The sequence below is a fragment of the Malus sylvestris genome, chromosome 16 (genome assembly GCF_916048215.2).
Source record: "Malus sylvestris chromosome 16, drMalSylv7.2, whole genome shotgun sequence".
In the NCBI taxonomy this organism is placed as follows: Eukaryota; Viridiplantae; Streptophyta; class Magnoliopsida; order Rosales; family Rosaceae; genus Malus; species Malus sylvestris.
The window spans coordinates 947,035-1,065,825 of record NC_062275.1 but is presented as its reverse complement, the minus strand read 5'-3'; the positions used below and the strand labels follow the sequence as shown (position 1 = coordinate 1,065,825).

Genomic DNA, 118,791 nt, shown 5'->3' with positions numbered 1-118,791 from the left:
CAATTTTATATTGCTTGTTAATAGTTTTTGTTAGATTTGGTAGGTCAAAATACCTTAATGCAGATTGTTTAACGATAGTAGGCGAGGGTAACTAGCGCTTCAGAGAACACTACTCAGCCTTCCAAACACCTTCGCTGGCCAAAATGTATTGGATGAAAGAAAATGGCCATCGAAACAAAAAATGAATTAGGTTGTGATGGTGCTAGGGTTGGTTTTGTAATAAATAGGATTAGGTTGGCTCTAAGTGCTTGTACTTTAATTACTTTCGACAATTACAAGAAGCAGATTTTGCTATTTTTATAGCTTTGTGGACCTTATTGCATGTCTTTGACATCATATCGGACCATTCTGCTTGCTTTTGCCTTTGTCTTTGCCCACGCGAGAGGGTCAATGCCCTTGCCTTTACATTATCTTAAAATAAATGGATAATTAAATGGCTTAAACACATCTTAGTGCCTATTTGGTTCCCAAATTATACTAAACGCATTTGTATAAATGATAATATATGAAACTACTATGAAACAAGATCATTCGAATCATTTTTTGGTCCATGTAAGACTTGGGAAACAAGCAACTCACAAGCAACAGGGATACCGAGATGTACGAGCAAGAACCATGTTCAAGAAACTGAGAATTGTAAGGGTAGTGCTTTTCACACACATTTTCTCACTTCATATACGCCCCTCTAATTTTGTAGTCGTTAGATTGAACAATCAAAGTAAAATCAACAGTCAAGATTAACAGAGAGTGTGCACAAGGTAAAAGAAAGTGCGTTGATAACAAACTTGACTCGTAATACGTGTGGATCTTATCACCATGCTACATTACATTGTGCAGAATCTGCATATCAACCAAACCTCTAATTCTCAGATTCAGACTCTTTTTTCTCTATCGATTTAATAAAGTTACGCACAATTGTCTTGCCTTCAGAAGTTATGATACTTTCAGGATGGAACTGAACCCCCTGCAAATTTCAAATACATTTGGTTAGAAAGGAGGCATAGAAGTCAGATTCAACAATTTAAGAGCTAATCACATTAAAACTAATTTGTTTGAGGCAAAACAGCTGCAATCCATCATCGCAATTTTTTTTCTTTCTGTTTCATGAATGTAACGTGTGTCAATGCATGTCAAATGAAACGAAGAGTACCAGCTAACTGAATAGACACAACTTCATCAAATTTTACGTTACATGATTAACGATTTTATATCACGCAATATTGGTTCCAGCATGGTAATCCCTGCCTCAAATTCAATAAGCGCCAAAATTTACTTTTAAAGCTACAAATTTTCAACGCAAAACATTGTCAGTAACCTAATAAAGGAATCTAAGGATCAGAAATGACGCCCACGGCAACTGCCTCAATCTTATGACTCACTTCTTTATATGGTACACTACTTGTGCATTGAAGTGCATTTTCTGTAGCCAAGGCAACTTATAATTTGTATTATCTAAATAGCACAACATTCTACCTATGCATAATAGTTTGAAAGGAGAAAAGAAAAAGGAAACCGTTTCATACTTGAAGATGCTTATATTTCTTGTGACGAGCAGCCATTATCAGTCCATCCTCTGTCCATGCTGTAATTTCCAGTTCTTCACCTGGGAAACTGTCCTTATCGATTACAAGACTGTGATATCTGCCAGCAGTGAAAGGGCTGAAAAGACAAAAGGAAAGTTACTTGTCACTTGAGTTAATGCACAGGATGGTTGAGAGTTTGGAAGGATATTCTTCGTCAATTTAATGCTAAGCAAGGTCTTCTCATACTAGTTTATTATTTCATTACATTACAAACAACAGGAGAAACCTCATACACTAAATCAAACATTTCCTTTAGCAACCAGTCCAACCTAATATCTGGTACCGTCAACCAAACACCAGCCCCTACATGTTACTTTCAAATAATATACGGCCAAAGTAGTAGGATTTTTAGATTAAGGTTCACATATATAATCAAGAATTTCAAATACAACTTAGCATTTGCTACTAAGCTTGCACAACATTGCCATTCAAGAAATGACTGATATTGAAATGCATTTTATGCAACATTAAGCCTGCTTACATGAAAGCCACAAGGAGCTATAGTTAACAAACGATCAACAAAGGTACAAATAGAAGTTTACAACAAGGTACCGCAATCATTCATAACGTAAAAAACAAAAGAAATGTAAAATGTGAACAATGTTTGGAAATGGTTAAATAATAAATAGGATTGTTAATATTTGCTGACAGTTTGGGTAAAATTTACATTAGGAAGACAAAAACATAAATGGGCATCACAAAAGGACAGAAAAATTCATACTTTGTTAACCCCGAAAACAAGCTATCTTCCTCCTCCTCGTTATAATATACAGGAGAGCTCTTCCCATGCATGACACCAAATGGAGAACGAACAATTTTCCCTGCAACACCAGAAATCCACGTGGATTACGATAAAGCCCCACAATAAATAAGGGTAAAATGAAAATATACCATAGAAAATCAAAGTACGTAGTCAAATGCATAACAGAAATATAAAGATTGTTAAAAAGCCCTTATCATATGTAAGATGACTTACCTCCAAAAGCCTCCCCGATGCACTGCAAACCCATACATACACCGAATAAGGGTACAATGGGCCCTAGCTCCAACACAGTTTGCAACGATATTCCAGAATCTTGAGGGGTGCCTAAAAAAAAAGGAAATACTAGTGTCAAGATCTAATAATGAGTGATTGTTTCCTTTCCGAAACATCTACCTATGAAACATCACCAAAAGGTGAAGAACTGACCTGGCCCAGGAGAGATTAGCACTCCTCTGGGATTTTTCCTGTAATAATGGAAAGAAGCAACAGTTAGTAAAGTCAGATTCCTCGCAGTCACAGAGAATATATCTTTATATCATTACTGCTTCGCCACCCAATACATTGCGCTTACGCAGCAGAAAAAAAGTGATTAAATAGGTAAAGTACAACTACTTACCTTTTTAGTTCATCAACACTTAGTTCATCGTTCCGATAGACTTCAAAGAGACATCCCAACTCACCCATATACTTCGCATCAAAGAAAGGTATTAGTACAACGTCTTCTTGATTTGCAACCTCCAATAAATAAAAGGACAGATAGACTAATCATGTCGAACTGCAGTCCCACCTGACCCTGGAAGAGGGCTTCTAAAAAATCTACAGTGCTTAAAGCACATGAATTCAAAATCAAACGCATGTTCGGTGAGTATTCCTTGAATGACCATACATAATCTCGTTGCATTCTATTAAAAATTGAAAATCAAGGCGTCTCCTTTTCATATCTTCTCTCTAGTGCAGCAGTCACAAAGCTAAAAGAGTCACAATGGATGGTTTTCGCAACTGTTATATTGAATTTTTGGCTCTGGAAGCTCAAACCTCCTCTGTTCGAAAAGGGAATACTCCATGAATACAAAATAACTAGCAAAGTGGAAGAAAAAAGATGTGAAATACTAACTCTATGTACATAAAAAAATCGAAAATTTCAATTCATCATTGTTCATGAAAGGAGGAAAATTCGAAGAGAAAATTAGTTATATTGGTAACCTGGCAGAGATTGTAGGTAAAGCTATCATAATTGTCAATGACAATGATGGGATTCTTGACCCTCTTTTCGGCAACGGGGGGCTTCGAGTTCTGTTCGGAGCCGGCCATTGAAGCTTTTGCGGCGAACCCATTTCCCAATTTCACACCAAATTGCAGTCCTGCACACAAAAACCACATCTTTGTGTCAATTTCACATCACTGAGATGAGAGAGAGAGAGAGTGTGTGTGTGCGTGTGTGTGTTTTGGAGAGGTACGTGAAAGGGAATTGGAGGGCACGGCAAAGGAGGTAGGACGAGGGTTTTGCAGGGTTTTTGAAGAGAGAGCGGGTTTTGATTGTATGAGAGAGGACTGAGAGGTCACTGTGGCCGCCATTGCTAGGCAGAGAGAGATGCGAGAGATGCGTCGCTTGAAATTCTTCAGTCCAATTGCATTTTGTTGACTTTTTAACTTTGGAACAATTAAACAAGATTATAGCCGAGTAAGTAAAGTACATCCACATCTGATATGTACATAACAAACCACAGTTAGTGCTCAAATTAAACAAGATTATAAAAAAATGGAGTTTTAACAAAAAAAATCTCGGTACTGTTTACTTTAGCAAAAAATCATATTTTTACACTAAAATATCAAACCTGACACTATTTATTTTACCCTTTATTTTGTTCTTATTGTTAAAACTCAAAATTTTCAAGTCATTTTCATTAGTTTTCCTTAAAAAAAAAAAAAAAAAAAACTAATGGAACAATATCATCATAATAGTTGCAAATCTTTTACATATGAAAGACAATCCCTTGTTTAGTATGCTTAAACAAGCTTGGAATCTTAAATTGTGAGAAAGGGGACTAAACACGAATTTGGACAAAATCGATTAGCTGAAACTGAAAAAGATGATATTCACAAGGGGCTTGTAGCTTTTTTGGAGAAGAACATTTTTTCCTTGAATTTTAAGCTTGAGTTCGAATTCTCCCAACACCAATGTTGACACACCCCGTCCCGAAGGAGGGCATGCTGGCCGTCACGTGAGAGTGACGTAACCATTTGCACAGTACGGAAGCTTTAATTATACAATTTATAATTTGATATACCCGAAGGTGAGTCCTAATTTTGTCCAATCTGTCAGAACCCCGCTGAATTCCTCGTAGTCACCACACCTTTGTGATTCCTGAACCTGGAGGGGCGCAAAACCAAAATTGAGTGGGTCAGTAAAACAATTCTTTTCCAAATCCAAACATTTCTCAAAACGTTGTAACCCCTCTCCGTAAAACCTGTATACTTTCCCAGAAATGTAACATATAAATATACATATATATTTTCAAAACTTCATTTTTAATATCTCAACATTTTTCTTTATCAATCATGCCATGCCATGTCTAATTCAACAGTTAAGTATGGATGCATCAACAATAATCATATCAGGTGCAAGAAAGTAATCAACCGGAGGCCCTCTAATAGCCTGTACGGTTGAACCTAGAGCTCAAAATCTATCACTATCACTCTACCGGAGTCACCTCTGTGACCCGTCCGGCCTTCTGCACACAAGTTACGCTCTAGTGCTTTCTCATTAATCATCTGTGCACATAATCTAAGGTCACCCACCAGTCGAAATCTCACTAACACTCTTCGACTGGCCCGTCGCACCCACTCCGCGTGGACTGTGCGACCAGCATCTACTTGGATCCAAGGCGAGCGTGCGATGCGGTGAATACTATAAGCACTAAACCATGGTGCAGGATTTGAGCTCAATATACATCAACATCATCATAACAGTATTTAAATAATCACCTGATACTCACATGTGCGTCCACCGCACCATTTCATACATATGCATCATAAATCAATTCTTACATGTGCGTCCACCGCACCAATTCATACATATGCATCATAAATCAATTCTTACTTGTGCGTCCACCGCACCAATTCATACATATGCATCATATATTAATTCATGCATGGCATTTCAACTCACATTTCTATATACTTTTCATATCAATTCTATGCATGGTATTTCACTTCCCGTTTTTCCACATAACTCATATGCATTTCATTTTAAACATATTTTCATTTCAATTCAATTTCTGGGAAACGTCAAGTATATATATATACGGAAAACAAAACTGCCCACTCACCTGGAGTTCGTCCAACAACTCCCTAGCACCACACATCAAGGCGTCATGACGATCGCCGCCTAGAATAGTAATCAAATCCAGGCTCATAATTCATATCGATAGAATATATAACTTATATAAAATACGTCACTACGTTGATCGATCCGGAAGATCTGCCACTCAGATTTTAAATCCATAACTTCCAGAGGTCCACATTATACCTCTAGGACAACATCCTAAAATTTCATTACCATCCAACGGTCGGATCTCCGTCAATTTCCAAAACTAAGTGACGGTTAACATTTTATTTTATGAACTTACAATTCCAATTCCGGAAGATCCGTAACTCGGATTCCCAATCCGTAAGTTCCAATAATCCTCAAACATTACGTATTACAACGTATCAAAGTTTGGTGATGATCCAACGGTCGGATCATCAATTCACATTTTCACCTAATGTGAAAACTATAAAACGTTATTCGAACACCTAACCAACAATCCTCAATAACTTTCTCATACGGTGTTCAATTTAGGTATATGAATATACCACATTGATCTACTCGACGTCACGGACGTCGACATATTTTTAAAATAATTTTTTACTGTAGCACGCGCCGCCACGCGCCAAGGAAGGCACGGGTCCACGCGCACCTTCTTCTTCCTTGGGTCGCCGGACTGGTTTTTCCGGCGGCCGTTTTTCAAATTGCTATAACTTTGTCATTTCTCAACGAAATCAAGTGATTCAAAAACAAAAGTTGTAGCCCTTGAAGAGACAAAGAGAATGGTACCTTGAACAACACCTAGTTCGCCGTGGTTTGGCCGGAAACTGCCTCGAAAGCCTCGGAGGTCGCCGGAAACTGGGTATTTTTCAAATGAGTATAACTTCTTCAATACTCAACGAAATTGAGTGAAACAAAAAGGAAAGTTGTAGTACTTGACGAGACGAAGAGATTGATACCTACCTCGACTCCTAACTCGCCGGGGATTCGCCGTAAAAAGCCTCGAAAGCTCCGGCCAAACTTTGAACTTGTCGATCTCCGTGTTCTTACGTCCAAAAACTTCCAACGAAGCACTCCGAGCTTCCTTGGGACCTCACTAAGCTCACTGTGAGCTTTTTTTAGCCTAAAACAAAGCCAATTCGAAGTTCATGAACAGTGCAATATCACGGGGTCCTTGAAAACTAGGGTTTTTGAAATGAAACTCACCTGAATTTAGTACCCACGTGATCGTGAAGTCCTCAGGATTCCAATGGTGGTCTCAAACTTGACGTTGGTGGAAGTTTTAGGGTGTTTTTGAAGTTGGTCAGTGAGTTCGAAGGAGAGAGAGACAGAGAGAGTGAGAAATCGTGAAGGAGGAGAGAGAGTGACAAGGTACGGGAATTGGGGAAGGTTTTGAGGGATGTGGGGATACCCCGTGTCCAACTCAATCTCAATTTCAAACTTTTAACATAGTCTTGGTTTAGGTTTCTAAAACCAATTAATATTCTAATTCACCAAAATTTAAGAACCTTAAGTAAAAACAAGTGTCCAAATTACGCACTTTAGTCCCGTTTAGGGACATTTTCGTAACTTCACGTCCTCGGAATTAAAAATTCCGGGACGGGGTGACAAATGTCGTTTGAACAAAAAGATGCTGGTCTTACTTTAATTACAACGTCTTAAGTAACAAGTTTGTATCAAAAAGAAAAATTAAAGGCTAAGCAACACATAATATTTGAGAATATTTCAAAAATCATCATGCAGTTAAATTTAAAGTATTTAACAAAAAAAAGAATGAAACATTGGGGTGGAATTAAAAAAGAGCTTTCTCCATTCAGCAAAATTTGGGTAGATTTGGTGAAGATCCAAACAAAGCTAGCGTGGTTTTGCAAAATTATGGATAATCGTATGGATACATCAAATCACGAGAAAAACTAAAATGTCTATATAAGTGTTTTCAAAATTCAAAAAGATGGACTACTGTAACAAAATCACCATCAGATCTCTTTTAAAATACGATAGATAATATTGTGTGGTCTTTTTTTCAAACTCAAAAGTCATGAAAACTTACCCAACTTCCCTTTTGAAAAATTTGCGAAGACGGCTCTGAAACTAAGTTCCGACAATGACACTATTGACAGCTAGCCCTTATATGGGTAGGTAAATTTATATTCTATTTTGAAGAAGGGGAAAAAAATATTTTTCACGCCATACACACCATGTTTAATTATGTTAATCAAGAGACCAAAATAAATGAAATAATTAAAAAATCTTAGCCGTTCAGAGAGAAAACCAAAAAATTAAAAAAAAAAATAATAATCAGCCGTGCCTTTAGCTTTGAATCCGCAACAATCTTCTTAACAATCATTCTTGGTCTCTTCTCTTTTTCTCCTTCCTCGTGCTTTTGTTTATGACGTATAATTTTAACTGACACTCGACTCACGTACAAACAAACACAAGATTCAAACAAAGTTATCACATTTGATACGAGTTTAGGAGGAAAAGACATGAAAGTTGTTGAATTAAGTTGAGTTTAAATTTAGCCAGTACGACACTATGAATACAAACTCATATCCATATTGGTATCTTTTGCTATTGAGAATAATGCAAATTTGTTCACATATAAAACAATTCAAGCGAATTGAGATTGTTGTATTGTCATAAGTACATGTGCAAAGGTATATACTAGACCAGACTAGAATTTCAGGTACCAAAAATAGGAACTTTTATCAACAAATGGCTGTTACAAAAGTGACGAAACTGAAATATTTGTTGACCAAAACAAAAAGAGAAGAAATTTGTGGACTCTTTGGGTTTGTAAGCAGCTCATTAATCTTAAGCCACAAGATTAACAATTTGTTTTGTTTATAAGTATTTTTAAAATGATTGAAAGAAGTTTTATAAAAAATATTTTTCGGTTATAAAAGCATTTTAAAAGTATTATAAAAGAAACATATTTCTAAAGATTAATTTTTTACTAAAAATTGGTTTTTAAAATTATTTTAAAAATAATTCTAAACAAGTCATGATCTAAACCTACTAAGAAATTAAAGAACTAATCTAATACAATGACCAAAATACGCCTACAGTCAAGATATGCTTATTGGTTCCTTCCGCACTGACATGACAGAGCTCCCTCATCAAGGGGGGACAGAGAGAGAGAGAGAGATAGAGAGAGAGAGAGAGAGGGTTTCTCAGCCACCATTTTAGACCAAATGCGTGCTCAATAAGCCAGTCTTCACCTTCCCCCTCATTTTACACGCGCAGAGACTAACATTTTCCACCAAAACCTAGATCTTCTTCTTCTTCTTCCAAGCCCCACCACCCCAACCTGTACGCCACTCAGAGACCCACTCGTCCGTCCCCAAATAAATATGCACGCAGAGAAAACGACAGTCCTTTAATTCTGCTTTCAATTCCCACAAACCCCATTTCCCAGATCTGATTAGTTGGACCAAGCTCCGATTCGTCACCTCAATTCGCTTGAACCCAGCTGTTTCGTTGGATCGGTGCGATATTTGAACAATTTAAGTGGAACCCATCTCAGGTTTTGCATTGTTCTTGAGAAATTTTAAGGGTTTATTATTCTAAAAGTGGTAAAATTTAAGAAAGTTGTGGTCTTTAAGCTGATTCCTGCTAGAGTAGGGGTTTCATTTGGTGCGATCTGCTTGCATTTTGTAGGGTTTGGGATATAGCCGTAGGTTTGATTTATTGGATCTGGGAGTTACTGAGGCATGATCTGTAAGTGATAGTAGACTTAGTAGTGAGTTTGGTGTAGTGGGTTCTGATGACAATGCCGTCGGGGAATGTGGTTTTATCGGACAAAATGCAATTTCCTAGTGGTGGTGGCGGTGCGGCCGTTGGAGGCGGCGAGATCCACCAGCACCCCCGTCAGTGGCTCCCGGATGAGCGTGATGGGTTCATCTCGTGGTTGCGCGGAGAATTCGCAGCAGCAAATACTATTATAGACTCCCTTTGCCACCATTTACGTGCAGTTGGTGATCCAGGCGAGTACGACGTCGTTATCGGGTGTATTCAGCAGAGGAGGTGCAATTGGAACCCTGTGCTTCATATGCAACAGTACTTTTCCGTTGCGGAGGTGATATATGCACTGCAACATGTTGCCTGGAGGAGGCAGCATATGCAATATGATCCTGTAAAAGTGGGGACCAAGGAGTATAAAAGATCCGCTTCGGGGTTTAACAAGGACCAACAGAGGGCTGAGCATTTCAAGGAAGGACATAATTTTAGGACAGAGGTTCATAGTTATGATGGAAATTCTTCGGGGCTCGTTGCTTCGGAGAAAGTTGAGCGGGGAAGCGACGTAGCTGAGGAAGTTAAGCCCCGTGGCGAGGTTGGGAAGTTGGATGATAAGGGTTTAGCGCCTGCTGGAGAGAAAAAAGGTAACTTTTGGGCTTAGGATTGGTGATTTCGTGCTCATTTGAACAAATATAGTAATGCTGGTTGATGGTAATCAAGTCCGAGCTTTAAAGCTGAACGAAAAAGTCTTAAATCTTTTGAAGAACATCAAGCATGTCTTGAATATGTTAGGAATTTTTTTTAAGTTGTCACAAATGGTCGAGAAACTATCTTTTAGTAATTTCGAAATTCATAGGTTGTGACCTGAAAAGGCAAGTGTTTCACCAGGTGAGATTGCTCTCTTAAAACTAGGAAATCACTGCAGGGTAAATGCACTGTCTTAGAAGTTGTAAAAAAGTAGTAGCCCGTCTCTGAACTATTTGCATTGCATACACATGCAAAATTCATTTTAATATGCCTGTGTTTTATCTGCAGTATACTGATTCGGCTAATTTTCAGTTGTTAACCTTATTGTAACACAGTTATGATTGCTGTTACAGATGCTCTTACAAAACCTCAAGAAGATAGCAGATTAAGGAGTTCAGGGAATTCACAGCAGACCATATATTGCAATTTAGAACCTGAAGTTGCGGTAGGAGATGGATGCACCTCAATCTCTAAGGGTAACACACTTTGTTAGTTTATCTTTCTTTCATTACTTTGGGGGTTTTAGTCGCGGGCCGGGGGGGGGGGGAAGGTTTAGATGTTGGTATAGATATTTTTAGGAGGTATTACTAAGGCATGGGCAGCCTAGACCAGGTGGGACACCTCTTATATTTCCGTCTTTAGCATGTGCTTTAGATGATTTACCCTAGTGTAAATATGTTGAGAATTGTTCATCCCAATTCATGGTTTGCCATAATATTTCTCACTCTCTATTGCCTACTAAAATACGTACATCAACTCCAAATCTATCCTGACATGGCTTCAAATGTGGTTTTATTTGATTCTATTCTTCTACTTTTGTATTTAAACTTGGGATTCTGTGATCTTTTTCCAGAGAATGAATCACATTCTATCCAAATTCAGATTGCACAGCAGAACCTTCCCGTTGTCCCTAAAACTTTTGTTGGCAACGAGTTAATAGATGGAAAGACGGTAGTTTCCTCATTTGATACTGTCTTTTTAGCTTGAAGTATGTTATGAATCAGTAGATTTTCTAATGTTTCCTTTTCAGGTTAATGTGGTCGATGGACTGAAATTATTTGAAGGATTGCTTGGTGACACAGAAGTCTCCAAACTTGTTTCTTTGGCTAATGATTTAAGGGTTGCAGGGAAAAGAGGACAATTTCAAGGCGAGTTTAACAATCCTTTATATAAAAAACTTGTGGTTGATTCCAGTACTAAACATAAATCCACCATGTTGTGCCATGAATTTGGTAGTTAAACACCATTTGAACTAATCAAATCATCACCATCATCCTTACCCATGTGCTAGGCTTATTTAATCTGCCGCATGTATTCTTGCCTTTCTTTACTATTCTATTACTATCTCCGATTAAATTCAAATATTTAATGTAGTTGTGTCCCATGTTAGTTTTGATCAACATCTTTGTCATGTACCTTCCAATTAAACTAGTCTTAGGTTATAGTTGTATCTAGTGGTTTTTGTTTTATATTTTCAAACTACATAAGCTTACTCCACCTGTTATTTCTTTGGCTTCTTCAATAATTTGTTTTTGAACGTGTATTGAACCCTTTGCTTTAAGAAATGGTCTTTGAAAAAAAAATTGTCGCTGTTTTGTTCAAAGCAAAGGGTTTAATAAGCGATCAAATAAGTGATTACCTGAACTTATATTGTTTTTTAATTCTTTGTTGAGGATCTCTCGTTCCCTCGCAAACCTTTTTTGTTCCCTTTTCTTTTTATAGGAGAGGATTTGGATGGCTTAGTTTTAACATTTTGATTCTTGTTTTATTCTTACATTTTCCTTAAATCCTTTCCATCCTAACCTGCAAGATTATTGGTTGTTTTACCCCTGAAACCTTTCGAGAAAGTTTTCAAAATGCTAGTACTAGTTAGTGTTAGCTACTCTAATATCACTTGTTTGGTATTATTGTTTCTACACTATGGTCTATGTTATTTGTGTGGGTGTGTGCACATCATGCCAGGGAAATACTATTATTGAATTTCTAATCAAATTTTGGTAAGTTTGTATTTCATAATTTCATTAACTCTCAGAAGAGTACTATTTTTGGTAAACTAGAAAGCACACCTGACAACTTTAAGTTTTAAAGAAAAACACTTAAAGAGCGCAATTGGAGAAAACGCCCTCATCTATCCACTTCCCATGCTATAGTTGATTCTAGTTGTGAATTTCCTTTGGTGTTATAAAGTAAGTTGGGTTTTCCTCTAAAGTACTGAGTTTGAAGTGTATTTTGTGTAAAGTGTGATGTTATATCAAGGGCTTACATATGACAAGCCCCATGCAAATAATATATATTCTCTTTTTCTATGCGAAGCAGGTCAGACATATGTGATCTCAAAGAGGCCCATGAGGGGACATGGAAGAGAAATGATTCAATTGGGCCTACCTGTTACTGATGCTCCATCTGAAGATGAAATTTCTGCAGGAACCTCCAAAGGCATGTTGCAAATTACATTGGCCTTTTAATTTTTGCCAATATAAGGAAATGTCTATTCACGTTTTATTCAAGTTCCATTTGTTGATTTTTCTATAAATGAAATCTGTAGATCGGAGAATAGAAGCCATCCCTTCCTTGCTGCAGGATGTTATAGATCGCTTGGTTGGGATGCAAGTTACGACTGTGAAGCCAGACTCTTGTATCATTGACTTTTATAACGAGGTTGATATTGGTTTACTGTATCTTCTTCTAGGTTTCTATAATTGCACAATTTTCTAAGAGTCATAATGTTTATGAAATTTTGTGACGATTATTTGTAGGGAGATCATTCACACCCTCACATATGGCCACCTTGGTTTGGAAGGCCTGTTTGCGTTCTGTTACTGACAGAATGTGACATGACTTTTGGGAGAGTACTAGTATCAGACCATCCTGGGGATTATAGAGGCGCCCTCAAGCTTTCTCTTACACCCGGGTAGCCTTTCTGACCGCTCTCATTTGATAATATTTATCTTCTTCAGTGTGAACTTCTTTTTGGTTTGCTGCCGCTTCTCTTTTATGTACTTTATTTATTGTCATCTTTCTAAATAAAGCATTGTAGGCCGAGTAGTACTGGTTTGAAAATATCGGAATCAAGTTAAGGTTACTTGGCGGTGAAACATTGAATTCTGATGACCTAGTAATACTTGTAGCTTTTTTAGAAGTCGGCTCCATCACATCCGTTAGAGATCGATACATTATTCATACTAATAGAACACATTTTCCTTGTTGACTTTGCATGCCGTAGGAATGTGAGTTGAATATTCAGGATCATGGCATAGTTTTCTCACATCCATATGCAATTGTCTTGTCCTTTCTTTTTACCTTGCATATGAAATCGTGCCATCATTTATAACTTAAAGGCTGCTTACCTTCATTTGAGATTCCTGACATAAGGTGTTTGATCATGAACGCTGCAGATCCCTCCTTTTGCTGCAAGGGAAATCCACAGATTTTGCTAAACATGCAATACCTTCTATCCGAAAGCAACGCATACTCGTTACTTTCACAAAGTCTCAACCAAAGAAATCTACGATGAGCGATGGTCAACGCTTTCCTGGACCTACTCCAGCTCAGTCATCTCACTGGGGTCCAGCATCTGGTAGATCTCCAAGTCACATCCGGCATCCTGCTGGTCCCAAGCACTATGCAGCCGTTCCAACAACCGGTGTTTTGCCAGCCCCATCAATTCGGTCCCAACTTCCACCTCCAAATGGCATCCAGCCATTGTTTGTGCCAGCTCCGGTAGGACCAGCAATACCTTTTGCCACAGCAGTTCCCATGCCACCTGTTTCAGCTGGATGGGCAGCAGCTCCCAGGCATCCTCCGCCTCGCATCCCTCTACCTGGCACTGGAGTTTTCCTCCCTCCCCCAGGTTCGGGTAACTCATCAGCTCCTCAACAGCTGCCTTATAGTGCAACTCAAAAGAGCCCTGCTGTCGAGATTCCTCCCCAGATAGAGAAAGAGAGCGGGTCTGCAAAATCCAACCATAGCCCCATGCCTTCTCCAAGAGGAAAATCGGATGGGAAAGCTGAAAGACACGAGTGCAATGGAAGTGCGGACGGAACTGGCAGTGGAAGAGCAGTCGTTGAAGAAGAAGATCAGAACTCCGACAGTATGACAGCAAGCAATCAAGCCGGAGCAGTATAGGGGAGAGAGAGAGAGAGAGAGAGAGAGAGAGGTTAAGGAGAAACGGAGTAGAGCCTGCAAACTGCAACGAGAGTTGGAAACCAATGTAAAGAGCGGCGAGTGTGGAGCTAAAATCGTAGTAAGCAAGAGGAACAAGGCGGAAGAAGTAATCGATTCTCTTTGGGAGGATGGATTGAGAGATCATCCCTTTTCCTCTTTTTGTTTTTTTGGTTAATCTTATGTCACATGAACTCTTACAGACTTACACTAGTAGTTGCAAAGCAAACCACATTATGAATCATCCATCTTTTCCTCTTCTTCCTTCCCATCTTTGCTTCTCAAATTTTGACGCTTCCCTCCCCATCTGATTTGATCGCTCTCCATATGAAATCGGACTGTGTCAAGCCTACGACCCAAACACAAAAAAACCACTCCACCGCCGATTCCCTATTTGGCTCTAGGAGTAATGCTAGGGAAACTCAATTTTAGAAACTAAAGGACATGAAAGTTACTTAAGCGTTGATAGACTAGCTCATTTTTATTAATGACACGTCATTTAGTTTGTAATTTTAGCTTCCAAATTTAGTATCCTTATCATTACTCTGTCCCTAGTTCGAAACCAGACAGAATAATCTCTCTTTTAATACACCTAACTGGTTTTCAAGAATATTCTTACTTTTTCATTGAAGTAAATTCTAACCTAATCTAAATTATGAGAATGTGAATTTAAAGTTGTAACTAACTTGGATTAGTTCATATCAGGGAGACTCAAAACCGAAAAACTCTCAGCTTTGCGAGATTGAGAGGTACGTATATCGCATGCAGTCTTATATTTGTATCAGTTCAGATCAGATTGTTGAGAAAAAAAAAAAAAAAAAAAAACTTTGGATTGTTGTCGACCCTTCAAATTTTCTTTTTTCAAGTAGTAAATTGTAACTATGGTAAAAGCTTTAGGTGCAGTTAGAAACTCTTGTTCTTCTCAGTCAATTTGTTGCGTCGTCTCGTCTGTTTATTACACTATACAGTTTACACCCAGTAGCGGAGAACTGAGATGGGAGAGGCAGAAGAAGGCGGTCGCCACCGCCTCATCCTCCACAACTTCCTTTCCCTCCAAGAATGCAAGGAGCTGGAGTTCATCCACAAGAGCAACTGCACGGTTGGCTACAGACCCAATGTTTTCTCCACCACTCTCTCGCACCTCATCGCCACCAATTCCGCCCACCTCATCATCCCCTTCGTCCCCGTCAGAGGTACAATCACCTGCCCCTCTTTTCAATTTCCCATTTTCTTTTTCTTCATCCAATTCGGGTTTAGGGTTTAGGGTTTAGGGTTTTTGAAATTGGGTTTTTCATATTTGGCTGACACACAGAGAGATTGAAGGAGAAGGTTGAGGAGTTCTTTGGGTGCCAGTTTGAACTCTTCGTTGAATTCACCGGTTTGATCAGGTGAAAAATTTACCTGCTTTATTATCAAAATTCCCCATAAAACTATCGCAAAAGTATCATTTCACCCCCTACTCTAGGCTTAATTTCATTCCCTACATATCTCACATTTTTCCATTTCGTCAGCTTCGTCTATTGACTGTTAACTTTGGTATTGACATCGTATCAATAATATCGATGACATATTGACGATTTATTGAGTATGATGTAATCAAAAGTTAGCTCCAGAGCATGCTGGGATGATTTCTCATTTATCGTTCCGGTCTTTGTTCCTCAGCTGGAGTAGAGGAGCAAGCATTGGGTGGCATAGTGATGACAACCGGCCCTATCTCAAACAGCGTCACTTTGCGGTCTGTATGCGAATTCTTAAAGATATTCATGTTAAAACATAAATGTTGTTCTTTGTCAAGTGCAATATGATAATAATTTTCATTCAACTCATGACTAATGCCGATGAATCTTTTAAATGGTTTCTTTTGAGCGTTTTTGCAAATCGGCTGTTGCAAGTTCCATTGCTTTAACCTCTCCTTAACCACATGCTAAGTTTATATATGCTGTTGCAATCGTTTGTGATTTCTCGTATAGTTATTCTGCTGATGGTTTTCCTAATTTTGTTTGTAAAAGGCAGTCTGTTATTTAAACAATTATGTGGATGATTTCAAAGGTGGACTTTTTCACTTCCAGGATGGCGATCCAGAAACTATTGTTCCATCATGTGGGGTAAGTGACTGGAGCTCTTGAGATTTTCCAGTTTCTTTATACAGTATGTGCATGGGAATTTAGGGGTGAGATTTACAAACGTCTCAAATGCATATCCATAATGGGGGAAAAAAGAAAACAATTCGATAAAGGTTTATTAGTTGCCGTGATGTCCAGTCAATTTCAACGTTTGATCACAATTCGTTAGTTTATTGTATTTGTCAGGATGTTGTGATATACACAGCTGACAGCCGCAACACTCACTCCGTTGATGAGGTGGATTCAATTCTCTCTCTCTCTCATGCTAAAACATCATTTGAGAGATTCTTTTCTGATGCTAAAACATCATTTGACAGATTACTGATGGTGAAAGACTCACACTGGCATTATGGTTCAGTCGTGATGCTACCTATGATGAGGATGCTAAACTTATATCCCTTCTCTCACAGAGTCTGTTGCATGATAATGTTCCTAAATTGTGTCTACCTATGCCAGCATCTAGTAATATGTACTGGTTTTCACCCGATCAAGCTTCTTCTGATCACCAGTTGGGTTTTGATATATGCTGGGCAAGACTGCATGTTCTTGGATATGATCTACTTTTCCGTCAAGACAAGAGCCACTGTTCAAATATTGCCGAGTTACTGATGGAGCCACTGCGATTAGCAAGGGGAGATGAGTTGTTTGACCACGAGTTCATCAACATCTTGCATGCACTGCAGGTATTCAAACCTACACGGTCTGTCATATTCTGTTGGTATATAGTGTGATGAAATGTAAATTTAAAGAATTCATTCAGTAAACACATTTAACCTGCTTTCATTATATGCAACAGGTTGTGCAATTCCACTGTTGGAAAGCTCCTGGTCTCGAATCTGTCAAATTAGAAACGAGCAAGGTGGTACGCTTGTCGCAATCACAGAGGGAAATAATTCTTCATCTTAAATCTTCATTTGTGAAAGATCTTCATCTGCTAGAGTCCGTTTTCAGCAACGTAGCATGTGCTGAGAGTTCGCAAAATTCCTTTAACTGGGCTGATTTTTCAGTTGCAGTCACTCTGTGGGAAGATTATTCCCGCAAGTTACATAAAGAACTGGTAATGAGCTTTCCACACTGGAGAACGCATCATTCTATATTTTATGTATCATTCGATGAAAAGTAGTTCTTTCGTTGTATTTGTTAACTGATTGCAGACCTAGGCGTCGTGGCCAAGGCCATGTGCCTCCATCTGCACCCACATTCAAATTCCCCCCCCCCCCGGTAGTTTAAACTAGAAAGAATTTATACTGCAATTATCGAAATTTTTGTATAACAGACATGTTTACGACGCCTTATACACAGTAAATTTTATTTTCCAATAACTTAACTAGCAGAGTTACTATTTTAAGAATAGGTGAATGTTCTGTGAGTGGCTGAGTGAGTCGATCTTTTTGGAGAGGCTCCATTTGTGCATACATCATCTTTTAAAATTGACAATATCATACCTCGTCTTTAGAATTTGGTCTAATGTTATACAATCCGTTAGTCTGGCCATTAATTTGTCAGTTAAATGCTGACGTGACTTAATTCATACCTCACTTTCTATTAAAAAAATATTAAAAAAACTAAAAAAAAAATCATTTAATATTTTTAAAATATTAAAATAATAAAGAAAAGTAAAAAAACAAAAACAAAAAACAAAACAAAACAAAATTTGAAAACCCATCAACCCAGTTCCCCCCCAACAAAACAAACCCAACCCCCTGCAACCCAGAAAATAAGGAGGAGTAAGAAGAAGAAGGGGAGGGAGGGAGGAACAGGTTTTGTTTCTTTTCTTTTTTTTTTTAACTTTTCTTTATTATTTTAATATTTAAAAAATAATTTTGAGGGAGGGGAAGGGATGAACAGGTTTTGTTTATTTTTTTTTTAACTTTTCTTTATTATTTTAATATTTAAAAATATTAAATTATTTTTTCTTCTTTTCTTCTTTTCTCTGGGTTGCAGCAGGTAGATGGGGGGGGGGGGGGGGGAGGGAGGGAGGGAGGAACAGGTTTTGTTTCTTTTTTTTTTTTTTAACCTTTCTTTATTATTTTAATATTTAAAAAATTATTTTGAGGGAGGGGAAGGGACGAACAGGTTTTGTTTATTTTTTTTAACTTTTCTTTATTATTTTAATATTTAAAAATATTAAATTATTTTTTTTTTAGTTTTTTTTAATTTTTTTTAATTTTTTAATAGAAAGTGTTGTCTGAATCAAGCTATGTCAGCATTTAACTGACAAATTAACGGCCAGGCTAACGGAAGGTATAACATTGGACCAAATTCTAAAGACGAGGTATGACATTGTTAATTTTAAAAGATGAGGTATGAAAGTGTCGTGACACCAATAATTGAGGTAGTTTTGTGTAATTTACCCAAAATTAGAAACAAACAAGCGATACTAGGAGAGAAGAAAATTAGACATAGAACCTCGAGTGCAAAAATGATGGCATTGTTTAGGAAGTACTAGGTTACCTTAAGGATTAGGAGAAGTTGGATTCCACATCATTTGTCACTTCAAATAGTATACCGTTGTTTTACAAAAATACGATATCTGTAACAATTTTGTTTATTTTTTAATCTTTTTTTCAGCACAAAAGGAGGACAAGTGGTTCTATCTCTCCATAAAGGAACAGCTTAATTACTTGTACGCTTTGGTACACTACCATTAACATCAATCGTCCTTTTACGTTAAAATATTCCTTTCAATTGCTCATATATTCATTTATTTTCCAATTGTTGTAGTTCATACTTAGTAACAAAAGGAGAGTGAACTTTCCCCATCAAACTTCCCATATAATTCCGCTTCCTACACCCTTCCTTGTCTTTGGGTGCCTTGATATTCACCGTAAACATTTCTTCGCTTGAACTTCGCCTTTAATTATTTAAGGCTATGTCATCCCTAAGGTGTTGCCCTTGGATTGGACCTATTCTGATTCTGAATTATCCGTCGCTACGCTGTTCCCAAGGACTAGCAAAATCGAAATAGCGAAATTCTTGGGTCATCTCAATTACATTAGTTAGGTTTTCATGGACTTGCCGGAATTTTCTTCGCCGTTCAAAATGGTAGGCTACTTTAAGGGAAAGGAACAACCGATCAGTTTTACAATCAATAATATGTAATTACGTTTAAGTAGATCAGCTGGAATAATGAAGCAAATTAAGTTCCATTAACCACATAATTATCCAGACATAGGCACTTATAATTTTACCTCTTTTTACCTGCATTACATTTAATATAGCAGACTAAGGGGTGGTTTGGGAGTGAGATGCTTAAAAAAAAAACACCAATGAAAAAAAGCTGTGAAGGTTTTAGGTGTTTGGTAAACTGAACAAAAAAAGGCTTATTTTGGAAGCTTCTGTGAGAATAAGCTGAAATCAAAGGAAAAAGCTGAAGCTGCTATTTGCAGCTTTGGAAAACTGGCTTTTTTTCAAAGCAGATGGAGCTACAGTGCTCCTTTAATGAAAAGACTTATTATCAGACTACTTTTTTTCCAAAAGCACTTTTACAAAAAAGTTTACCAAACACTCTGCTGATTTATTTCACAGCAGCTTTTTTTCAAAGCACAGCAATACCAAACCAGCCCTAAGAACCATACACATATTGTGTATACTTCTACATGTCCACCTCTTTACATGAAAGAGTATTGCTGCTTTGATGTCCCCCATTTGTGCAAGACATTGCCAAAAACATCGTAGAATGCAATATTCAATTCGGTTTGAGTGATCTGCACTGACATGAAACCCTGCCCATCGTAATACAACTTCATTTCGCTTGGACTGTAAGGGCTAACTTCACCCCTCCATGCCTTTGAACCACCACCACTTGTTAGAAATTGAAGATGGCTGCACAGCAATGCTTCAAGTTAGTTTCCATGCATAAAAGTTAAAGTTTTATACTTACATATACAACAATAATTTTATTTAGACACATAAAACTGATACATTTGCTGATACTTTTGAAAGTTGAAAGTATTAAAATTAAAGAGTTACAAAATACTAGTACCTGTCGGGACTGCTTATGTGTTCTAAGCAATGGTCGTGGCCATTGATGTAAAGATCGACATTGTTTTCCTGAAAATTTATAGACATTGTTGAGAAATAAAAGAGAAGCAAAAAGAAAAACAAGAGGGAAAAGGCGAGCGTTTTGTTTTTCGTTTCTAGTTTTTAGCATGATCAGTCGTACCAGAAGAATCGGGAGAAGCTGTGTTACAAGCTCCTTGGTTTCACCATGATATCCAGCGGTTCTAATCGTGTGGTGACCAACCACAATCCTCCACTTTGCAGTAGAATCTTTTAAGGCTGAATCCACATCCTTTCACGGCCCAAAAATTAAAATTATTAAATTACAGAGAACATCTCTAATTTGTAGGGAAAATTGCATGCATAGAGCTCATTTTTGGGGTTTTTAAAAATGTTTGAAAATATTTTAAATTAAATTTATTTAGTCTTAAGTCTTAATTAAGGGAAAATGATCCTTGCCATATTTTTTTTTTGGGGATCCTAGGGATCCTGCGATCGTGACCATTCATTGTATATCAGGCAGTCAGTTTTCGTAAGGTACTATTTATATTTAATTTTAAAATTTAAAATTTAAAATAATTTCGGACCGCACGATGTACAATGAAAGGTTACGATCACAGAATCCCTAAGATCTAAATCCTTTTCCTTAAATAAGCTATGTTTGACGACAAAGTACCTTGAGAAGATTTGATAGGTAATCATTTCGGGGTAATATGCCACTCCAGTCATAGACAGACTCCTCTGGATGAGTGAAGTATTTATCAACAAAGGGAGTTGTATCCACAAAGAAAAATTCCACAATTTCTGTCAAAACAGACAAATAATTAACATTAAGATCAATAAATCTTATGTTTATATCATAATTAAACATTGATAATAGTTAAGTATGGTCTTAGCCTTACCGGCATCAACTATGAAGGATCTCAAGCAAAGCCATTTGCTATCCAATTCCCCAAGGACAGGACTCAACTGTGCCTCAGCATCACCTCTATAATCATGATTACCCAGAACTGCAATACAATAATTAAACAAAGTCAAAACATGAAATCCTTATCCTTATTAGGGTTTGGGAAAGCATACCACTGTACCACTGCTTTTGCAAGCTTGGTGCTGTGTAGATTTTGCTAAAGGAGTCTTCAAATTGTGGATCATCGATGCCCGTCAATCCATTTTCGTAAAAATTATCGCCGGTGGATATTACAAAGTCAATATCCAACTTCTCTCCAACTATTCCCATCTAGAAATTAAATGCACGAAAGTAGGTTCGTAAAGTTAAATCAATTTTCCGGTGAGCTGTCCATGCTAGTAAACGTGGAATGGGGTTTCATACTACAATAATACAATTACGTTTATATATATATATATTATATGTATGTACTTAAATGAAAAAAAAAATATTAGGAAGATCAAAATTTTAAATTAAATTTGTAAATTACTTAATAATTTAATCATTCAACATCCACATTATCTAATTTATAAAATTTAATTTATAAATTTAGATTCCTTAATATTACTATGAAAACACCAAACATTTCGGTGTGTCCAATCAAATCCAATATCTTTCATCTTTTTGTGTCAGAGTTTGATTGGTTTTAAAGTGGACAAATCATGATGGTTTTTTTGTTGGTCAATGACAAATCATGGTCTTTGGTCTCCGTAAGCCACGATATAAAGAACTTGTCCTATAATGTATCAAGAAAGATGGCCACTCCTACATTATACATGCACTGCCGATCCATATATGATCACGAAATGGAACCAATTGTTATCCGTGAAGATGCCTACAAACAATTAAACACTAAGACAAAGATTCTAAAGAACGAATGAGACAACATATAATTCGTGAAGATGTCCAAACAGTTAAATACTAAGACAAATAAGTTTAAGAACATTATTATTAGTATGACATATATCACTAGAATTAGAACCCGTCTAACTTATCAAACTCACCATCATTTATTTCGTTCATGACAATGGGTGAAGAGCCTTTCAACATTACATGACAGTTTGGAAAAGCTTAAATTTTCCGATATCGGAATAATAGTACAATAGTCAATGGGTAGCTGTGATTCTGACATATATTGAGATTGAGAAATTTTGTTCGAACAAGTAACTAATTAAGCTAGCTCCCACACTCATTGAACTTCTGACAGCTGTATATACTTTCCTCACACTTAATTAATTATTGTTTACTTTACGCAGAAATCAAGTATTAGAAATTTAGAACGAAGTACTATATACCTGATCAGCAACTTGAGATTGGTTGTAGTCTCCTCTTCTTCCCCAGTCTCCCAGAACCAAAAACCTGAGAGATCCATGGGCTTTCACTGCGTGCGGGAATCGTTGTAGCTCCGCTGTAGAAGATGTAAAAGATGACAAGGTGCATAGAGCTACTAAAGCAGGAAACAGAATACTTGACCTAATCATGGTCTTGTTTTCCATATCTAGCAGCTAGATGGAAACAAAAGGAAGAGTAGAGGAAAGGTGAGCAAAGCAAGGAAAGCTATCTATATTTATGGTTGACGAGTTGGGTTAATGTTGCAGACTAAATTACTAATTAATTAACATGAATAACAAAGATTTTTGTTTTTTTGTTTTTGTTTGGTTAAGGAATTTAAAAAGCTTTGGATAATCGATCGTGGGATGTTACTGGCCCGGCTCCCGGGTTCAACCTAGTGTCCTCCTGGGATGTTACTGCCCCAGGTTCAACCTACGCGTCCTCCTCATTCTCTACGTATTTATTTTTTATTTTTTATTTTTTGCCGTAGGGTTGATGGAATTAGTAATATATTAGATACTAGTACCATAGGATTCCTTGTCTCATAAGGTTTATATTTATAATTGAGTAATGTCAGGTAAACCAAAATTTTAAACCATGTGATGTATTACCAATATAAAATAGAAAAAATTGTAGAAATGTCCCTCAACTTTAACTCAATCGGAGCACTGATCCCTCAACTAAAAATCCATGACCATTAGTCCTTAACTTATCAAAACATGTAGTTATTGTCATTTTCATCAACTCTATCTCCATCAGAATTCCGTCAAAGTGAATCATGTTGAAAAGACCATTGCTACAATTGGGTTAAAATTGAGGGATCATTGTTCCAATTGGGTTAAAGTTGAGGGACCATTTCTCCAATTGAGTTAAAGTTGAGGGATCATTGCTACAATTTATCTCATTTGGTTTTCCATATTTACTCTTTGATTCAACCTCATGTGTGTGGCACGTGACTTATTTTGATGAAGATTTTAACGGGTTGACGAAAAGGACATAACTGCATGTTTTGATGAGTTAAGGGATCAATTGTCACATATTTTTAGTTGAGGGACCATTACTCCAATTGGATTAAATTGAGGGACCATTACTACAATTTCATCTAGAAAATAAGCAAGTTAAATACTAGTTTTAATCCAATCGTCAACAATGACGCCATATCGTTTAGCAAATTTAATCTAAAAATTTAGTCTCTAAAATATTACACTGTATGATTACCTAGCTTTTTTTAGATCACGGAATATCTTAAGGGTTAGTTACGAATATGGAATTATATATATTAGAAATGACACAAAGTTTCAAGGAAACGTGAGTTTATAAGATGCGCACAAGGCGTAATATGCATGCAAAATGAATGACGCAGACATCCACAATATATGGAAAATGAATCTTTATTTTCTTAACTGCGTCCACAACCACAAGTCCACCTTTAATTTGTCAAAAGTAACAAAACGTAGAGTGTATGCACTGCAAATTGACTGAAACCAAACCAAATTTGGTTGAAAGCAAACAAACCGCACAACGAAAAATCTTTTGTCCCTAACACGAAATGATGTATAATGCCGATCACAACAGTATGTAGTACCAATTCTTTGAATCTGAAGTTGGCACGAGAAGAAGTAGGCTCATGCCGTAAAAGTTAGGTTTTTAGTTGATCTTTGCCTGAAAGTGATAAAAAAACCTAATCCGTTTAGATGTTTTGTGAATAATTTGAGATAAGAAAATTAAGTAGCTATATACGGGTCTCAACTTCTGGAAAATCCCCACCAAACGATATCTTCACTTTTCTCATCTATGCAACTTAGCTTATCCAACAAAAAGAATTCAATATATAAAGTGGCACCCCCAGCTAGCCAAGTTCTTACCTGTCTCGGGACCTACATGTCATGTTCCCATATCTAATTATTTTTGTGCATGTATGGGGATATTTTGGATTATTAGATGAGAATGAAGGCAATGATATTGGTATGATGGTTAATCAACTTATTATTAGGTAATTTGTGATCATACGGTATATAAGTATGTGTTACCTTTTTAATCCTTGATTAAATATGGAGGAATCAAAAGCAATAGAAATTGCTCGATCGATTAAGCTGTAGTATTTCCTTGCAAAGTATCCTCATCATATCGTTCCAGTGCATACGTGTGCATGCCTATCCAAATTAATCTGAGAAAGCCACACGTTCCATATCCAAAGGTCCCCGACAGATTCTGGCGACCAGCGACCATATCCAGTTATACCATGAACTATTGATCGATCGAATGATCATTCTATCTTTTATTTTTATTTTTTTTATTATGTACAAGCATTGAATCCACAATTATGAATGAGATGATGTTAAAGTGATCATTTATTTATGAAGCTATACATATATGCGTTAATTTTTAGTATGGAAAATCACCAACTTCTAATTAATTAATTAATTAATTTACAAACTGAGCTAGTTGGCTCATAATTTTCTTCGCATATTGATACAAAATTATTTGTGTGTATTACACTATACACACAAATTTGGTGCCTAAATGTCAATAGCTACGGTGCACACGAATAATGAATTGAATTACATGGTCGAGTGAAGCTGCTTAGAAGCCTTCCACGTATACAAAACCCTGCCTAAAACATCATAGAATGCAATTTCAGCATCCGATCCAGCCAGCTTCACGGACATGAAACCTTGACCATCATAGTAGAATTTCATGGCTCGATTGTTGTATCTCTTAATATCACCCCTCCATGCTTTTGAACCTGCCCCACTTGTTAAATACTGAATCGGGCTGCAGGCAAGGGATTAATCACAATCCCATAAATTAATTAGTGAAATGTATTAGATAATTTATGTACAAATACGTAATAGGGTTTTTGACGTTTTACTTATCGACGCTACTAATGTGCTCCAAACAATGGTCGTGTCCATTCATGTACATATCAACATTATAAGCCTGAAATCATCACCACCAAAATCAGACTATTAATTCTAACTAACCATTGGGAAATAGAAATTATTATCTAGGAGTCTTTTTTTTTTTTTTTTCTTTCTGTTTTACTAGATATAATATTATGATGAACAAATTAATTACCTTAAGCATTGGTAAAAGGAGACTTATGAGTTCCGGAGTGTCGCCATGATGCCCAGCACTTCTGATTGCATGGTGACCAACCACTATCTTCCACTTTGCACTTGATTTATTCAATGCTTGTTTCAAATCCTTATTACAGCACAACATATATGGTCATCAAAATTTAATCTTCGTCAAGCTTCTTGAGTTTCACAATAAGACCAGTAAATTAAAAATCTATGTAGTAGCACAACATATGTATATATATTTTCAACAGTAGTTACCTGTAGAAGGTCAGCGAGGTAAGTTGCCCGCGGAGACACGCCTCGCCAATCATAATTGTGGTCTTTGTCGACCAAGTATTTGTTCACAAATGGAGTGGTGTCCACAAAAAAGAATTCCGCAATTCCTACAAAATTTATACGGAAAAAAAATACATAAATACCAAAAAGTAATTAAAAACATAGTAAGATGGTTTATGTGGTGTTAATTGATTAACCTGCATTAACAATAAAGGATCTCTGGCAAAACCATCGACTATCGATCTTTCGGAGGGCAGGGCTTAATTGTGCCTCAATATTACCCCTATAATCATGATTTCCTAAAACTGCACGCAAATATTTAATCTTTCAACATATGAGAAAATTAGAGAGAAAGGGAGAGATATTTTATTTTTTACTATTAATTTTGATGTTGACTTACCACTATACCACTGTTTTTGCAAGCTCTTAGCTGTGTAAATATTTTTAAAGGACTCCAAAAATGCTGGATCATTTACATTTTTCAATCCATCGCCGTAAAAATTATCCCCAGTGGATACGACAAAATCTATATCTAATTGCTCTCCAATCCTTCCCATCTGTAGAGCAACTTTGGATTGGTTATATAACCCTCTTCTGACCCAATCTCCAACCACCAAAAAGCTAAGCGACCCATCATCTCTTTTTGCTGCGTGTTCCAATCTCTGAAGCTCTGCAAAAGAAGTGGAAACAGCTAAAGAAGAAATAATAGCAATGCAGAACACCCACACCAGATGAAGGTGTGAAGCAAATGGGGGTTTTGCCATGGCTGAGCTGCTAACCATGGCTTTTCTGGGAGACGGGGGTTAATTAGGATGCAATTAGCACGATAAAGTTTTAAAGGGGAAGGGAGATTAAGAGCAGGAAGGTATAGATTAACGAAGAAAAAATATTAGGGTAAGAAAATTTTGTCAGATATCTAGCTGGCTGATGTGGTTGTATTTAAAGTTGGTATTCAGCTTTAAATACATGTTTTAATTAGATCCATAACAAACATAATGTGGCATGCCAGTTTTCGAGGAACTCAACTATTTGGGGAAGCAAATGGTTGATAATCGTTTAGGTTCAAATTTGGGAACATTATATATAATGACTTGCCCATACAAGCGATGGATATAAGGAGAGACGATTGCAATTTGCTTGAGCATGTTTTTATAATATAATTAATTGCTCAGGATATATATTGTCAAATTTGAACCTAAATGATTGTCACTGTTAATGGCTTTACAATATAATGTGGCATGTGTGTTTTATTTGGGTTTACCTTTTTATGTATGCAATGTCAACTTACGAGTTGATCAACATATAAACATTAACACTGATATAGTAGTAGTGTAACATTGTTAATTGTGTTAATTACCATGTAAACATATAAACATCGTGTCATATTCATGTATGAATTTCAAGTTGGAGTAGGATTCTCTCTCCTTCTATTACCATCCCCTTCTCTCACACTCTTCTTTTTGTCTTATTCTCTATATAAAAAATTCAAAACGAGATTAGGAGGAGAGAGAACCATACTCCTTTCAAGTCACATAGGTTGTCGCGTCCAAAATTGTCACTCCCATGTAGTTTTTTTTTCTTCAGATAATAAGATGAGATATTCACCCTACATATCATTACTTTGAACCTACACTAAACAAGAAGCAAAATTCAGAATATTTTGGAGCTCTATGCATTCAAGTTTCATTCAGGTAAAACCAGCCAACCCTGCAGGCATAAAGACCAATGACTTGCTCCTTAGGCAAGTGGCAGAGTAGGTAAATTGCCTAAGGATTGTTGCCTAACAGAGAAAGAAGAAAGGTCCTGTAATTTCCGGAGGTATCTGAATGAACTGCATCATGCAATGACTTTCCATATTTGTTCCGATATTCTGACTTTATGTACTGCATATCAAACTCGGCCCTTGTCACAATTACCCTTATCAGTGTGGGATCATCTGTTCCCAAACCCTTCATTGCTTTCCGTAAAACCTGCATCAAACTTGAAGCTTTCACTTAATAATCAAGATTATGTAGTTAATTAACTAATGAACATTTTAGAAATGTAGTAAGATATATGGTAAGTACCCTTGCGAAATACTTGCCAGGATGGTCAGCACATCGCAAAATAGTCAGAAGTGCATGAGAAAACGACCCAGATGTTTCCTTTTTTACTGCCTGTGTGACAAGTAATTAAATAGTTAGTTTAAATTTTAAGTAGCTAGGTGCTTTATTATGATTAATTTATAAATCAGATTAATTTGAGGAGGTACCTTTTCCAATGAATGACCATACATACTTTGGTAAGCAGAGCAAATAGCAACCAAATGTGCCCTGCTTCTTTCGCTATATATTTGTATGAAAACCTTCTCATCAGTTCCCAATTTCTTCTCTCCGGCCTTATACAGCGCTTCAGCATCCGACTTTACTATCCCTTGATCATATTCAGGACCTTCGTACCGCGGTACCTTAACATATGCTACCAGCAACTGCACATCACAAAAATGCATGTTTATTATCTGTATCGTAACTGTCAGTCCGTCATGCTGAAAATTTACTTGTGAAATGTATTTAATTATGTCCAATAATGCGGACCTTTCTGTGATATCCGGAGGATATTTTCTTAGCAAGGTCAGTTTCAAGATCAACACCAAAGCTTGAGAAATAAATTTGTTTGAATTGTCGCATCTGGGAGGGAGTACGAGAACAAATCACTTCAGTGGCACCTTTAAGATCAACATCTCCCTCCAAAGCATGGTGTACTACGTTGGCATCACGCATTGCCAGATCCGGCATCCACATTAAAACTGCTTTCTGCAGATCAAATATTCATAACTTCAAGAAATTATTCAAAATTAATAATTCTTAATTCATGGTTACGTCCAAATTAATCATTGTAATTATACCTTGAGATGTCCACTAAGCTCTGAGACAAGCGCTTGTTTAGGTCTTCAGAGTAGGTGGCCTTGTATTCCTTTTCGATGGCAGCGCGCTGCATTCCATTCCTGTGCGCTAGAATGTTGATTACTGCCGCTGTGTCGCACCCAAATCCTTTAAACAAAAGTAATTAAAAAATGATCATGGTTCTAGCCATGCTGAAATGAAACTTGATCGAAAGCCAACTAAGGTTAGCCCAGTGGTGAGGCTGGGAGTAGAGTGATGGGTATGACGTAGGAGTACGCTCAGGGCAAGCCTTGAGAATTTAGGGCCCTAGGCAAGATTTCGAAGTGGGTCCTAGAGTTTTTTGAGTTCCGACCCTTTGTATATTGATATGTGTAAAAAAAACTCACTAAATACATGAACTAATCAAATATCATTAAAAATTAATATATATATATATATATATATATAAAGATATACAAACATTACTCAAATATTACTCGTCTCGCGTTTTTTTATTTATGCAAATGCACTTATTAAGTTTACATAATATAATTTTTCAACCAATTCAAACCGAAAGAGAAGTCCCTATCTAGTACGCCAAATTCCAATCATTTTCTATTGTTACAATGTTACTTATTACATTCAATAAATGAATGAATGGTTGGATTACATAGACAACATCTTACAACTAAGGAAAATACTAGAGTGAAGAGGATAGTGATTTTCGTATACACGCCTAGGCAGACGAGGCGGATTTGAATAATTTATTATATATTATATAAACTAATTAATTTGAACATTAAATAATGTCATTTTTAAAAAATGTGAGAGTTTAAGCCTTTTAGGTACATAATAAAGATATATGTGGTGTGATATTAAAATAGAGTAATAAAACCCCATAAAAATAAACATAAATGTGATATTTAAGAGAGAAGCAAAAAAGCAAAAAAAAGATGGTGGGGACTATTTAAAAGGGAGAAGACGTGTGACTATAAAAAAAGATGGTGGGACCATCTTAAGTAAAATCGTGCAATTAAAATGATGTTGGGAATAAGGTTGTCTTCTTCCTCGAGCGAGGCCGACCCTGCAACAAAAGATTTTCAGATTCCGGTGTTTACATATAAGCCCACATAGCTCCCCCCCCCCTCCCACCCCATCCCCGTTCAGACATGCCTAGCTCCGCCTAAAAATTGGGGGCCCTAGGCAGGTGCCTACTCCAGCTACCCTTAGGGCTGGCTTTGAGTACGCTAGATCTAAAGTACGAAACCCTCCAATGTAGCAAAAAGAAAAAAAAACTCGATCGATCCCTCACATAAACCAGTTCAATAAGGATTTATTAATTCTCATCAATTTAGCAATCAAAACAGGTTCTATGCACAAATTAAAGAACAAGAATACCTACGTGCGCATAAACATGCATGCATGCATAGAAAAGAAAAAGGGAAACAAAACAAAATTGGGGTTTAAAAAATAAGAGAAGCGATCACACCTTTGAAGGCACGGTAAAGGTGGAGAGCATCATCACGGGGCGAAGGTGGCATCGGTGGTACAATCACAGATGCCATTCTTTTGTTTCGTTTTTTCTCTGTTTCTGGTGGTAATATATGAATTAGTTTCTTGTACAAGTTTAATTAAGCAGGGGTAGCTAACTGAATGCTGAAAAGAGAGTCAGATCAGTTGAGTATTAAAGATACACAGCCACCACCACCACCTTCTTTAGTTCATAATTTTTTCAGCTAAATTTATTCACAACTCCCTTTTTGTAGGTTACTAAGTAAATTCAGAAAGAAACTCGTCCATGTGTTGAGCTAAAAAAGTGGAAACTTCTCCATTTGTAATTCATGCAACTACTCTAAACCCTAAACCTTTCTCATGAGATCCACTTATCAAACGCTCCCATTGACCTTTTCCCTTTTTATCTAATATAGCATAGATCATATTCATTTTTTTTTCCTCACTCTCACTTAGATTCTGGAATTGAAAGCATTTGTATTTTTATTAAAAAAAAATTGATGTGCTTCTTGTAGACGTGCTTTTCTTGAAATTGATTGTGAGCATAGAGAAATTTTTAGTTGTGACGGGAACACAAACGGTACACCATGTGTTTTAATAGGAGTGATAGGAAATTTTATTTTTTAAGTTATTAAATTTTTAGCACACATATCTCACCATTTGTATAGTGACATGTGGTGAACCACTCCGTATACCGGTCACATAAAAAAATCTCTCGTGAGCATAAGGTAGTTTTTTTTTTTCTAAGCATTTTTTTTCCCTTAAAAGGAAATCAAACGGGCTTGATATCTTATACAATTTTTGTATGGATTAGCCCACGTTGAGCCCATTGTGGTCTATACCAGAGAATTTGAACTCCCATTCCCATGTCCCAACAGAGAAAACTGAGTGATTGACCCCAAAAAAAAAAAAAAAAAAAAAATCCTGGATAATTTAAATTAATGGATTAAAACCATTAATATTTGCAATTTTTTTTTGTGGGCTGAACAAAACTAATATATAGTTTGTATATGATTAATATTATTGGGAATCTCAAATCCATCATCAGGTCAGCAGGCCTAAGTCAGTAAGGTAAAATCTACAGTAATCAATACTTAATAGATAAGCTTAAGTCTTCCCTTGTGTCAATAAAATGTTCTAGTTGAGTTTGTGTCAACAGTACTTGTGTCACATATTTGATGATATCTCATATATATTCTACAAAGATTCACAAAGCACTGTAGTCCCGTTATGATCCACAAACAATTCATTTCTGGGCATAAATATTTATATTCCTTCTTTTAGGTTGACGTACTGTTTGAGAAGGAAAGTAATGTATATAAACATGAACAAATAAGCGTTGAATATTGTTGAAATAAACAACGTATATTTTTTTTCTGCTAAAAGTTTAGGGGGAGGGCGAGATTATCTCATCCAAAGTCAGAACATACTACAAGTCTTTTTACGGACTTTCAGAGGAAGTCGTAGCATATTTTTTGGTTCTTAAAGATCACCCAACAAGAGGAATTGCCGGCAACAGAACTCAAATCTAGACTTTAGTTTAGCGAAGAAAACGATCCTTATCACCTCAATCAACCCTCTTTGACCATAGACAACGTCTAATTATACATTAAACATCAATTATATTAGAATAACGCTGAAAATTAGAAGAAAATGCGTATATATGAAAAACTTGATAACCAATTTCGTGGACGTTAGTGTAAATAAATTTACCACAATTAATTAATGGTCAAAACCAAGTAAACATCCAAAATCAAGTATTAAAATATAATTAAGTTGCAGCCCATCAAAGACGTTGAAAACTAATACAAAGATAAAATGACTGTCAAGTCCCAGTGGTCCTCAAGTCTATACTGTAAATATCAACATGTATGCATCATGGATGATGCTTTTTAGAAAGTGGAATTAAGTTATTTAAAGTTGAACAAATTAGCATTCAAGGTTAGTTAACCGACACCACGTCATCACTTAAAGTAACTGTTTAGCTAGAAAGTACTTAGCGTCGACCAATCATCTTCAGTCTGCGGCATATTTTTTTAACTCTCATTTGATTTGCTAGGTTTCCTAAATAATGAGTCCTTCCCTCTAGCAAGTTGCAGGATTTGTTTAAGAACATGTTTGTTAAATTAATTGCATCTTAATCTTCATTAATCTTGATAAATATATAATATGTGCGATACGTCTACCTAATTAAGTGCACTAATTTTCAAATTAGTGTTTAGTTTTATATTAGTCATCCCATTAACTCTATCTCAATTATGTGATCCATTCAAATACGCAATGGTGAAGTATTGGATAGACGGCAAATTCAGAGCAAACCAATTGTTTGAAAGGAAAACTAATGAAAATGGCTTGAAAACTTTGAGTTTTAATGATAAGGACAAAATAAAGGGTAAAGTGAATAGTACCATATTTACTTTTTAGTGTAAAAATGTGGTTTTTCGTTAAATTGAACAGTACCAGGTGCTTTTCGTTAAAGTTCCCTTGTTTGAAATGTGCATATTCGATTCCTCTAACAAAGTTCATAAAATAACATGTTTTAGGCTACATTTATATATTTCAAAAAAACTCCATAGGCCTATTAGGGCGTATGTTAGCCAATTGATATGTCGGTATTAGTAGTCATTTAATTTATAAATTGACTTAAGCAATGTGACCAATCTGACCACTATTCGTCATTGCATTTTGAAAAAATAAAATAAAATAAAATAATCCATAAGCACAACATGTGCACATTTTTGTATCAATTGCAAAATGAAACTGTTAGTTAGTAGGGGTGGGTTCAAAAAATCAATAACCGAAAAAAAACTGAAAACCAAACCGAATTGAAAAAAAAAAAAAAAAAAACCGAACCGAAACTGCCAAACCGAATATGGTTGGTTCGATTTTGGTTTTTGAGGTCCGGAAACCGAATCGGACCGAACCGAACCAAAAAAAAATCATATATAAATACTAAAAAAACATGTTGGCGTCAGGGTTTGAATCCCTTCCCTGCAGGTTAGGGTTAGTTGCTGCAAGCCAACTTGACTGTAGGCTTTGTGTTGTTATAATTGTACCGGTAAATTATTTATAGGTTTCTTATGTTTAATGCTTTATAAAATTTCTTAACTTTACAAACCCTAGCCGTCTCACTCCCATTTCATTTCAGATCTCAAACATTTCTCTCTGTTCCGTCCGCTGCTTCCTCTCTGCCTTTGCTTCCTCAGTCTCTTTCTCTCTCTCTCTCTCTCTCTCTCTCTCTCTCTCCAAATCACCCTCTCTCCAATCTTCTCCTGTCCTCCTCGCGGATTCCTTCTTCTAAACCATGATTTTCCCTCACCCCTTTCGAGACCTGACAAAAAGAGGAATTGTAAGAGCTTGCGACGATCATGGCAATATCGCTGCAGCAAAGGTTGTCGATTTTATTTATTTGTCAGTTCATGGGTTTTTAATTTTATGGTTACCCATTTGAAATTTATGTAATATAAGGTGACAAAATTTGTATTTTTCTCTGAATATGTTTTGGAATTTTCTAGATCTATTGTGGACTTGACTATGAATTTGAATGTGGGCACTGGGCATGCGATATTGGAGTCCGATTATGGCATTTGGACGAACCCCAAAATTTGTATTTTTGTTTCAATCTACATCGATCAGTTAATTTGTTGAATTATTTCATGATTTTGTAAATTTTAAAGTTTTAGAATTTTGAATCCTAGCAATGTACATTATGTTTCTGTGATATATGAGAACTGGGAGGTTGATAGGTACGTTCCTTCCATTTACATCATTTAAAAATAATAAAAAAAACCGAAACTGAATCGGGAAAAACCAAAACTAAAAAAACCGAATCGAAAAAAAATGAACCAAACCAAAATTTCAGTTCGGTTTCGATTTTGGCAAAAAATCGAACCGTTTTGAACCAAACCCAGCCCTATTAGCTAGCATGACTCTTTACTCGAATGTGGAGGTTTGATACCATAAAATCAATTGATATGTAATAGGAAGAGTAACTCTACTTTTTACAAATCTTTGTAATGTTTTCTTATATTTTCCTGTGGGACATTTACCTTCGTAGTCATAGGACAAGATGTAACATCCCACATCGCCCAGAGGAGTGATCCTTAAATGTATATTCTCATCCCTACCTAGTACGATGCATTTTGGGAGCTCACTGACTTCGGGTTCCGTATGAACTCCGAAGTTAAGCGAGAAGGGGGCTAGAGCACTCCCAGGATGGGTGACCCACTGGGAAGTTGCTCGTGAGTTCCCAGAAACAAAACTGTGAGGGCGTGGTCAAGGTCCAAAACAGATAATATCGTGCTACGGTGGTGGAGCGGGCCCGAGAAATGGTCCACCTTGGGCCGGGATGTGTCAGAATGGTATCAGAGCCAATCCCTGGCCGGAAGTGTGCCAACGAGGACGTCGGGCCCCTATAGGGGTGGATTGTAACATCCGACATCGCCTAGGTGAGTGATCCTTAAATGTATATTCTCATCCCTACCTAGCACAAGGCCTTTTGGGAGTTCACTAGCTTCGAGTTTCGTAGGAACTCCGAAGTTAAACGAGAAGGGGGCTAGAGCACTCCCAGGATGGGTGACCCACTGAGAAGTTGCTCGTGAGTTCCCATAAACAAAACCGTGAGGGCGTGGTCGAGGCCCAAAGCGGATAATATCGTGCTACGGTGGTGGAGCGGGCCTAGGATGTGGTGGACCCCGGGCGGGGATGTGACACAAGATTAGGAAATTATTATAAATTTTAATGGTTTGGTTTGTTGAAAATTAGAGTGCACATACAAATGAACAAACAAACACACGAACAACAAAATATGAAATAAACAAGAATGCTCAAACGACTATAAAACTTGTAAGACTACATCATGACTAACTTGTTATTCTATATATAGAGTTATAAAGTATCAGATATATATATATATATATATATATATATATATATATATATATATACAGAAAAAACTAACATAACTCTAATATGCAATGAAACGAAACCTTAATAATAACGGGCTAGGACCAAAAAACAAAACATTAAAATAAACCTAAACACTAATATTTTCCAACACCCCTCAAACTTACGCTACATGACATGAGTTTGCCAACATAGAGATGTGGATTCAAGCTTCATTATGCTAACGTCTAATGCGAATACCCAATGAATCCAACAATGCAAGTGCAAGATTCTAATGTCAGTGCAAGTACTAGTGCAAACTTACAATGTGAGTGCGAAGTTTTGAATAAACAAGCAAAAAATTCAATTTATCATGTTTACAACATTACGCGAATGCTCGAGGTGTCACAAATTTGAACACTCGAGAGTGATTGTTGCATTTGAGTAACAAGCTTCCAAACCCAAAACCTTAAGGGTGCGTTTGTTGCACCGGACTGTCTCGGATTGGACTAGCTGCTGGGACTAAGCTGGACTGGCTTAGACTAAACTAAGCTAGACTAGTTTAGTGAAGCGTTTGGTATAGTGTTGGACTATAAAACCGGATAATAAACAAATTATAATAATATATTATTTCATGCATGTATTATAATATTTTATATTATTTAATGTATATATTGTAATATTTTATATTATTTGATGCATACATAATAATATTTTATTATTTATTCAACCTTTTAACCTTTTTTTGTCCTAGAAACTATCACTCTGAAACCATCTATTCTTTTCACCTTCTGGCTTTGTCTATTTCTTCTTTTCTCCCTCATTTTCCTGCACAACGCAGATGTGAAGCTCATCGCAAATCCTTCAAAAACAAGCTCATCATCTTCACCATCTTGCCGCCATTAAGCATCTCCACCTTCCTCATCCTTTTTTCTTCCAAAAATTTTCGGATCTCTCTCTTCCATTTGATACATGTTTTGGCTTCTCTGCCTGCAAAAGCCATCTCGGAATTTTCTGGCACGGGGTGGACTTTGAATTTGGTGGTTGGATTTGGTTGTTGTTATTGTTTTACGTTTTTAATTTTTTTTTTTAATTTAGTGGTTGGATTTTGAGATTTAGGCAGCGGCTGAAGCTTTTGTTTCAGATCTGGGGGGGGGGGTGGGCAAATGGTGTTGCAGAGAAGAACGCTTGCAGATGATGCAGTATGTAGACATGCAACGGGCAAACGAAACAGATTTGGGGACGGGATTAGCAGTCCCATACCTATCGGGGATCCTCGCTAAGACGGCCTAGGTGTTTGGTAAACTGAAAATAAAGGGCTTATTTTGGAAGCTGCTGTGTGAATAAGCTGAAATCAAAGGAAAAAGCTGAAGCTGCTATTTGCAGCTTTGGAAAATTGGTTTTTTTTCAAAGCATATGGAGCTACAGTGCTCCTTTAATGAAAAGACCTACTATCAAACTGTTTTTTTTTTCTTTTCCAAAAGCACTTTTACAAAAAAGTTTACCAAACACTCTGCTGATTTATTTCACAGCCGCTTATTCTCACAGCACAGCTGCTTATTCTCACAACAATTTTTTTTCAAAACACAGCAATACCAAACTAGCCCTTAGTCTCATTAACAATAATCCTTGTTCGCATCAAACACTGGCTAGCAATCCTAGCTAAGCCAGTCCAATCCAAGGAAGTTTAGTGAGGGCAAACAAACGCCCCTTAAAATACTAACTAATTTCTTCTCCTTGCCATGTGGCCTAAAAAAACCTTCTTCTTTTTTTTTTTTTTTTTTTTTATCTTGTTCCTTTCCCTTCTTTCATTTTTTTCTCTTTTTCCTTTGCCTTCCTCCTGGAGTCGTCGTTGTGCAACAAACCAATATGCAAATTCGAAAAAAAAAAAAAACTCAAAACAATCTGGAGCAGAAGCAGGCCATGCAGGTCTGTGTGGGTGCAGATGCAGATGGATGCGGGTACACAGATCACGGAGTCTCGCGGGTGCAGCAGATTGTGGGTGCGGTGTGGCGGCGAGGATGAATGAATTGGAGAAGCGGGTTCGTGCAAATGTTTGATGGTGGCTCAACGGTCCAGATGGTGAGCCGAGTCCGATGCGGAACAGATGCGGGGTTCATCAGATTCTCACGATTATCCAATCTCTTTTTTTTCCAACAAAAACAAAATCTAGGTCTAACCAACACAAATCTAATTGACAAGAAACGAAAACGAAGAATTTTCGCGAACTTAAGCACCGACCAACAAACTGATACCAATTAAAGCAGATTAAACCCTAAGAATCAAACCTATTAGGATACCAAGTTGAAAAAACAATGGAATATGAAATATTACTAAACAAAACAAGAATACTGACACAGTTATAAATCGTAAGATTACAATGTGACTAGCTTGTTATTCTATAGAGTTATAAAGTATCATATATGTAGAAAACTAACTTCACCCAAATAAGCAAGAAAACAATACCCTTTTTGCTCATCATCATTTAGTGTGGTGTATGCTCACCATCCTATTTATTATCGTTAGATGAGTTTGAAATTCGATATTTATTAGTGGATAGACACAAATCTCAAAATTCATACTTATCTAACGGTGATAAATAAGGTGGTGAGTATACACCACACTAAATGATGGCGAGAAATTTTGAATTGAAAACCCTAAGACGTGTTATTGTACCTGTGAGATGCATGTAATTTACTAATTTCAAGCTGATCAGATGAAGTTACTTAGCTAAGTATGCATCACATAAAATTAACTTGAATCGGGCCGATCGTGACTAGCTTGTTGTGCCCCAATTGCCAAATATCTCACCATCAAATAATATAATATATATAACAATTATGAGCGCATATGCTAATAATTAATATCTATTATTAGGAGATCATATTAACTAAATACAAAGTCGCGGAGCTACAAGAACACAGCCAAAAACATTCAGAAATAACACAGATTAAAATATTGTGTCCTTTTTAATATGATAAAAAGATGACATTTTATTGGAAACATTTAGCTCGCCATCCAAATAAGAAATTGGATTGGTGGTTTGCTTTCTGTGGCTGTCATTAGTGCCTATCAAATCCCTCCAATTCGTATGGTGTGTAAATTATAAACTAATTAATATTATTTGAGAACGATAGTTTAACTTTAACGAGTATATATAATTAGTGGTGTTAAAATATACAAATTTTCTATTTGATTGGAGGTGTTAAAATGGCTGATTTTTCCGGATGAATTATAAGATTGGAATCTTTGTAAACAAGTTGCAGTGTGATCGCTGGAAAGTATACTATACACTACGAAAATAAATACTTAAAAATTGGAAGGCGCCTTTCAATGTTAGGTTAAGATACTAGTCGATTATCACGTACCATTAATTTTAAAGCCATTTAATTTGTTCATACACCAACTTGTGATTTTCTGCCGGCGGCACTGGAAAAACTGAACTTACTAGTCTACCAACGACTTGCATATTGCATGCTCTGAGCCATCCCTGTTATGATATTCCAGCTAGCCGAATATGTCAGATCATATACCTTTAAATCAGCTTTTTGGAAACATATTAGTGTTATCAATGAGAGAGTCAACAGTACTTTTTTTGGATGTGTCTTCTCAGTGTCTATATGTGAAACAGATATATATTCATTTTCATATGAAACATTTATTTGATTGATTTTTTTTTTTTTTTTGGAGGGGGATTAGAAGCCATGTTTTTCTAGTTGCAAATGAAAAGTATGTATATGACTTCTTGCAAATTAAATAACATATCTTCACAAATTATAATTGAATCCAATTAGGTTTTTACCCGCAGCCACAAGAAAAGCTGCCTTGCTCGCCAAAACTACTAGCTAGGCCAAACTGTTAACAAAACGAAGGGCTAGAAAAGAATTACAAACTCTGATTCTAAATTTATTGACTACAATAAAGAATAAGACCACAAATATTGTCAAAACGACTACATAACTAAAATGCTATATCTTATAGCGTATTAATTTTTATACTAAGTTAAAGGTGTATTTATAAAGACCTAATTCTGAAACTAAGAGGAAAGGAGACATACTCCTTATATCTCTAGAAAACCTGAAACTAATAGGAAAGCAATCTAACCTTAGTAGAAAATAGAAAAGGAGACATACTCCTTAATTATATCTCTAGAAAACCTTAATATATAAAATACCCTAACACAAAAACAAATTATTTGACAAAAAAAAGAGAGCATAAAAACAAATTAAATTGCTCGCTTAGAAAACAAAAACGCATTCTTATTTTCCAACACAAACCAAACTCGGAGATCATTGCATTCGACTGGGTCAGTTAGCTACTTCACCAAATACATTAGTATGTTGACATATTTATGCCAGAGAGATTTATAATTGGACGAGATAAAGAATATTATTCTAAAAACCGGGGCAAAGTTGACATGGAGAATTCGTTATTAGTAAAAAGTAATCGAACTTTATAAATTCCATGTTATATATTACGTAAGCTTTAGTTTAGAGGATGTCAAATACCAGCTAGCTATGAATCAGCAGCAACATATATAGAAGTTTTGATCCAGCTTAAATAAAAAGTATATGTCCAGATGAGGACATTTTGATAACCAGTAAGAGGTTGACACGTTAAAAAAAAACAGGGTTTCTTTTACTGTTGCTGATCGTCTGTTTTCCATAATGGTGATATGGACCACGCCCACTTGCATGCACCCTTGCTTAAACAACTCTGTAAAAACATATCCTTCATGTTTTGCCTTAAGAAAATAGATAAAATTCATGCGTGCAGAGACCCATGTTTTCTCTGTACTCTCTCTCTCTCTCTCTCAAAGAATATATATATTGGTAGACAAGCAATGCAGCCACTTCTTTTTAACGATTGCTGCATTCTCTATCCTCGAAACCATCCACGTCGCTTTAGTTAGTAGCAACTGATCCTCCAAACAACCCCAACTTGCAGTGGTCTCACAGCATGCATGATTATCTCTCTGCCATTTCTTTTTATCTGTTTTGGCATGATCTATCCAACCTTTTCTCCTTCCCTCTCTAGCATCAAATACTTAAACTCTTCCCCTCTTTCCCTCTGTCCATGGTTAGAAAGCAAGGAGGAGTGAGCACCTTCTTCTCTTAGGCATCCCGTTGATATTTTACCTCATCCGTATATACATCTATACATACAGAGTATATACACATATACATGGATAAACATGCTTTCACCAATATTAATATATGTTATGTTTCCTTAATTAGGTGATGTGGCCTAGATTAGTGGCAAACAAGATTCTGAGAAAGCAATTGGGAAGCAACAACTTTGTAGCAGATTTTCCAAGCAACGATGTCTCGGAAGGATTAGTGCTGGAAACACCAAGCGATGATCAACCGTCTTCAAACCCTACGTCCACCGTCTTCAATCAGCAGAAGGACACTAGCACACACAAGTACAAGTATGTATTTACCAACTCGATCTCGATATTGTTTTCCCTTGTCCACCATGATTAGTACTTCAATTGGTACGTGTCTTTTTAATAAAATGTATTTTTATACATCTCATACGTATGGTTTTGTTTTCTCTTCATCTAGGGTTTTTGTTAGTACATGGAATGTTGGTGGGGTGGAACCTCAAGAAGATATGAATATGGAGGATTTGATTGACACGTCCTGTGACATCTATGTTTTTGGGTACTTACATAATTTCATAATAATTTAGAAAAACTATAACTCAAAGTTGTTTTAATTACTCATGGTCCAAGTAAATTTCCATGATGTTCAGGTTTCAAGAAATCGTTCCTCTGAAAGCCTCCAATGTTCTAGGATCGGAGAATAGTAAGATCTGCATGAAATGGAATTCCTTAATCAGAGAAGCTTTAAACAAGAATAGACACAACAATATTAAAGATCCACACTTCTACTGTATTGTAAGCAAGCAAATGGTGGGGATACTAGTATCAATTTGGATTCGAAGCAATCTGCGTCCATTTATTCGGAATCCAAGTGTCTCCTGTGTTGGATGTGGGATCATGGGATGCCTAGGAAATAAGGTACGTGGTACTTATTATTACGTACTTATGTTACAATACTTAGGGATTGAATTTAAAGATTTTAGTGGCAGAATATCCGTACTTTGTAATATTGTAGCCTTATGATCGATATTTTAGAGTCCAAGATTATATATGATCTAAAAACTATAATAATATCAAAAGAAACATTACATTTTTTTTAATCTTAATTAATTTTCCTCTTTCAAAATGATGATGTGCATGCAGGGTTCGGTTTCTGTTAGGTTTCGGTTACATGAAACAAGCTTTTGCTTTGTGTGCACTCATCTAGCTTCAGGGAGTAGAGAAGGAGATGAGAAACTGAGAAATTCTAACATATCCGATATATTGTCAAGAACAAGTTTTCCTAGAGGCCCTTTGCTTGATTTGCCCCGAAAGATCCTAGATTATGAGTATGTTAACTAAACTTTGAAACCGTCCAAACCATTGCATTAATTAGTTTTTTTATACATAACATATCTCATTAATCAATCTATTTTTCACTATGTAACATGAAATAAGACAATTGTACAACTACAATATACATATTTAAGGCTTAAGCACCATTATTGTTTATTTTTTCCTCGTCGAATTTGTCGTGACAAATAACTAATTAATGGAGCCGCCTATCCTGTAGTGTTGTTGATCTTTATAACTACTTGTCTTGTTCTATATAATATTAATTATAATTAAGTAGTTGTTAATCAAATTTGATATGGCCATGTTGCACTCATTATGTTATATAACCACATGGAAAGCTTGACTTCTCTACACCAGTAAACAGTTAATGGTCTATTGTATCATGTCATTCAAACTATGGGTTCCTTAAAAGTTAACTTCATATATATGTTACATATATATATATATATAATGATCAAAAGTTAATATCATATAAACCCTAGACACCAAGCTAATTAATTACATAAATATATAATATGTTTTGAAGTACTACTCTAAATTAAAAACCTCAACAGATAGCGGCCACTAATTGCTTGGTTAAAAAATATTGCAGTCGAGTAATTTTCCTCGGAGATTTGAATTATAGAATTTCCCTTCCAGAAGCAACAACGCGTTCGTTGGTGGATACAAGAGAATGGAATACCTTACTAAAACATGATCAGGTAGACCACTTAATCGTTAGTACCCATTATATTTATTTAAACATGAATTTAATTTCTTTCACTCAAAATTTGACATCAATTTTCATTGGGATTAGCTGATGATGGAGCTCAAAGAGGGACAAGTACTCGAAGGTTGGAACGAAGGAGCTGTTGAATTTGCTCCCACTTACAAATATTGTCCAAATTCTGATGTATACTATGGGTGTTGTCCGGGAAAGAAAGGTGAAAAGAAGCGTGCTCCTGCATGGTAACTTTCACTTAATTATTACATGTAATTTGCAACATACATACCGACACGTGATATTATACTAATTGTTTTTTATTTCTGGGTTTTTAGGTGTGATCGGATAATTTGGCGCAGAGAAGGATTGAAGCAATATGTATACAATAGAGGTGAATCAAAACTGTCTGATCACAGACCTGTGAATGCAATATTCACTGCCGAAGTTAGGCTTTCAAGAACATTGAGAGGATACCATAGCTTTTTTTTATCTGACAGGTTTGAGAGAATATCAAGCCAGTTTCAAATATCCTCCACCGATAATTTTCTCCGTAAAGGTAGATCAACAAGCTTGAAACTTTGACCATAAAAATGTTACTTTAATTAAGAAGCTTGTAATATTTATAAATATAAAGTTTTGCTTACATAACCCGGCTGATGAATGTACAGTGAAAGTTGGTTAAGAAGCATCCTTTCTATTTGGATCGAATATTACAAAAATTGAAGGTTTTTGTTTTGGTCCAATGATAATGAATGATACAAATTTAATTGCGTAATATATGATGCTCCCAACCAGGGACCAGGGTGTTGTGTGCTAACCACCATGCACCCATATCTCGTGGCAAATATTTTAATCGAACTTAGTAATGATTGTTATTTTTTTTGTCGAATGAAAACTTAATTAAGAAGGACACGGATTGTCTGCCCTCCTTGTTCCCATGTCCTCCCATACCCTTCTGTTTGTGTGATCACGGTTAAGCCACGTCAACATTTTATATTACTATTCATTTTTGTCTTATTATCTCTATAAAAAACAATATAAAATGTTGACGTGGCTTAACCGTGACCACACAAAACAGGAGGGCATGGGAACAAGGAGAGCAGACAATCCTTGTCCAATTAAGAAACCCGAAGACGGGTAGCAAATACAAATATAGGCCAAGATAGCCCAAAAGCTAAACCCAGAAAAAAAGAAAAAAGGATGCAGTCGATACGAACTATTTACCAAACACCACTCAGGTGAAACAAAAGAGGAAGAGGCAGATGGTGAAACCACCATCAAATCTCAACTAAAAGATGGCGGGGGACATGGATGACCATCCCGAGATAGCACCATAACCAGTGAGATGATGAAGGGGGCAAAGTTTCCCATGAGAGATTGTAGACCCTTGAATGAGTGGGGTTTTTAACAACTAAAAACTCACTTTCAACAACACTGATATTGTCTCTAAAAACCACCAGGAAATCTCAACTAAAAGATGGCGGGGGATATGGAAGCTCATCCCGAGATAGCACCATAACCAGTGAGGTGAGTAAGAGGGCAAAGTTTCCCATGAGAGATTGCTGACCCTTGAATGAGTGGGGTTTTTAACAACTAAAAATCCACTTTCAACAACACCGATATTGTCTTTAACTTTTTAATTACCACATACACAATTTGTCAGGTGTGAGGTTTTATCACAAAAGACCTCGGTATTAGTTGGCATGGAGTTAGGATATTTAAACTTTTCTTTTCTTAGAGAAATGGTCAATGTGGGATATTTCAACATGCTTTTTCTCGTGAGACCCAATTAGTGGGTAACATGTAAGAGATTCACACATCGACAACCATGCGGAGCCAAGGAGACTTACCTTACACGCATGGCCAAATCACCCACTAGCATCGCACGAGGCCAAGGGGACCCACCCATCATGTGGTAGTACATACCCGCTCCATGATTCCTAACTCCACTCCAACTAACACCAAAGCCTTTTGTGATAATATCCACACCTGACAGATTGTAGTGCATGTAGTAGTTAACAAGTTCGGAACAATACCGACGATGTTGGACGTGGGTTTTTGGCCCATCGCTCTGATAATTTTTACATAATATCATAGTCAGAGAGTGGGCATGTACTGCCACGTGATTGGTGGGTCATCTTCGCCCCGCGCGATGATGGTGGGTCATTTGGCCCCACGTGTAGGGTGTGTCTCTTTGTGGCCACGTGATTGCCGATGTGTGGATTTCCCACACGTGACCCACTAATTGGGTCCCACGTAAGGGGGCGTGTTAAATATTCCACATCGACCGTAGCTCTAAAAAAAGAAGAGTTTAAATATCCCTACCTCATTCCAACTAATATCGAGGCCTTTTGTAATAAAACTCCACATCTGACGGATTGTGCAAGTGATAGTTAACAAGTTGGAGACAATATTGATGTTATTGGTAGTGGACCTTTGCCCCGTCTATCTGATAATTTATACAACCATATCAGTTGCTTGGTTGGCAGTTCTTGGAACCCAACTCCAATGAACAGAATCAAAGCAAGCCACTGCCCTACGAATTTCATCGACATTTTGATATAGACACCATTGGTTACGAAGGTTTGGCCGAAAGCAATTGATGGCGTTGGAAGAATCGCTCTCGATGATGATATGGTTGAAACATTTGGCTTTGGCAAATTTCAGACCCACAAGAACAACCTCTGATAATTTTTTTGATTGATTAGTGAATCTTAAGAATTGAGCAAATTTTTCATTGTATTTGGAACACAAACCATATAACTATACTCTAAAATTGAGACACATTAGTTTTATTGTCCACTCTCGAAAAATAATACATCACATAACTTTATATATATATATGATTGAGGAGTAGTGGGAACATCACATTCTATTACCATGGCTAAGTGGAAGATCCATCATCCATCATCCATCTGATCTTCATTTTTAATAAATTTGAATATATAGCAGATACCAAAGATATGATTTAATAACCACAACTTGTTTCATCGATAAGAAAAACTACAACTTGTTCAAAGAAAATACTATGACGGAGGGTTGCTTGTGCTTGTGGCCTACATATCCACTCCTCACGTGAGAATCAATTTGGAATACAATAATTGCAGTTCATTTGAAGGAGATAAATTAGAAAAGAAAAGCTATACATGGACTTACCACAATCAATTCAACCAAAACTGCGGTAGACACAGTACTTGCAAGTTGTAATTACTAGATATCGAATTATAGTATTTAATTGTCATGGATCATGGTTCCGTAATCACCACCATTATCCATTCGTTTTTTACAAAACATAAAGCATGGTAGTGATAGTAGGAAGAAAATGGCATAATGGTTTGTACGAAAATGAAAACAAATTAAAAGAATGATATAATAATGGTTTTTATTTGGTACCTGAAAGGGCCAAAGACCAAAAGGCTACACCAAGACCATCCCACCGTTCTAAAAATCTCCACCTAACGCCGTTTAGGCGGCTAGCCACCACCCCAATAAGTCTTTAGGTGTTTGAAAATTAAGAAAGTGCGCGTAGACCCACTTAGGTGTTAGTCTAGCCCGCCTCGGTGCCCGCCTAGTCTACCTAAACCCGTCTAGGCGTTTGCCTAGATTGCGATTCTCACTTAAATAGAAAATCGATAACTTTTATTTGGCATTTTCTTTGGTCAATAAAATATAATAGACTTGTTAAATACTTGGATGAACACTCATTATATGCTTGTTTCCTGTATTTTTAATATGCATTCCAATACAATATTATGTGTTTTTTTAGTATAAGTAAACACTTATTTATACAATTGTTGACCCTAAAAACTATCAAGCCTACATGGATCGTAGGCCGAGTAACTAATGAGCTAACTACGTCATTCGGTTGATGCGGGGTGTGCCAACTCGTCTGCCAAGCTCGGCTGGGGAGTAAAAATGTGTTGATGTTGCGTTGAGTGCGCGGCCGACTTCTCGATCTTGTGACTGCGGTTGAGAAAGGAACACGTCCCGGCCTTTGGGTTCTAAGCCTGAAGATAAGGCTGCTAATTTTTCGAAGTTCACAAATCATCGGCGCCAGATTCGGTCATAGTGATTATATTTGTAAGGGTATAAGCACGCCGAATCGACACCAGAGTATAAGGACATAGATACTCAAAACAGATATATGTCTTGATGGTAAATGTGGTTCAGCCGTCAGAATGCCGAAGTCTAAAGCTTACTTGCGAGTATCCAATCATAAAACAACTCGGCGTTCAATGTGTCGAGCCCTAGTAGACTGTAATACCTCACCTCGCCGAAAAGGCTAATGAAATGACCTCTGCCAATAAAGACTCAAAAGTCTTTCTCGATCGAGACTTTGATAGATAACCAGTCGGCCTCGACACAGTGCTGTTTATCCAAATTGAAGGTGTTCCGTGGTCGGCTGGTTCTACGGCGATGATGTTGTTTATCCAAACTGAAGGTATCATCGGTTGCCTTCACAGTGCTGTTTATCCAAACTGAAGATGTGTTGGCGGAAAAAGAAAATAAAAAATCTCAAAGCTGTTGAGAGATTTTGCGCATGGCAATTTGTGTGTTAAATTAAAGGGCTTCGAATGGTGTACGCCGCCTTGTATTTATAGTACTGCTATACTGGCTTTGGTGGCTGACACTTGTTTGACACTTGTTGCAGAATCTAATCGCTTTTCAAATTCATAAAGCAATTTACATTACGCAAGCCAAAGCCCATGCTTTAGTCGTATCATCTCGTGCAAACTGAAGCCACGTGTTCATTTGTAGCAACCTGATATACAGCGATTTTATCTCTAAGTCTTGCATGTGTTGCCATCTGACTAAAATTCTTGGCATCCTGCCAAGGATATTCGGTCCCACCATCATAATATTTTATCTCTTCATGCATGGTAAACCTTCTGCTGCATCACGTCACTATTTCCATGTTCATCTAAAGTCTGAAACCTTTCATCCAAATGACTAGCTTTCCAAACAAGATAAAAGCCCATCTTGACTTTTCAAACTCATAATCAAAAGTCTAGCCTATCTAGGCTTCTTACGTCATCATAACTCCATCACCAACAAATTCTAGGCTTATCACATCACCACCAAAAGCCAAACAAATATTAGGTTTAAATAATTTAACATATTACTACGAGATAATATCATGATTAAAATCACAACATTATTTCTCAATATAATTGAAAATCATTTCAACCATTTTTTCATTCAACGGTCTAAAATTATGTTCATTCAACGGCCTCGATTACTCGGGCCGATAACATAATTTTGGATCCAAACAACAATATATGATAAATTAACTTAAATCTGCCTAGTGATAGGATTAAAAGCACACCATAAAGTAGCACACAAATGTCCTATTGATTTTCCTTATTAACAATAAGATTTGTCAATTGTAGCATATGAAAATAAGGGTCTTTCCCGCAGAAGATTGTTTTATCTAACTACTTAAAATGTTACAAAAACTGGATGCTGTCTCTACTGACCAGCCACCGAAAATTAATTATTAGACCGACTTACACTTATCTAAATTGTACGAAATTTTATATGTAGATACTAGACACAAAGAGATACACTCACACAAATTTTTGGGATTTTTGGAGTTGATTTGCTATTTAAATTAAATCGAACAAAAACAGGACAGAAACAGATATTAAGTAGTTCACAAATTAAGAAAAACGAGTTAGGGGTATTGCTATCCACCACCAAATAATCATGCAAACATGTTATGTTTCATTCAAATTTCTTTTATTTCCGGATGAAGATGCTCAAGTTGGCTCAATGTTAGAACTCAACCTATTACTCTTTCTTACGTAGTATGTTAAGAGAATGGCGTTTTCAACTTAACTTAGTTCCTAGCATGCAATCTAGAATGACGTGTTCATAGATTTAACAAGAAGAAATCATTAAGAACGAAAAGAGTTTGAGTCATCACAAGGCATCGTAAGTACTAGCGTTGTCTTACTTATCCTAGAAATTGGTTCACATGTTAATCGCAATTAACAAGTACTACTCTAGAACATATGTAGGTCCTCATTCGACAAGGGCAGGCACACACATATTCATAGCATTAGAATCCTAGATATGCTTACTAAGTATGCATCCATAGAAAACAAATAAATAATTCATCAATGAGACAAGTAGTGAACCAATTTTCATCCATTCATAAAAGTAATTCAAACGAAATGTCATAACAAACATGCAATCATATTCGGGGCTTCAAAACAACCCCTAACTTCTAAAAATTTAGTTACACATAGTTCTCAAATTAAACCAAAAGAAAGACATGAGTTTGAGAAGATAAAACCGAAAGAAGAGAATGCCAAGATTTCATCTTTTCTTTCCTTCCTTCCCCAACGCAGCTGCCTTGTCCTCTTTCTCCTTCCTTTCCTTCTTTTTTTTTCTATCTTTTTTTCTCTAAAAAAACTCCTTTTGCCGCTGCAACCTACAACCTTTATGCCCATGCTTGCTGCCCCATTTCTGCTCCATAACTCACCCCACTAACAGCCATTTAGTGATGACAATAAGTGAGAGGAAATGTGGTAAAACAATTGTAACACTTTAGGTAGCCTTTATGCCAATTACTCCCTTTTAATCCTCATTTTTAATTCCATTTCCTCTGATATTTGAATGGGTGTCAGCTGACTTGTTCTTGGCTGTATCAGTTTTGGCTGCTAGTTTTATTGGATTTATTGCCTTCAATGCAGTTACAAACTGCTCAGTTTCTTGGAAACCTTTTAGTGTTAAAACGGCCATAATTTCTTCTAGAAAAATGATATTAACAATCCGTGAAATGCTCCAGAAAATAGACATCTGTAGCTTTCCAAGAATATAAGGATCATTCTCTAATTCATTCTGAGCTATTCGCAACTTGCTTCCAAAGTCAGCTGATCTGCACAGGCAGTTTTGACGAATTTGTTACTAAAAATCCTACTTGTGCTATTTTTCTTTTATTTGCTTGACAAATCCCACAAAACACAAAAACAAAGTAAATAGCTTAAAAATATAAGGAACTAACTAAGAAAAAACAAGTGAATTTGATGTAAAATATATATAAATATGAGCTGATCACCTAGTCTACCTAAGTCCCGCTTAGGCGCTAGGCCTAGCCTGCCTGTTACACCCCACCCCCCCCCCCCCCCCCGATTTTAAAGGTAGTTTTGGGTTTTTATTTAAAAATGGGTTTTGTGTCTTAATTGGTGAGCCCAAGGGGGCCCACCCCCTGATTTGTCCCCTGATTCCTCTCTTCTTTTCTTTTTTATTTTATTTTATTTTTATAACTCTTTCTTAAGCTCTATCTCTTTCTCTCCCCGAAACTCTATGCACCTCTCTCTCGACCTCACTCTTCCCTCCTCACCGTCAATCGCACACACACACAAGCATACAAACACACAATGGCAGCACCACCATCGTTAGGCCTTTCTTCTCTCCCTCCTCCTATGTGAAGCACAGAGACAACCCAAACATGCTTAACACAACCACGCTGGCGAGTTCTACTATTCTCGACTAGGTGAGGCTCGAAATACCATCATTCATTCTTCCTTTTCAACGTTCTGGTGGTTTTAATAAAAATAGGTATTGTCTTGGGGACGTTTTGACACAGGAAAACCACCTCGGAGAACTAAACCCAGATTCCAGCAAATACCCGTGGCTTTCAGGCCACTTTTCGACCAAACCACGACGAGTTGGCTGATATGCAAGGTATTAATCTCTTCATCTCGCTGAGTATTACAACTTTCCTTTTTGTTTCACCCAATTTCATTGAGTATTGAAGAAGTTATACTCATTTGAATCTTACTCAGTTTCCAGCGACCTCAATGGCTTTCGAGGTGTTTTTCGACCAAACCACGAGTAGTTAGACATCGTGCGAGATACCATTCTCTTCGTCTCTTCGAAAACTATGATTTTAGTTTTTGAATCACTCGATTTCATTGAGTATTGACAAAGTTATGAGCGTTTAAAGTTTGTCTAATTTCCAGCCGAAATTCCGGCCTTTTCCTTCAATTGGTTCAAGCAACCCACATAACAAACGAGCCAAAGAACCAGCCTAAGGTAGCCCAGCCCAAACCAGCGCCGAGCCCAACCTAAACCAATTCCCTAAACCCAAGCAAATGAAGCCCAAACCCATTACCCTTTAAAGCCTAACCTAAAACCCAAACCTTGTTAGTTTAGGCCTTTGGGCCGTAAAGGACTCGGGTCTCAAGCCCGTTAATCTCTTTAAAACCCAACACATATCCTTTTATTTTTATTTATTTTATTTCAAGCCCAAACCCATTAGAAACCCTTTTATTTATTTATTTATTTATTTTATTTGTTTGAAATTAAACCCACACTCTTAAAGCCCAACCCTTTTTTAAAAGCCTAATCCAAACATTTTTAACTTAAAGCCTTAAGCACTAAACCCTTTAACCTTTCAAACCCCAAACCCTAACCGGCCCAAACCCTTTATGTGGAATATTCCGTTAGGGAATATTCTAAGGAATATTCTATGGACTTTTACGAAATTTAACGGGAACCCTTCTTAGGGTAATTCAACGTCTTGAATCTGTTTCTAACGCCTGTTTTCCCAAATTCAATTGTTATAATAGAGTTTTATTAATTGTACCATTTATGTGCTTAGGTGCATATATTGTGGCGTTTCTGTCTTCGCTAGCAACACAACTATTTGATAATAAAGTAATGTGAGTGAACCCTTTCTAAAATGCATGTTTTAATAGTAGAAATGCATGCATGGAAAAGCATGATTTAGCAATTACGTTTTATGAAATGCTTTGAGATAACATGTTTATTGAGGTTATTTTGAATTATTACTATTTTTCCTATAACCCGTGTTCTTGTAGAATATCTTATGGATGACGATATGATATTTAGAACATGTTTATAACACCTCTTTATAGTATAGATGATGAATGACTTTATACTATGAAGTTGTTTTTTCAATATATATATATATATATATATATATATATATATGTTCAATGGTTTTGTACTTACCTAGTGGTCCTTATTCCACTACAGGACGAATGGATAGATTTCGGTCCGTTCCGGGCGACGGTTATGGTGTTGACATAGGGCCTGAAGTGTTTTTCCTCTGGCTATTAGCACAGGGACGGGGAGCCGGCATGGGGCCTGGAGAGTTATCGAACATTCACTAATGATTATTATATATACAAGTTATGTTTTAAGACATTGCACGGCATGCTAGGTTTTGAAAAACCTATGTTTATCATGATATATATGTGTTTTCATAAAACCTCGGGGTTAGTATGTTGATAATTGTTTTATTTTATATATACATATATATATAAACTTGGTCCACTCATGTTTGTTTTGCGCCCCCTTCAGGACTTAGAATCGAGACATACAATCCCGACATTCAGGCACTTCTGCATCAGCATCTTCGAGACATCTCGGTGTAGGATCCATCCTTTGTTTCATTCAATTTTATATTATTTCTTTTAGTGTTCTAGTTAGTTGTATGCTCTGAACACGTTTCTTAAATGCATATTCATTACATTTTATATTTATAAGTCTTATTTATCCCTTATTTTCAGCTTTTGCACTTAATAAATGGTTTTCGTCACCCTCGGGTGTCGGCCAGCAAGTGCCTATCATGGTATTTAGGGAATATCGGGATCGGGGCGTGTCACTGCCGCTAGACTAGCAAGGGTATTTTAGAACCTTGGACCGTCCTACTTATACAAAGGGTTTTTGGTGCAAATGCCACCTGAAATTGTAAGCACGTGCGATAATACCACATGAACTTTTTTTTTTCTTTTTTACCACCTGTACTCTTTTAACTGTTGGAATATACCACCTTCTTTACTTTCCATTCATTTGTCGTTAAACCTTGTCATCTATAAAAATATTTTTATCAATTAACTTCATGGGGCTGGTTAGAATCAAATTTGCTCCAAAATAATATTGTTCAAGTCAACGTGGTGCCAAAGTTGGGGGTTTGTACAGATCCAATTCGACAATTCATTTCATGAGTTTGAAAAATTACCTGCTTGTTGACCTACAAAAAAATATTGAAAACTCATTATAAATGAAAGATTAGATTTTGTATAATATCCACTTCAATTCTTCAACAACCTTGCCAAAATTAAACCTAAAATCAACTTCTCCATTTATCTCCATGACCTGACTCCGATGCCACTAAAAATATCCATCCACCTGAGGGGCGCGTGATATATTTTCATAGAAAATTGGATAGAAAATAACGTAGGTGGTACATTCCAACATATAGAGAGTCTAGGTGGTAAAAACTAAAACTTAAAAGTTCATGTGGTATTGACACACATGCTTGCAAGTTCAGGTGGTACTTGCAAAATTCCCTTATACAAATATCTTCAACACCACAAAATGTATAGACCTAAATAAGGTTATTTTCGGATGGATCAAATCGAAAACAACATAATTCAACTTTTGTCCCAAAATTTTGGAATCGGATCAAATCAGAATCTTCAAGTTCATATAACTTAACATTTTTTTAATATTTTCAAAATTATGTATACATATAATTTATTCACAAAAATATTTCCTAATTTTCTTGCAGGGCTTAAGTGCAAGTCTGGCTAAGATGAGGGTTAAAAAAAATGTTGCAAGTCCTTTGGATGTGATCCTACAATTTACTAGGTCTTGAAATTAATTTATCGATGTTTAAAGCTGAAAAATAGAAAAATAAATATAAAATAATAGAGCCCCCCCCCCCCCCCGGGAATATATTTTTATGTGTCGGAAATGTTTGGAATGTCCTAAAATTAATTTTAGGAAACATGAGGTGCGACGAGGATGACTCGAATTTTGGCCTATAATGAATCTTGTAAAAATTATCAAAATCAATTGGAAAATGTGTGTTATAACTCATAGTTTTTGTGAAAAATTAAAATTTTTAGTTTGATGAAATATTTGGCCCCCTGAATATATTTGATGTGTCAAAAATGTTCAAAATGTTCTGAAACTAATTTTAGGAAACATGCGGTGTAACGAGAATGCCTCGAGTTTTGGTTTATAATGAATCTTGTATAAATTCTTAAAATAGATTAAAAACATCGGTTAATCACAATTTTTGTGAAAAAAAATTGAAACTTTTAGTTTTTGGAAATATTTTGCGTGTGAGTTAAGGAAAATGGTGCAAGACTTTGAATATAATCCTGCCATTTATTAGGTCCCAAAACTATTTTTTATTGATTTTTAGTTTCAGGAAATATTTTGCGTGGGAGTTAAGGAAAATCTTGCCAGACCTTTAGGTGTGGTCCTCCCATTTATTAGGTCACGACACTATTTTTTAATTATTTTTAGTTTTCAGAAATATTTGGCGTGGGAGTTAAAGAAAATGTTACAAGACCTTTGGATGTGATCCTGTAATTGGATAGGTCCCGAAATTAACTTTTATTGATCCTTAAAGTTGAAAAATAGAAAACTAACTATAAACTAAAAGAGCCCCCCCCCCCCCACCCCTCGAATCCCTATTTTTATGTGTAAAAAATGTTCGCGGTGTCCTAAAATTAATTTTAAAAACCAAGTGGTGTGACGAGAATTACTCGAATTTTGGCTTAAAATAAATCTTACATAAATTCTCAAAATCAATTGGAAAAAGTGAGTTATAACTCACAATTTTTGTGAAAATTTGAAATTTTTAGTTTTAGAAAATATTTTGTGTGGGAGTTAAGTAAAATGTTGCAAGACCTCTGGATGTGAACTTACAATTTATTAGGTCATTATTATTTTTTAAATAGTCAAGTAAATATAAACTAATATAGGGCCCCCAAATAAATTTTATAAGTCAAAAATTATCAAAATGTCCAAAAATGAATTTTACGAAACCTATGGTGCAACAAGAAGGACTTGAATTTGACTTATAATGACTTTGTAAAAACTCCTAAATCGATTGGAAAACGTGATAGTTTTTTTGAAAATTGCTTTTTTTTGGGGGGGGGGGGGGTTTAAATATTTTAAGTGGGAGTTAAGGAAAATATTGCAAGATTTTTTACTGTAATCCTAGCATTTAGTAGCCCCGAAACTAATGTTTATTAATTTTTAAAGTTGAAAAATAGAAAAATAAATATGAACTAATGGAAGGCCCCCAAATATATTTTATGTGTCATAAATGTACAGAATGTCCTAAAATAAATCTTAAGAAACATATGGTTTGACGAGAAGAACTTGAAATTTGACTTATAATGATTCTTGTAAAAATTACCAAATCGATTGGAAAGCTTGGATTACTCACAGTTTTTTGAAAAAATTGAAATTTTTAGTTTTAAGAAATATTTTGCATGAGAGTTAAGAAAAATGTTGCAAGACCTTTAGATATGATCCTACAATTCATTAGGCCCCCAAATAAATTTTTGTGATTTTTTAAAGTTGAATAATAGAAAAATAAATAAATATATATATTTTTTTTATGTTTCTAAAATGTTTAGAATGTGCTAAATTTAATTTTAGGATACATGGATTATAATGAATGACTCGATTTTTTCCTTATAATGAATCTTGTATAAATTCTCAAAATCAATAGGAAAACATGGATTATAACTCATAGTTTTTGTGAAAAAATTGAAACCCTTTGTTTTAGAAAAAATTTTGCATGAGAGTTAAGGAAAATGTTGCAAGGCCTTGAAATGTGATCCTCTCATTTACCCAAGTTAATTTTTATTGATTTTTAAAGTTGAAAAATAGAAAAATAAATATCAACTAATAAATGTTCAACAATGTGTCAAAAATATTATTATGCGGTGAAAATGTTCAGAATGTCCTAGAATTAGTTTTAGGAAAAATGTCGTGCGAAGAGAATGACTTGAATTTCGGCTTATAATAAATATTGTATAAATTCTCAAAACCGATTGGAAAACATGGGTAAATAATTCACAGTTTTTGTGAAAAAATAGAAAATTTTTGTTTTTTTTTTAATATTTGCATCGGAGTTAAGGAAAATTTTGAAGACCTTTGGATGTAATCCTACAATTTATTACAAACCGAAATTAATTTTTATTGATTTTTAAAGTTACAAGTAAAAATTGAAAATAAACTAATAGAGGGCCTCGAATATATTTTTATGTGTTGAAAATGTTAGGAATGTCCTACAATTAATTTTAGGAAACATGTGGTGAGACGAGAATGATTCAAATTTTGACTTATAACGAATGTTGTAAAAAAATTCAAAATCGATTGGAAAACGTGGGTAACTCATAGTTTTTGTGAAAAAATTGAAACTTTTAGTTTAAGGAAATATTTTGCGTGGGAATTAAGAAAAATATTGCAAGACTTTTGAATGTAATCATACCATCTATTAGGTCCTAAAACTAATTTTTAAAGTTAAAAAATAGAAAAATAAATATAAACTAATATAGGGCCCCTCAAATATATTTTTATTTGTCAAGAATATTCAGAATGTCGTAAAATTAATTTGGAAATTGATGAGAATAGCAACTGCTACTGAGGAGTTTCCAAAGATTTCGATGTTGAGCCGACTCCGCCCGCAATTCCTAGGGAACGCATGTTGCAGAGTGGCATCGCCATTTCGAATATACAGCTGGTCTTAACTAGAATTCCTCAAATTGAGATTTCTAAAACACGTCGCTGAGTATCGATCCGATGTTTAAAGTCGTCCAACAATCCACTTCATCACTGTTGAGGCACAATCCCGACATGAATTCTTGAATTTCAACCAGAAGGTGACAATTCAAACAGAGAAAGATTTGCACAACTGCACCGACTGGCACAAAATCCGGAAGTCGTGACATCCAAATGATGTCAAAACCGACACTTTAAGAGAATAGAAAAGAATCCTAAGTATGCTCTGAACAAACCACGCTCTGATACCAATCTGACACGCCCCGACCCTGATATTCCCCGAATACCAGGATAGACACGTGCTGGCCGACACCCGAGGGTGACGAAAGCCATTAATTGATACAAAAGCTAAGAATAAGAAATAAATAAGGGTTAGAAATTTGAAATACAATGAACTAACAATTTAGGAACGTGTTCAGAGCATACAACTAAACCTAATCACTAAAAAGAATTAAGATAAAATTTAATGAATAGAGGAGTGGGTCCTACATTGAGAGGTTCCGAAGATGCTGCTGCGGAAGTGCCTTCATGCCAGGATTAGGTGCCTTGATTCTAAGTCCTGAATGGGGGCATAAAACAAAGGTGAGTGGACCAAGTTCATATATATAATAATAAAACAGTTATCAAAGTAATAACCCCCACAGTTTAATAATGAAAACTACTAGCATAATAAGTGATGGATTTAACAAAATCCTAGCATGCCAAAAATATCTCAAAAGCCATATCGCGGAAACTCATCGCGGAAATCAAAACAATAAACGTCTCATAAATCGTCTCGTAAGCGCAGTGTGCTGCTAGTAAGATCACCGAATAAATATAACTCCCGGCCCAATACCTGCACCAAAGTCTCTGCGCCCGTAGCCAGAGATAACTACCACCCGGCCCAATGCCTCTTCATGTCCCTCAGCCCGTAGCTAGGGATTATTTCTCCCGGCCTAAATGCCAACACCAGATCCTCGCCCCAGGCGGCATAGTGTCCACTAGGTACGCACAAAATGTTACGCCTCTCGTAAATACCACTTCATAGCGTAGGTTACCGATCATCGTCTACACTATAAAGAGGGGTTCAAAAACATGTTCTAGCATCCTATCGTCATCTATCAGATAGTCTACCAGTTCATGGTTTTTTATAGAAAATATTATATATTAAAATATAGCTCAATATAGGCTAACAATTTAATTCCTCACCAAAACACGATACGATAAACAATATATTAAATTAACATGCTTCGCATAAATCAAATCATAAACTCGTAGGCATGCTAAACATTTATGCAATTAAATGCTAAAATCATGTAATCTTAGAAGGGGTCCACTCACAGTACTTAGTTGCCAAAAGCTGCGCCACTAGCGAAGACGGAAACGTCACAATAATTGCCCCCTAAGCACATAAAGAGTCCAATAAATAAAACTATATAATAGCAATTGAATTTGGGAAAACGGACATCGGAAACGGATTCAGAACGTCGAATTACCCTAAAAAGGGTCCCGGACGAAAACCCGAAAAGTCAACTCTAAAGTCAACATTGACCGGGGGTCAACGGTCAAATTAGGTCTAACGGGTTTTAGGCTTGAAATCCGGATTGGGGTTAAGGTTAAATAGGATTAGGATATATTGGGTTTTGGAATTCTAAGGTTTTTGGGGTTAAAAGGATTTAGGGTGAAAATTGGTGGTTTAGGCTTAAGCCCAAACACACACACATGCATGCACTAAACACACACACACACGGGCTGCAAGCACACAGCCCACACCCACCAAAAACCGGCCCAAGGCCTTACTCTAAAACAGAAAATAAATAAAAACCTGAAAAGGTTTTTGGGTTGGACTAATGGGCTACGGGCCCTAAATCTAATGGCCCGAAGGCCTTTTGGGTCCTAAACCAATAACAAATAAATAAAAACAATTAAAAGGATTGGGCTAGGGCTTTGGGCTTATGCAATACGGGCTTAAGGCCCGTGGGTTTGAGAAACGGCCTGAAGGGCCTGGTTTGCCGAAGAAGAAGGCCGGAAATTCGGCCGGAAAACCACCCCACTTTAAACGGCCATAACTTTGTCACTACTCAACGAAATCAAGTGAAACAAAAAGGAAAATTATAGTACTCGACAAGACGAAGAGATTGATACCTTGCACGCCGACCAACTCGCAGTGGTTTGGCCGGAAATGGCCTCGAAAGCCGTCGGACTCGCCGGAGGTTATTTTCTTGGTTTCGCCGAGTTGCGCAGAGGCAAGAGGAAGAGGAAAGGGACGAGGTTTAGATGGTGAGTTCTCAGCAGATGGCGTGGTTGAGTGTTGATCGGGGAAAAGAGTTGCAGCGAGGGAAAGAGATGAGGTCCGAGAGAGAGACACGGGAGAGTGAGGTAGAAAAGAGAGCTGAAAGAGGAGAGAGAGATTAGGGAAAAACCAAAAAAAAAATCATAAGGTGGACCCCACGGGCTCACCAATTAAGGCTTTAAAATAATTTTTTAAAATATAAAAGGGGTTGGGGTGTTTCATAAGGAGGTCCTCACGAGTCTCGGGGTACTTCGTTGGAAGGATTTGGACGTCGGAGGGCTGAGATTGACGTTTATCTAGGTATGCCGAGCTATCGAGCTTTATCGGGGAAAACCTAGTAGATTTTAAGCCTTGAAACTTGTATAACGTGATTCTACATGTTATTAGCTTCATTTTGGTACCAATTTCATGAAAAATGGTGAAGAAACGAAGGAGAATAGTGGTTTTAAAGTTTTACCCAAAAACCGGTGACTCAACGGAGAAGAAATGAGAATATTCCGTTAGTTTTGACAGAATATGCTAACGTCGTCAGTTAGGGTTAATGGTTACCGTTGGGTTTTAACGAAATATTCCTAACGGCAATTAGAGAATCCGTCAGGATTCCCTGCGCGTGGCCGCGCGTCTTGCCGTGCACTCACCGACGTGTGAGGGGTCCAAAAATTAATCTAAAATTTTGAGGATGATCCTGAGGTTGTGTAGGTCACTGTAATATATTCATATATCCATTTTGAGCTATGTATGAGAATTTATTAGCTAGTTTTGTCTATGTGCTTTAAAATAACGTTTTTATAGTTATTTCGCATATAAGTGAGACTTATCTCGAGGACGAGTGTATCCAAGGGCGACTTGGGGGCTACGACCCTTCAACATATCAGTGAGTGGGCTTTTGGTTTTCAGTATATATTTATATACTTGATATTTTCCCAGAAATATGTGTTTAAATGATAGTATGCCATAAATGTCATGCATATAAATTTATAATTCACATATGAATTGGTATGCGATGCGTTATATATATAAATGTGGTGTTGTGGACGCTCAGGTAAGCTCATGTGAGTTATGTTTGGTTATGTGAATTGTCAATGATGCGATATGTGATTGAATAATGTTGAACTCATAAAACTGCACTTAGGGTGATTGTGATTTAGCCATAGTTATGGCACAGACCTGTTTATTATGTCACCTCCCGCACCATATGCTCATATTGGATCCAATTTATGTGCACAGTCTTGTCATGCAGACCTTATTTATGGTTCCGACTCGTAGGTGACTAGCGAATTATCGCCCAGCTATTATGTGAGAGTAATATTGAACATGATTATACTACACCCATTATTGTCGTATAGACCTTTTCCTTTGGTTCCAACTCTTGTGCAATATATTGCCGTATAGGTCATTATAGTGACTCCGGCTAGATTGATTTTGAGCTATGAATTCAGCCGTACAGATTACCACAGGGGTTCCGGCTAACATGTTATATTTCTATGAAATTATTATTACCTGAATTGCTTACTTTGTTATATCTTGGCATGACATACATATGAATATGATTATGTGAAGCATGATTTGAATTGATATATATTTATGTATATGCATATATCTTGATTCTGGGAAAAATTATACATGTTTTAGAACGAGGGGTTAGATATATTGATAAATGAAACGGTTTTGTAAAACATTTGTTTTTGCCCACTCACGTTTTCTATTTTGCGCCCCTTCAGGTTTTAGGTAAGTTTGCAGTTGCTGAGTGCAAGGACTTCGGCAGTTCTGACACATCTAAATAATAGTAGGACATCTTATGGTACTGTATAACTAGTACTTGTTCTACTGGACTGCACCTAGACTTTCTATGCTTTGATTAGGAGTGTTTACTTCTGTATATTACTCCTAACACTTCATGTTTAGTATTGCACTCTAGTAGTTCGGTTTTTAATTATTCTTATATTTCTTAGCATTATTGCTTCCGCACTGTGCACATGGCTACGTCACTCTCACGTCGCGACCAGCATGCCTTGATCTCGGTCGGGGTGTGTCAAATAGTGGTCCCCTAATATAATTTGATGTGTCCAAAATTTTGGAATGTTCTAATTTAATTTTAGAAAACATGTGGCGCGACTAGAATAACATGAATTTTAGCTTATAATGAATCTTGTAAAAATTCTCAAAATCAATTAGAAAACGTAGGTTATAGCTCACAATTTTTGTGAAAAAAAAATTGAAAATTGTAGTTTTAGAAAATATTTTGCAGAGTTAAGGAAAATGTTGAAGACATTTAGATGTGATCCTTCATTTTATTAGGTCCCAAAATTAATTTTCAAAGTTACAAAATAAAAATAAAAAACAATAATATAGGGCCCCCCAAATATATTTTTATGTGTTGAAAATGTTCAGAATTTCCTAAAAATAATTTTAGGAAACATGTGGTGTGACAAGAATGACTTGAATTTTAGCTTATAATGAATTTTGTAAAATTTTCAAAATCAATTGGAAAACATGAGTCCCACAGTTTTTGTGAAAAAATTATAACTTTAGTTTTAGGAAATATTTTGCATGGGAGTTAAGGAAAATGTTACAAGACCTGTGGATATAAACTAATAGGGGTCCCAAGTATAATTTTATATGAAAATTTTCGAAATATCCTAATTTAATTTTAGGAAACTTGTGGTGCGGTTATAATGATTCGAATTTTGGCTTATAATGAATCTTGTAAAAATTTTCGAAATTGATTGGAAAACATGAGTTATAACTCTTTTTATTTTTTATTTTTTTTAGAGAAAAATTGAAATTTTTAGTTTTAGAAATTTTTTTGCGTGGTAGTGAAAGAAAATATTTCAAGACATATGGATGTGATCCTACCATTAATTAGCTCCCGAAACAATTTTTTTAGATTTTTTAAATTGAAAAACAAACAAAATATATAAACTATTAAGTGTCGAAAATCTTCGGAATATCCTAAACTAATTTCAAAAAACATATGATACGACTAGAATTACTTGAATTTTGACTTATAATGAATCCCGTAAAAATTCTCAAAATCGATTCTATTCAATGTCCATTTGTATGCTTTATCGATAGATACACCCTTCTCTACATTTGTCTATGAAGATATTCAAGTGATTGGGGGACACCATTATCAAGGAACAACACTACACCGTTTGAGATTACTTGGAAGCAGTAAGCGATTAATATGTAGTGCTATTTTTGCCAAGGGCTTCGCAAAGTACATATTTCACATAAGCATACGATATTTTTTTGCTTATCGGGTGCTGTACATTTCTGTTGGTCATGTCACAGTAGGTGGTTTTAGAGCTCCGGAATTTCTCTTATTTTCTTTCTTTTTATTTGCTTTGTATTGTGCTAGTCGGCTTCCGGGCACTTTGAAATTGGCATGAACAATATTGCTTTTGGACACTTTGAAGAGCTTCTGCCCCAGTTTAAGTAAGCTTTCGTTACTTTCATTGTACTAGTATTAGCTCCTTTCTTTCATAATCTTCTTGTTTCGAGGATTACTAGCTTCACTTTGATACATCTTTCGTGTGTTTTTGAGTTCAGGGGAGTGGCAAAAGTTGGGGAAGTTGTGAACTTTGAGCAGGCATGGACATCATAGATATTCTTTACGAAAACAGGAGACATCGATGCTCTACACCAATCCTCGCTCTCTTGCTGTATCAATCTTGGCATGTTTAACAAAACAGAATCCTAGTACTAGTAAAATGTAGCTAACTTTGGTTTGTGTTCTGTAATTTTGTTTTTATGTTGTTTTGCAGGTTGCTTCATATATCATCACAGTTCCTAAACAGATGTTGGAATTTTCTGTTCTTCCTTGGGGTAAGATTTCTAGTTTTCTTAACTACGATGACGCGAGCATGCATAGCATGTTTAGTATTAAAACGTGGGATCCTAGGACCAGTTGATTTCTAACAAATGCTCAGTCATGTGAAATATCCTTGTTAGCTCAGTCAGATACTGATACGCTGCACCCTTGATTTGCTTCCTTTCCTTTAACCCTACTTTTTAGTCTCCCTTCTCCTAAAATCGTGTCAATTAGGCAAGAGATTTATTAGCCCTGCATTTTGAGCTGGACCCTCGTTAATTCAAACCGCATTCTTGACTATTTGCCCACACCAAAAAGTCGTGAGTTTAGAGTCCTTGTTCTTGCCGTGATGAGCTCCCAAGCAATAGTCCCAGGGTCCCCAGTTCTTATGAGAGAAACTGACGTGAAGAGGGAGACTGACACCTTTTTGTACAATGACTACTTAGTCGATCAAGAGTCCACCCATCTCCATTCCACAGCTTTGTTTGATTCTTGACCACCGGCTATATATGATCATCAATTTGGTGGGCCTTTTGATCATATGATGTAAACCCACTTTCTGTGGTCCATTGTACCATTTTTCAACTGGATAGAATCCTTGCTGACAACATATTCTTTCTGACGGTGATCTTACCCTTGATTCCCCTTGCATCTCAGAATATCTGTTCTGGATTCCCTAGTTGATGGACTATGTAGCAGCTAGTTTCTTTCTTTTTTAATATTCAACATCAAACGTTAGGCTTAGAAGAAGCAAGATGAAATTTCGCTTACACAGACCCGTTCGAAGCAGATTCAATACAAAGCACTGCACAACAACTAATTGTTTCCTGCATGAGTGCAAGCTCAATTATGGAAGGAAAAAGTTAAAAGACAGCACTTAGCATATCAAGTAAAAAATTAAGAGGACATATCAAACATCGTTGTGTCTGGTACAGCATGGTTAACTGTACACGTCTACTTGCACTTACATTTGCGATTGGATAGGCGTTAGCTATTAGGTAGGTGTTTCTGTTTTTGTTTAATACTCGCTCGACGAGTGACTAAGTGGTGGGGTGGTGAAAGAGAGGTGCATATTTTTCATGCGTACTAGCATGGTAGGCTGTCCACACAAGTGAGTTCCAAGAGCTAGAAAGTGTAGAATTAACCAGACACACAATGCTACATCATTGATCTTGATCTGTTGATCATATATATCGAAGGGGTCCATTTCCAACTTTACACTCCCCTTTCCCAAATTTTGTTGTCTTTCTTTCAACGAAGATTTGATGCTCTTCTTACAGTATCTCCCACTCTACTCGATTGTTAGGTGCTTCCCGAATTCCTGCTTTTTTTTTTTCTTTTTTTTTTATCAGTAGTACTCCTGCTTTAAATGATGCGTTTTCGACTTTTTTTTTTCAATTTGTTCTGTACTTTTCACCATTTCGTGTTTCTACACTGCTATTGCAGCATCTCAGTTGTTTGGTCCTCCCTACACGCCCCACCTTTGTCATCCTTTTTTATTTATTTCTCTTTTCCTGTGTTGAAGTGACAGAGGGAGAGCACTGGTACTGATTGAAATACTTTTTCCGATTGCAGTTGAGTTTGTAACAAGATGCGATCAAGAGGATGTTCTAGATATTGTCACCGACATTCTGAAGCACGTGTTCGACGCTTGTCGTTAGATAGGAGTTTTGAACAGGGCAACTAGTCTGGTGTGTTACGTTAAATACTTGGATTTACTGAGTTGTGTTACATCTGGTTGAAAAACTTGAAGGTTTCTGGTGTTGGAATCCAATACCAAATTACCAATAGGAGGATAAGGGATGGATGTTGCTGGGCCATTCGTATATTGTTAACACACAAGAAACTACTTTTGAACACTATCATTTCTGTGGGCTCTACCACACGCCCACTACCTGATAGCACATTTCAGTCGAGATCCAGAAATTGCCTTTATTTTTCGAGACGGAGTGGGATTTTCTGCTTTTTAAAATCTCTCTTCCAGTTTTATTTTTTTCTCATTTGTTTTCTCTTTATAATTAAATTAATATCAAGTGTTGACGTGACTTAATCACCATAATCGTTCAAATATGAAGGAATTGAAGATGAAGGGGATTTAAAATAAAGAGAATCATAATCCAATAATTTTTCTCTTCTCTTCTCTTCTCTTCTCTTGTTGGGGTCCATTAGAAACCAAGGGAGATGCCAAACTAGTGTGTGAAGCTGTCCCCTAGCTTTTTTGTGGATTAATTTGTGAGAAATTTTTTAATGTAACTGTAATATATTCTCTTTTGTATCTCTCATTGCATTACCCGTGTAATTTTGTACATCAGAGTCTTCATTCTCTTGTAAGTTTTAATTTTGAAGCCCTTGTCCAACCAAATTTGATTGATGAGCAAAGCTTGGATTGGGGGTCAAGTATAGTGTGCGATGTTTTATGCTTTACAATTCTGTTGTTCTTGTCCTGTTTGGTAAAGTGAGATTGGATTCGAATAAGAATAACAATCCGCAAGAGCAATGAGCATTTGAGTATTTTTAACTACTCTGCATTTCCTATGAATTGTGAAATTCAATAATATTTAATAAAACACTCTGTAATATTATAAGTAAAAAGTTTTAGTTTCGATTCGTATAAACGTGTAGTTTTTTTTGTTTGTTTTGTTCAGCACTTTCCTTCCTTCCGGCAGCCAAATTCATGCAATGACTATAATGCCCCCCTAAGGTTGACATCATGAGCTTTAATAATAGTTTTTATTGAACATTTATTTTATTTAGGAAGATGATAATTATCACTCCTGAATTGAAGTAATGATGAATTTCTGCTATTTTCCACTCATTGTATGCGAGCAAATTACAGGCGCTGTAGTTGTAGGTACGTGACGACTGGACGGCAACCTAAAACCAATACATAGACTATTAAATATACGACAAACTCAGTAATAAGGTAACATACTAGGCCAACAAAAATTAAGAAATAAAGTCGATGATTCGTAAGTAGTGAATTGTCTTGATTGTTAGGTTCTTCATCCTTATCCCACTACGTCTAGACAAAACACAACCTAAAGCGGTTAGCACAACTTTCTTCTTGTTATATTGTGATATGTATAATGTAAGAGAAGACTAATCGGAGGAGTTAATGATTTTGATGTATATGGTTGAGTCCTTGCGTTGCCCGGTTGTAAACTTGTAATGATCATGTGTAATTACTCCTTAACAAAGTCCTTCATGACATCGTCCTCAAGTCAAGGGATGTTTAGGGCCAAATTAGCATTAATAGTGTCGGCTAATAATCGAAGCAACTAACCTACAGTCGCATTCATTTAGTGCAAAGTCGTACAAGTCTTCCCCACCCAACCACCATATGATGACACATATATATTCTCCCTTCCCCACTTTGTTTTTCAAGGGTAGGTATCCACTACCCACTGTCTCTCATGAATAATCTTTTTTCATCAACTTTTATGTGGACATGGTTGTGATATATAAAGAATTATGCTTTGTTGTTACGAGTGCTATTAAAAAATTAATTACAAATTGACATATGTGTATGAATAATTGAATTGAACATTATAATTGGATATTTGTCCAATTGTAATAGTGTTTTAGCTACACATGCTGCTCTTCTTTCAACAACGAAACTTGATTTATTATAACATAATATATTTTAGTATAGCAACAATTGGCTTTTTTTTCTTTCATATTCCTCTATATGGCAAGTCTTGGTTATCGTAAAGTTTGGACTGAGATGAAATTTCGATTAAAAAATGCTCAAATACTCCTTTATATTTGGAGTATTAGATTTTTGTAGGCTTATGTTTGAGAAAAATTTCAATAGAGCAGCTTGTCAGATGATCTCCAAATACAAAACCATCACTCCCTTCTACGAATCTCTGACCATCTGGTAAGTTTTTCTTCTCCTTATTTTTATTCCATATGTCTAACCTGAAAATTTTTCATTTGGGCAGCAGTATCGCTTGGACTATATTCCTAGTTTTCATATCCTTACGATATGACAAACTTTTTCTCTTTTTCTTTTTTTCTCTTGTGGGTTGGGGGCTCTGTGTTCTTTATTCAATGGCTCCGGCGCCGACACGACTACACAATTGTTGTAGATGTATTGGGGTTTTGTTTTTTCAGATAAACAGATTATTAGGGTTTGAAAGGAGCAGCAGCTCAGCTCTACAAAGGGAAAAGCGTAGGTTCGTAGATATATTCCCAAAATGGTATATAGTTTTTAGAAATTTCTCACTTTAATTATGATTAGTCTGCTTTATTTTAATGATGCAATTATGCAGGTGGTTATATATAAATTAACAAGTTAAATATATGAAATCGGTAGACCAAATAATGATGGAAAACAACTTTCAATGATTATATTATAATGTATAATGCTTCTGCATGATTTATCTTGGTATTTTTTCTACTAAATTAATTATCTTTTTGTCATTTCAGAATAAAGACAAAGTGTAAGTAGGGTTTGATTGAATCAGTGGTAAAAGAATAGTAATGAGAGTTGGAGAAAAAAAAAAGGAACACTAATGAAAATAATTTGAAAACTTTAAGTTTTAACGATAATGACAAAATAAAAGGCAAAGTGAATAGTACCATGATTGACTTTTTAATGTAAAAATGTGTTTTCGTTAAAGTGAACAGTACCGAAAGCTTTTCGTTAAAGTTCAAAAAAAAAAAATGGTTGCTATATATAGATATAGCCGTGGAGATCATCCACCCGTTTGAGAAACAAGTAGCAGGGAGGAACCGGTACTTAACATGAGAAATTTCCTGGTAAAAAGGATAAAGAAGATGGCATGGCATTTACTATGCCGTTTTTAATCAATAATGCAACGTTAAGTGAGAACGTTAAAATATATGATACACACTATTAATTTGAAATGCTACAATGACATAGGTATTCGAGTGGAGATAAGTTCGCCTCTTCCATAATGTGACAGTGACTCTTATCGTTAAAATATATGATATGCTTCATTAGTTAGGAATGCTACAATAATATACGTACGTATTTGAGCGGATGTAAGTTCATCTCCTTCGCCGTGTGACTGTGACTATGATTGATATTGAAAAACAGTACTGCTGGGTCCTGCATGGCATTAATGAAATACATATCCAGTTTTTTATTTTTCACGGCCAGCTATATAGTTTCTTTGTCTTTGGCTTGCAGTACCATGTATATGTTCAGTATTTCCTTCATTCTTTCAAGCTAAGAATGGTCGCTGGTAGGTACCAACAGCATCCATCACCATCCATTACAGGATAGCATAATACTTGGTACTATTTGTTAATCAAAAGCACCAAATTTTTGAAGCGAATGATAATGTTTTTGGACCTAACCTAATCCACCAAACCGACTAATAATTCAATAATTATTAGGGGATAATTTTATTAATTGAGATATAATATGTATTTATGCAGGCAGATCGAATGTCAATCATTTTTTGTTTGTTAGATATGAATACATGGTAATGTATTAGTTATCTGATGCCTACGTAAAAGGTTTACTCATAGCTTTCTCATGCTTTTTTTTTCTCGAGAAGAATTTTCATAGCACGAAAATACAGATGCACTATCATCGTATCCGTGTTAATATTTTAATTACATGTGTACATTTTTGTATGCATGACATGATATCCTTATCATACGATACTACAATGACAACGTACAATGTAATTAAAATGCTCTAATTTCTCATCCTCTCAGTTCCTCCTTCATTGTTGTCGGGGAAGAATCATCATCTTCTGCAAAATCATATTCTGTGGACTTTTTTTCTATACAAATGAAAAATCTTGAACCAAAGCAGACATGTGCCTCCCGAAAGTCACAAGCATTTTACTTTTAAGTATTTTCGTGTATAATTATATATATATATATATATATATATATATAATGCATTTTATGATTAACAAATTTCATGTGTATAGGAGAATATAATACGAAACTAACCTAGCTATAGATGCAAGTCTCAGCCTCACGCTCACGCTCACGCTCACGTGTTCCGCATTCTCATGCACATGCACTTTAATTATGTATTTACATATTAATTATGTTATTTTTAGGCTTAACTGTACATAGAACTGCTGCATATTTATTTATTTATTGGTAATCATAAGTTTGGGGGGGAGGGCACTCTAACCTTTTTCCCGAGCCATAACATATCGCAAGCATTTTTTAAGACTTAAAGTGAGGTCTTAGTGTTTTTTTTAGTCTACAGTTTCTCTTAAAATAATAATGTATCGATCTAATCGTCATTGGTGTCACAAAAGGCCATCTAAATTGAATTATTTTTGCCGATAAGCAGTAATTGCATCAGTTGCCTATAAAAAAAGATTGTCAACAACAAGACTTGAACTTAGATCTTAAAGTAGCGAAACAACAAACCTAAGCCTTGGTAATAAATAAATATTTGTTCATTTATTTACTTTGAAGCTTAGTCTATATCAAATGTTGCATCCATACGAACTTGATCAGTTAAAGCGTCCATCTCATAATTACTCATATCATCGCCAAGTACATAATAAAGGCAGTTGGAACTTGTTGTAAGTGTTTCTGACGTACCAACCATTGATTCTCCCATTGATGTATTGTTTTCTGCTAATTATAAGAAACCTATGGGACTCACTCTAGTTACATAGGTTAATTATGAATTTCCTCGAGGTATGACCTAAGAGCAACTCCACCCTTGGAGCCATCCCCCTGGCAATCCATTATTGAATCCACCCTATTGAACAATAACTGCCTTTAATGAATAGTAACTACCATTAATGAACAGTAATTACCTTTTGCATCTCCACCTTTGGAACCTTCCCCCTTGGCAATAGGTAATAAAATAGTAGTTTTTTTTGTTTGTTTAAATAATATAAAATAAAAAAAACAGGGAAATGGGGTTGTAGGGCCTCGAGCTGACACAAAAAAACAATAAAAAAATGCCTTGGTCCTCGGGCTGCAGGCCTGTCAACTATCCACCCCCCTTGTGCTCGGGCTCCCACTCTCACTCGGGCCCTCCATGGCTGGAGAAGAATCAACAGGCCCTCGGGCCCCTTCCTGCAGCCCGTCCCCCGTCCAAAAACGAAGGCTGGAGTTGCTCTAAGAGGCAGAGTAGTATTATCTCCTTTCCTATTACCATCATTTTCTATCATCTCCTCTCATACTCTTATTTTTTTTATTATTCTCTATATAAAAAAAATTCAAAACAAGATGTAAACGTGGTGTAATTGCAACCATTTAAATATGAGGGAATGGAAAGGGAGATAGATTAGGAGGGAAGAAAATCCTATTCCCTTAGAGGCTTAGAGTGGAATGAATTACCTACACCCCATCGTAGCATAATAGCATGATCATATTCATTTTAATGTTTTCATAGGTCATTGTATTATTAATCCGAATGCCATAGTGAAGTATTGAGGAGCACGTATAATATTTTATTCCTCGGTGAAAATTTTACTTAAAGACTTGTATAAGAAGAAAAAAAATAATTATGGGTGCCTCATCCGTACCCAAACGGAACTGGAACTACCTTACAAGAGTTTGTCTCCTGATTTAACGTACTATGTTTGTTCCTGCAATCTTTAGACATTCTTGAGGCTTAATATATATAGGGAATCTTTAAGGGAAGGGATTTCTAATTTTTTTTTATAAAAATAGAGATTAGTTGTGGGATCCACACCATATTGAACTTTAACAATCCAAATTGTCTATTTTTCAAGTTATACCTCATAGATCATCCTTACAAAGTATGGGCCAAATCGGAAATGTTTAAGATATCTAATTGAGTTCAAAGAAATTAACGAATAATTTGTTATATAAGAGCCAATGAAATTTTATGTTGATAGTTAAATAGGCAAATGATTTCAGATTGAATTGATTTTTTGTAAGGATGATCTATGAAACGAGACTTACAAAATAGACTGTTTGGATCGTTGAAGTTCAATGTTGAGTGGGTCTCAAACCTAATCCCCATTTTTTTTTTCAGAAAATGGGGATCACCTTACAAAAAGGACCTATATATATATGAGATGTGTTTTTTTTCAGAAAAACTAATGAAAATATTTTGAAAATTTTGAGTTTTAACGATAAGGAAAAAATAAAGGGTAAAGTGAATAGTATCAGGATTTACTTTTTAGTGTAAAAATATGATTTTTCATTAAAGTGAACAATACCATGAGCTTTTCGTTAAAGTTCTTTTTTTTTGGTTTGGACTTTTCGGTTTAACTTATAAAAGGGAGATTATATTCACACATCCCAAATTACTTCTCCTACACCCTTTTAATTTTTTAATATTTATTTATCAAGTGCTAGTGGTGTGTAAAAAATATTAAAAAATTAAAAAGATGTGAAATAAGTAATTTAGAATGTGTGAATATAATCTCTCCTTATAAAATTGTTGAAATGGCAGTAGATAGATACATGTAGACATGAGATGTGCTTGTCTTGTTTTCTTTTTGTGGGTGAAAGTGAAACCATCAATTTATAAGCCGAACCCTTGAAAACTACATTATGAAGGGAAAAAATAAACCCCAAAAGCAATATTCCCATCCTTTTCTATTTTGCTTGTTTCTATTGGAAGATAAGAAGTTTGGTGCTGAGCAACCCAATATAGCACACATCATTTTCATATGTATAAGAACAGTTGCACATTAATTACTTAAGTAACGTTGTTATCCAACACTTATTTTAACCTCCCGTACGCTAATTTTAATTTTCAATTTTAGTATCAAATTAATTAATAAAAATTAATGAACAAAAAATAATAAAAACATATGAGAAGTGAAAAAATATGTATAAATATGCTAAAAGCTAATTAGTTTTATAGTAAAAAGAGGACATAATTAATTGCTAAATATCACCATCAAAAACAGCTAACTACTGAGGTTGATTACTGTGGGTTTCTCTCTCTCAATTTCCCAATTTTCCATGTCTGTTTTCGAGAGTAAACTCCACGCGCAGAAGCTGATGCAGTGCTTTTTCTACTCGTGAGCTTTGGAAAGGATATCACCGGATTTTTTCCATCTAATTAATTAATCTATGTTTTTAAAATTTGATATAACGGTTATAAACATAAGATTTTTTTAAAAATTATAATAACTTTAGTTGTTGAATTAAAATTTAAATATCTGTATTAAGTGATTGAATGGATTTGATGGAAGAGAAGATTCCTTTCCGTGAGCTCTAACACACTTCCAGAGACGGAGAGAGAGACACTTGTGAGCTCACACACTCACTTCCACAGAGAGAGAGAGAGAGAGAGAGTGTTTAGGCAGATGATGATTGATATCACCTGCTACACACAAGGCGCATTTTAGCCTAACCTCAAGCGCCCCATAAAGAGAGAAAGATGGTTTTCTTTTCTGGTTATTACTAAATAGTAAGTCCATTGCCAATAATTTTCTCTTTCTTTCACTAAAGTCTCAACCTTTTACCCTAATCCTCTCTCTCTCTCTCTTCCTGTTGTTGTTTAATCCTATTTTTTTCTTTTGTTTTCCCGTTCCGTTCAAAACCCATCTCAGAGATCCTTTGCTTCTTCTTGGTCTCTCACATTTTCTTGAAAAATCTGAAAAAAGCAGAGAAAAGAAGAGCTAAAGGAGCAAGCTTTGGCAGCAAAAGTCTGAAGAGAATTGCTTCAGATCTAGGAGAACTCAGTTTGTTTGAGGCAATGGAGACATGCCCAACTGAGTCTTGGTCTCTTGGTCTCTTTTGACTTACAAAAAAAGCACTTATTAAACCCCTCTCTATTCTCTTCTCTTCCTTCTTTCTTCTCTCTTCTGTAAGTCTTCCAAATTTCAACCTTTTGGCTTCAATTTTTGTTGGGGTTCTCTGGTTTTTCTGCCTACTTCAAAACCCACCAAGAAACTTGCTTTTCACTTCACTTTCTACTGAGAGAAACAGAAAGTAAGCGAGAGAGAGATCTGTGCAAAATGCTGGCTCTTGGGAGTCCTACCATCGGTGTCCGTACCAGCGCCAGCTGCAATGTTTTACTCAAGGAACTTCAGGTAAACCCTCAACTTTTTTCTTCTTCTTCTTCTGCTACTGCTGCTTGAAAATTTGCTTTTCACCTAGGCCCTTTTAATGATTGGGGTTTTTAGCAACTTTTAAGTTTTTGTTGCTCCGTCAAAAGAAAGCAGTGATTAATTCTCTAAAATGTGTAATAATGATGAGCCTAGTGGAGCTATAAATTTGGGGTCTTTTTCGGGTTCTTTGAAGTAACAAAGAAAGTACAGGTCTTTGCACCTTTTTAAGGTAAAAGGTCCCCTGAAATGCAATCTGTTCACAATAATTTTGAAACCCAGTTACCATTTTCTCTTTACTGTGTGAATTGAGCATAGTTTCTATAAATTAGTGTTTGAATATTTACCGATTCTTTATTTTTTCCTTCAACTAGACTTCTCCAATTTCTTGAATTTCTTTGCAAAATCATATACCAAATTTGATGGGTTATCTGTTTTGTACTGATTTTCTTGTTTTTTTTTTGTCTGGTGAAGGGCGGGGGTTTTCCTGAATTATATAGTTCCAGAACAATGTGTTTATTTTGTAATCTTTATTCTATTGGGATTTTTTAGACCAGGGTTCTGTTAACTTGTTTGTAGCTTTTTTCGTAAATGGTTGCACGCATTAGGAGGGGTATGAGCGCATGAGAGTTGACTGTCTTTTGGTTCTTCCTAATTTGGATTGGTGTTAGACTCTGGTATTGTTACCAGGGATGGCAGTTAGAGGGAATGCAGTTGATAGAACTTCTGGTTATGGACTTTGTTTTCAAGTTTCCATAGTTAAATGTGTTTCTTTCTCCATCTGAATTTTGGATTTTACCTTTCTCATCTGCTTCTACTCTGCAATTTTTTATGATGAATAATTCATGGGAGGAAGATAAGTATGTGTGGTGTGTGATGTTTCGTTTTTCTGATTGAATTTGCTTTACCTCTTAGCATTTGGTTTCTTTGTGTCAATAAGATGTTCATGACCCCAGTCTGTGTTGCAAGTTTCTTATTCTTTCCCTGTTGAAAAGGAGAAAGATACTGCAAACCACCGAGTCGTGTTTCCACAATAATTGATTTTGTGTATGGCTTTTTCAACGAGTGCAGCAAATATGGAATGACATTGGTGAGAGCATAGCAGACCAAGACCGCATGTTGTTAGAGTTGGAGAGGGAATGCTTAGATGTTTACAGGAGAAAGGTTGACGAAGCTGCCAATGCCAAGGCACGCCTTCATCAGTCTGTTGCAGCCAAAGAAGCTGAGCTTGCAACTCTCATGGCTTCTCTGGGGGAACTTAATATTAATTCACCGGTAAGGAATCCATTGGAACTTTGTCATTTTGGTAATGATAATCTTTTGACCATTTCTTGGCTTCATCCTTGAATTTTTTGATCTCCTCCTATGTTTGCTCTCTTTTGCAATTGGGCCATTTAATGATTTGTAAAAACTTTCTGCTTGGTGATTCATTTGTTTCTTCCAGTTTTTCTGTTTCCACGATGAGTTTACAAAATGTTTAGAAACTTCCATTCTCTGTCTCACAATATCACATAACAAAAGTATGAACTATTTTTAACCGATTTCTGTGACCTGTTGTATGTGCCTCTGCTATTTGACTTGTTCATCTGATTCTAAAATAAAATCTTCAGATCCAGAGAGAGAAGCGAGCAAATTCTTTGAAAGAAAAACTTGCATCTGTGGCACCACTTGTAGAAGATCTAAGAGTGAAGAAAGAGGAGAGGATGAAGCAATTTTCAGATATAAAGGCACAAATTGAGAAGATCAGTGGGGAGATATCTGGATACAACCATCTCAACAATGCTCCAGTCAGTTCGTTAACCCTAGACGAACATGACTTGTCGGTTAGAAAGCTAACTGAATATCAAGCACATCTTCGCACTCTTCAAAAAGAGAAGGTAATTATATCATAATATGAATTTGAACTCCTCGTGAAATGTTTGCATCATTTGGATGCCTTGGAATGATACGGATTGCTTTATCCTGCAGTTTTGTATGTTCTGATATGTAGAATATGCTTTATTTGCTTGCAGTCTGACCGCCTCAACAAGGTTTTGGGACATGTAAACGAGGTTCATTCTCTTTGCGGTGTGCTTGGCTTGGATTTTGGCCACACTGTGGGTGAAGTGGATCCTAGCTTGCACAGGGCAAACACTGAACAGTCTACAAACATCAGCAACAGCACATTGGAAGGCCTAGAACAGACTATTCTCAAGTTGAAAACTGAAAGAAAAGCTCGAATCAATAAGGTAATCGGTGATCATACTGTACATGTATTTTGATTGTGACTTTGGAATCTGAAGTATAACCCTGTTACAAAATGCAGCTAAAAGATATTGTAGCATCACTTTTTGAACTTTGGAATTTGATGGACTCGTCAAAAGAAGAAAGAAATAACTTTTCAAGGGTTACTCGCATTTTTGGAATTTCAGAAGCAGAAATTACGGAACCAGGCCTTCTTTCAACAGAAATTATTGAACAGGTTGAATATCAATCTCCACATCTTCTAATTTTAATTTTTTGCAAGTTGAATATCAAATTCCTTGTCATCTCTTTGACAGGTATCGGCAGAAGTGGAGAGACTCGCTGAATTGAAAGCAAGCAGAATGAAAGAACTTGTTATGAAAAGGCGGGCAGAACTGGAGGAAGTATGCAGAATGGCTCATATTGAACCTGATATAAGCACAGCTGCTGAGAAATCAAATGCATTGATAGATTCGGGTATGAAACTTCACTTTGTCTCAAAGCCAGTTAATTAGATGCTTAGGTTAAATATATTTGACACAGAAAGACGTATAAATATTGTTTTTTGTTTTTTGTTTCTTATAGAAAAATATTGTTGTTTTTGTTCAGGTCTAGTAGATCCTTCTGAACTTCTGGCAAACATAGAAGCACAGATAGTCAAAGCTAAAGAAGAGGCTATGAGCCGGAAAGAAATAATGGATAGGATAGACCGGTGGTTATTTGCTTGTGAAGAGGAAAATTGGCTCGAAGACTACAATCAAGTAAGCTTTGAGAAGTTGTGGTAGCCTTTCCACATGCCATGATATGAAAGGGAATCATAATTAGGATTTAAGTTTTGATACACACACAAACAAGAATCCATCTTTTAGTTTCCGTGGTTGATTATTATGCCTTGTAGTTTTTTCGCATTTTACACAAATTTGTTAATTGAATTCCAGGATGATAACCGGTACAGTGCAGGGAGAGGTGCCCATATTAACCTCAAACGTGCAGAACGAGCTAGAGTGACTGTAAACAAAATTCCAGGTATTGTTTTCTTTAGAATTCGCCTCTTTGTCTGAGGATGCAACAGTGGTAGAGCTAACAAGGTCTCTTTCCAGCAATTGTTGACAATCTGATACACAAAACTCTGGCCTGGGAAGACGAGAGGAAGATGTTATTTCTTTATGATGGGGTGAGTTACTTTTGCAACAAAAGTTCGTGGATGTGTTTTTGGTGTAGTGTCCGCCTGTCTTAAACTTCCATAACAATATTTGCAGGCACGACTGGTGTCGATACTGGAGGATTACAAAGTGAGCAGGCGGCAAAAAGAAGAGGATAAGAAAAAATCTAGGGTAATTTAACTAAACTGTTGTGAATTGTTATCAAATGATATGACAATAAAGTAGATTGTGCAAATGAATTTAGAAATTGGTTTTGTTTAATTATGGCCTAACAATGCTTTGATATGAGTTACCGAAAAAGAAAAAAGTGGTCATATGGATGATGTCTTTAACATTCTTTCCATTTATAGAACCAAAAGAAGCTCCAAGATCTGCTCCTTACAGAGAAAGAAGCCATGTATGGGTCTAAACCTAGTCCTAGGAAAAGCACCAGCTTTAGGAAGCCAAATGGATATCGTTCAAATGGGAATGGATCCGTGCCTCCAACTCCTCGTCGGAACTCAGTTGGCAGTGGAACTCCTGAGCTCTTGACACCTCGATCTTACTCTGGGCGCCAAAATGGATATTTCAAGGAAATGAGAAGAATGTCTACAACGCCCCTGAACTTTGTGTCCATACCAAAAGAAGATACAATGTCATATTCCACGTCTGTTTGTGGTTCTGTGCTGGGCTCCCCACCTCATGATTGATCTTAAACGCTGAAAATGGTAAGTAGTGCTACCATCAACTTAATTTTCCCACTGTTTATATCATATAAGCCGTAGTCCCCAAGTTCCGATGAATCTTGTGCTCGACTTATTTGATTTAGACGTGGAATTTGGTGCAGGAACAGGCAGCAGCTGTTACAAGCTAGATGAACTTACACTCACTAAAAGCAGCAGAAACCTTGTGAATATGGAGGGAGTTGTACACTACTAGTTTTATGATTGCAATTTGTTAGGATTTTACATGGGAAGAAAGAGGTGACTCTGCCTACTGCCTAGGTAATTAGTACTCGTAGTCTTGGAATTACCCCTTGTTTAACTTAGAAGTCTTTGCTTGTCAATATAAGAGAGCAACTGAAGTGTTATAGTTGAGTGTTTCGCCATTTCGTATAATTGTGGATCGTGCTTGTGTTTCACGGTTGGTTTTCGTGTGTAAATATTGGCTCGTCACTCCGGTGGCTACCTTTCCATTTCATGTGGGTGAATCTTTAGTGTGTTTTGATTGGAGATGCCTGTTTGTAGAATCTTTAGTAGTTCATGCTGCTCTGCGGGAAGGGAAGGATGGAATTTTGTGAATTTCCTGCCAACCATCGCATAGTGAAAACGGAAACCAAATAATCGCAGTAAAGAATGGCTGGTTCGAGACTGCTTCTTTAAGAAGCACTTGGCATATAAGTGCTTTTGTTGGAGATGCTTTTATTGTAAAGCATGTAAATTTCTTGACATATGATAGTAGAAACGTTTTTAGTTGTCTCAAAACACTGTCATTACTTCTAAAAGCAGTTTCAAACATTGCGAGTTTCACACAATCCACGATGGAGAACTCATATGGCTCAAATAAAACATTACAACCACGTGCTGGTAGTTCAGGGGTAAAGAGTGGACTGCAAGACTTTCTTCAAATTTAAAATTGGAGGTCTTGGGTTCGAAGCTCGCCGTTGGTGTAGAAGCCAGACTTGTGGTCAGGAGGAGGCTGAAATGTCTTTGTGAGTCTTCTTAGCTTTCAGAAGGGTGGATAATCGTGGCTTGCCACTAGTTGTCATCTTTTTCAAAATAGGAGAAAATTCTAATTTCATATTTTAACGTTAATTCTCAAACTAATAGTACAAAATATTTTATTAAAAATATGAAGTGAAGAATCCCATAAGAGTAAATTTTGAAAAACTCGTTAGCATTGCATTTCTCAAGCTCAAATATGACATATAAAGTAGTGGACTTGTGGAGCGGACAATCCAGATAGGGAGTGTGGACTTGCGGGGAGGAGAGAGAGAGAGAGAGAGAGAGAGAGAGAGAGAGAGGAGTGAGAGCCGACCGCGCTGTCAGAGTCTCTCTTGGGGATTCCGAGAACAAAAATAAAAGAAAAAGAAAAAAAAAATCCGAAAAAGGAAAGAGAGAGAGAGACAGAGAGAGAGTCGGGGATGGATGCGGTGACATTCGGTATTATAGTCGGCATAATCATCCTCTTTTTCGTTTCAGTTGTTGTTATGACCATCGAAGGCACTTGCAAGCGCCGTCCTTCTTCTTAAACCCTCCCTCCCGACGGACGGGCTTCAACTACTCCACCAACCACCGACCTTAAATTCGATATTTACAATAAAACCCCCATCTTAACCGACAAGACAATTGGGGTTTATCAGAAAATGGCGCTTTGTGAGAAAGGTTTGGTCTTGGTTGCTCTTGCTTTGGTTGTTGGGCTCTGTTCGGATCTGAGTTTTGTTTCTGGGTTCCCTGCATCTGCCGCTCACGAGCCTCACACTCACCACCAGGGTTGCAGCCATGCGCACCACCACCACCAGGACCACGGCCACAGTCACGGCAGCGGCCACGGCCACGACGAGGAGGAGGATAGATTACTGCCGAGATCGAAGCTTCCCGAGGAATTGGCGGAGGAGGAGGACATGAAGTTGTACGGATTTGAATTTCACCATCACGGTCACGAGCATTTTGGTGCTCTGCAGCTCTCAGTTGCTGGTATTTCTCTTACATTTTTTGGGTTTTATTCAGAATTGTGCATTATTTGTTGCTAAGTATGTGGATTGAACAATTGGAAATTTTGAAGAAGCCAGTGGTGGTGGTGAGTGCAAAAGCTGGGAAATTTTTGCTTTGGTATTGATACAGATTGTGAAAGCACAATGCTTGTTTGGTTTGAAATCTTCTTTGCAGTCGAAAGTGCGAATTGTGTTGCTGAATAACTGTTATACAAGTCTCACTCTTTTTAACCCTTGTTTTATTTTGTTCCGATACTTTCTATTACTTATGCATTGTTGTGTCACACGAAATGAACTGATCTAAGATGCGTGAGCTGTAACTGTATTCTTATTCATCGTTTATAGGTCTCTGGATTCATTCCTTGGGGTGCTCGCTTTTGGTGAGCATGGCCTCCCTTATCTGCCTGATTATCTTGCCAGTGATGTTCGGTAAGTGACTCAATTGTAAGTTAATCTTTTTATTGACATTGGCGATGACTTCTGCTTCAAGAAGCCCGTACCAATGACCAGGACTGAATTTATTGCTTATTGCAGTACAGGGGAAACCATCCAAGGCAGTTGTTGATTCGTTGGCTATATTTGGGGTCAGATTCTTCTGACCTGTTTATCTAGTTTTTAAATCTAATCAAATTGTATATGGTTTGCATCTCTTTTGGACCAATTTGACATGTATACTCTTAAGTATGCCTCAATAATTTTACAGAACTTTCTCTTGAATTGAAATTAAATAGTATCTCGAAGTCAATGCCTAGCCTGGTTTAAGTATCCTACAATATAGATTGTTGGAGCATGTGGATGGGAACAGGAACTTGATAATCTAATTTGTACTTCATTTGCAGGCTGGAGCAATGTTGGGGGATGCTTTTCTTCATCAATTACCGCATGCCTTTGGTAAGACAATAATCGGAGACTAGTTTATGATGCCTGCACTGATTTGTCAGCTTTTAGTTCATCTTTACACACTGTACAAATCTATTCCCATATAATCTTTTTTCACCTAGTCTAATCTGATGTTTTAAGGATTTGGTTATGTCTTAAGTTCTTGTATCTTAATTTACGAAGAGCATATAACAATCCAATGCTTTAAATTATTATGATGTGTGTAAGTGAACTCTTCAATTTCCTTAATCGAAAATGTATAATTTCTTAATAAATGATTATGTGTAAGATGCTTGTCTTTTATATTTATTAGCAGTTGAACCGGAATCTTATATAATTGCAGGAGGAGGGCACTCCGACTCGAATGACCACCATGAAGGCCATTCCCATTCTCATTCGCATGAGCATTCACATTCGCATTCTTTGGAAGATCTTTCAGTAGGATTATCCGTCCTGGGTTAGTACTTAGTTCTAATCTATGTTCTGCATGCTGTCTTAACCATGCTTTGTGCCTGCATGATTCGTGTTTGTGTGGGTGTTTGAGGGCAGGTACATGTGATGTATGTTTCTGTGTGCTTGAGTGTTTCTACTTGCACATCACTTCTTCCATATGACTCTGTAGGCTGTAACCCCTTCCTTCGTTTTCTGGTGTTCTTGGTTTCTTTGAGCTTGTTATTTAACCTGATCATTGTTAATGTCCTTGCTGATTGGGTTTTAGTTGAATTTTAATAGTACTATATTGGCTGTTACAGCGGGAATTGTATTATTTCTTCTGGTAGAAAAGACAGTGAGGTATGTTGAGGAAAACTCTGGAGGAACTAATGCATGGAGTCACGGTCATCATCACCATCATCATAAGAACAGCAAGAAACTGAAGGATGATAATGATTCTCACGATGACTTGCATTCAGAATCTTCCAATGGAAAAGATGGAAGGAAGCTGAAGACATCTGATGGAGAAGTGGCATCTGATAGTTCAAATGATCCTTTGATCGAAAATACTCAACAGGACTCTCATATTCGTAAGGTAAGCAGTTAATTGGCTTATTGGTTTTTCAGAGTGTGTGTTCATCTTCATTTAATGTTGGCCATAGACTTGACATCTGCTGGCTTATATGCATCTTGAATGAATCTTACTTATATCTGATTTCTGCACCCAAGCTAATTTTGTTGATCACGTTTTAAATACTAGACTGCAATTTAAGCATTGCCATATTTACATCAAGCAGAGAAACACTAGGACTGGTGGGAGTGATGATAAACAAGATGTAGATGCTGCAAATGATTCCACTTCTGAGGCCAAGTCCGCAAAAGGGGAAACTACTCAATCACCCTCAAATCTTGTGTTTGGCTATCTCAATCTCTTCTCGGATGGTGTTGTATGTGACTTCTTGTTTGCAATCAAGCTTGTATTTCTTTAAACAAAATGCGGTTCATGATAGAGATTATTTACTGAAAGATTTGTATTGCCACTGCAGCACAATTTTACAGATGGGATGGCTTTAGGGAGTGCGTTCCTGCTTCATGGATCTGTTGGTGGGTGGTCTAGAACTCTATTCTTGCTTGCGCATGAAATTCCCCAAGAGGTTTGAGTTCTCTCTGTTGTTCGTTAATATGTAATGGTCTGCATTTTAACCATCAACATCTTCCTATGTCAAAGAGGCAGTCTTGATAGCTAGCTGGCTAAACAGTCTCATTTAATCCGTCTTCTTCTTGTTTTAGTTCTTGGGAGGTTTATAGCTTGGTTTACCCTTGTTTCAGGTCGGTGATTTTGGTATTCTCGTAAGGTCTGGTTTCAGCGTATCTAAAGCTCTGCTCTTCAACTTTCTCTCAGCACTTGTGGCACTACTTGGAACCGCAATGGTAAAGTATTGTCTTTGTTGTAGGGTTATTCCATTTTAGTATCTTTGATAATTGAAACGAGAGTAATCCGTTGCTATTGATGCAGGCTCTGATTTTGGGACAGAATGCAGGACGGTCATCTTTGATTGAGGTGACAAGAGTCTAGCCCGAGAATGTTTTGCATTAAACATTCGGTTCATATTCGGCTTGCATGATCGGAATTAAACATCTTTTTTACTTTGTTGAATCTCTTTTCAGGGCTTTACAGCTGGTGGATTTATATACATTGCTGTTGCTGGAGTGCTTGCTGAAATGAACAGCAATGGCAGCTCATCGTTGAAAAGCACGGCTTTACAATTAACTGCATTGATACTTGGCATGGGAGTTGCACTATGTATATCACTTTTTGAATGAAAGTTCGTTCAGAAACCGGAGCGCGACTATCCAAATGCACTTCACAGGTATCAGGGTTTTACAGCTGCTAATTGTGAAATGAATGTGGAAAAGGGACGGGAAGATATAGAAAAGATGAATGTGACTGGAGAACTCTCGAGGGTGATAATTCTTGACATTTTTCCTCCCCTGTTTCTTCATATCTTTTTCTTTTCAGATACTACTATATCAAGGACCTGATTTTTATAACGATAGTGATCATATTCTATGCCTTTTCCTTTGAAACAGGAAACTGATTTCCGCAATCTCTTTCCTCTGCATGCACACCTTCTGTTTTGTTCGGTCTTCGGATTGAATGAACAAAAAAAAAAAAAAAAAAAATCAAGGGACAAAAATAAAGTCTCCGAGAGAGGTGAGCAAGTGTGCGGAAATCAGTTTCTATTAAAATAAGTGAGAAACACTAGAAGCAACAATATTTGTGATCAAGACGACCATCTTCTCATGACTGAATGATAACAAAAACTGGGTTTGATTTTATTCAAGAGTCGAACTTGTCGAACTGCTGGAGCATTTGAAAGACAGTAATGCTCTGCGTTGGGAGAGAAGGAAGAGGTGGCATTCTCCGTAGAGGTGATATCATACGGTCGCCGCGGGTGAGAGTGTGGTGGTGCCTCTTACGCACCGGTCGAGCAGGAGGCGGCGTTGCCACTGCCACCACCGTCTGATCGATTAACCCTTGATTGCTATAAGCTGCTGCAGCCGCAGATGATGCTTCTGTTCTTTTACGCATGCTATTGCTCTCTGAGAACCTTTTCTCCTTCCTTCCTCCTTCCTGTAAATGCATTTTACATGAGACAAAATCAATCTGCATATATAACACTGCCAGAGGTTAAATACATGCCTCAACTTTTTGCTTTTTATTGTATAGAAATTCCATTCAGTTCATGTATTCGAGCAACAAAACAACATCAAGATCTACACAAAACAAAAACATAATAAGAAAAAGGAATTAATCAGCTGAGAAAACGTCTTTTTTCTTTTTTGCGAGACTATATTCTAACGGGGGACGATTTTAGCGTGTCACACAATGACAAATTGTACCATGTTTTGAACGCGTCATTCACCTGAGTTTTGAACCTGTCGTTCAAGTGGGTTGAAAGTGAAATTTCTCAGTATATTGTATTATTCAAGACGAGAAAGCATTCATAATATTTTACATATAAGATGAAAATTTTCATGGATGCTGAAATGAAATCGATCGAATTACTTTCTCACATTAATGACGGAAGAGTCGGGCATTGGGCATTTGACAGGGCGATCTTCATCCGGTGGCTCGAGAGGATGCTCTACCGGCCAAAACTCGAAGTCGACTTCAACCTGCATATGATGACGATGATGATTGCGAACATCCATGCACCCGCTGCCGCTGTGCTGGTTCTCCCTCGTTTCGTATAAAAGTGGAGCTTTGCCTTCCTCTCCGTCCTAATTAAACAACCATGTCAATGAGTACTACTCCAGGAAAGGATACAAAAAGGAAGTGATTTTCCGCACACTAAACAAGTCTGCGCAGAAGGAGAAAATGAGTGCGGACTGCGGATCAAAATCATTTCCCATGGAAAAGTGTATGTGTGTGTGAGAGAGAGAAAAAGAGGACTTACAAAATCATCCCCACATGAAAACCCCATAGAGATGTTGTTCATAGTAGTGTTGTTGCATGCCAGAAGCTGAGAAGATCTTAGAGAGAGAGAGAGAGAGAGAGAGAGAGAGAGAGGAGAAGAAATGAAGAAGAAACGAAGAGAAAGCTGAAGGTATGAAAAGTAGGAGTAGAAAGAGAGGTGGCGGTGTGGGATGATTTGCACAGTGGAATGAGGATTCCCACCATTTTCGTCGTTTTTGGATTTCCTGAACTACTTTAGTTGAGCCCTTTTTTTCTTTTCTTTATTGGGTTTGGGACCTGCCCTTAATTGCAGCACCCTTTCTCTTTCTTCTCCCTTTCACTTTGTTGCTTTTAGGGACATTTTCTACTGTAGTAGCTCTCTGCAGCTTGCTTAATTAAAACTTGAACCTTACAGTCTCCCACTTTCTACTTTTCGTGGTTTTACAGAACCTAAGCAGCTAGCCAGGAAATGCATGAGAGAGACAGATAAGGCCGTAGAATAGTTGGAGGAATGAAAAACTAAAATCAGTTAAAAAATAAATTAAAAAAACTCATACTCACACTTACATTCACATGGACCAAAAGTTTAAGATACTTTTTTTTTTGTAGGTGCTCAATTAATTTGTTGGGTTACCTGCATTTTACATCATAAGGTTTTGAGGTCATCACTATGTACGTGGGTTTTAAATTACACCAATATATATCACATTAGTATTTAACGTCTAATTAGATGGTGAAATTAACGAAGATGTTAAATTGGTACGATTAAAAAACGTGATTTAAAATGCAAAATTTTAAACCTCATATCTCTTTTCGCAAATAACTCAAATTTTGTGGTGTAAAATACAGTTAACCCTAATTTGTTCATTCAACGCAAATACATTATGCTGTCCCCTCCACAAAACACAGAGTGTATCTACAACGTGATCGTTAGAAGACTTTGTTGTCTCATGTACTATTTTCAATCATAGTTTATCACATGCATGTGCATTATTTTACAATTTGTTGACTTACATAAATATTATTGAATTTTTAAGCTCAAGCTACTCATCAAAGACATTTAAACAAACAAAACTGATCACTTTGGAGACTAACTTTCTAATACATATAGATCTCACAAGTTATGATTTCCTTAACATGTATCATAGACGTGGTCATAATTGGTACGTCTAAATATCATTATTACAAGTGAGTTTGTCTAGCATGCGGATTGGGAGATCCGTAGTTATTAAATTCTTAATTATTGAATCCTTAACTAAAGATCTAACCGTTATAAGTGGTTATTCTAAAATATTTAATTTCAGTCATTCATCATCATCATGGTTCATATCATATAAAGCCCCTCTGGCCTATTGGGGTATATATATGTAGTATACTATTTTCTCTTGAAAATAGAAGCGTGTTAATTAACGTGTGAGAAGCATAGCCTACCTTTAAAACAAGTCCAATAAAAGCAATCACAAAACAAAACTCAACAAAAATCACTTAAAAAAGATGTTCCCAATTTACTCACCTCCCAAATATAGCCATAGGCTGTCCAAATCCTCCCATCTCCAAAGGTCCAAATTGGAAAATTGAAAAAAAAAAACAAAAAAACAATGTAATTAGAGTGCTAAAACAAGGGAAAGGAGGGTTTTCATGAGAAGGTGCTGGTGACCAATTAGAATTAGAGAGAGAGAGAGAGAGAGAGAGTGAGAGAGAGGGGTGGGGAAATGAAACTGTGGAAAAAGGCTGCCGGGCTAATCAAAGACCGGAACAGCATCTGGGTGGCCGTCATCTCACGGCGAACGTCGCTCCGCAACCCTGATTTGGAGGCCATCATCATCAAAGCCACCAGCCACGACGAGACCACCGTCGATTACAAGAATTTCCACAGGGTGTACCAATGGGTCCGCACCTCTCCGCTCTACCACAAGCCCCTCCTTTACGCGCTCTCCACGCGCATGGAAAAAACTCGCTCTTGGGTCGTCGCCCTCAAAGGCCTAATGCTCATGCACGGCATTTTCTGCTGCAAAATCCCCTCCGTCCAAAAGATAGGGCGGCTGCCGTTCGACCTCTCCAACTTCTGCGACAAACATTCTAAGCCCAGCAAAACGTGGGCCTACGACGCGTTTGTTCGCGCGTATTTTATGTACTTGGATCAGAGATCCGCGTTTTTTAGCACGTTGGTGAAGAAGAACAACAGAAAATCCGATCAGGAGGAGCCGCCTCTGCTGGAGGAGCTCGGGCGGTTGCAAAAGTGGCAGTCGTTGCTCGATATGCTCCTCGAGATCAAGCCCGAAGCGATCAGTCCGCATCGCACTAATCACACATACAATAACAACAAGGTTTATCTTATTTCCGAAGCAATGATATGTTTACTGACGGAGATCTTCGACGTGTACAGCAGAGTCTCTAAAGGGATTGCCGGAGTGCTGTTGAGGATTTACGCTTCGCCAGGCAAACAGGAGGCGCAGATGGCGCTCGGGGTTGTTCAGAAGGCGGCGGTTCAAGGGGAGGAGCTCTCTTTATACCTCGAATACTGCATGGATATGGGCATCCTCAGCACGGCGGATTGTCCTAAAGTCGAACAGATTCCGGAAGAGGACATCAGAGACCTGGAACGGATAATCAACCAAGCGTCGAAAATGGAGGAAAGCTTCGTGGAATGCGATCGGATGGCAGCGGCTCAGAAAGAGGAGGACAATAAGGCGATCGTGGCCATGCAGAAACCGACGTCGAAGAAATCCAAGACGATAATTACGGAAAAATGGGAGGTGTTTGAAGAGGATTTAATCAGCTGGGTGAGCGCAGATACATCAGGTTTCTCGGATGTGAGCGGATACAGCTACAGTAATACGAGCAATAGTGCTATCGGGGTCGGGGTACAAGGACAATATAGAAACCCTTTTGCGCCGTCGTCGAAAAATATAATACCGTATCATCATCCAGTACATGCTGCACATAACCACCAAGTTCTTCCAGATTTGATTAGTTTCTGACTATAATTGTTGTTGTTTTTGTTGTGGTTAAAAATGTTGGAAAGAGTTTGATTAATTCCCTTGTCCCCGTGCGCAGCTTAATTCATCAAACATGTTCTCCCAATTTTTGTGGATCTTATATCCTTCCCCGTTGAGCCTTACTGTTATAGATTAATTTTTTGAGCTTGATTTCTTCGTGATTCTTTTTTTGTTTTGTTTTACTTGTTAATCATCATATTAATTTGATGAATTGACATTATGTATGTGCAAGTATGCCATCTGTGAATTATTATCTGGAATATGTAGGTACTGTAGTCTATATTATACAATTTCTTCTGGTGTTGTTATTATATTTAGAAATTGGTCGAAATGATGAAGATACAAATCCCAATTGTTGAATCATTGACAATATTTTGAGATTTTGTCGAATATACGATTTTTAGTCTCGTAGATATTGATCGATACTCGGACCAACCACCATAGCCACCACTCCAATGTTCAAGTTCAGAGCTTGCACTGCTCTAATGGTAGCCGTTGGATTTTGATCCAACAGTCCTTGTTGCTTGGTCAATAGGATTCGGACCCTCTGCTCAGGAAAGGATCCAAATTGTTGGGGGGGGGGGGGGGAGGAGGGGGGTTGGGGATGGCAACGGACCGGTTTGAAGACAGAAATACTATATTCATCCCATAACTACGAAAATTAATCATATTTATAACCGCAAATTAACTATCTAGTACTATCCATAACCATACTTACCGGATGACGCATGATAATTTAGTATTAATTTCGTCATTAAATATTTGATGTATAAAATGATTTAATTAATGGATCTTGTGGAGAATAAAAATTAAAGCTAAACATTGATAATATTGATTGATCTTTGATAACTCTCATAAATACCATAAATTCTCATAGTTTTGGATTCATAATAAAACTTTTGAACTTTACCACAAAATGCAACTCATACAATGCAATTTTTGTATTCTCAAGGTAATAGATTAAGTGAATAATGAATATACATATATTATATAATACTTTAATATTATACATAATTATATTATATATTATTAATTTCGGATTCGGGTACGGATATGGATCGAAGACCCACATAATCATATCCAAAACTATAACTGAATAATATTCACGGTTTTTTTCTGACCCAAAATATACCCAAATCTAATATATTCGGACGGTTATCCACGATTATCGAGTTTAAAGGTTAAAATTATCACCCCTAAGAAGAAAAGGAAGAGAGAGGTGAAGAACCGAAGAAGGCACGGGGAGGAGATGGAATTTGCATTTTTTTTTCTTTTTCATTTCTTTAAATTTTCTATGTTTTGACCAAAATACTTTCCTTTCTACCACATTGACGCCACATAAGCAATCTTCACGCCGCTCAGCAAATTTACAGACCAGACAGAAAAGACAATGTGGAGCAAAAATCGAGTGTTAGGAAGTTAAATGGCGGAATTTGAGTTTCAAGAAAAGTTTCGAGCCGCTGACTCTGCTTTTGTCTCAGTTCATGGCCAGTAATCTTTCCTGTCTAAACACATCTACACCGTCACTGTGACGTTAATTGCCACCATATTTCATAATCTTTGCACCTTAATAATCCCTTCACTTTCGTTATTGACCGCCATATTTGTATACGCTGAACCTCCAAAGTCCAGCTTCAAGTACAATGCAGAGACTCTTCATACATGTCCTGATCTCACATAAACTCATCTCATTGACATCACTTTAAAAAGATTTGGGAGGTGTAGGCATCATTGTGAGAGACGACGCGGGGATCTTTGTGGCGCCCGCCCGTCGGAACTTTCATAATGTCTCATCCCCTCTCCACGCAGAAGCCTTGGCATCCAGGGGGTGTGTGGTTTGGGCGGCGACAAGGGGTTTTAAAAAATCTAGTAATCGAAGGTGATTCTCTTCAGATTCTGGGAGCGCTAGCAGATCCTTCCCCTAACTGTTCATCCATCGCCCAGTTAGTGGAGGACACAAAGGCTTTTCTTCCATCTATCACTGAAGATTTGTGTTCCATGTTCATCGCCAAGCAAACACAGTTGCCCATCAACTAACTCGGCTCCCACTGCGAATGGCTACCGAGTCCACCTAACTTCATTTTGGATCTTCCAGTTGAGGATTGCTTGTAAATGGTCTCTCCATCTACTTGTAATCTTTTGATGTACTACCTCAACTAGGTTCCGCAAGACAACAGTACTATCGATGAACCTCCGATCCAACTCTCAGTTTCCTCCTTAAGGCAATCGTCAATGTTAGAAACGAAAGTAAAAGACATGGAAGACACACAGCAACGTCCACGTATTAGACTCTAAATCCCTTTCCTAAACCTGTCACTTCTCTAGTTCCTATTTTTCTCATACAAAACTTTCCTCTCTGACGGAAAACATACACGATGTATGAGTACAACGCTTGAAACACACAAATATTGACACTTATCAAACTAGGCAAAACCAAGAGTATAAAAATTGAAAAGCGATCGTGATACGGAACAAAGTAGATATAAGCCAGAGATGCAATTCACATTGAAAACTACACTGTTGACAACAACAGATTAATAAGAAAAAAAAAGAGCATTCAGTGCCAAATATTGCGAACATTAGATTAAACGGAGATTGAATCCTAACCAAAAACAATTCAATAAATAACAACTCATCCATATAATCCTGGTGGCCAGAAGAAAAGTCAGCCATTAACAGAAGCCGAAAGGAAAAAAATTAACAAAAAGAACAATTCCAAATTTTAAGAACAAGTATCATCCATCCTGACTGAAAATTAAATGACTACAAAGTATCTGAAAGATCTCTGCAAAAGGCCACATAAATATATACAGGTGAAATAGACCAAATGCAATGTAAGTCCCACTAATGGTTACCAACGTAGTAACTCTACCTGAGAGTGACGAACTTGTTGGTACCATGTTTTGCCCAGTGAGACCTTAGATCAATTGGGTTAGCAAAATTATAACCTTCAGCTGCAAGCTTCTCCAGCACCTTCTTGAAAGCACCCTGACTCATTTTTCTTCCAGCTATTCTTGCCCCGCGTCGCTTCGTACTCATTGGCAGAGGATACATAGATACATTTGTGGTGCAACAAGCAGATTGCCAACCACCACACCCCCACCTATAACACTGTTGTGCAGCTCCAGTGCATGAGCAGACGGGAATTGGAATACCAGAGATATCCATGTTAATCCCATTTATCACAACGTCCAAACTCTTCTTTGCTGGCTTCACACGAGGAACTGAAGGATTGGCATTATCCTTTGGCTTCCTGGGCTTTTTCGCTTTTGGGGCTTTTGGTGCACCCCCACCCTGTCTTTTCTTTGAGGTGCCACCTTCCTTAGGGACAACTGGCTCTTCCATCCTACCCACCCGCTCATCCCTTGACGCTTCCGGTGGCTGTAAGATCTGCAAGGAATGAGCTCCTGAAGTTTCCGGAAGAACAGCAGCATAGTTAGGATTGGCAGGCATCATATTGAGAAATTTATCTCGCTGGTTTACCCAACTCTCCCTCATATAGTTCATAGGAAGCTGAGCGTCTGATACAACACAATCCCGAGGGTGATAAGCTCCGTTGGCGCTAACCATGACTGCAGGATCGCGCCCAGGGGCAAAAGGTTTAATGTCGCGCTCTGCCATGCTTGACATGAGCTGCAGGCTAAGATGACCTTTAAAAGATGGCTCATAGTAACCCCAATTGCGCATGTTCAATGCATCATCATCCATGAGAGCTACGGATTCAACAAGACAAACAAACATCGTTTAGTCTCGCATAGGCCCTCTAATGAAAGTCTTTGAACAACATTAAAACTTACCACCTTATAGCCCTCCGAGGCCATAGAAATCGAAAACAACAGGATAGCAATAATACAAAAACACATACAAACAGAGAAACAAAGCATATAGCTCAATCCAATCACAAATGAGGACCAACGAGGCAAAATTATAAACAATATCATCTGCCAAATATTGGATCTTCCCATTAAATTAAAGATTTAGCAATTTTTTGACAGCTGAGAACAAGAAGGAAATTACAAAGTTACAAATCTTATTGATCTTTCCTAATCCCCCTTTCAGATCTAAAAGAACAAAAATTTAAACTGCAAACATGCAATTGGTAATAAGTATGCACATATTTTCATCCAATGGCTTAGTTCTAAAAAAGTGAAATCCCTCCAATCCGAATCAATAAACATGCGAATCCCAGGATAAAAAATTTTGTGCATTTCATACACTTTCTCAGCAACCAAACAGAACCCAAGTAAACAGACCATCACCCAGATCTGAATTTCAATCCAAAAGCAAATACAACAAATTAGGGTTTCCTAATCTGAGAAATTGGGATCTGAGATCTGGGCATAATAAGGAGAAAAAATAACAAATTCATAATAAAGTTTGAAGCTTTCAAATAAATAAATATGCATAAGAATGTAAATGGCAGGTTAATAGTATAAGGACCCATATATTCAAATTTTAGAAAGGGAGAGAGACAGTGAGAGAGCAGCAAGGAGAGAGAAAACTTACTTGGGTGGGTGTAAACGGCTCTTTAGGGTTTTGCCCTTCTGGAGAGAGAGAGAGAGAGAGAGGAGAGAGGAGAGAGAAACCTGAGAGAGAAGGAGAGAGAGAAACTTCTGAGATAGAGATAGGAAAGAGGAGAGAGGAGAGAGGAGAGAGAAAGCCCTAAAAATGAGAAAGAGAGAGACAGAAAGAAAGATAACCTAAAAATGGGGTATCCATCAAACTTGTAAGTTATAGCTGTCACTTTAAAATAAGATAAAATCTAAAGGCCCCCCCATGGATAAGTTAGTTAATTAATTAATTAATTAAATTTGATATATCTTATGCTTTTTCTTCTTTTTTGTTTGGGTTAAAAATATGATGCAATTATGTTGAATTGAACAGTCGAAGTTGAATCGGAAAGAAAAAAAACAGTGGAAATGCTTTGTGACAATAAAACTCCTAATTCTACCAATAATAATAATAATAATAAAAATAAAAATAAAACTCCCAAATTTTTTTGAGAAAACGAGAAAAATTTTGTTGATAAAATAATAAGTTAGACCTAATTGAGGAATATAAACCTTATCCCTTATAACACAAATGCAACAAAAAAGAATACATGAAAAAAGGGGACATACATTTTACCCTTCTAGAAACAAAAACAAGAATGATACAAAGAAAAAGGTACTTGAAACCTAACCCCTCTAAAATCAAATCTAAAGGTCTAAACCTGCAAAACAAGTCGAATAACACCATAAAGTTAGGAAAACAACAAGAAAGTGAGACAAACCTGAATGCTGAGATGCACATTAACTTGAGAAGCGGCAGCCAGACAAGCCAACGTAGTCTAAAAACAAAGCAGCAATCATGTCATGTTAAAGATGGAGAAGACAAACCCATGTTAGCAAAATTGTTTGCAACAAGATTTCCTTCTCGATATATGTGAGATGCATAGAAAATCATTTTTCCAAATGCAATCTAAATAAATAGACCATTGCGTACGAAGAGGTCAAGGAGGATCAAAATCAAACGATTGAAGAGCAGAAATAACACTAGAATTGTTACTTTCTAACAAAAGACAATGTTAATCTCGTTGATATGCAAAATCTACACCAATAATGATTGCTAAGAATTATACAAAAAAAAAAAGAAAAAAAGAAAAGTTGTGATGACCAATCCATTGATCATGACAATTCCTGAAAACTCCTCCACAAGCAGCAGGATCATGATTTCCTTTAGACAAACTATATGTATTAAGCTTAATCTAAGGAAACCAAAGAGGAGACCAAAGTACATGAAGAAAGGCGCCTTGCGAGGTATAAGTCGGTTCCGCAAAGAATAAATATTCCAAGTGTCAAAACCCTGAGAGTAACAACGTGTACTTGTAATTAAGCGAAGACATTGAAGTGATTGGGTATATGAGAACGTTGAATTCTGTTCTAGGCCTACAGGGCACACCCTACAAACTACGAGTAGATGACAAAATATTTTTGAATCTAACAAAATAATAATTGAGGCTTTTAAAATTATATATTTAAAAAATTCAAACTTTATTTTGGTACATCCATGGCTTTGGAATGTTGACATGCATATGGAAAAAGTTTGATGGAAACTCAAATCAAGAAAAAGTAGGGTGTGGAAACTAATTACCTACTCTAATGATAGATTTATTTAGAATCGGAGGAGTCGTGAGTTAGAAAAAAACACTTGGTTTGTTTAATATTTGCTTACCAAGGATGAGATCATCAAAAAATGGTATGAGATTATTGATTAATGTGTGATCCAATTTTTTTAATTTTATTTCGATGTATTAGTAAAGACAAAAAAAAAACCAGACTGTTAATAATTTACATCATACTCATCATTAGAATGTAAACGTACTCGAATGTGTTAATTAAGTGTTAGGCCCGTCAACGTCTGTGAGTTCCATCTTTATTAGAGAAATGATACAAATAGATGATTAGAGCAAGATTTTTGGTTAACTAATCGAGTCATTTCTTTTTGTATGTTGTATGCAAAGATTGAATTAGATTTTGAACCAAATATATATGTTCTATTTTATAAATAGCAACATTGTTCTAAACAATTTAATTAAACTTAGATCTGCACTACCCCAATTTGTTTAGAACTTATCAAATTGTTTTAAATTTATAGACATATTTTTCTCCTAAATAGTATAAAATTATAAATAACAAGATGATGCAAATGGCCCTTTACCACATTGGTGAAAAAGAGTTGAACTCTTGCATGATGGTGTGAGTTCGAACTGGCTAATCTAACATCTAATTTAACAAAATCTATTGTTTGACAAACAAAATAAAAATTAGTAAGATGATGAAAATTCCTATTAAAAAGAAGGATAAAAATTAGGCCTAAAAACTTAAGCTAAAATGAAAGCCCAAAACCACACAAGACCAAACTCCAAATATGATTGGGCCTGAACAACCCTGAAAACTATGATTACGAGAAGCTGAACTCAAAGCACATTGATAACATCTTTGTTAATGGAGGACTAACTGGCGGAATTGGATCCCCTCCTGAGCAAGAGATTAGGATCTTCCTGACTCAATAACACAGGTCGTTGAATTTTGATTAAACAGTTACAAATAGGGGACCCCTCTAAAAAATAGTGGGTCAAGAGGATCCTGATTTCCCTCTCAGGAGAGGATCCAATTCCCTAACTAGCATGCCTTGTTCTTGTTCCAAAACAAAAAAAATGTTGCCTAGCTATTCAAACTATGGAAATCAATCAAAGTTCTCTCATGCATGTTTTCAAGTAACGGAAAAGAAACGGGCATCTCTTTTGCGATAAATTACAGGTGCTGAAAACAATAAATCATGTGATGTATCATTGTACATGTTATAATAATTGTAGGCGATATAATTTAACTGAAATAATAACATCACGTGATTGAAGTTGAAGTACACCCAAAAAAGCCTATAAATTAGTTAATAAATTTATAATTGCCCCAAGAAGGGTAGTTGGGCAAGAAATTTTGCGTTTATGTTTTGTCCATATCCCTACTTCTAAGAAATATATATTTACTTATAATATATATATCATTACATGCATAAATCCCAGGTGAGTAGAAAATGGCGGAACATAAAGTCATACACCAATGGTGAAACACTTTGCATTGTCAAAAGCATGCTTCCTATAATTTACTCCTAACCTCCTTTTCTTCCATATGTTGCCGCGACAGAAATGGCAACCCTAATTTTGAAAATATATCATGCAGATAAGCTGATGAAAGGGCTCTTTTGGGTTGCTCCATTCCCCAATTTTATTTCCAGGCACAAATCTTGTGCATGATCTAGCTGCAGTATATCTAAACTAGTTTAATTACTTCCTTAAACGATCAGTGACCTCCTAATAATATGTTAATTAGATTGTTTGATCATGCTTCTTCTTCGTTTTCATATATACATGCCTATATAATCTTCCTTTGTTGCCTAATCCCGATTAACACATTAATGGCGTCCCATTTGGACTTGAGTCAGTTAAGTGGGTGCAAGAAGAGGAAGAGAGGTGAGAGGGTATTTAGGTTCAGGAGTTTTGGCGAAAACGGGTACCCGGTAGGGTTGGTAGGATCGTCATTCAGGGAAAATGTTAAGTCTCTCCTTGAATATGGGCATGTTGAGGGTAACCTAGCTGGCCATGGCATGCAATGCTGGTCGTTTCAGCTCCAAGTTCATCGCCATGCTCCTGGCTACGTCGTGCTATTTGTCATCGAAGAACCTATCGAGGCATCGCTCAATCACCATTGCAAGCAATGCCAATACGTTGGTAAAGTTTCAATTACTCCCCCCATCTCTAAGTTTATTTTCATTTTCTAATTTGAAAATACAAACTGCTATTTGAACCGTATTTACTGATACTTGAGGTCTTTCGTGTGCTAATAAAGGCCATGTACACATAATGAATTTGCTTAAAATCACAGATATGTTCTAGCTATATGACGACTAATTATTCGATTATATATACATAGCTCAGGCTGGGGGCAGCATATGGTATGCAATAAGAATTATCATTTTGTGTTGCCTTCCTCGGACACAATGGTGGCAGCTTGCAGCTGGAATGGCAAAGGTGGCAACGCCTCCGATGGAGGCCAGCTACTACTGAACCCCACGACAACAAATAGTCGTAACGAGGGTAACTCGATGAATAATTTAGTGGAATTAGAGGGTCATATGCTGCATGGTGTCTTTCACTCTAACGGTTTCGGGCATTTGTTGTGTGTCAATGGGGTGGAAACCGGTTACGACTTGGCTGGTCACCAGATCCTGGACTTTTGGGATCGCTTATGCACCGGATTGCGTGCAAGGTAATATGAAGTCAAACTATATATGTGCTAATAGTTTACTAAGGAAATTTGTGATTAATGTATTTTCATTATACAAAATAGTTTTATAACAAAATATCATGCATGAAACAGTTTGTTACATCTGTTTGATATAGGAAAGTGAGTTTGAACGACGTGTCACATAAAAGAGGGATGGAGTTGAGGCTAATCCACGGAGTAGCATACAGCGAGCCATGGTTTGGTCGTTGGGGTTACAAATTTGGCCGTGGAACATTTTGTGTCACGCAACAAATGTACCAAAAAGCCATTGAAGCTCTACAAGGCATCCCCTTATGCTTGCTCATTCACCATCTCGGCACATCCAACCATGAAATCGCTCTCATCTTCTCAAGGTATCACACATTGTCCGACAATTCTTTGGTCACTCTTGGCGACCTTTTCCATTTCATGCTAGAGCTCAAGTCGCGGTTGCCACCCACAGATCATCAAAATCCATTTATTGATCCAATCTATAACCCGGGAATGCTGATGGAAACGAATTGTAGATGGTCTTCGAAAAGAGTTGAGATGGCGACTCGGGTGATTGTTGAGGCCTTGAAGAGGGCTCAGTTTAGGTGGGTATCTAGACAAGAAGTTAGGGATGCCGCCCGTGCCTATGTAGGCGACACAGGGTTGCTAGATTTTGTGTTGAAGTCACTAGGAAACCACATTGTAGGAAATTACTTGGTTCGTCGCACGTTGAATCCAGTGACTAAAGTTCTTGAGTACTGCTTAGAAGACATCTCCAATCATGCTTCCCCTAATCATCGGGACGGTTTCCTCATGCACAGTCCGAAGGCGAAGGCTGCGTGGTACAAGCTTTCGAAGTTTCGGTTAATGAAGGATATGTTCTACATGTACAAGTACATTCTCAAGGACCAAAAGATGAGCAATGCCGGGATATTTTCGGCTATACCGATGGCTGTACGGATCATTCTCAATTCCAAGTACCTCGTGAAGGATTACTGCGGCGAGGTGGTGCCTATGAAAGTTGAATATTTAAGCATGGATGGAGAATCAAACATCTACTGCACAATAACACTAAAAAACAATTCCAAAGAAGATGACGACGATAATAGTAAGAGTATTAGAAACAACAACAATGCAATAATATTGCAACCCTACGAGTGTGTGACGTTAAAAAACAATGCTACATTTGATGATTTGAAGCAAGAAGTGGAGAGGAATTTCAAGGAGATCTACTGGGGGCTGAGGGGATTTGTGGTGGACTCAATTGCAAATCTGAACAATGCGAAGGGGACAGATTTGGTTTTTGGCATGGTTGAGGTGGGTCAAAAGATTGTGCTCGAGGGTAGGAGTAGCAAAAAGATGGGTGGAGTTAGAGAGATGTATGAATGTGGAGCAGTTAATTATGTCGTGGACTGTCCCTGTGGAGCTAAGGAAGACGATGGGGAAAGAATGGTGTCGTGTGACATTTGTGAAGTTAGGCAGCATACGCTTTGTGTTCGAATTCCGGACAGCGAACAAGTTCCTCACATATTTCTCTGCAATCGATGTGAAAGAGAAATCATACTTTTGCCTTCTCCATAGAATCATCCTCTACAATTTGTATGCGACTCTAAGTTATCGGGCTTTTGCTATGACCAATTGGTCCACCTCCTCTACAATTTGTATGCGACTCTAAGTTATCGGGCTTTTGCTATGACCAATTGGTCCACCTCAAACCCTACTATCTTTGAATATGTTTAAACTCATTTTCTGATGTAAAGAGACCTATGAATGAAATGAATAAAAATCTTTTTATTTACTTCCCTTGTTTAATTTCCTGCAATTATTCTTTGTAACTTCCTGCATTTCCCTCAAATCCGATGTCTGATCCTATCAAATTTGTGGTGATTTAATTTTATGTATGTGATTAATGTAAGAATCCTATGTGGATTCAACTAGTTATAGATAAAGGAGAAATAATATGTTGGTAATACAAATTAATAAGAGTTTGGATACATGGAAAGCTACATCATATAATGAGGGGTATACTTTCATCGTGCACTAGGTAAGTCTTTCTTATCTAATTTCAAATCGTGACCTAGTATGCATACTAATAACTAAGGTTATTCCAACAATTAATTTATATCATTTTTATTTTAGAAGATGTTCATGTAGTCTACATTGAATAGGATCGAAATTGATCGAGAATAACGATACAGATCAGTCGAATAAATTGAAGTATATGTTAATTGCAGAAAGATTCATCATTTGAGCTTCTTCTTATGTTTTCCTCTTTTGTTCAATTTGTGTATAAACGCATTTCATCATTCATCGCCTTGGAGAAAATATTCAGTAAAGCTACCGCACTACGGAAAGGATAAGAACCACAGGCGACGAGGTGGGACAGAATAAAAGGGGATTGGGCGGTTCAGGCTTGAAGACGGACGAGTTACATGATCCAGATGCCCATACTAAAGTCTTACTGATTAGTTTTTTTTTGTTTTTTGTTTTTTTTTAATGCATTGATAATTTTACATTAAGGAAAGGGGAAGTTCGGCTAAACTACTCAATAATCAGCCTAATTTTACACTGGTACGTCTTACTGATTAATTATTTGTATCAAAATAGTAATTACGAGCATATTTAAGAGTAGAAACTTGTTGAAGAGGATCGTCGACACCAAATATATGTTTGTTGTTGATCCCTTAGTATATTGGTTGTTTTACAGTATTGGTTGTTACAATATCATTTGTTTTTAATTGTTACTTGTTATTTTGCCGGAATTTTCATACTTGTTATAAGATTTTACATACTTACTTTGTATAATTATTACATTTGCAAACAATTTTTTTTTAATTTGCAAGAAAATATTATTTGGTAGATGCGAGGTATTCACAAATGAGAGGATATTTGAGACCATATAAAGGTGAAAAATATCATCTCCTGGAGTTTCGTAGGAGTGCCCAACTAACGGGTCTTAAAGAGGTATTCAACCACATGCATTCTTCTTTAAGGAGCATCATTGAAAGAGGCGCGTTTACAAATCCGTAATCAAATTGAGAGGAATTGAGGAGGAATTGGATTGAGGAGGAATTGAAATGAGGTGGAATCAGAATCAGATTTGTTGATGCACAAAATCAGTGAGGACTTTGGTACAACAAAAAATGTTAAGTTTGTGACCTTCGCTAGATTGCTCCGGTCACTAGTGTGAATAAGTATGTAAATGGATAGGGACAGGGAAGCAAACACAAGATGTACGTGGTTCACCCAGATTGGCTACGTCCACGGAGTAGATGAGTTCTCATTAATTGTGAAGGGTTTACACAAGTACATAGGTTTAAGCTCCCCTTTAGTGAGTACTAGTGAATGATTTAGTACAAATGACATTAGGAAATATTGTGAGAGAATGATCTTTATTTATAGAAGAGAATTTCTAGTTTCATTCTGACATTGACACGTGTCGTGTTGTGATTGGCTTATGATGTCGACACGTGTCACACTATGATTGGCTTATGATGTCGACACGTGTCACACTATGATTGGCTTCTGATGTCAACACGTGTCGTGCTGTGATTGGCCTCCTGGTTGGAGGAAAACTCTTTTGGGTCCTTGACGGTATAACGTTGACCGGTGCTCAGTAGTTTCGGGATTGGTCAAGTATGGTATAAACAGTGCTTCCCTAAGTTCCCGAGTGAGGGAAGCTCCTCGGTTAGGGACTTGCAAGATCCAAGCCATTGAGTAATCACGAAACTTCTAAGTACCGAAGTGTGGTATCATTTTCACTTGCCTTATCTGTCTCATACGTAGATGTGGCATCTTTGCTGGAAGTACTTTTCCTCCATCCATGGGTGATATCTTTAACCGATGAAGATGCACAAGGTAATGTATCAATTTCACTTGAAGCTTACTTGTAGTTTCGGGCTTGGTCAAGTGCGATACAAAACCCTTTATTAGGAATCCCCCAAGTCGCCAAGCTAGGAGATTTGCTGAAAGAGGTAACAGACAAGGTAAGTAATCAGACTTCCAAGCAAGCAACCTGGATCGGAGGTTCGACTTCGACTTCCGGTTGATTGTTCTCCTTCTCCTTGTGTCGTAAACAGCAACAAGGATAAGGAGAAGCAAATGGAGAAGAGATGATATGATATACTTTTGCTTTTGAAGAAGTAACTTTGCACAGGCTTATTCTTGAACTGGGCTGGAGGGTTTTCTGATTTCCTCCAGAGTATAAGGCCGACTCAAGAATTCGAGGGTCAAAACAAGTCCATCAAATCAAGAGTGCGTTCGACCTTGATGATATGGGATACTTTTGCTGTTGATGAAGTAGTGGATGAATCGGCACGTGTTTTGTTGCGCTTGTCTCCACATGCTTCTTTGTATCCTTATCACTTGCTCTATCTGTTCCTCAGGCAGATGTGGTATCTTTTCTAGAAGCATAAGATGTTGAAGATGAGTACTCGAGAGCAATGCTAGGTAAATAGTCAGGCAAGGGGTTCCAGGCAGTCAGTTCCTGATTGGAAGCTTGATTCCAAGTGCTGACTGATTGTTCTCTTTCTCATTTTCTTGCAGGTAAGAACAAGGGCAAAGGAAAAGATAGGAAAAAAGCATGATATGGGATACTCTTGCTTTTGACCCTGATGATATGAGATACTCTTGCTCTGGTGTGGCTAGTTTGCATATGTATTATTGGGGGGGGGGGGGAAGAAAGCTGAGTATTTTGAGATGCTTCGTTGGGAATGCCCTTTCAGATATAAGGAAGGGTTGAGCATTTTTGCAGGTCTGCCTGTCCGTGGAGGATGGATGTCGACATATATAGGAGTCTCCCTAACAACAAGTAGTAATGTTATTCATTTACCCTTCTTGGTCGTAGCAATTTAGTGGGAGCTGCAAGCTTCAATGTTTTAACTTTGTCAGAGCACTTTGAAAAAGTGGTATGTGGTATCTAGAAAGCTAATGTTGCATGTGAAGATTGCAGACAAGCTTTATCCAAGGAAATCTGGCTCTCGAAGTTCGGAGAGCGATGCCTCTTTGGTTTTCGAACAAGCAATCCTGTTGAGGATCTGGCTCTCGAGATTCAAAGAGCGGTGCCTCTTCAATTTTTGAGAAAGCAATCCTGTTTGGAGTGGCTCTTGAGATTCAGAGAGCGGTGCTTCTTCGATTTTTGAAAAAGTAATCCTATTGGGAGTCTGCTCTCGAGATTTGGAGAGCGGTGCCTCTTCAATTTTTGAGAAAGTAATCCTGTTGGGAGTCTGGCTCTCGAGATTCGGAGGGCGGTGCCTCTTCGATTTTTGAGCAAGTAATAATGCTATTCCTTTACCCTTTTTGGTCATAACAATGTAGTGAGAGCTGCAGGCTTCACATGTTTTAACTTTATCAAAGCGCTTTGAAAAAGTGGTATGTGGTATCTGGAAAGCTGATGTTGCGTGTGAAGATTGCAAACAAGCTTTATCCAAGGAAATCTGGCTCTCGAAGTTCGGAGAGCGGTGCCTCTTCGGTTTTCAAACAAGCAATCCTGTCGGGGATCTGGCTCTCGAGATTCAAAGAACAGTGCCTCTTCGATTTTTGAGAAAGCAATCCTGTTGGGAGTCTGGCTCTCGAGATTTGGAGAGTGGTTCCTCTTCGATTTTTGAGCAAACAATCTTGTTGTGAGTGTTTTCTCGAATGTGAGTAAAGGTTGGGCATTTTTGCCAGTCTGCCTTGTCACGGAGCACGGAGGTTGACACACATTGGAACTTTCTAGTTATCAAGCAGTGGTGCTGTTCCTTTACCCTTGTGGGTAATAGTAGGGTAGCTAGACCTTCAAAATTTATATGTCTAAACTTTGTCAGATATCTTTGGCAAAGTTATCTGTGGTACCCGAGGAGCTGATGTTGCATGTGGAAAGTGGTGCCTCTTCAAAATCCAGAGAGTGGTGCCTCTTCGATTTTTGAACCAACGGTCATGTTGCCTTTTCTTTTATAAGGGCACCAATTGTGTGCAAGAAGTACATTCAGAGAGTTATTGCATGTAGGAATTTTCCCCTTACTTCAGAGATTTATTGCACCTCATTTCTCCTTCATCATTTCTGAGAATGTCTGGCCCATTCGACCGTCGTTTTAACTTGAACTTTGGTGAAGAGGCAGCAATGCCTTCTCAAGACAACATATTGCGCCCATCATTTTTATCTCCTACTGGTCCTCTTACTATTGGGGACCCTGTGATGAAGAATGATATGACCGCTGCGGTGGTGGCCAGGAACCTTCTCACTCCTAAAGATAACAGACTACTTTCCAAACGATCTGATGAGTTGGCTGTTAAGGATTCTCTGGCTCTCAGTGTTCAGTGTGCAGGTTTTGTGTCTAATATGGCCCAACGCCTATTTGCTCGAACCCGCCAAGTTGAATCATTGGCGGCTGAAGTGATAAGTCTCAAACAGGAGATCAGAATGCTCAATCATGAGAATAAACAGTTGCATAGGCTCGCACATGATTATGCTACAAACATGAAGAGGAAGCTCGACCAGCTGCATGATGGTAAGATTTTACTTGATCATCAGAGGTTTGTGGGTTTGTTCCAAAGGCATTTATTGCCTTCGTCTTCTAGGGCTGTACAGCGTAATGAAGCTCTAAATGATCAACCTTCAGTGCCTCCTCCTTCTGGGGTTCTGCCTAGTACTGAGGCTCCAAATAATCACCCTCTGGTGCCTCATCTTTCTGGGGCTCTGCCGACTGCTGAGACTTCTCCTGAGCAACCTTTGTGAAGGCTCCATCTTGTTTGTTTATTTTGATTCATGTATATGTACATATTTGTAACTTATCGGAGATATCAAAACAAGCTTTGCTTCATTTCAACATATTGTGTTAAATACACCAAGGCCTTCTTTACTAAGTTCTTTGAATTTTTCCTTTTGTTGAAGCTTGTATGTTGAAGCTTTGTGAGTGAAGCATGTAGGTTGAGGTAGTGCTCCCTTAATTTTTCGAGTGAGGAAAACTTCTCGTTTAGAGACTTGAAAAATCCAAGTCACTGAGTGGTCGTGAGACTTTCGAGTATCAAGGTGCAGTAGCATATGGTAGGAGTCCCCCAAGTCTCCGGTCGAGGGAGTTGACGAATGAGGCATTTCCTTTCTAAGTGGTAGCCCAAAACTCATTCTTCATATATATTTGTTATGAAAGTTGTTAGGCCCAAAGAAGAGGAGGCCTAGGCAATTTTTTTTTTTTTTCGAAATTTTTTTTTTCGAATTTTTGAATTTTTGAATTTCCGAAAAAAAAAATTAAATATATATATATATATATATATATATATATATATATATATTTTAAAGCTTTGTAGGTGAAGCTTTGGTGTTGAAGCTTTGTAGGTAAAGCTTTGAGGTTGAAGCTTTGTTGGGTACCATGAATTGATTTTGCTTCACACTATCTTGATCAAGATAGTGTGAAGCTTTTATAGGTGAAACTTTTGTGTTGAAGTTTTGTAGGTGAAACTTTTATGGGTGAAGCTTTCGTGGGTCAAACTTTTGTAGGTGAAGCTTTTGTGGGTCAAGTTTTTGTGGGTCAAGCTTTTGTAGGTGAAGCTTTTGTGGGTCAAGCTTTTATGGTTCAAGCTTTTGTGGGTGAAGTTTTTGTAGGTCAAGCTTTGTTGGGCACCATGAATTGATTTTGCTTCACACTATGTTGATCAAGATAATGTGAAGCTTTTGTAGGTGAAGCTTTTGTGTTGAAGTTTTGTAGGTGAAGCTTTTGTGGGTGAAGTTTTATGGGTCAAGCTTTTGTAGGTGAAGCTTTTGTGGGTCAAGCTTTTATAGGTCAAGCTTTTGTGGGTCAAGCTTTTGTAGGTCAAGCTTTTGTGGATGAAGCTTTTGTAGGTAAAGCTTTGGAGTTGAAGCTTTTTTTGGGTACCATGAATTGATTTTTCTTCACACTATCTTGATTAAGATAGTGTGAAGCTTTTGAGAATTTGTGGTTAAACTCCTTTGATGAAGCTCTTGTTGGCACCATAAATTGATTTTGCTTCACAATGTCTTGATCAAGAGTGTGTGAAACTTTTGAGAATTGTGGTTGCCTTCCATTGATGAAGCTCTTGTTATTGGCACCATAAATTGGTTTTGCTTCACACTGTCTTGATCAAGAGTGTGTGAAGCTTTTGAGAACTGTGGTTACCCTATATTGATGAAGCTATTGTTGGCACCATAAATTGGTTTTGCTTCACACTGTCTTGATCAAAAGTGTGTGCAGCTTTCTACAAGTTGTAGTGTTTGCATTGTTACAGAGGGGAAATGTTTGAAGCAGATGCAAGAGGGCTGAATAGCTTGATCTTCGTATGCCATGCACTGAAGTTGTTGTTGGCTTGCAATAAGACTTTGTTGGTGACTATAACTTTTGTTGGGCATAAGTGCTCCTCTAGTTGAGTTGTCAAGCTTGAGGGTTTTTGATTATTTATGAATGCTAGGAGTTCACATGTACAAGTTGTACCACTCGTCTTCTGGTAGGTGGAATGAATGGTGAGTTACTTTCATCACTTGGTTGGTGGTACGAAGGTGAGTTCATTATTCCCCTGGTTGGTGGCATGAATGGCAAGTTGCCAAATGATATTAGAGTACGGGTTGTACATTTCATCACCTGGTTGGTGGCATGAAGGAGAGTACAGGTTGTACATTTCATCACCTGGTTGGTGACATGAAGATGAGTTCCTTCTTCACCTGGTTGGTGGCATGAGTGGCAAGTTGCCAAATGATATTAGAGTACGGGTTGTACATTTCATCACCTGGTTGGTGGCATGAATGACAAGTTGTCAAATGATATTAGAGTACGGGTTATACATTTCATCACCTGGTTAGTGGCATGAAGGAGAGTACGGGTTGTACATTTCATCACCTTGTTGGTGGCATGAAGATGAGTTCATTCTTCACCTGGTTGGTGGCATGAGTGGCAAGTTGCCAAATGATATTAGAGTATAGATTGTACATTTCATCACCTGGTTAGTGGCATGAAGGAGAGTACGGGTTGTACATTTCATCACCTGGTTAGTGACATGAAGATGAGTTCCTTCTTCACCTGGTTGGTGGCATGAGTGGCAAGTTGTCAAATGATATTAGAGTACGAGTTGTACATGTCATCACCTGGTTGGTGGCATGAAGGAGAGTACGGGTTGTACATTTCATCATCTGGTTGGTGGCATGAGGATGAGTTCCTTCTTTACATTTCATCACCTGGTTGGTGAGAATAAGGGCAAGGTGTCTAGGCACATTGCAGCAAGTGTCGAATGACACAAAATATGTTGAACCCTTTCAAAGCACAGTTGGCTTATGTATGAATGTGTTGGAATGTATGATTGAACGAATATACTGTGAAGCTGTTCGTTTATTTGTATAGTCTTGTTGACATATACTTAGACTTTGTTTCATGTTGGAAGCATTCATGTTGAAGCTTTGAACCCGAGTGTTTCATTTCTAAGAATGTAAGAGGATTATGATCGAGTTGTCTAAATCACCTCTTTATTGAATTCATGCCAAATAGTCTTCGTTACATAGGATGCCGAACGGCTGAAGCTTAACACTTGTACAATGTAAGTATACTTGTAATAGAACTTCAAGTGATCAGCGTTTCATAGATGGCCAAGGGTCTTGCCATCGGAGCTTCTAAGCTTGTAGGAGCCAGGGCAACTGATGCCAATAACTTCAAACGGTCCATCCCAGTTTGGACTAAGTGTTCCTTCACTTGGGACTCTGTCGCAGAGTAATCTTTTCTTCAATACCCAGTCCCCCACTTTGAAAGAACGAGGTTTGACCCTTGAGTCATAGTAGTTGGAGATGCACTGCTTATAGGCGACATTCCTCAAGTGAGTCTGGTTTCTGTGTTCCTCGATTGGAAGGGTGCCATGAGCAAGGAATCTATAAATCGGGGTAATCCAACTATCTCCTTGTTGTAAGTTACACACTTCCGCAGCCATAGTGCTTGGTGCTGCCAACAATTCGACCTGAATTTTTCTCTCAATCTTGTCTTCCACCGCTGAGGCAAGGCGAGCCAAAACATCTACATGACTGTTTGCCGCTCGAGGAATTTGGGTGATCTGGTAGTGGAAGTGCTTGAGCAACAATTGTGTTTATGTTGTCATGGAGCTATCCTTAGCGTCAAAGTTGTTGGTGACTTGGTTAACCACCAATTGGGAGTCACTGAAGATATCAATTCGTTTAACCCCAAGGTGTTTGGCCAAACGTAAGCCTGCTAGGAGGGCTTCATATTCGGCCTCATTGTTCGACGCCTTGAATTTGAAACGAAGAGCATACTCAATTGCCACTTTGTCAGAGGTCGTAAGGACTAGTCCTGCTCCACAACCCTGTTGGTTGGACGAGCCATCAACATATAAACTCCATGCTGGGGCTGTTGGTTCTATTTTCTGAGCTTCTGAGGGCAATGAAACCACTTATTTTGGCATAGAAACAATGTCAACATGATATGTGAAGTCGGCGATGAAGTCTGCTACTGCTTGGCCCTTCTCAGCTGGTTTTGGTTGGTAAGAGATGTCAAACTCACCCAATGTTATCGCCCATTTGATCATTCACCCAGAAGTGTCAGGACTTTGGAGTATCTGTCGAATATGATGATTGGTAAGCACGATGATGAAGTGTGCTTGGAAGTAAGGGCGAAGTTTTCGAGCAGACATGACCAATGCTATAGCCAATTTCTCAATGTTGGAGTATCGTGTCTCTGCATCTTGTAAGGCCTTGCTAGCGTAGTAGACATGCCGTTCGACATTACCATAATTTCGAATGAGAACGGAACTTACTGCTGAAGCCGATACCGACAGATAGATAATGAGAGTGTCACCAACCTCAGGTTTGGAGAGCAGAGGGGCTTTAATCATGTAATCTTTGAGGTTCTTAAATGCCTCAGCATATTCATCAGTCCATGTAATGTACTTCTTACTTCCCTTAAATGCTTTGAAGAAATGAGCACATCTGTCTGTGGCCTTAGAGATGAACCTAGTTAAGGTTGCCACCTTGCCAGTAAGGCTCTGGATGTCTTTTGAAGTTACCGGTTCCTTCATGTCGAGGATTGCTTTGATCTTCTCGGGATTAGCCTCAATGCCTCATTGGCTTATCATGAAACCTAAGAATTTGCCAGAGCCTACCCCGAATGCACATTTGTTGGGGTTCAACCTCATTCGATACCTCTTCAGAATGGTGAAAGTTTCAGATAGGTTGGTGATGTGTTGGTCAGCATATTTGCTCTTGACTAGCATATCATCAACGTAAACTTTCATGCTCTTCCCAATCTGGTCGGCGAACATTGAATTGACCAGTATTTGATAAGTCGCTCCTGCATTCTTTAGGCCGAAAGGCATGACTTTATAGCAATATAATCCTCTGTTAATAGTGAAGGCTGTGTGTTCTTGGTCTGGAGGGTTCATGAGGATTTGGTTGTATCATGAATAAGCATCCATGAAGCTCAGAAGTTCACACCCTGCCGTAGAGTCTATAAGTCTGTCTATGAGATGAAGAGGAAAACTATCATTCGGGCATCCTTTGTTTAGGTCGGTGTAATCGACACACATTCTCCACAAGACCTTTTGGAGCAGGAGACTTTCTTTGGTCGGATTCTTCTTAACAAGGACAACATTTGCTACCCACGTTGGATAATTGACTTCGCGGACGAAGCCTATGCCTTTGAGTTTTTCAACTTCTGTCTTCATTGTCTCGTACCGTACAGCATCATAAGATCTTCGCTTCTGTCTCACTGGCTTGGTCTTGGGGTCAATACTTAAGCGATGACAGATGATATCGGGAGAGATGCCTAGCATGTCCTCGTATGACTAGGCGAATACCTCAGTGTTCTCTTGCAAAAAAGAGATAAATGCCAACCGAATGGGTGGTGACAAGGTGGTGCCAATCTTCATCATGCAATCCGGATAATCTTTTGAGATAGAGACCTTCTCCAACTCTTCAGTGGGTTGTGCTTGTTGGGTGTAAGAGTCATCTCGAGGATCGTCAGGTTGACTGTTGCCACCGTGAAGATCCAAGTTGGCTTCGTCTAGGCTAGTCTTTATGACTTGGTCATGTATAGAAAGGGTTTTCTTGGGCACATGCATGTGTTGTTGCTTGACCGAAGTGTTGTAACATGATCGTGCACTAAGTTGATCTCATCTGAAGTAACCATTGCCATAGGGGGTTGGAAATTTCATCAACAACATATGTGTGGATACCATGGCCTTGAGATCATTAATGCCTATGCGTCCGAATATGACATTGTATGCCGTTGGGCAATCAACCACCAGGAAGTTAGTGGTAATGGTAGCTGTGTAAGGGCATGTACCAATGGTGAAAGGTAAGTGTATGCTCCCCAAAGGTTGCACGATATCACCGGAGAAGCTTATCAGAGGGGAAATTGAGCGATCGAGCAAGTGTTCAGCTACATTAAGTGCCCTGAAAGCTTCAACAAACATGATATTGACCGAAACCCCCGTGTCTACCAGGATTCGTTGTACTTCAAAGTTGGCTATGTGAGCTTCCACGATTAGTGGGTCGTTGTGAGGGTAGATGATACCTCTTTCTTCCTCAGGGTAGAAACATATTGGATCCCAGTTAGGCTTTTGATGCTTACCTCCCCTAATGTCTTCCACGTGAATCACTTGGTGGCCAGACCTTAAAGCTGGTTCACTATTTTTCATGGCCCTGTTGGAAGATTTAGATATGGGTATGCCATCACTTATGGAATATATCACATTCACATGGCGTTGGTTACGGTTACCCCTTGGAGGGTGAAGGAGGAATTGATCAATTTTTCCTTCACGTGCCAAGGCTTTAATATGATCACGAATGGTGATACACTTCTCGCCGTCATGGCCGTTATGCTCGTGGTAGCAGCAAAACGTGCCCGTGTTCTTCGTGGGCTTGTAATCCGGGTGCCTTGGCTTTGGCTTCGATATCAGGTGTGCTATCATGGGGTAAATGGCCACGCATGTGGCGTTCAAAGGTATGTGCCTCATACCTTGGGGTAGGGCTGTCCTGACACATGTTTGACCTACTGTGTTGACTGCCTGAGGTCGAGAATTATCATGGCGATACCCTTGGTTATCGCAGTAGTGTCCCTTACTCATTTTACTAAAATGAGACTGGTGAGGATGAAAATCTTTCCTTTTGCCCTGAGATTGATATGTCTGTTGACTTGGCAAAGTATTAAGTAAGGCAGGGGGAGACACCGCTGCCGTTTGGAAGGTCGAGGTATTCTCATTTGGTTGGATCTGGCTTCCACTCCCTACTTGCTGATAAGGGGTGGCTGTGAGGGGTTTCCCTTGATATGTCCTTGCCTCGGCGGAGGCATGGTTGTAAGCTTGTGCCATCACTTCAGAGTAAGTCTTCCAAGTGTTGGCATTGATCATGTACTTGAAGAAACAATCACATAGGCCTGCCGTGAAGGCCTTGAGGGCAGTCTTGTCATCTGCCTCAGCGCAGCGAGAATACTTATGGCTGAAATGACCGACATACTCTCGTAGTGACTCGTCTGGCTTCTGGCTAATAATGTACAAGTCATCTGCAGAATGCAAGCGATCGGTTTGGAAGATGTGTTGAGAGACAAACAGTTTCCTCAGTTCCTCAAATGAGTATACTGTCTGAGGTGGAAGATGGCAATACCAGTTTAGAGCTCCACCAAAGAGGGTGGAGGGGAAGAGAAGACATCGCTATTCGTCGGTATGTATTCGATATGCTATGGTGGACTCAAAGAGGTTAAGGTGTTCAATTGGGTCATCCCTTCCAGTATAGAGTTGTAAACCAAGCTTTTGTTTTGTCTTCGCTTGAAGGGGTGTGTCAAAGATCCTCATTGTGAGAGGGCTAGGCCTGGGTTTGTTCTAGTCAAGTATCTCGACCTGACGTTCGGCCTTCAACTTGTTTACTTCCTCAATGAGTTATAGGACAAGGGGGTCTTGAGTGAAGTCATGTACCATTGGGATTGTCTTTCGTAAGTCTCCATCGCCTCTTGGAAGTAGGAAAGTTGGAGCAAGGGCGTGTGATTTTTCTTTGGACTCGCCGTACTGACTTCTAGGGCGAGTCTGTCGGAATACCTCATAGTTCTCTGTACCTTCATGTTCTTCTAGGACATGTCGTTCCTTCCCTAGATTGGCAGCTGGCCTGGGTCGTGGGAGGGGACCGAGTCTTTCAGAAACCATTGGGTCATTGATCTTCGAGCATATGTGGAGGGGATTCTCTCGACGTTGCTTTATGAAGTCTCGGCAGTCACGATAAACGGCTTTCGATCCTTCCAACCCTTTTGCAAGGAGGTGTCTTCCTCCATTTCTCCTGTTTTGGGTCGAAGCAGCTGGGTTGAGAGAAGTCTCATGTTGATCAATGTTTTGATGATTAGCTCGCTTCTCATCAGGGATACCCATGTCGAAAGAAGGTGACCCTCCGTGTTAGGGGGCACCCAGATGATGGTTGATGTCCATAGGGGCAACAAGCTCGCGCGTTTGAGTATGCATAGTTTCGTGGAGCGTCTCAAAGAGCTTCTCATACTGCTCCTGGAGGACCTCATTTTTCATTGCTATTTTGTTATTTTGAGCTTCTAGCTCATCGACTTTAGCTTGAAGAGCAACCCTCTTTCCTTCCTTCTTTCGTTGCTTCGCACTAGGTGCAAGAGGGTTGTCATTCTGTGTGTTGTGGCTTCCTTCGCTCCCCATGTTAGAGAGGGATGCCTGGTCAAAAAAGAGTGTACGAATGGTGGAAACCAGCTTGACAAAGCTGAATAGAATGGGAATAAGTGTCGTTCCCACAGACGGCGCCAAATGTTGATGCACAAAATCAGTGAGGACTTTGGTACAACAGAAAGTGTTAAGTTTGTGACCTTCGCTAGATTGCTCCGGTCACTAGTGTGAATAAGTATGTAAATGGATAGGGACAGGGAAGCAAACATAAGATGTACGTGGTTCACCTAGATTGGCTACGTCCACGGAGTAGAGAAGTTCTCATTAATTGTGAAGGGTTTACACAAGTACATAGGTTCAAGCTCTCATTTAGTGAGTACTAGTGAATGATTTAGTACAAATGACATTAGGAAATATTGTGAGAGAATGATCTCTATTTATAGAAGAGAGTTTCTAATTTCATTATGACATTGACACGTGTCGTGTTGTGATTGGCTTATGATGTCGACACGTGTCGCGCTATGATTGGATTCTGATGTCGACACGTGTTGTGCTGTGATTGGCCTCCTGATTGGAGGGAAACTCTTCTGGATCCTTGACAGTATAACGTTGACCGGTGCTCAGTAGTTTCGGGATTGGTCAAGTATGGTACAAACAAGATTCATGTTGAAGTTGTTTACTAAAACTGTCTGGAATGGGAGTAAGAATGATGTTGAGTCCATATAAGTTGTTTACTAATTCACTTCAATAGGAGTGAAAGCTAGGTTGATTACTATATTGCCCTTACATAAATAAATTATTTTCATACTAATTAATTAAATTAAATTCTTAATTAAATTTATATAATAAAACTCATCTATATAAACATATATAAATACGTTTTATTTATTTATTAAAAGATGGCAAGAATGATGTTGAGTCCATATAAGTTATTTGCTAATTCACTTCAATCGAAATGAAAATTAGGTTGATTACTAAATTACCCTTACATAAATAAATTATTTTCATACTAATTAATTAAATTAAAATTTTAATTAAATTTATATAATAAAATTATCTATATAAAAATATATAAATAGGGTTTATTTATTTATTAAAAGATGGCATAATGAGTGTCAAATGAAGGGCAATGTTGGGATAATAAGAAACAAGTAAGGGCATAATAGGAATAAAAGATGCATTCCCGATTCCCTTATCCTTCGGGAATTCAAATACCTCACAAAACTAGGGAATCTCGTTCCTCCAATTTCAGGAATTGGATTCCTTGTTTCGTGTGGGCTCCACCACTTTTTTGATTCCTTAATATTTAGTAAACACCAGAATACTCCGTAATCGGAATTCAATTCCCTTTCTTTATTCCGATTACCCTTACGTAAATGTGTAGGGTATTGGAAGAAAAAAAGGGCAATTTTAAGGGACATAGGGAGACATTCTGAACGTGATCGCCATTTTTATGACCCCAATGACTTTTGTGAAGAACGCGATAGTGATGATAATGAAAAATACCAGAATTATCAAGCTAAAGGATCACATGAAATAAAAGCATTAAGGAGTAGCATAGCCGGAAGTTTGATGAATACGACTACTTTTGTATTAAACAACTTTTGAATTGTTATTCTATTTGAAGTATGTATCAGTTGGTTGATGATATTTCAAGTGCAACAACAATGTTGTGCTACAGAGTCCTAGATATTTAGTTTGAAATATTCCAATATTTTGAGTAATTTGTCGTACTAATTAGTATTTGAGATGAGTTTAAATAAAATATAAATATTTTTTAAATATATAGTTGACCATTATTTGCCAAATAAATTAATACACATCTAATATTATGTCATTTTACCAAATTACCGTTGTTTTATATAAAAGTTTATTAAACACTAACAATATTTTTCTTTTTGCTAGAAGCACTTTTACAATTATAGTTTATCAAACACATTACTTATTTATTTTACAGAGCATAACATAAACATTTTTTTTTTCAAAACATAACAATACCAAACTAGGCCAACTAGCCCACCGGCTTCAGAACATACATTTTACATGCATGAGAGTCCAGCGTGGTTGTCAAGTTTCCAACAAATCGTGCCTTCAATGTCTTGTGCTGCAAGACAGCGAGCAAGATATCAGTAAGTATCTCTCACAAATTACAATACAGCTAAATACAAAAAGTAGCAAGAACTGAGAAAGAACAGATGATTGATTATACAAGGATTATTATACCTCCCAGAGGTTTCTTGCTTCAACAACACTGTTTGTGGGGATCCCAATGTCGTCCCAGTGAGCTGTGAACGAATCTCGCTTACGGCTTCGGTTGACAAGGAGTAAAGCTACTCTGTATCCTGAGAGGGGCCCTGCCCAAACCTGTTCGTTCAAATTTCAGAGTTACACTTGACAGAATTCCTTCGTATACGTATCACAAGAGATTTGCTGGCATTTTCATTTTTACCTCACGATTCCCTTGTAATCTGACCTTTTTAGCTTGAACACCGAGTGGATCTGCTACGATTAACCATCACAAAAATCACAATTCCAAGTTGTATTAGTGCAAACTTGATCGTTCAGTCATTAGGAAGGAAAGTTGGTGTGCGTCTAAAGCTTGTAGTTACCTTGGTTTACGGAGATAACCTCTTTATTTGCAATGATATCCATGGTCTCTTTCGTGATATTCCCCACGTTGCAACCGAGAAGAAGGGGAGCCTGCAGCACAGTTCATGTGTAGTGTAACCAAACAGATGACCTAAAATTGCAGATTTCATATAAAGAAGAGCATCTAGCAAATTAATAACGTTTATCGTACCTTAGAAATGGCCCATATGCTAAAATGGACTATATATTCATCTTTTCTCATTCCTCCATTCCCCACTTCTAACATGTCGGGATCTGTTCAAATTTTCAGCAGATAAATAAGATTAATCTCTTAGTGAAACATCAACACTCGAAATGAATTTACATGTAAAACCCTTCCATTAGCCGAAATGAATATTCACCATTCCAGCCACCAGGTCTGGCAAATTCAGCATAAACTTCATTCATGTCTGCTCTAGAGACCATACTGCCAAGCAAAATGCCAGAAAAAGGTATTATGTGAGACCCCAAAAACATGAGACCAAGTTGAGAGTTAACGGAAGCACTTTCTACCTTTCCCATGTATCAGAAATGTCACTAGTAGTTCTCCAGCTATTTCCTACATTAGCACCCCATGTAGCAGGGTGCATATCTCCCCTAAAAGACGAAATAGAACAAAAAATTTTAAAAATTAGGCCTATTACTAAGAAAAACAAAGTACAAGGTTTTTTTTAGTTTAAGCAAACACGACCATTACCATTCACAAAGCGAATAGAATATGGGACGACCTGCTTTCATCAGAGCTCGGGTCATTACAGGGAACCTAAAAGAAGAGATGAAATATTTATAGAAAAGTGATCCTTTGGAGACCTTACCCCGGGAAAATTAAGTGCAGGCAGGAAACCACTTTATGCCGTAACATCATAGATATTAGAGGTATTTTACCTAACAGTTGGCTTGGATTCATCGTTATAACAGTTATCATACTTCAAGTAATCAATTCCCTGCAAAGAAAGTGCATGAGCATTTCAAGACTCTGTGACAACATATCATCAATAGAGATGTTATGACCCCTTTTGATTGAGTTACAACATATATATCGAACCCAAGCAGCAAATGTTTTGGCATCTTGTTCTTCGTGGCCAAGTGAACCAGGCATGGTTTTGCTGCAAGTGAAGTACCTGCAGAGTACAAGTGAAAGTACAATTTGTTTAGTTGTAATTTAAGTATATATCGACATTCAAGAGCAACTATACATAATACATGCCGCATATATTTGTACTGGGATGGAGCGTACGAGAGTTAGTCGTGTTATCCTGCAATGTTTTGGCATCTTGTTCTTCGTGGCCAAGTGAACCAGGCATGGTTTTGCTGCAAGTGAAGTACCTGCAGAGTACAAGTGAAAGTACAATTTGTTTAGTTGTAATTTAAGTATATATCGACATTCAAGAGCAACTATACATAATACATGCCGCATATATTTGTACTGGGATGGAGCGTACGAGAGTTAGTCGTGTTATCCTGCATCTGCGTAAATTCCTAGCTTAAGACCCTTGCTGTGAACATAATCCGCAAGAGCTTTAATGCCTGATGGAAATGTTGATTTATTTGGCGCTAGATTGCCCTGCGTATGAAATCTCATGCATGTTCAGTACTTTTACAGCCGAGCTTGTTTGTGATTAAAAATAGAAACAAATACCTATTGTAAAAGATGAAGGATTGATACAGAGGAAGAGGAAGAAGATAGAGAGAAACAAGAGAGATTCTAGAGTGAGAGAGTTTAGAGAGAGAAATAGGATTTGCATTAACTGAGCAAATGAAGATTACACATACTGTTTATATAGAAATCCTAACTACTCTAACCAAATACTAACTACCTAACTATATTACTAACTATATTACATTTTTACCCTTAATACTCCCCCTCAATCTCAACTGGGGAAACTCAGTTTGAGATTGGAAGAATTGAGACATGGTAGCACTGAAACTGTAGATTTAGGAAAACCACCATTGGATTGATACCCAAACATCTGTCCACATGTAGCACTTTGACTAAAGTCAACACTTTGGATTAGCCTGCGCGCACACAGGTTTTTGAAATAACGATCTTTCTGCCATTGATCAACATCACCATCTGACAAAAGGCAACTATTCAAACATCATCACAGTGAATACTACCTTCAAAACCACTTCAACAGCAAGTCATGTAGAAAACATGACACTGAATCAAACCATACAACTTGAAGCAGATGTACGGCCATACGACAGAGAGTAAGCGCGTATACTCAAACCATATCACCAAAGCTTATAGCTTTCCCAGAGCACTGAATCAAACAAGTGTACCCCATGACCTCTTTGAAGCTGTTGACTAAAAATCTCTGTCTGTCTGTCCAAATTTCTTCCACTGCCTTACAAATAAAGACACCTGTATGCCGCTGCCTCTATCAGGAGTTGTACACAAGAACAACCTTCTATAAAGTAGTTGTAGCACACCCTCATGCCGGTATAACATTTCTTACGGGATTACCCTTCGTGGGATTCGCCGTCAACAATCTCATTCAACTTGGCTTCGGCCTTTAATATTTACAAAAACAGAAAATTAACAAACTATAGTGTGGCATCGACCTTAACTATAGCACCACGGGATCGCCCTTTGTGGATTTTACCAAAAAAAACAACTTCTTTGAACAATGGCATCGGCCTTCACAATTTCAACAATTGAAATCAACATCTATGTAGTATTACCCTTCGTGGGATTTACCTACTCAAACCACGGGATTACCCTTCGTGGGATTTACCGTTAACAACTTCTTCAAACTTTAACGTATAACTGGACTTACTGTAGATTCATGCTAACAACTGAGTTGGTTAGACTCTGAAATGACAGGCTGTGATTAGAAATACAATGCACAACTCCTCAGTTAGCACCTGAACACTCACTCCAGTAACCTTTGCTGAATCTAATAAACAGGCATTGCTGCTTGCTTCGTTGCTTTGCCCTGGCACACTGATCTGCCAAGATTCACTGAAATTGGACTGCCAGTTCCCCTTATTCTCCATTTTATACTGCTAAGATTGGGTGAAACGATAGATACATCACCATTAGTCGAGTTGCTGACAGACTGACCAAGTAACAGGGGTTCAGAACCATTTGTTTGGTAATATATAGCCAGTACTTTCATCCTCTACACGGGCAACAACATCCTCCACTCACAAAAACCAGAAACAATGCTAACAAACTCATCTTCAAGACCCAAGATACTTGATACACAAAATAAACTGCAAACAGAACCCATCTTCAAAACCCATCGCACCAAGCCACAAATCACTACAATTCACCTTATTGAATACCCAAAGAAGACTCAAACTGACCACGACAATCAATAGTCTTGAATCCAAATATCCCAAATATTACACTAATATCCCAGAAGAGATTCAAAGATGAACAAAATAGTGAACATTTTCTTACTGAAACATTTAATCATACAGATTATGTGTACTGTGAAAACCCAGAAATCAAGAACCTGATAAGAACTTCAATCTTGACCCAAGAATGCTGAGAGAGAACCTAATAAGCTCCTCCGGCGGAGCATGCTGTCCGTATCGTCGAAGGAGAAGAAGGCGTGTACGGAGGACCAGGAGCAAAACCCACTTGACTGGTACATTGTTCTTCAAATATCCCGACCCAGACTGTAGGACAACAATTCCATCAGCAAGGCTCACAGCCTTGTCCATCTCTTTCACCACTGCATACTTCCTCGCCTTCTCACTTACCAGAAGCCCGTAATCATCATGTCCCTCACTCTTGGACAGTTTCCATACCCCTTGGTACTCATCTTTCGAAGAAACAATCCATCGGCCTTCAAACGACTCAGAAAATGGCTCGTAAAAGATCGAATCGACTTCGTATTCTGAAGAAGTGTGGATCTGGGAAGCAGAGCTTTCAAATCAGCTGTTCCAGTGTGTAGGCAAAATCGAAGGCACGCTTAGGGTTAAGGCGCGACGGTCCTCATGGCAGAAACATCAGCCCATATGGGATTGGAATCGGTGAAGCCGCCATTTCTCCGAAGTCGAACAAGCCAAGAACTTTGCCTCGGTTCTCCAACTTTCGATCTCTCGCTTTCAATCGGGCACAAGGAGACTCATGAATTTGATCGGAAAGAAATCAACCCAAAAACAAATCAACCTAAAAGAATGATCACGGAAGCACCCAGAAGCTTATCCTAACACCTAATGAAAATTTGGAAAAGAAACTAAGCTGGAAACATATGTAAAATAATGAGAAGTAGAACCACCAGAATCCATGGCGTGAGCCTAGTGGCTCTGATACCATGTTAACTACATTGTAAAAGATGAAGGATTGATACAGAGGAAGAGGAAGAAGATAGAGAGAAACAAGAGAGATTCTAGAGTGAGAGAGTTTAGAGAGAGAAATAGGATTTGTATTAACTGAGCAAATGAAGATTACACATACTGTTTATATAGAAATCCTAACTACTCTAACCAAATACTAACTACCTAACTATATTACTAACTGTATTACATTTTTACCCTTAATAGTGGTCACGAGAAATTTCGGCCCAGCAATCATCTATAGATACAAATAGCATCAGGTTTTATTAAAATTGGGTACAAAGCTACCGGAAAAACAGAAACGACAGAAAAGAAAAGAAGAAGAATACCTATGTTAACATAGGTATATCCAAGTTTAGAGAGACCGGTGGAAACCAGTGCATCGGCTGTCAAACCAACCAGAGAAATTAAGCAAGCTTTGGAAACAAAACATGGCTTCGATGATTAGGGATAAGTTAAGTTGCTCGAGTTACCGGTTGCCTTGATGACTTTCTCATCGATTTTGCAGTGGAAGTGATTCCAACTGTTCCACCTAATTTAGCAAAAAAGAAAATAAGGAGCTGACTAATCATTTAATCTTAATCGCACAAGCTGGCAAGTAAAAGGGTGAATTAGGGTATATTTTGAGGTCTTATGCGAACTTAACAAAAAGATCCTTCTTATTAAAAAAAAAAAAAAAAAAATTTGACAATATATTCATACAAAGCTCAACAATCAATATTCAAACCTAATTGAAATCAGCATCTCACTATAACTAATTGAATAATCTTTAATTGCAATGAAATCATGATTTATGGTTCATCCATGAAAAAATAAAGCACGACTGAAAAAGATATACGAAAATACGCTTGTATTTATGGAAGAAAGTAGTACACAAGTTAATTTTTTATTACTAAAGAAAAGTAGAAGAGAGTAATAGACAAGTTTTTTTTTATTGATAGAGAAAAGAGGAAGTTAACATATTAAGTATAAGCTCCACTTAATCAATTATAATATAGATAAAATCATATGATGTTTTTTTTTTTCAGTTAAAAACATTTTTATTAGAAAATTTATTCATATGTAATATATAGGCAGAACAAAAATTTTGGGGCTCTTTTTGAATTTGGTGCCTTGTGTCACTGTACCTTTTGCACACTCCCAACGCCATCTCTGTCCCAAACCAATAAAGTTTGCTTTGTGAGGATCAGGGAACGACTATCATATATTTGAATAAAATTGCATTTGTGGGTTGCGGCACGTGTTCATATGTATAATATTAGGAATTTAAACGCAAACAGTCTCATGTTATAATATCGTAGATTCATGCATACTCCAAGCGTGTAAAAACAGCAGAAGAAAAATAAATGGCTTCCCATTTCAAAAGTTTGCTGAAATGTATATATTTTAGAATCTGATCTGACTGGCTGTGGCTGACCATCGATCAAAGGAGGCAAAAAATATGAACTGTATGTAGTTGTAAAAAAGTAAATTTCTACCCCATGGGAGGAGTGAGTCCAAGTCCGTTGGCAAGCAGATTTCGTCTGAGTTGCGAAGAAGCTGCTGCAGCTGAAGCTGAAGAAGCAGAGGACACACCCATTGCCATTATCAACAACATCACAATCAGCGTCACTAGTGCAGCATTATCACGATCACCACCATCCTTCTCCATATCGGCTCTCACTCCTCTGCTGTTGATTTACTTGACCAGACTCCTTTGCTACTTATACTACTCTCTACTCTCTCTCTCTCTCTCGCTCTCGTCTTAAGCTAACATGTAAACTAGTTGTTTTTTACAAAGACTAGAGGCTAGTAAAGATGTGTGGCTATTATGCAAAGCCCAACTTGGCGGGCAGTAGAAAAGTCCACAAAATCATGACTAATATATGTGTGGTGTTGTGTAACCAAGTAAGGAATGAGTGGGAATCTGCTCTAAAGTTTGCCAATAGAAGCTTGAGAGAGTCTTAGACTTAAAAAATGACTCTTTTCTTTGAGAGTTGCTGTGTTGTAATATTTTGTGAGTGTAATATAAATAATTTGTTTACTTGTTTTGTCTTCAACAATCGCATATTAGAGTTGTGTACTTTAATATATGATTAATTTGAATTAAACTTGATTTTTTATTTCTTATCGATAATTGCAAAGAAGAAAATGATAAAAATTTCGAGTCTTAAATGAAATGGGCAAACTAGAATCAGTCGTATTCTATGAGATATGATAGTATGGAAGAAAGATTCAAATATTTCTTTATACCATACTAACTAGTATTGTTGTTGTAGTGTATAAAGTTGTATTGTAATGCGGGTTAATTTAATATAGATTAATATAGATCAATCTACAATAGTATCATCATATTCCTTATATATATATATATATATAGAAATCGATTTAATTACATATATATAATATATATAGTGATAATATATATTACATAGTATCCCAATTCTATTTTACCAAACTATGCCTTACGTAAAGTTGTCAAAGTACGCTTAATCTCTGGATTTGAAATCACTGCTTATATACCTGGTATTGGCCATAATTTACAAGAA

The 118,791-nt window shown here is 37.4% G+C and overlaps 15 protein-coding genes and 1 long non-coding RNA gene across 31 annotated transcripts; 8 read left to right on the top strand and 8 right to left on the bottom strand.

Annotated features, from left to right (window-relative positions):
* Window positions 1-676: 676 nt before the first annotated feature.
* LOC126607618 (anthranilate synthase beta subunit 2, chloroplastic-like) lies at window positions 677-4,000 on the bottom strand. The gene is made up of 8 exons (XM_050275289.1): window positions 3,804-4,000; window positions 3,550-3,707; window positions 2,963-3,033; window positions 2,773-2,810; window positions 2,560-2,670; window positions 2,305-2,404; window positions 1,524-1,659; window positions 677-964 (listed from the first exon to the last, which is right to left on the bottom strand). The coding sequence occupies exons 1-8, from the start codon at window positions 3,919-3,921 to the stop codon at window positions 860-862; spliced, it is 837 nt and encodes a 278-aa protein (XP_050131246.1). The 5' UTR covers window positions 3,922-4,000; the 3' UTR covers window positions 677-859.
* Window positions 4,001-4,521: 521 nt separating this feature from the next.
* Window positions 4,522-63,939, bottom strand: LOC126607741 (uncharacterized). The gene is made up of 5 exons (XM_050275470.1): window positions 63,904-63,939; window positions 58,157-58,403; window positions 6,443-6,511; window positions 5,676-5,734; window positions 4,522-4,717 (listed from the first exon to the last, which is right to left on the bottom strand). The coding sequence occupies exons 1-5, from the start codon at window positions 63,937-63,939 to the stop codon at window positions 4,619-4,621; spliced, it is 510 nt and encodes a 169-aa protein (XP_050131427.1). The 3' UTR covers window positions 4,522-4,618.
* Window positions 8,770-14,543, top strand: LOC126607610 (RNA demethylase ALKBH10B-like). Its single transcript, XM_050275282.1, has 8 exons — window positions 8,770-10,035; window positions 10,492-10,614; window positions 10,992-11,089; window positions 11,169-11,286; window positions 12,455-12,574; window positions 12,684-12,796; window positions 12,895-13,049; window positions 13,534-14,543. Exons 1-8 carry the CDS (start codon window positions 9,420-9,422, stop codon window positions 14,261-14,263), a joined length of 2,073 nt encoding a protein of 690 aa, XP_050131239.1. The 5' UTR covers window positions 8,770-9,419; the 3' UTR covers window positions 14,264-14,543.
* On the top strand, window positions 15,272-17,744 carry LOC126607612 (uncharacterized). The gene is made up of 7 exons (XM_050275284.1): window positions 15,272-15,492; window positions 15,612-15,687; window positions 15,962-16,034; window positions 16,309-16,404; window positions 16,609-16,659; window positions 16,740-17,105; window positions 17,219-17,744. Exons 1-7 carry the CDS (start codon window positions 15,294-15,296, stop codon window positions 17,543-17,545), a joined length of 1,188 nt encoding a protein of 395 aa, XP_050131241.1. The 5' UTR covers window positions 15,272-15,293; the 3' UTR covers window positions 17,546-17,744.
* On the bottom strand, window positions 19,550-22,869 carry LOC126607621 (purple acid phosphatase 3-like). Its single transcript, XM_050275293.1, has 7 exons — window positions 22,666-22,869; window positions 21,505-21,661; window positions 21,327-21,434; window positions 21,101-21,228; window positions 20,588-20,716; window positions 20,408-20,475; window positions 19,550-20,247 (listed from the first exon to the last, which is right to left on the bottom strand). The coding sequence occupies exons 1-7, from the start codon at window positions 22,864-22,866 to the stop codon at window positions 20,034-20,036; spliced, it is 1,005 nt and encodes a 334-aa protein (XP_050131250.1). The 5' UTR covers window positions 22,867-22,869; the 3' UTR covers window positions 19,550-20,033.
* On the bottom strand, window positions 25,127-26,996 carry LOC126607613 (purple acid phosphatase 17-like). Its single transcript, XM_050275285.1, has 6 exons — window positions 26,462-26,996; window positions 26,259-26,366; window positions 26,044-26,168; window positions 25,781-25,909; window positions 25,575-25,642; window positions 25,127-25,477 (listed from the first exon to the last, which is right to left on the bottom strand). Exons 1-6 carry the CDS (start codon window positions 26,841-26,843, stop codon window positions 25,264-25,266), a joined length of 1,026 nt encoding a protein of 341 aa, XP_050131242.1. The 5' UTR covers window positions 26,844-26,996; the 3' UTR covers window positions 25,127-25,263.
* LOC126607615 (annexin D5) lies at window positions 27,718-30,634 on the bottom strand. The gene is given in 7 exon segments (XM_050275287.1): window positions 27,718-28,031; window positions 28,128-28,217; window positions 28,313-28,528; window positions 28,635-28,853; window positions 28,946-28,971; window positions 28,974-29,090; window positions 30,412-30,634. Coding segments are annotated over 7 exon segments (948 nt in total). The 5' UTR covers window positions 30,488-30,634; the 3' UTR covers window positions 27,718-27,827.
* LOC126607611 (type IV inositol polyphosphate 5-phosphatase 9-like) lies at window positions 40,170-43,238 on the top strand. Its single transcript, XM_050275283.1, has 8 exons — window positions 40,170-40,415; window positions 40,556-40,749; window positions 40,886-40,984; window positions 41,076-41,343; window positions 41,569-41,753; window positions 42,353-42,461; window positions 42,557-42,708; window positions 42,799-43,238. The coding sequence occupies exons 1-8, from the start codon at window positions 40,395-40,397 to the stop codon at window positions 43,043-43,045; spliced, it is 1,275 nt and encodes a 424-aa protein (XP_050131240.1). The 5' UTR covers window positions 40,170-40,394; the 3' UTR covers window positions 43,046-43,238.
* Window positions 63,940-71,280: 7,341 nt separating the features above from the next.
* LOC126607113 (65-kDa microtubule-associated protein 6-like) lies at window positions 71,281-76,710 on the top strand. Of its 2 annotated transcripts, none has more exons than XM_050274559.1 (12): window positions 71,281-72,098; window positions 73,185-73,388; window positions 73,724-73,990; window positions 74,126-74,341; window positions 74,419-74,574; window positions 74,654-74,813; window positions 74,946-75,097; window positions 75,275-75,362; window positions 75,437-75,510; window positions 75,596-75,670; window positions 75,850-76,206; window positions 76,332-76,710. In XM_050274559.1, exons 1-11 carry the CDS (start codon window positions 72,024-72,026, stop codon window positions 76,186-76,188), a joined length of 1,806 nt encoding a protein of 601 aa, XP_050130516.1. In that variant the 5' UTR covers window positions 71,281-72,023; the 3' UTR covers window positions 76,189-76,206; window positions 76,332-76,710. The 2 variants fall into 2 exon arrangements, with proteins under 2 accessions (XP_050130516.1, XP_050130515.1); XM_050274558.1 differs by having other exon boundaries at window positions 71,282-72,098; window positions 76,326-76,710.
* Window positions 76,711-77,456: 746 nt separating this feature from the next.
* Window positions 77,457-81,554, top strand: LOC126607114 (IAA-alanine resistance protein 1). The gene is made up of 11 exons (XM_050274560.1): window positions 77,457-78,174; window positions 78,537-78,620; window positions 78,726-78,775; window positions 79,031-79,082; window positions 79,414-79,527; window positions 79,823-80,097; window positions 80,300-80,449; window positions 80,549-80,656; window positions 80,832-80,933; window positions 81,019-81,063; window positions 81,171-81,554. Exons 1-11 carry the CDS (start codon window positions 77,844-77,846, stop codon window positions 81,324-81,326), a joined length of 1,467 nt encoding a protein of 488 aa, XP_050130517.1. The 5' UTR covers window positions 77,457-77,843; the 3' UTR covers window positions 81,327-81,554.
* Window positions 81,555-81,726: 172 nt separating this feature from the next.
* Window positions 81,727-83,263, bottom strand: LOC126607115 (uncharacterized). Of its 2 annotated transcripts, none has more exons than XM_050274561.1 (3): window positions 82,964-83,263; window positions 82,581-82,787; window positions 81,727-82,170 (listed from the first exon to the last, which is right to left on the bottom strand). In XM_050274561.1, exons 1-3 carry the CDS (start codon window positions 83,003-83,005, stop codon window positions 81,844-81,846), a joined length of 576 nt encoding a protein of 191 aa, XP_050130518.1. In that variant the 5' UTR covers window positions 83,006-83,263; the 3' UTR covers window positions 81,727-81,843. The 2 variants fall into 2 exon arrangements, with proteins under 2 accessions (XP_050130518.1, XP_050130519.1); XM_050274562.1 differs by having other exon boundaries at window positions 81,727-82,137; window positions 82,964-83,254.
* A 1,239-nt stretch (window positions 83,264-84,502) lies between these two features.
* LOC126606582 (putative clathrin assembly protein At1g25240) lies at window positions 84,503-86,111 on the top strand. Its single transcript, XM_050273979.1, has one exon. It carries the CDS (start codon window positions 84,675-84,677, stop codon window positions 85,941-85,943), a length of 1,269 nt encoding a protein of 422 aa, XP_050129936.1. The 5' UTR covers window positions 84,503-84,674; the 3' UTR covers window positions 85,944-86,111.
* Window positions 86,112-88,556: 2,445 nt separating this feature from the next.
* Window positions 88,557-90,619, bottom strand: LOC126608525 (protein BASIC PENTACYSTEINE2-like). 3 transcript variants are annotated; one of them, XM_050276465.1, is made up of 3 exons: window positions 90,602-90,619; window positions 90,468-90,529; window positions 88,557-89,674 (listed from the first exon to the last, which is right to left on the bottom strand). In XM_050276465.1, exon 3 carries the CDS (start codon window positions 89,667-89,669, stop codon window positions 88,830-88,832), a length of 840 nt encoding a protein of 279 aa, XP_050132422.1. In that variant the 5' UTR covers window positions 89,670-89,674; window positions 90,468-90,529; window positions 90,602-90,619; the 3' UTR covers window positions 88,557-88,829. The 3 variants fall into 3 exon arrangements, with proteins under 3 accessions (XP_050132422.1, XP_050132423.1, XP_050132421.1); XM_050276466.1 differs by having other exon boundaries at window positions 90,595-90,610; XM_050276464.1 differs by lacking the exons at window positions 90,468-90,529; window positions 90,602-90,619 and having other exon boundaries at window positions 88,557-90,455.
* Window positions 90,620-93,889: 3,270 nt separating this feature from the next.
* On the top strand, window positions 93,890-96,400 carry LOC126608706 (PHD finger protein MALE STERILITY 1). The gene is made up of 3 exons (XM_050276689.1): window positions 93,890-94,230; window positions 94,438-94,768; window positions 94,903-96,400. Exons 1-3 carry the CDS (start codon window positions 93,918-93,920, stop codon window positions 96,335-96,337), a joined length of 2,079 nt encoding a protein of 692 aa, XP_050132646.1. The 5' UTR covers window positions 93,890-93,917; the 3' UTR covers window positions 96,338-96,400.
* A 14,779-nt stretch (window positions 96,401-111,179) lies between these two features.
* Window positions 111,180-118,013, bottom strand: LOC126609006 (alpha-galactosidase 1-like). 12 transcript variants are annotated; one of them, XM_050277030.1, is made up of 15 exons: window positions 117,742-117,764; window positions 116,737-116,795; window positions 116,593-116,649; window positions 113,383-113,534; window positions 113,208-113,296; window positions 113,003-113,091; window positions 112,856-112,914; window positions 112,668-112,733; window positions 112,484-112,567; window positions 112,333-112,397; window positions 112,143-112,225; window positions 111,952-112,042; window positions 111,792-111,844; window positions 111,566-111,706; window positions 111,180-111,446 (listed from the first exon to the last, which is right to left on the bottom strand). In XM_050277030.1, the coding sequence occupies exons 4-15, from the start codon at window positions 113,385-113,387 to the stop codon at window positions 111,354-111,356; spliced, it is 918 nt and encodes a 305-aa protein (XP_050132987.1). In that variant the 5' UTR covers window positions 113,388-113,534; window positions 116,593-116,649; window positions 116,737-116,795; window positions 117,742-117,764; the 3' UTR covers window positions 111,180-111,353. The 12 variants fall into 12 exon arrangements, with proteins under 12 accessions (XP_050132987.1, XP_050132982.1, XP_050132980.1 ...); XM_050277025.1 differs by lacking the exons at window positions 113,208-113,296; window positions 113,383-113,534 and having other exon boundaries at window positions 111,584-111,706; window positions 117,742-118,013; XM_050277023.1 differs by lacking the exons at window positions 113,208-113,296; window positions 113,383-113,534 and having other exon boundaries at window positions 117,742-118,009.
* On the top strand, window positions 112,857-116,595 carry LOC126609008 (uncharacterized). Its single transcript, XR_007618068.1, has 3 exons — window positions 112,857-113,082; window positions 113,422-113,538; window positions 116,471-116,595. It is a non-coding gene; the product is annotated as an uncharacterized LOC126609008 (long non-coding RNA).
* Window positions 118,014-118,791: the final 778 nt, after the last annotated feature.

Coding starts and splice junctions, on each gene's coding strand:
- LOC126608525 (XM_050276464.1), bottom strand. CDS start 89,702: ATGTTTGTTTGTCTTGTTGAATCCGTAGCTCTCATGGATGATGATGCA.
- LOC126607114 (XM_050274560.1), top strand. CDS start 77,844: ATGGCGCTTTGTGAGAAAGGTTTGGTCTTGGTTGCTCTTGCTTTGGTT. Junction 79,083..79,413: donor TCAATTACCGCATGCCTTTG/GTAAGACAATAA, acceptor ATATAATTGCAG/GAGGAGGGCACTCCGACTCG. Junction 80,934..81,018: donor CACTACTTGGAACCGCAATG/GTAAAGTATTGT, acceptor CTATTGATGCAG/GCTCTGATTTTGGGACAGAA.
- LOC126609006 (XM_050277023.1), bottom strand. CDS start 117,914: ATGGAGAAGGATGGTGGTGATCGTGATAATGCTGCACTAGTGACGCTG. Junction 112,568..112,667: donor TTCTATTCGCTTTGTGAATG/GTAATGGTCGTG, acceptor TTCGTCTTTTAG/GGGAGATATGCACCCTGCTA. Junction 112,226..112,332: donor CAGACCTGGTGGCTGGAATG/GTGAATATTCAT, acceptor AAATTTGAACAG/ATCCCGACATGTTAGAAGTG.
- LOC126607621 (XM_050275293.1), bottom strand. CDS start 22,866: ATGGAAAACAAGACCATGATTAGGTCAAGTATTCTGTTTCCTGCTTTA. Junction 21,662..22,665: donor AATCTCAAGTTGCTGATCAG/GTATATAGTACT, acceptor TTTAATTTCTAG/ATGGGAATAGTTGGAGAGAA. Junction 21,435..21,504: donor GCAAAAGCAGTGGTACAGTG/GTATGCTTTCCC, acceptor ATTGTATTGCAG/TTCTGGGTAATCATGATTAT.
- LOC126608706 (XM_050276689.1), top strand. CDS start 93,918: ATGGCGTCCCATTTGGACTTGAGTCAGTTAAGTGGGTGCAAGAAGAGG. Junction 94,231..94,437: donor CAAGCAATGCCAATACGTTG/GTAAAGTTTCAA, acceptor TACATAGCTCAG/GCTGGGGGCAGCATATGGTA. Junction 94,769..94,902: donor TGCACCGGATTGCGTGCAAG/GTAATATGAAGT, acceptor TGTTTGATATAG/GAAAGTGAGTTTGAACGACG.
- LOC126607611 (XM_050275283.1), top strand. CDS start 40,395: ATGGTTAGAAAGCAAGGAGGA. Junction 40,750..40,885: donor ACTAGCACACACAAGTACAA/GTATGTATTTAC, acceptor CTCTTCATCTAG/GGTTTTTGTTAGTACATGGA. Junction 40,985..41,075: donor TGTGACATCTATGTTTTTGG/GTACTTACATAA, acceptor CATGATGTTCAG/GTTTCAAGAAATCGTTCCTC.
- LOC126607113 (XM_050274559.1), top strand. CDS start 72,024: ATGCTGGCTCTTGGGAGTCCTACCATCGGTGTCCGTACCAGCGCCAGC. Junction 73,389..73,723: donor AACTTAATATTAATTCACCG/GTAAGGAATCCA, acceptor TAAAATCTTCAG/ATCCAGAGAGAGAAGCGAGC. Junction 73,991..74,125: donor GCACTCTTCAAAAAGAGAAG/GTAATTATATCA, acceptor ATTTGCTTGCAG/TCTGACCGCCTCAACAAGGT.
- LOC126607618 (XM_050275289.1), bottom strand. CDS start 3,921: ATGGCGGCCACAGTGACCTCTCAGTCCTCTCTCATACAATCAAAACCC. Junction 2,671..2,772: donor GCTAATCTCTCCTGGGCCAG/GTCAGTTCTTCA, acceptor CTTTTTTTTTAG/GCACCCCTCAAGATTCTGGA. Junction 965..1,523: donor AGAAATATAAGCATCTTCAA/GTATGAAACGGT, acceptor TGAAATTTGCAG/GGGGTTCAGTTCCATCCTGA.
- LOC126607612 (XM_050275284.1), top strand. CDS start 15,294: ATGGGAGAGGCAGAAGAAGGCGGTCGCCACCGCCTCATCCTCCACAAC. Junction 16,405..16,608: donor CTATTGTTCCATCATGTGGG/GTAAGTGACTGG, acceptor TGTATTTGTCAG/GATGTTGTGATATACACAGC. Junction 16,660..16,739: donor ACACTCACTCCGTTGATGAG/GTGGATTCAATT, acceptor ATCATTTGACAG/ATTACTGATGGTGAAAGACT.
- LOC126607115 (XM_050274561.1), bottom strand. CDS start 83,005: ATGAACAACATCTCTATGGGGTTTTCATGTGGGGATGATTTT. Junction 82,788..82,963: donor TTTCATGTGGGGATGATTTT/GTAAGTCCTCTT, acceptor TTGTTTAATTAG/GACGGAGAGGAAGGCAAAGC. Junction 82,171..82,580: donor CCGACTCTTCCGTCATTAAT/GTGAGAAAGTAA, acceptor TTATATATGCAG/ATTGATTTTGTCTCATGTAA.
- LOC126607613 (XM_050275285.1), bottom strand. CDS start 26,843: ATGGTTAGCAGCTCAGCCATGGCAAAACCCCCATTTGCTTCACACCTT. Junction 25,910..26,043: donor ACCTCGCTGACCTTCTACAG/GTAACTACTGTT, acceptor TGCTGTAATAAG/GATTTGAAACAAGCATTGAA. Junction 25,643..25,780: donor TCCTTTTACCAATGCTTAAG/GTAATTAATTTG, acceptor TGATGATTTCAG/GCTTATAATGTTGATATGTA.
- LOC126607741 (XM_050275470.1), bottom strand. CDS start 63,939: ATGGCCCAGCAACATCCATCCCTTATCCTCCTATTG. Junction 6,512..58,156: donor CGAGTTGGTCGGCGTGCAAG/GTATCAATCTCT, acceptor AAAAATACCCAG/TTTCCGGCGACCTCCGAGGC. Junction 5,735..6,442: donor CGAACTAGGTGTTGTTCAAG/GTACCATTCTCT, acceptor TTACTATTCTAG/GCGGCGATCGTCATGACGCC.
- LOC126606582 (XM_050273979.1), top strand. CDS start 84,675: ATGAAACTGTGGAAAAAGGCTGCCGGGCTAATCAAAGACCGGAACAGC.
- LOC126607610 (XM_050275282.1), top strand. CDS start 9,420: ATGACAATGCCGTCGGGGAATGTGGTTTTATCGGACAAAATGCAATTT. Junction 12,575..12,683: donor TTCTGCAGGAACCTCCAAAG/GCATGTTGCAAA, acceptor TGAAATCTGTAG/ATCGGAGAATAGAAGCCATC. Junction 13,050..13,533: donor AAGCTTTCTCTTACACCCGG/GTAGCCTTTCTG, acceptor TGAACGCTGCAG/ATCCCTCCTTTTGCTGCAAG.